General features: G+C 35.3%; 10 protein-coding genes across 10 annotated transcripts; 7 read left to right on the forward strand and 3 right to left on the reverse strand.

Annotated features, from left to right (window-relative positions):
• Window positions 1-16,243: 16,243 nt before the first annotated feature.
• On the forward strand, window positions 16,244-39,367 carry LOC140757175 (uncharacterized). The gene is made up of 6 exons (XM_073092713.1): window positions 16,244-16,378; window positions 17,174-17,321; window positions 20,418-20,491; window positions 36,861-36,986; window positions 37,497-37,985; window positions 38,649-39,367. Exons 1-6 carry the CDS (start codon window positions 16,367-16,369, stop codon window positions 39,270-39,272), a joined length of 1,473 nt encoding a protein of 490 aa, XP_072948814.1. The 5' UTR covers window positions 16,244-16,366; the 3' UTR covers window positions 39,273-39,367.
• Window positions 39,368-43,939: 4,572 nt separating this feature from the next.
• On the forward strand, window positions 43,940-60,233 carry LOC140757640 (uncharacterized). The gene is made up of 2 exons (XM_073093498.1): window positions 43,940-44,069; window positions 59,680-60,233. The coding sequence occupies exon 2, from the start codon at window positions 59,680-59,682 to the stop codon at window positions 60,199-60,201; it is 522 nt and encodes a 173-aa protein (XP_072949599.1). The 5' UTR covers window positions 43,940-44,069; the 3' UTR covers window positions 60,202-60,233.
• Window positions 60,234-62,334: 2,101 nt separating this feature from the next.
• On the forward strand, window positions 62,335-71,564 carry LOC140757181 (hemolymph lipopolysaccharide-binding protein). Its single transcript, XM_073092723.1, has 7 exons — window positions 62,335-62,499; window positions 64,591-64,713; window positions 67,278-67,339; window positions 67,771-67,892; window positions 69,009-69,141; window positions 70,498-70,558; window positions 71,146-71,564. The coding sequence occupies exons 2-7, from the start codon at window positions 64,685-64,687 to the stop codon at window positions 71,297-71,299; spliced, it is 561 nt and encodes a 186-aa protein (XP_072948824.1). The 5' UTR covers window positions 62,335-62,499; window positions 64,591-64,684; the 3' UTR covers window positions 71,300-71,564.
• Window positions 71,565-74,131: 2,567 nt separating this feature from the next.
• Window positions 74,132-86,018, forward strand: mRpS12 (mitochondrial ribosomal protein S12). Its single transcript, XM_073092732.1, has 5 exons — window positions 74,132-74,232; window positions 74,347-74,416; window positions 83,853-84,046; window positions 84,812-84,975; window positions 85,869-86,018. The coding sequence occupies exons 2-5, from the start codon at window positions 74,347-74,349 to the stop codon at window positions 85,948-85,950; spliced, it is 510 nt and encodes a 169-aa protein (XP_072948833.1). The 5' UTR covers window positions 74,132-74,232; the 3' UTR covers window positions 85,951-86,018.
• A 1,831-nt stretch (window positions 86,019-87,849) lies between these two features.
• LOC140757646 (uncharacterized) lies at window positions 87,850-88,723 on the reverse strand. Its single transcript, XM_073093512.1, has one exon. It carries the CDS (start codon window positions 88,498-88,500, stop codon window positions 87,850-87,852), a length of 651 nt encoding a protein of 216 aa, XP_072949613.1. The 5' UTR covers window positions 88,501-88,723.
• An 8,040-nt stretch (window positions 88,724-96,763) lies between these two features.
• LOC140742276 (uncharacterized) lies at window positions 96,764-97,360 on the reverse strand. Its single transcript, XM_073073136.1, has one exon. The coding sequence runs from the start codon at window positions 97,358-97,360 to the stop codon at window positions 96,764-96,766; it is 597 nt and encodes a 198-aa protein (XP_072929237.1).
• A 6,585-nt stretch (window positions 97,361-103,945) lies between these two features.
• Window positions 103,946-115,591, forward strand: smg (sterile alpha motif domain containing protein 4 smaug). The gene is made up of 8 exons (XM_073092741.1): window positions 103,946-104,435; window positions 106,648-106,852; window positions 107,224-107,870; window positions 108,233-108,439; window positions 108,721-108,824; window positions 110,013-110,146; window positions 111,021-112,802; window positions 113,113-115,591. Exons 1-7 carry the CDS (start codon window positions 104,183-104,185, stop codon window positions 111,187-111,189), a joined length of 1,719 nt encoding a protein of 572 aa, XP_072948842.1. The 5' UTR covers window positions 103,946-104,182; the 3' UTR covers window positions 111,190-112,802; window positions 113,113-115,591.
• LOC140757223 (uncharacterized) lies at window positions 115,583-117,388 on the reverse strand. Its single transcript, XM_073092762.1, has one exon. It carries the CDS (start codon window positions 117,150-117,152, stop codon window positions 115,755-115,757), a length of 1,398 nt encoding a protein of 465 aa, XP_072948863.1. The 5' UTR covers window positions 117,153-117,388; the 3' UTR covers window positions 115,583-115,754.
• Window positions 117,389-117,774: 386 nt separating this feature from the next.
• Window positions 117,775-120,187, forward strand: LOC140757214 (uncharacterized). The gene has a single exon (XM_073092753.1). The coding sequence runs from the start codon at window positions 117,932-117,934 to the stop codon at window positions 119,375-119,377; it is 1,446 nt and encodes a 481-aa protein (XP_072948854.1). The 5' UTR covers window positions 117,775-117,931; the 3' UTR covers window positions 119,378-120,187.
• Window positions 120,188-121,766: 1,579 nt separating this feature from the next.
• On the forward strand, window positions 121,767-126,996 carry mdu (mitotic spindle positioning protein meduse). Its single transcript, XM_073092776.1, has 2 exons — window positions 121,767-121,926; window positions 123,598-126,996. Exons 1-2 carry the CDS (start codon window positions 121,918-121,920, stop codon window positions 124,492-124,494), a joined length of 906 nt encoding a protein of 301 aa, XP_072948877.1. The 5' UTR covers window positions 121,767-121,917; the 3' UTR covers window positions 124,495-126,996.
• Window positions 126,997-144,179: the final 17,183 nt, after the last annotated feature.

Raw genomic sequence — 144,179 nt, forward strand, 5'->3', positions numbered from 1 at the left:
ATTTTTTTAAACAAAACGATTTTAAATTCACATGTTGCTTCTTTATACTACACTATACTTGTCACCTGGATCTCCTGTACTCCATTTATTATTATTTAAATTTTTAATTTAAATTACCACTCAATTCAACAGTAGTGACACCGTGAAAGATCTTGAGACAGTACAAGAACTTGGCACATGAGAACGAGTGTATTTGTATATTTGTATATTTGTATATTTATATAATATACACTTTTACAAATAATCAATTTAATTGTAAAAAAAATGAGATTATGAGGCGTGCACTTTTGGATTTTCCAAACTTTTTTCTACAAATATATTGTTTTTAGAACATCGAAGCAAAGTAATGAGACTTTACATGTATCGTTAAAATAAAATAGCGACATTCATGATAATTTCCGTAAGAAACTACGAAAAAATCTGTCATCGACAACATAAAATACTACGATATCAGCCCTCCATCAATATGTGGCATCGACAGTTTCTATAAGTTTCTATAACAAGCGCGATTATAATAAATTGCCGCCGCCGTTAAAATAGAAACTTAAACCCGTATGTTTTCACAGTGGAGCGCGTACGAGTATCTCAGCAAATTGTCCCCGGTTGAGCAGAAACGTTTTCTTTTGAATAATCACAATAACTGCTCTATTTGCACCTTTCTATCAAATTACAAATGTCAATGCGACTAGTAAATAACTGTTACTTGCGGAATTGCTTGCGAGGATTTTTTTTATTAAATGTTCATTTTATAAGTCTAGGGTCTTAGGTACTTGTTAATATAAAGCGGTGAGGGAAGTACTATCTATTTCAATATGGAAATAGATGAAATCTTTAGCAAGCTGGTGGAAATTGGCCACTGCTGCCGACAGATATCTATAACCAGCTCCCAAATCGAATCATACTGGTTTATTCACTTTTCAAAGATATCATGTTTATTTATTTGTTTGTTCCGTTTTCACGACACGACCAATTAACTTATCATAAATGTTAGCAGACATAGTGTCTGAAAGATAGACGTTAATGTTATATGTATTGGACTAATAACAAGCTTGATTTAAGTCTAGACTAGTTTTCCAAATAGTTTTTTGCGTATTTTAATATGTATGTAGATATATGTTATTCATATTTGAATCATTTCATACACTGAATCATTTTCTAAATGGTAGAAAATTACTCTAATTTTATTTTGTGTATATTCTTTCTATTCCCCTATAAAACGGTACCACGTCAATCTTACCACGGAGAGTTCTACCAAGTTTAAACTTGACGTAAATCAAAATACTTGTCAACAGCTATTTCCATACATCGAATCGTTAACCAGGGTCGCAGCGCCTCGAGTTATTCGAACCTTATCCAAATAATTACAATGTAAGGGAATAAACAGGCTTAAAATTTCAATCTCACGGTCCGCTAGGCGGCGCTGACGACTCCAAAACATTTGCTTCTCATAATGAGATTATGTTATCTTCTATTCCAGCGATTCACAAGTCATTTAATCCGCTCTCGAAATATCTCATGAATTTGAAGGTTTTTAAATCCCTTGGCGCACCTTGGTCGTATCTAGTTAAGTATAGATTGTTTTTGAGGAACTTATAGATGTTTTGGCAGGTGTTTTCACATTCAAAATTAGTTTAAAGTTCAAAAAAAATTTCACTAAAAGAAAAAAAGGCATATTTGTCACAGTTAAATATTTAAAGGTACGGTACCTGCGATGGTAAGACTGTTGAATACTAATATGATTTTATTGTAAAAACACATTTTAGCAAAGGTAACTATGAACAGTCGAAAAAAATGTTTTGCTCTGTTCAATTAAATACATATAATATGCAGTATAGTTTAAAAGGCTAGACACTAAGTTTGAAAAATCCTAGACACATGTATGCAATTTAAACTGTAACCATAATGAAAAGCTTAATTACCCAGATACAGGTCTAATTAAAGACCTATAATTTTAATTTATTGCGATCAATACATTATATGATTTAAATTAACGACCAAGATACATTTATGCTATATAATATATGCTATATTCAATGCTGGGTATGGTTTAAACAGCCTAAATTAACTGTCACTTTACCTCCTCGAGTATCTCCCTACAATCAACCTATAACTAATTTGGTACAATGTTGATGTAACTACGATTACTCGATGTTGAGATAAGACAATCGGCTACCACAAAGCCTTTGATTAAGATTATCATAATGATTGACGACTCTTTGAAGAATTAGGTATCTATCATCTATATTGTATAACTACTTTTTATGAATATTAGTTAGTTATAAGATTTAAGAGTGTAAAGCTCCTGATAGTAATGAGTTTATACCTACACCACAGTGTCGCAAGCTTTTATTTACAAGGCTATATAAATTCTACAAAGCTAAATGAAAAAATATTAAGGGCTGAAAAAAAAATACGAATTACTGACGGAATCGATTGATTAATCAACAGAAAAAATCTTTTAATCTTTCAGGTTTTTACAAAAAAATATAGACGTTTGACATTACGAAATTACCATAGAGTTAGGGAGATTATCAAGAGACGAAAGTAGGTTATCTGTTTCACAGCTAATAAAACTTTACGTATGAAAATACTATGGCTAAAAAAAATAAACATGGTAAGTAGTGTCGCTAGGTTCTCAATTAGCACGTCCCTGTAGTTCCGGGAGTACAATAGGACTACGTATCTCCTGCCTGTCGTAAGAGGCGGCTAAAAGGGGGCTTCCGGGGTTGCGGGTGGCAAGAGTGGGAGCTCGAACCGCCCGTTAGCGACCCCGGGAAGGACGGCTGCATGTGTGGTCACATGCCGTCGTATACACCAGACGGTGTAGCGAGCGTGAAGCTCACGTGGGCGGACCCCGAGGAGACAACGCGCTACGTGGACTCCGGTTGCGTTCCTTTGGAGATCCCGGAGCCCTCTACGCTGCGCAGAGGACGGCCACCAGGGGTAACAATCCCAAATAACCTCGTGTCGCTCCCACGGCATGGGGTACCTTTTAAAGGTTTCCCCTTCTTAAAAAAAAGGTTCTCAATTGGCAACCCTAATCGAAATACAACCAACTCCTAACAGTTAAAAATCGCTGAAGCAATTGAAGACCGAAGATTTCACAAACACACTTGCAGCAACAAACCACAGTTTGTAAAGTGAATACTTTTTCCTTTCACGACTGTTTTATACCAAGGTCAGTTAAGCAGAAAGCAAATCGCTTGAAACAATGCTGATTGATTGGATAATATAACGGTTCTCACATCATTGCGTTGCAATGTTGGCAATGACGATTACTTTCCGAAAACGAGATACATTTCTTTATCTTAACAAGTTTTTAAGTTGTTTTGTTATTTATATCGCCTTTTTATGATTAAAGCAACTCGTCTGTTTGAACTAAATAATTTTGCAATATTTGACTAAAACATTCGGTAATGGAAATAAGTTTCGCAGGTTGTAGAGCCAGTCGGTCACACACACCTCACCTATGTCTAGCGTGAATCAGTTTTTGCGAATTACGTAATATGATTTGAGGTCCACTTGACAATACTCATATGTGTCCACAGCCGCCCATGGGCAACTAAACAGCCCCTGATAAAATAAGATGTTGGCTACCCATGCGTTGCAATCCCTGAGGACTAAGTTGGAACGATTCGAATAAATATGTCTCCCTTACCGCAATCTTCATACCAGAAGACAGCAGCGCTGAACATTGCTGTCATTAGGCAGAAATAGGTCGTGTGCCTACAGAGTCGAACCACAAAGGCTTCTGCCTTCGTGTATACTACAAAGTTCTTGCAAACATTGATAGACCTTCTTACTATCCTCGTAGCCTTTCTAACTATTGTAGTTATTAAAGCTAGTGTTCCGCAAAATAAATACGGCAAAACCAGGTCAGTAATGATCAAAAACAAACGTACTCAATTCCGGACATAATACCAATAAATCGGACATGCCTCGACATTATGACATAATAACACACGGACCACCTGTTTTGTTTTTATATTCCGCTCTTTAGAAAGTTGATCTCGTTTGAAGAACCACTTTCACACTCACGTAAGGTTTGACATTTGTCGATACGATGTTTTAATCGTCGATCTGATACGGGTCTCGGATAGGATTACCACTAAAATTAGGTTTGCAATTTTGCAATCACTATTTACTTAAATTTAAGTATAAGTTAACTTTATGGGATTATTTAAATTCACATACATTTAGGATGCTTCTTATTATAATGGTGTGTGTATAATGAATAAGACGACGACATATATTTAAGTAAAGAAAAAAAAATGTACACTTGTACAACTTTTCACTTTCTTAAGTACTTGAAATCAGCGGGAACCTTTTAAACCGTTTTTGAAAACTGTTATTATACGCTAGTATGAAACACTCAAATAGTCAGCCTCAAATAATACAAATATCATGCGATGTGGATAACCTAGTGTAGTGAGTGTTACGTGAACGAATTATTATTTAGCTTTTATAGCAAAAAGTGCTCGTTATTGTATCTACATACGAGTACTAGGACGGGCTTATATGGGTAGCATTCATTGATCTATGATTTATGAAGCTTTAATATTTAAATATGAGTTTTTTATACGAAAATAATAATAATTGAATATTTAATTTTAAGGTGGTAGAACCTTTTGTGGTCTGAATCCAAGGGCACCACCGCCACAACTATTTCTGAAACAGCTTGAAGGGTGTGGTAAGGGAGACATACTTTTCCGACGCATTTCTGTGTCCTAAGCTGCGCATCAGTGCTCGTCCTAACGTACAAATCTAATCTTCTTTAGGGTTGATTAGGAATATCCATGGACGGCAGTATCGACTTTCCATCAGATGGACTGCATACTCGTTTGCTTCCCTATGTTATAAAAAAGATCATTCCCTTATATTATTCCATAGAATAATTTTATTATTTATTGTTAAAAGATACATAAATATTTAATGCAACAATATTACTATTCGCAGTATTACGATCTAAAAATTCCTTTGGCTAGTGGCAAAATTCTTTATGAAAGCCTTAACGCTTCAAAAAATAATTTCGCAATTTTCACATCAAAATAATCTAAACAGCATCCAACCGGTTCTGGCGCAATCTGGACTCTTTTGAAACTGTGAAGACTGAAGATTAACATTGAGCAAAACGAGATTTCAAATATGTAACTAGTAGCATTCAAAATGCTAATGTGGATACATATTAACTAATTACTGAGTATATTAAATTTCTTAAAATTGTGTCATTTAAAGCAATGCTAATGAATTACATTAGCATTGCTTTAAACTTGGCTTCAAACTTGGATTCTGAAAGATCCGCAACATAACTGAGATCAAAATTCACAATTATTTTTTATAATATAGGAGTAGCAGACGAGTATGCAGTGCACCTGATGGTAAGTGGCTACTGCCGCCCATGGACATCTGTAATCAACCTCAGATGGGATTAGATATTCCTACCTGAGGTCAGCCACAGATGCGTCGTTACCCCTGCGGACTAAGCTGGAACGCCTGGGAAAAGTCTGTCTTCCTTACCACACCGCGTTATTTAATGGTGATAATTTATTAGTGAAACAATTGCATGTAACACAATCTGCACGAATAAATGTCGAAAAATGAGTTTGATAAACTTTGAAAGCGTGATTCATAACATATGTTTTGTTGGAAGGGTGCATGTGGATGTCAGCTGGCCAGCATAAAAGGCAACAGAATGTAAACTTGCCACGGTTCTCTAAATACATCAAGCTCATAAACGCAAGCACACGCTCAAAAATATCGATGTTAATCATCTTATATATATGTCGGAATGGTCACCTGTGACGTCAAAAAATGGGTACTTCAGAACACAAGCTACACCTAAAGCACTTGGTGGAGCTTCGACAGAGTCTCGGTGCGGCGGTCGTAAGGGACGAACGCATAGAGAGCGACTTGGGACCCGACGAGTGAAGTTGACTTGCGCGCACCGAGGAACTGTCTCCGTTTTGATAGTGTCCATTTAGTTGTAGTTGTATTAATTAGAATATTCTCAGTAAAGTTATTTAGGGACTATGTAAAGTATTACCAGTGATTGAGTTAAGAGACATAAGCTAGTGATAAGAATATCTGTGACTGTATACGTGATACCTGTATCATAATTATCCTGACAAATATGAAGTAACAAAGATGTCGGTTCGGGAACACATACAAAAATTAACAAATTTGGCCATCCTGTTCCGACATCAGAAGTGGGATCTGAACGAGATAATGTGAGTAATTACGATAACCATACTGGATCCCAGTGGAAGATAATGTTTGATATGAAGAACGAGAAAAATGCGTGCTCTAATACAAACGCTAAAGCGTCGGATGTTGTTTTAATTGAATTGGATCCAGATAAGTAAGATGCTGGTGCACAAGTGCGTGAATTACCGCTGATTTATGTCCTGCCGATCACCCACTTGAAAAGAGCAAACTTAAAGTAAGATAACGTAAAATCCGACGGCATCTACATGGTTCGCTCGTGCCACTTACCCTGGCACAATATGGAAGAAATTTCAAGAGTTTTTGTGAATAGAAGCTACTGGAACAATAATCACTACGTTAATAACCCTGAGCACTGATAAAACTTATGAGGGTGAAACATGTGTTGCTTATGCGAGCCACTTGTTCTCTAATGAACCTATAGAAAAACGTAAGCACTGAAGAAATGATAATACCAAATGTGTACTGAACATTTAAAAAAAAAAGGATGTTAACTCTGAGGTAAAAGAACATAAAATGAGAAAGTGCTGACTAATGACTATGGTTATGATAAAGAGGAAGATGTCAGCATCTACGACACCGGGATCAGCTAAGCATGATAACCCGGAGAACACATCTACGAGCGTCGTACGGGCTACGGGTGCAACGCAGCGGGACACATGGTCTCGCAGGAGGCCGACCAGAAGCGCGTCGGTGCCGGTGGTGCAGCATGTGCTGGCGCAGGGCGGGCGCTGCCTGTGTTCCCGCGGGGCGGACGGCGTGGCGCCTAAACGTATGCGCGGTGAAACCGCCTACCGGAAAAGTAAATCAGGTGTGTTGTTTTCATGTTGATGCGGGTGCTGAATACTTGATAGATAAAGGCTATGACAGTAAAAACTTATCTGGAAAACGAAATCTTAATACGATTTCATAAATGGGTGTTGTTCAAGCAACAGTATTCAGTACCACGCAGATCTAGTTGTTATGAAGGGGGTTGTGAATACCCTATAGCGATTTTATTTTGTGTCTTGCCATATGACTATATATTGTGAATAGCAACTTAACGTTGAGCCGACAATTTTATAAATTAGGGTTTTGGAACGGTCGGCGTCAGAGTTCTCAAGTGTGGAGAAATGTTTACAAGTGGACAGATTGTTCAAAGAGTATTTTTTGTGATTAATGCAAAGTTAATACAATACAATAATAAAAAAAAAATAGTATAAAGACAACAAACGATTAATAATAGAGACTCAGTGCAGACACTGCAGGCGAATGTGAAATGATTCAAAGGAATAGGGCTAATGCGATATCGCGACTTAATATTATTAGGCTTAGTCTATTTTAATAACGAAAATGCAGATGCAGAAAATAAATCGAAAGGCGATACTATGTGAATAGATTATCGTGAAGTTACCAATAACTATAGCTCGAAATTCGCGATCATGAAACGATCATTTCTTTACAGAGTAAGACTTTGCTAGTGGTTTTTATTTGATTCCGATAAAAGATAACAAACCTAGAACGGACTGCATTTATAGCGGCAGGTGGGTTGTATGTAAATCTAGGCATAACGTTTTAGTTACTCAACACTATTTTTATTCTAACGAGTAATTATTAAAGCCCGAATATCGCTAAGATTATACTCACGTGGTTGTTTACGCTGGTGACGTTTTCATTGTATCGAAATTGATTATGGAAATTATAGAAAGTTTAAGAATAGTTTATGAAACATTGACTAAAGAAGAGTTCTTTATAAATCTTAAAACATTCGCTTTTTTAAAAACTACCGTAAAGACCTGGGAATATCTTGCCACAAGGTTCAGGCAAACGAAATAAGACCTAGTAAATGAACTTTATCGGCAGAGTCAAAATATAATTTTATGAACTTGAAAGTCTCGATATTGTTAACGCTATTATACGATTTTAACACTTTTATACTGTATTACACAAAAATGTTCTTGTAAAAAAAAGAGAAAGAATAAAAAAGGGGAACAGTTTGTTTTAATAGACGCATTTACTAATTTCGTGTAATTATGACACATTTGAATATTGATACCGAGAGGTAGCTAACAAGAAAAGTATTGATGTATCTGGTAGTCCATCGAGGATTCTTGCTAAATGGAATAAACTTGATTTTGTACTACATTATTATTTAAAGACTTTTGTGTAAATGAGTTGACAAGTATACCGAGTAATGAGTGTCTCAAAATCTATGCTCACTAAGGTAGGGACGCCCGACAATAAATCGTTACAAGATACGAAATACTTAGGCCAATTTTAGGTGGCAATAAACAGCACTAATAATCCTATTATAAAAGGGAAAGATTTAGAGGTAACGATAGAAAAAAAAATGCGCGTGCAATATCTTTAATGACATGAAAACTAACTATAGAAGTTGAAATATTTACTATCGATTATAAATGAGATGCTATGTAAAATTAATATAATGATAAATTAAATTAAATTAAAATGATAAAAAAACGATGGAAACAAAGACAAGAGTTGAATAAATTCTCTGTGTAATGAATTTATTTTGAAAATTTGTTCTGATAGAAATGAGAAAGGAATGAAATATTAAATGATGATCAATAGTTCACATGCAAGCGATTGAATTATGAATTTGAAGGTGTAATGAAAAATTTGCTAAAAAAAATGGTTAGTGATCAAGGAAACATTGAACAGTTTAAAATTGAAAAGGAAAGTTTTAAGTTTAGAAGAGGTGGAGTAGCGAAAATAGCTTGCGTTCGTTAACATATGAGTGAAAAGTTGGCACCAACGGTTTCCGTAGCCGTAGGGCAATTGAAATCGGTATCTACTTTACGTAGGGCGTGCCTGGGCGGAGTGCGGTTACCTTGGTGGAGATTGGTTTCGAGGAAACCAAAGAGGAATGGTTCCTGGGCCTAAAGGCTAAGTTTGTACTGGGTATCCGCCCTGGAGCGGTTATCCTGGTAGAGATTGGTTTCGAGGAAACCAGAGAGAAATGGTTCCTGGGCCTAAAGGCTAAGTTTGCACTGGGTTTCCGCAACGTTTGCGGTTGCACTGGTGGGGTTTGCACTGGGTATCCGCCCTGGAGCGGTTATCCTGGTGGAGTTTGGTTTCGAGGAAACCATTGAGGAACATTCCTGGGCTTGAGGCCGCGAACACTTGAGTTAAATAATGCAGAGCTATTGTTGCGCTATGTTTATGTTACTTGAGAGTTAAACAAAGAGCAGAGTTAATGTGAACTGAGGTTCGATTGTTCATCAATGCTTCCTTGTTCAAAGATTTTGTTTATAAAGCTTAAATTAATTGCGTTGAGTTGAGTGTGTTTAGTTTAGATTACTGTTTACCAAAAGAATTGAAAGCTTGCATTGTGTAAAGTTGAGAATCTAATTAGTGTAATTGAGACTTCTTAAAGACTTAAGAAATGGTCAGAGTTGGCCGAGCGGATGATACTATTCGAAAGTTTGCAATACAGAGTAGGTAAACACACGAGGACGTGTGTCTCGCAGGATGGCCGTGTCGGAATGGTCACCTGTGACGTCAAAAAATGGGTACTTCAGAACACAAGCTACACCTAAAGCACTTGGTGGAGCTTCGACAGAGTCTCGGTGCGGCGGTCGTAAGGGACGAACGCATAGAGAGCGACTTGGGACCCGACGAGTGAAGTTGACTTGCGCGCACCGAGGAACTGTCTCCGTTTTGATAGTGTCCATTTAGTTGTAGTTGTATTAATTAGAATATTCTCAGTAAAGTTATTTAGGGACTATGTAAAGTATTACCAGTGATTGAGTTAAGAGACATAAGCTAGTGATAAGAATATCTGTGACTGTATACGTGATACCTGTATCATAATTATCCTGACAAATATGAAGTAACAAAGATGTCGGTTCGGGAACACATACAAAAATTAACAAATTTGGCCATCCTGTTCCGACATATAAAATTCTCGTGTCACAATGTTAGTTACCGTACTCCTCGGAAACTGCTTTACCGATTTTCACCAAATTTTATATGCATGTTCAGTAGGTCTGAGAATCGGCTGATATCTATTTTTCATACCCCTATGTGATAAGGGTTGTTCACCTTTAACATTTTTTTATTTATATGGCAACACAACATTTGCCGGGTCAGCTTGTTATAAGGTAATAAAATATATTTCTTTAAGGCCTATATTTTTTAATATAAGCGATAATATCACAACCATATCAGCGTAATTTACACAGTATTAAATAGCCCCGAACGCATATTAAATACGAAAATAGTAACACACAAATAATTTTATAATTAAACTAAATTCATAATTACATTTGATTCACTCGTAGTCGTCAAAACAAGATAATTATGTAATCAAAGAAGCTCTTGAGCGAAACAGACAATTAAACGCTATTTTGTACGCTCCTAACGGTATATGTTTTTACGATAATCCCTAGACATTCTAATTCTAAAATTAAACTCATGAGTTTATTTTAGCTCGAATGCGAATATAACAATCTCTTCCTTTATGTGCAAAATAAAATGATGAAGCCAGTTAGTAAAAAAATACATACGTACTGAGTATGATGATGATAAAGTTAAATTTATTGTTACATCTGTAATGATTATAAAACTTTTTTTTTTTCAATTGTAAAAATAGCAAACAAGCATACAGTCCTCCTAATGGTAGTGGCTAATGTTATCCGTTGATATATGCCATCTACCGCAGAATAGGTGCATCTACCTGCCTGAAGTCGGCTACAAATGCGTCGCTACCCCTGAGAACGAAGACACAGATCTTTTCTCAAAAGAAAAAGATTAAACTTCTCAAATTGAGAAGACTTCACACGTTTACAAGAACCTTATAAAGATTAAATTAAATATAAGCTATGTTTTACTCATGTATAGCTTTGCTTATAGTATTTTGCATTATTAAGCATTTTTAAAACGCAATTATGACTTCACACAAAACGTAGATGGTCCGTATGAAATGATCAAACGCACAAACATTTTAAAACAGCACCTTCATATAGTTACATAGCGCATATGTGTTGCATATGTTAATTATGATACAAAATTAGGTTTATTATACCTAATTAGTAATTAATGTTCTAAATTTAATTAATTAAAGTGAACTGTGTCACGGTGTCATTGGTGTCTGATCTACTATTGTTTAAAATTAACTACCTCTTACCACATTAAGCAGAGGTCGCAATACTTATGACAACGATTGTCTACTCATTACTGTTCCTCTGTTGGGCCTCTTAGAATGAGAAGGTATAGGATCTATTTCATTAGTCATTCTTCTTCTTCATTAGGTCTTCGATAGCTAGCTGACTAACTTATAAGTAACTAGCTGACCCGGCAAACTTTGTACCGCCTCAAGATCTATTTATCAAATATATTTTATACAAAATATATGATATGTTACTCGTGGATAATGTAGCTTTCCAATGGTGAAATAATTTTTAAAATCGGTCCAGTAGTTTTTGAGCCTATTCATTACAACCAAACAAACAAACAAAGTTTTCCTCTTTATAATATTAGTGTAGATATAGATTTGAGTAAGTTTGTCAACTACCTATTACTGTGCCATTGCTAGCCATGGGTCACAAGGCCACTTTACGGGCAAAAACGAATTTGTAGAATTCACACACCTTTGCGAGCTATTTTAATAAGAACTCCCAGGCCGAGGAAAAAATCGTAAAGTTACTTACATGATTTCTTCACGATCTTTTCTTCATAGTTACGGGAAATAATAACTAATTTCTAATTCACGCATAACTTTGAAAAATCAGAGGTGCAAACCAGAGTTTGAACCTCAGACCCCCAATTGAGAAACTGATTCGTTTTACTATCATTACAATTATAATATAATGGAAAATGATGACATTGCTTTTTTTATCTAGCCTAACGATAAGGCAGACGGGCTACCGAATGGTAAGCAGTCACCGTCGCCTATGGACATTTGCAACACCAGAGGAGTCGCCAATGCATCGCCGGCTTTGAAGGAGAGCTCTTTTTACACCCCTCTTGAAGAGCCCCATGTCATAGTCCCGAGAGAATACTTTGCTTTATTAAAAGTAATGCACACATATTCGACTAATAATATTATTTAATCTCTTTAATCTAATATGACTATTTACTCACAAACTCAGATTTTTTTCGATACGTTATATAAGTAGGTACATCAAAGCTTAGCAATAACTGTCAGTCACAGCGCGGAATCAATTTTGAAAATGTAAAACAGGGAACATGGCTGAGCGCGAGACTAGTATTAAAATGAGGCTTTAGTTTTACAAAACCAAGCCTCGTGGCTCATATAAGATAGGTGTGGCGGTTGTGTCATCACAGTAGGAATTCAAAATAAGCAACCATATTTAAATCTTTTCTAGAAGATTACTCGTACAGCGGCACTTATATTTAGAATTTTGCATTTTTCATTTCTGTCTCTTTTTTACCGACATCGCTTCAAACTTCAGTCTAAAGTATAACTTTTCTATATATGTAACTAACTCTTCATTAATAGTTTTCAAGACGGGTGTCGTATTATGAAGGCAGACAAAGTGATTTTGGCAGTGTTTAACACTGTGTTAATTGAGCTAAAGTTAATTTGAAATCTTAGACTGACTCTTCAATCTGATTTATTTCAAATTTATTTTCATTTAAGAAGGCAATGTTTGCGGTAAAAATAGACATAATATACATAATGTGTAGTAATAGTTGGCTTAATGTAACGAAGGAAGTGCACGTAACGGTGCGCTACGCAATGAGTTCGTGTAATGGATTTCACTAATTAGGTACTACAAGTGAACTGATGTTGGGCGAGCAAGTTTGCACTTGACCTGAGAGTACCGACGCTGTAGATTGGTATGTTGGGGTATTCGTAGGTTTTTACTGTTGTACTTTTTTCCGTATGTTTATTTGTTAAGTTTATATTTTAAAATATATTTTAATTAAATAACTATCATAATAATTTAATTACAAATTATTGTTAACGGGAATAGTGGTATTAGGACTGCTGCGAGCACTTTTCGATTTATACGTTTTTATTAAATCAAGAAACTTTCAAATAAATTTATTAATCATAGATTTTATTATATTAAAATTTATTAAGTATTCCTAATATACTTTGGTAATCATTGACAACTAAATACATTACCGTAAATTAAACTATCAATCAAATATCAATGAGATTTAGTCTCCATTTACACCCGTTATCAATACTTAAACCATATTGCCTAACAAAGATTGAAATTAACCAATTTGTCATATGTAGAAATTTGTCAATTTCTAGAATTTAGAAACTGTCAAAGTCCAATTTTTGGCAAAATATATAATATAATTCTTAAGTTGCTTCCATTTCCATTCTAGCATGAATCCAACTAGCTACATTTACTGAGTAGTTCAAATATGTCTGTTTGTCGTCCTCTTAATGTAGCGAAGTAAACAGCGAACTATATCTCATGCATATTAAAATGTCAACACAACACAGAGGCTTAAGGTATTATGCCAAAAACAATAATGGATGCGAACACCGTGTTTTATGCTTTGTGGAGACAATGTTTGTTAGGATTTGGGTTTACAGCATATAATTAATATTAATGAAACATATAATATAACACACATCCACAAAATTATATGTTGTGTTACAATGTAACATAATTGATTGCGTATATTATGATGGTCACGAATTTTTGAAAGTAGGTTTATTAGGCTGTAAATATTAATATACCACTAATAAAACACGTAGATAGGTTACTTACAAAACAATCGGCGCTCTTTTGTAGTACTCAACGCGAGAAGTGCCTACTACGAAGGTGTAAGAGGTGCAAGTAGGATAGCTATAAACTTCACTTATTAAATTAAAAACAAAACGTAAAGCTAAGCTTAAAGTAATCAATAATGTGAAAGATACAAAAAGTTCATCTGAAATGAATAGTATTTTTGGTATCATTTACATTCTATCCATTTCTCCAAAAATAAACGTATCTTATTAACAGTAAGCAATAATGGTGATATTTTAAAAACTTGCACATCCCTAATTAGATCTAATAGCTTTGACAACTTAAGTACCAATTGTAAAACAGAGAAATGGTAATTTCACTGACTCTAAATAATGATTTTATTGTCAGTATGCGTGTGTTTCTCTTAATTAAACCAACTGAGTACGGTACAAACTCATTTTATCATCATAAAGGCACGTTTACAATATGTTATAAAACATGCATAAATTATAATTTACAAATCAATTTGACATTTTGGTCACTTTATTATAGTCCGTAAAATTATATTACTTTATTTAAAAAAATACTGAAGAAAAAGTTAATAGCTATAAATAAAACATCCTACATAGAATGAATTTCCTGGATAAAGTTCGCAGTTCGAGTCCCAAAAGTAAAAATGCATTTGTTAAAAAGTATTTTAGTTTACAATATATTATTTCTATACCTTCTCTCCTACCTCTTTACTACGAGTATCTACATTTTTACTTTTCTATTAGATTTGTGAACAACAAACTAAAAACTTAAGTGATATTTGCATGGTTTTAAGTACTTTATTAACTAAATTGTAGAACCCTTTCATAAAATAAATATACATCATCTGCATAGGCCCTAAGAGCAAAGGTGTTCTACACAAGGGTTGTAAAGATGTATTTGTTTCGGAACTGTAAACTGTAATGTACAATTTAATTTTGACTTTGTTTTATCTTTGTTTCGCTCGTATGAATGTCAGTGGAATATGTTCGTAACTTCGAGCAGTCTAATTTATGGTGCAAATCTTGTTCTAAGTTGTTCTTTGTTCTCATATTGCATTACAACTTTTGAATGTATATGTTTTGCAGGCAGAAACATAATTAACTACTGGGCAGAGATAAACCGAGGAACTTGGTAAGAATATAATTCTTGTTTTCAAAAATGTGCACTCGTTATTATCATAAAATTTTAGTATCAAATATCGTAGTTCAAATCAATTCAATCAATCAAAGTTCAATTCAATTCAAATTAAATCCAATCAAAGTTCATAGTAGGAAAAAACGCGTATCCATCTTTAAGTCATTAATTTTGATGTCATACTCGATGTTATCAAACAAGAAACATAAGGACTCACATAGGTACTTAATGATCTAATCTTTTTTAAATAACTTTCTAACTGGCCGGGAATCGAACGTAATACCCTCTATATATGAAACTTACATGATAACCACTTCTTATACAGGTCGTAAATTATTTTAATCTGACACATTTAACTAATTTATACAGATTTTTTTCCGATCTGTAATTTCCATAATTATTTACTAATAGCAAATATAAACGGATTATTTTCCTTATATACAGTTGAATGGAGATGAAACATGTAAAAAAATATTTCTTAATAGATGAGGCAAAAAATATATTGAAATCTGCCATTTGTAATTAAAAAGCATTTCAAATCCAACCAGTTAGCACCTATGCACAAATATTGCAAAATATTATAACGTTTATAGTTAAATGAAGTGGTTTCAAAGTTGCACATTGTAAAGTTTACTTTCATACTTAATAGTAACGTTCACATATAAACAATGACCTAATAGTGGTCATAAAAAACGTTTAAACTAGAAGTTTTACAAATCGGCCAAGTGTGAATACAACTCGCATACGCGCAAAATAAAAATACCGGTTTTTTTCGAGTGGACTTTAACTTTTAACTTTCTTATGTTTAGTAGGCATTTGTTATTATAGCGGTGATATAATAATAGATAATATACATACATATAAACACTAAAAAAATGTCAAATGTCTATCTATTACGATTCAGGACTGTGACTGTGACAGGCAGATAGACACTAGAAGCTTAGTAAATGGGACCTTGTTGGTACCCGTTTTAACACTTTAGGAACAGAACCCCAAAATTTGTAAAATCTTGTAACTCGTTTCCATAGGACGAACAAATTTGACATTTGAATACACAGGTCGACGAACTCTAATTTTTTGTAATATGTGTGGTCATTTATTACAATAATATTAAAACATCACAATTAATAACCAACGACCAATCCACACATCCGCGATTGCAAAAAGCTCCGCTCGAAGTGTGGCGTCGCCGCTCATATAAGCGGGCGGGCACTGCGCCTGCGCACTTATGTGGTCACCGCTGTTAAGTGCGGGAGTGATACGTTGCACGTTTGTTATTTAAAACTTATTAGTTCGTAGTGATTGTGGTCGATACGATGAAGTTTATGGTTAGTGTGTGATTTTAGTGTTATTTTGTGTTTAAAGAAAGGATAAATAATAATAGTGTTAGTGTTCGATTTTAATCGCCTACACAATAATATCAAGGCTTGCCCAATAATACTTGGCCCGTGATACACACTCCACCGATTATTGTCTTATCTTCTCATTCTGAAAACCTATGTATCCAATGCATTCCAGCAGACAAGTAACTTTTAGCATCGGCGATGATTAGCCTTCGGAAGCTGTAGGCAGCGATCGCCTCCCTTTACGTTTGAGCGTCCTCGAAAGCGACTAAACGTAACTAACGTAAAAAACAAATGTTATATCTCATTTTCGATACCGTGACTGAAGGCTAGTTATATATCACAATGTGGTGCAAATATGGTATTATCAATGCAATCGTCATAACGTGCAACTCCGAAGCCAAAAGTAACTAGTCTGCTAGAACCGTAAAGTATTGATAACGATACTAATATTAAAGTATTCAAGTGATGCAGAGATAATTTAAACAGTTTTAATTTAGTTCATAAATATATTCGTAATAAATTGCATTTGTTAACATATTGATAAATTATTATTTTAGTTATACTACCTATATCTATTTATTTACATCAAATGCATATTACTATAAATAATCTAACAGTGATATTAATACTGATTAATTTGTCTCTATTTCTTCACTTTTCTTTATTTTATTAATCTAAAAACATAGCTAATATCGTTTTTCAATAACTTAAGGTTTATCAGCTATGATCGATGTATGACGTGATTATAAAGTTTAAGAAATAAACATTTTTTTACAGGTAATTCTACTGCTAGTGGCAGCGAGCCATGCTGTTGATGTACGAAACACTAGAATCAAAAAGAAGACTGATGGTGACAGTACTGAGAATGGGGAGTTTTCAGAAGAAAACTCTGCCATCGAAAAACGCGATCCCGCCATATCTACAGGTATACAATTTTAACTTTCTTGATAATTATTTAATAACTAGCGGTGCCCGCGGCTTCGCCCGCATTTTAAAGATATAATATGACTGACATAAAGCGGAAAATTTGTACCTGCAGTGGAATGACAGTGGTGCCATCTGTCGAAAATTGGTCTTACCAACTCCCAAACCCTCGTGGGCTCTTGGACAACAACTTTGCTAAAGATCATTACTTGATAAAATGCATAGTTTCCGATTTTATAACTACTTACAAATTAAAAATAATTAAAACAACCTTTTCCCACGGACTAAATTGTGAATCTAAACCATTCTCAAGTCCCCTTGAACACACACAACAAATTTCATTAAAATCAGTCCAGACGTTAAGGAGGAGTTCAGTGACATACACACGAACATAAGAAATATATATATAAAGATAATTATTATTAATATAATATAGGAATAGCAGACGAGCATGCAGTCCGCCTGAAGGTAAGTAGCTATTGCCGCCTATGGACATCTATAATCAACCCCAGATAAGACTAGCTCCCCATGTGAGGTCGGCCACAGATGCGACGCTACTTTTGGGGACTAAACTGGTATGCCTTGGAAAGATACGTCTCCCTTACCACAAAATTAATATATTCTGCTCATGGTTTTCCGCTATGTAATATTTAACTGCACTTATTCTTTAGAGACACCAAATTATTGTCACATGAAAAAATGGTATAACCAGACAATTACTATTAAAAACAAAAAAACTGATTTATTATTTTTTTAAACAGATAATTGTGGGCATTTGGAAAGAAATAAAAGTCTGCAGTTCCCAAATATTTTCGAAGCTGCTAAAGTTAATGCGTCTAATCTTTACTGACAGATTGCTTCTCTATGCAGTTGCAATTTCTTTCCCAATTGTAAATAAATAAAAACAAAGTTAACGACCGCTACGATAACAATCAAGTTGAATGGTTAACGTGCCGAAACTAACCATCTTAACTTTAATCTTACACCAAAACTCATAAATAAAGCGCTTACAGCGCTATATCGCAAACTATCCAAACAGATCCAACATAACTAGGCAATTAACTTTTGATGTGCAACTTTTAAGACTTTGAGCGGTTGAGAAAAGACCGCTTAGTCAATTTAATTGGTCTTAACTTTGGACTTTAGTTTAACTTTAATGGTTATATTGCGACATTTTCTTTCTTACAGCATCAATATTTACGCTACTATAAAGTCTTATAGGAGTTTTAAGGCACATATATTTTAGGGGGCATCCCCAATTAGTTCTTTGGGGAAATAAAAAAACTGTGTTTCAGCTAGGATTTTTTTTTCTATTTTGCAAAAAAATATTTATGGACGATATTTACCACTTAAAATCTCATCATCATGTGAATGAAAATAAAAAAAATATTTCACTTACCTATCACGACCTCAACAAGAGGCCGACGATGCATTAGCTAGTTCTCTGGTTTTTCAAATGCCCAGGCGAAGACGACTGGTCTCCAACAGACAGCCCGTCTGCCTAATTTTTAACGAAAAAAATCCCATTAACGACACAGAAATATAAAAATACATTAATATAAAACAGTGCGTGTCCGACAATAAAATACATAAGACAGTCCTTCAAGCTCTTCGTTTCATACTTCCTACAGAATAGTAAATCAAAGCAGGGTACTTAAGATAGAGCAATAAATTGATATCCACGCAGTCGTAGGGGCTAAGCTCGTGAGAACATAACATTTCGAAGAGTTATCGCCCATAAAGACTGCAGAAAATGGAAAATGATATTCTATAGCAACCCTTGTTTTATGTATTCGGTTCCCAAAAATAAGGACTTGAAACAATGTATATTTTTGAGACAGGTTTTTAGGGTTCCGTACCCAAAAACGTAAAACCCTATTTCTAAACTTGCGCTGTCTGTTCGTCTGTCACAGGACTCCATCTCTGAAACCTCAATAGATAGACTCTTGAAATTTTCACAGAATGTGTATAATGGTGGCCGTTATTACAAAAATACTAAAAATAAAAAAATGTTGAAATTAAATGGGGGTCGGATTACTAAATACCGCTATTTTTCGACGGTTTTCGCTTTATCCATTGAACTTTTCATTTTATCCATTGCTGCTATGATACTATAAATACGAGTATTATCTACAAATAAAAATAAATCTGTGGTACGGAACCTTCCATGTGCGAGTTCGACTCGTACTTGGTCAATTATTTTTATTTGAAATGTTTACGCAATCCATCTGATAATAAGTGGCATATATCAGAGAATACTATGATCGATACTATGGTATATGACCACTGCCCATAGTCTGTAATCAAACAGTGTCTGATCCCAGACCTCAGATACCACACAGATAGTCTTATATGAGTAATAATCATATTCTTTATTTGCTAAATAAGGTGGAATGGGTGTTAAGACAGAGTATAATATCCTCTTATTTTGCCTTTAAGACGTGTAAATATACAATGATCCTACATTACCACACCCTTTAAACTAGAACACAGTAGTGCATTACACTAGTAACATTAAATCACATAATTAACGATATTATAATTCAATGCTAATGAAATTTCCATTATAGTCAATCATACTAAGCAATTTCAGTAATTACACTTCTCTCATATTATGTAAATCCTAGATAATTAATCGATGTATGCTAATTAAAATTACCTTGCAACTACAGATACATATATTAAGTTGAATATATAATTGTATCATTGTGTGTTCTATACGTTTCTCTATTCAATTATCTTTCAAGGCATTACAATATATTTCTGCCGATAATAATGTCCAGCGCTGCTGTGTTTTGGCTTGAAGGATGTGGTAAGGAGACATACTTACCCGAGACATTGCAACTTAGTCCTCAGAGGTAGCTCTGCATCTGTGGGCGACCTTATCTGAGATTAATTACAAATATGGGCGGCAATGTCCACTCACCATCAGATGGACTGCAATTGGACTGCTCATTATTATTATTGCTTCTATCTCTATCTTATAAAAAAATCAACTAAAACTCTCTCTCTCTCAACACAACACATCTTAGATTATTTCATAAATACGACTATACAAAAATACAAGTGAGTTTTAAATAATAAACCTTGCTTACAGTGTCTCCAGCGAATACTCCGGGAGTAGAGTACGCAGACTCCAAGGAAACACAGCCCGACAAATCTCCCACACATGTAAGTAAATTATCTTTACTACATTTATTTACTGTTGGAGTGGGATGAGAATAATGAGGGATGACTATATTTACTCACCTGCGGAGGATAATGTTCGAGCGTATCACAGGATAAGACATACACATCATTTAGTCCTCCATACACATCCACCATGATCTGCAGCCCAGATGACTTGACAAAGTTTAACATAATATGAGATATCGTTTGTCTAAATTATATATTTTAAGCGGTACAAAACCCATAATCAACCAAACTGGGTACTGGTTGATTTTGGGTATATAATATTTATGTCTATCTCTACGTCAGTTACTCAAAGATTCATACCCTACATGGTCCAATTTTCTTTATTTCTACACAAATATAATCACTTAGATTTTTTTCTTTAGCCTTTTATACAAACGCTATACAATAAAGCGTGACACATTATTTATATTCTATTCTATTACCATAAAAGACTATTCGCTAGTTACTGTATAAAGAAGTGTCAGTCTAAAGCATTCGTCCCGGCGAATTTATGAGAAGTTTCTGGAAAAATTTAATAAGACCTCGTTGACAGCCACCTCTCAGGCTTAACTTCGGTATTTCCATTTGCAATTGTGACAAGGCTATGCGAAAAGTGACTTGGCCCTTGGAAGGATAACTAGGTCCAATTTGGTTTTTATATCGCAGCTCCTAGATTTGTTCTCGGGATTGCGATAAATATTTTACGAATGCGAAATGAATAACCTCGCTGAATGTGATATGAGCTTCTTCCTAATGTTTCCGGAGGAGTATGGAAGTTATAAAAATGCGAACAGATCCACATGGACGTTAAATACTTAACAAACATAGCAACCAATTAGCCATGTAATAGACAAAGTTTTATGCCTTTAACAGGTCACATTTTATTTGCTATTGCACGTCTATAAAATACGGTAAATTTTACAGTAACGTTTACGTAGCAACAGCGTCATATTTCATAAAGAGCAGAAAATAGAAACCGATTGTTTTACAAAAATCGAAATTTGACAATTCTAGTCTGAAGTAAAAGTATATTGGTACTTCCATAGATGTAGGTTAAATGTCATTGGGTACATCCTAAACTGTTACACATAAAACAATAGTAGCCTTTCTATACGTGTTACATTTGTAACATCACATTTCTCCCATTACATCATAACTCGACACAACTAAGCACTTGTACTTCACCCTGTCACTTCACTCACTTCACAAGTCGTGACAGTTGTCGTCGAGTTGTCAGTTTTCCGACGACTAGATTTATGAGCGAAGTTTCTGGAAGAAATTTAATAAGAGCGCCGACAGCCGCGAGTCGCGCCAATAAATTTGTGCGAGAAAAATTGTATGTTCATACGTTGCTCCTGTTTACCGAATAAGCCGCGGCTTATTGCATATTTGAGCATGTTACGAGACTGCTTAATCTTTTTGCAACGAGGGTTCCGGAAAATATACTCAGTGAGCTTAGTGAAATCCAACCAGAACTCTGTGCTTAATGCAACGATTTATTCTAGAAGTAATGTACTCGTAAATCAATACAAATAAGTAGCGTTAATTTAGTGTAATATAAATATACTTTTCTTATAAAAATGAACATGAAGTTGAATCTAATATTTAATTCAATTTCTGCTAATTATAATTCAAATACAACTTTCGTGGCACATTTTTTTAAATACCTTTTAAATAATGTTTTAAGTACATAGTTATGTATGCGATCTGCCTCCCACAGACATATGTAATCAACCCCAAATAAGATTGGAGACATACCAACCGACGCAGGTACTACTCCGTCGCATTTTTCACAAAAACTAAGTTGGAACGCCTCCTGTAAATTTTGACTTATATGACGAACACTAGCGAATAACATTAAATATACCTAAACACATATGGCTATAGTACTGTCTCAGAGAAACTAAGGGGTCTAACACCTCTTAATGAGTGCGAGGAGCCTAAGTTCTGCATTATGTATTAAACCGTCATTTTATTTAGTCTAGACTAGACACCTGACGAAGGAGCGAATTCAATTTGTAAATGTAATTTGGCCCGAAAGGCTTGCAGTTGGAGAATGTAATTGCTAGGAATATAATTTACACCTCTACCACACTGCAAGGGGTAAATCATCTAAACTTTTATTATTCATATCTTGTTCTTTGAAGTTTTACTTCAATGAAGTATGAAGAGCTAACCCTTTTCGAATTTTGAAACTATTTTCATAAATTTTTATATATATATATTATATATACAATTATGAATTCTCTGTAGTGGTGAATTATAATGCTTTGTGGCATGGTGGTGTACGCAACATTTGTATAGACACAAAGAGAGGCAGGTAAAATTTATTAAAGGCGTCAGGAGATATGCTACTTTTAGCACCACCGGTCGGTAGCTAGATGGAACGATCAACCGCACACCCAGCACACATTTAAACGCCGGTTACAATTTTTTTGGGACACTCGATACAGCAACTGTACTAAAAACTCGCTGCGCCATTAATGAAGTCGCTAAAACACGCCTTCAATACTGCAACCGAATGCAGTAAGTCGGCGAAACGTGATATATTGATATAATTGTCAAAGCGGGAATCGCCGATACGCAGCATGTCCGCTGCGCCCGTACAAGGCTTGTGAAATGTGACTTATTGGTACAGTACCCTTTTCTTATCTCGCTATGTAGATTGATAAGAAAATGTGCATATGCTGACAGGACTACACGCATGTCATGCATGCTACGCCTAATAGTTACGCAAGCTCCACACGTGTCTCTAAATGTTATAATGACAGTCACCCAACTGGAAACATTCTCCTGCTCATATGAGTGCTGCTATAATAATTGCTATATAGGCTATATGCTATATATAATAATTGCTATATAGGTACATAACTGTAAGGCGACATAGTGGACTAGTCTGTGATACTAGAACTATCTCCTTATTAATATTATGTTACAAAATACATACATAGTCATTAAAAAGGGAAAACAATAATTACAACAATGAAAAATATAATTATTATGAAAAACTGTAACGGAAATTATTTGTACTTCCGTAGATCTATAAAAAATTATTAATTTATGTTAATAAATACCTATGACAGTTGTGAATATGTGCTATATACTATAGGAATGACCTATGTCTAACATTGTGTATTTATACAGGTTGAATGAAATCTAGATTTTACTGAACCCTATGGACATATCCGAATAAGTGCTAGTAATTTGCATATTACGCACATAACTTTAAACATCAGAGGTACGTGTCTAGGTTTTGAACCTCAGTCCCCCAATTGAAAGGCCGAGAGACAACCACTAGACTAGACATGTCAACTAAACGTAATAAAGTACTTAAAACGCAATTACATGGTAGTAAAGATACAAATATGAACCCATACGGTGAAATATGTCGAAACACTCAGCATTTAGCAGGAAACTGTCAAGTTGCGTCAAGCTGGCCATTTGGAGCACGTGTGGAGCGATCTTATCACATGTGTAACGGAGTGGAAGTTGCGTCATCGGCGCAGGCGCAGGTCGTAGGGCCTAGGCGACTTTCCTTGTTGTATTTATTAGGGCGCACGGGGTCCGGGTTCGACACTTTGTCGGATGGCAAGTAAAAGTAAAGTTAGATGTGGTAGACCTCTAAGTGATTCGACTCCGGCGGCACGACCGTCACACCTATTTCTTCCTAATAACAGCAGTCTCAAACGGTGCTGTGTTGTGGTTTGAAGGTTTTTGGTAACACTTTGTCGAGGCACTCCTGCTTAGTCCTCAAGGCGGCGCATCGGTGGTCGACCACATGTAGGAATATCTAAACCTATCTGGGGTTGATAACAGATGTCGATTAGCGGCAGTAGCCACTTACCATCAGGTGAACTGCATGCTCGTCTGCTATTCTATTATTATTAAAAAGGATTATCGGAATGCTTATTTGCTTTTGTTTGGATGTACGACATGGAGTAATGTGTGCAAAACTCTTGTAATATCCTGTAACTGATAAAACAAAATATGTTATCAGTTACTTCTCCATTCTTTATTTACCAGCCAATTAACTGTTAAAAGTTTAGTTTAGTTTTAATTCATATTGACTTTAGAACTTATTGACAAGAATTTTTAAAATTATTCTTTATTTTTCTATACTGTCCTAATTTTTAAAATCACGAGCTATACCTGGAACTATATTTTTATGTGAAAACTTACTTCTATACAAAAATAAGAATTATGTTAATCTGCATAGTTCTGCATAACAGACAGTCTGTAATCAGCATTCGATCACAATTCGATCACTTCGATCAGTATTTGATCACTTTAATTCGTAGCAAATTTCTCCCAATCTGAGATCGTTTGATTCATAAAAAACTGCCTAAATTTTCATTTTATGACCACCTGTATAATTATGCGCATATGATGTAATAAAGGTGCGGTCATGTGAAAGTAAGGCAGTCACCACACTTGCGAACCGGTATAATTTGAAGTGCAGATGATGGGTGCATTGACCGAATAATGGCGGATCGGAAGTAAATATGTATGTCAATCACAATAATAAACAGTATACATGGAAATGAGTGTGTAAATGACTGTATTTATATAAACAAAATTAAAGTGTCGGTCAGTAATTTCAAAATAAATTATTTCTATTTATTTTCTTACAAACTTATAATCCCATTTTGTTAAATCTATCGCGTAAGATACTCCAAAGTCTGTTTTTCAATCGTATAGCACCGCAATTTTTGAATTATAAGTATAATGAACATCTTTTTAGCTATTTCAAAATATCCTCTTTTCCAAAATAATGTGTAAGATTCAACGCTTTCAACTTCATTCATTTGAAAACGTCCACATAACTTTTAAACATAGACACGAGTATAGAGTTCCTCTTATTTTGTTTCACCCTTAAACCAAATGATGATTAAATTCCAAGACGTACTTCGAAAAATACATGCATGCCTGCGTTTCACGCCTCGAATCCTTCGTGAGAAGCGGAATTCCGTACCTCCAGCTGCATTCATGCATTATCTCACGCATTACACAATACTCGTGTAAGGCGGACCGGTTATCCGGTTTATGAATGGAATGACCGGCAAATAGACGCTTTCCACGGCATTTCCGCTGAATGATATAAATGGGAAATTTTATCACATAACACAGAAGGGAATTAAACCGGTTATGGTTATAAGGTTTGTTAAGTAATTGAAATAAAGATAAATCATTAATGATTTAGTTTTAGCATGCAACACTTTTATCATTGCTTGATATGTAAGGTTGAAAGGTGATAGAAATAGAACTTATATTTCGACTGGGAAGGTGCCACCGCTACAATTTTTAGGCAATGTGGATGTTGTCAGGAAGTCAGCACTTAGACATGAGGCAAACATTGTAGTCCTCATGCAAGTGGCAAGTGTGATCGGCTTCACGTAGAACCCCTGTTCTGTATGGAGTTGGTTACAGATGTCCATGAACGCCAAGAATCACTTATCATCACACGGGATACTGTTGTTACTTAAATTTATTAAAAACGCATCGTTAAAACCATTAAAAATATGACAGTAGTAACCAAACGGTATAGAATAAGACAAGAATATCTTTAAAACTTAAAGTATCCTAATTAAACACTTGGCTAAATTACAAGGCAAACGATAAACACGGCGAAATAACATGTAATATTATAATGAAGTCGGCGTTCTTTATAGTACGAGATGCAGCTGCGTCATTACTAAGTCCACCTGTTTTAATTAAAATATAGATTTGGGCATTATTTTTGTTATAGAGTGCTATTCGGAAAGTGCACGAAAAGGGTTTTAGGTTTGAGCCCAGGCAAGACTCGTTAAGTGTTTCTTTACTTGGTGTGTATTCATGACAACAAACTGCTTAACCAGCAAATTGACTGTCCATTCCTTCTTTCCCTGGTGAACATTTGTGTACCTAGACCTTCTGCACGATTAAGTAATCACAAGCCTTTTTATACCTTTTACAACAAATGCAAATATGCATACAATTCGCCTTTAAACCTTGCCTGAAGAAATTATAACAATGTTTTCCATAATGTTGATATAGATATTTTTTCAGAATCATTATATAAATTTAAACAAAAACTTCATTTTGCTCTAGGCTATTAAATATTACCATTAATTTATTTTTATGTATTCTAAGCTCCTTTTTATCTTGTATCCAGTTTAGATTAATATTTTTTTCTTGTGATTGACTATGTTTTGTTGCAATGCTGTGCACACCTATAATTTAAGTACATAATATAATAACTAGCTTTGTATAGTCTCTTTTTAATGCTGTTTATGTATTTAGTTGGTTTGCCATTTTTTAAATAAATAAATAAATGACATCATCATCATCAAAGTATTGGGATATGACTACAAAATACATTTAAACGTTCAGATATAATTATTTAATTTTTGTTAAAATAACACAAAATTTATAAAACTTTTTTTGCTTATTTAAATACTTAGTTACTTTGCGGCTTTTTAATAGGAACTCCGTACATGAGCAGCCTTTATTATTCCACCGCTGGTCGTAGGCTTCCCAAAAATTGACACTGCTATCTTTATTAAGAACCACTAAAGATATATTTCAGTTTATAATAAAACAGACGGACGTAGTAATGACGCAGTCGGCTCTCAGACTATTACGGACGCAATTACGGCCCCACTGTGAAAGCGGCGTTAGGACAAAATAAGGGTTTATTTATTCGGGATCCAGCTGGGTGTTTATAAAATACGTTCTAAATTTATTTAAGGGCTTGCGTATGTCTACGAATGTATAAAGCTAGAATTTAAGATTCGTTTTCGTACAAATAAGTTGAATGAACTCGGCAAATGGCGACTATTTGACTTTTATGTGAATATACGCATAAGTCAGATATTTTAGATTTTATAGACAAAAGTTTTGATAAATAAAAGTTGATAAGTATACATTGATAGCCTAGTGGTTTAAACTCGGCCTTTCAGTCGGGAGGTTTGAGGTCCAAAACTGAGTCACGCACTTCTGCTCTTTTTAATTATGCCGTGCTAGGAAACCTACATTATTAGTTAATTAAATAAAAAGTCGACTAAGTCACACTTGGCCATCGCGGCGGACCATGGCCTAAGCCACTCTAAAAGTAGACACGTGCCCAGCAGTGGGAAATAATGAGCCGACGGAAAACAAAAGTTTAAGTCAAATATGAAAATAAATCTTTGCTATACAGCTTTATGTAACTGATTTGCTTTTACATAAGCCTTGCGAACTTTTAGTATTTTTTGTGAAAATGAAGTATCCAACGAGCATGTATCATTGAAAGTATTTCCGCATAAATCAATTTAGAATAAATGCAATTGTAAAGTAAACACAGAAATAAGAGAACAACCGCGTAAAAAAAAATACCTCTACTTTTTGCTTTGTTCTGATCTGCTGACCACCAGTAGTGCCACGAGAGGGCATTTCTGGAGAGATTTCTCCGTCAGTCACGATTCCCAGTCAAGAGGAAAACTGCTACGACTTAGAAAGAAGCTGACATTCAATTTATACAATAAATCGTTACTTATTGGCTTGTTTCACTGTGACCACAGAAACGAGAAACGATAAAATGTTTTTACATTAATCTTTTTTATCTCGATAAGCCATCACCGTTGCAAAGGTGCTTTTGACTTTTAAGTTATAAACACAAATTTCTACCTTATGTGAGCATGACCTTATGTCTACATGTTAGAAATTAGCGAGCGGTGATATCTCTTACACTGAACCATACTGGTTCTTCCACCTTTCAAACACTATGATTACAAAGCGTTGGTACCCAAAGATGAACCAGTACGTCAATCAATATCTCTACATTACCCTTCATATCAAAATACAGTAGCTTCACGATCTTACGAGCCAAATATAACGTAATAAAAATTTAGTTCCAATTTCAACCGATTAGCAGCAAATCTAAAAGTTTATTAACAGTTTATTCGTGTTTATTTACTCGCTCCAGTTCACGCCAGAACTTATTACCGTTAACGACTGGAATTGTAAGCGAGGACTCGACCAATTCAATAAATTTGATAAATTCGATAAATTTTATTATCCGTCGCTCGTCGAACTCCCGTTGAATATTCGAAAACAATGTTCGTTGGGAACTCGGAGTGATAATGGATATAGAGCGCGACATTGCTGCCAATTTTTGCACGAATCGCCGGCAGATATACTAGTGCCAGCCGTGGTACGAGCTACAAGTTTTCACAACATATTTCGCTAGAATTGTTCTTAACGAGTATTCTTTATTAAAATATTAAGAAAGCTAAGTCACTTCACTACTATTTGAGTTACAACTACTCGTATAGTGATGATGTTCTAAACTAGGTACTTTTATATTTTTCGTAGCATAAAAAAGTATGTGCAAATATTTTGCGACCTTCTTATTACGACTTTTCTTAACTTGTGTTTTATTACGTTACTGAAATTCATTCAGTGTTTGTTTATTTTCTTAATTAGCTACAATTTAAATACGGATTAAATTTCTTTTAATAAACACAACCTAAGTAAATATATCACCTCAAGCCTTAAATTATTTACTATTGGGATTTCCCGTCGCTACTCAAACCCTTTGCTTTTCCCCGAGGGTAGCGATTTACTCCAAAAAACACTGTTCTAACCTGGGGGCCTACCATCATCTTTTAAAAAACATCATAGTTCAGGAAAGTTTTATTTCCATATTGCATCAACATTATTTTGTTTCGTACCACGACCTCTTTAAAACAGTAAAATATTTCGCCATACGCAGTTGAACAAACTTAACCCCTAATTCATTTTTCGCTTATCCGTTGTATAAAACCAAATGAATTTGCTTAAAAAGTTAAAATTCTTGCAAAAAAAAGAATGAATAATTTCGACCGACATAATACTGCATAAAACTGCTTATTATAATGTTATAAAAACAATCTTACTTTAACGAGGTCGTGGTATGAAATTTCAATGTATGATTAAAATAATATTGTTTTAAGAGATGGTAGTAACCCCCTGTGTGTACTGTTCACATCTAAGTAGGCTCGCTCTATACTTTATAAATACTCTGGAGTGGAAAGATATAAATACTCGTGCTATGTATTGTGGGTGAATCGGGGATGTGCGGATGAGTGACACATGGCGACACGTATTACGTGCCTGTCTTGTTTGTTCGCTTTGTTGAATATTTAAATCAATTTGTGAATAAATTGAATGTGGTTTCATTAAAATATTTTGCTCAAAAACCAAATGGTGGTGTAAAATAAAAATACTGAAATTTATTTCGCATTGGTACATTGATAAAAGATAATATAAAATATTTCAATTTAGTCGTTAGGACCAACCATACATATACTACTCCTTTCAGTTAGATCTCTACTCTTTGGGGTTGTTACGATAGGTAGGTCGCAATGTCCACTAATTCCGATTATTTTACAACGACAATGATTTTAATCCTCCTGCGGCAATATTTTAATATGAATATTTTGTATGTATTATTAATCCCAATCTCCCCAATTAGTATTCCAAAATTTAGGCATCTGTTAGATAAGGTTAGATATAATTTATTCTTAAAATTCGAATAATCAATTGGCTAAAAATATTATTTTATTTAAGGTAAGCCTAAGTGATTATTAATAGATTTAGTTTTAAAGTAAAGTAAGAACATGATCCGCCTTTGGTCTTTGGTTCAACTTAGGAAGTTCTAGCACAAAAAGTTGCGATTGCAGTAACACCGTTAACTTAGAACTAGTTAGACATGTTACACTCGTTTTAACTAGTCGGTTTTGACTATTTAGGACTACATGACCAATTTAAATATTAATGTATGCTAGTTAAGGATACATACAAAGTTAGTTCACGCTGTCATGTTATGTAATCTAAAAATCTTGCAGTATAAATCCGTAATGTCGTTTTCACTGATTGAATCCGAAACTATCTGTATAATAGGCCCGTATTGTAGCTAACTTAAGATATCCATAACTTAAGCTGGGCGTTACTAACATTAGGTTAGTCACAACAAACGCACTGCAACATATATTTTTATAGTATTAAAGTAGCAAACAAAAGTGATGGTTAGTGGTCCGACCGACCACGAACAACTCAACATAACACAGGCTCCGCTTGTAACCGATCTCTGATGCACTGTCAAACCTGAGAACTAAGACGGACATGTCATAATGTACGTTAGTTGTTATCCACCATAACGCAACAAAATAAATAAAATTAAAAAAAAGCACTTTTATTGCTAATCGAACTAAAAACTAGAAAATATTTTTAACGACAAAGAGTTTATATTACAGTAGTAGAAGATTGAACAATCAATCATAATGAATCGCCACCTTCGATCACTAATAGTGATTTAAGGATAGAAAATTTAAGTTATTAATAGAACAATTCAACTCGGAGTAAAAAGGTGCTTGATATTTGTTCTATTAATAACTTAAATTTTATTATAATTTTATCTGAGGCGATTCATTAAGATTGATTGTTCGCTCTTCTACTACTGTAATATAAACTCTTTGTCATTAAAAAATATTTTCTAGTTTTAGTTCGATTAGCAATAAAGCCGTGTTTTTTTTCTATTATTTATTTTTCATTTTTTAGTCTGTGACAAACTCATAATTTGGGGAATTAATTTTATTAATCCTGGGGGTCCTATCAAGGATAATGGGAAACCGTTATCACTTTATTGTATTGTCATCGGTCCTTGAAACGTGTGCAAAGTTTAAGATTTATCAAGCTTCTAGAAACGGGTGAAAATTGAGCTCAAAGATTCCGTTACATCCAAACATACATAGATACAACCCAAGTTAATAAAAGCGTGTTAAGAAACATATTTTTGGAAATCGGTAAATATAATTATGACGTTGGAAAACAACAAATCAATGACCCTATGGCAAAAGAAGTTCGACGAGTACAACAACTATAAACGAGAAATACTGTATATAAAAACAACACGTAATCTACAAATGATACTCGTACCTTTATAACCGAAAGCAGTCGTTCCAGAGAGGGTGAGTTCTCAAGTGTCCGGAAACCGAAAATCAGTGGCTAAAAGCTGGGATTCAACACTTTTACGGTATTAGCTTTCGTTGCGGTCCGGCCTTTGAAATAAAAACTCCACGATTATTGTTCATAGAGTAGCTGCTAGTAGAGCTATTATTTTTATTATTATTTACTGTATTGTAACGTTTTATGGCATTAAATTGTAAAATGTTATGTTTTATAGAATATGTCCTATAGTATTACTTTAGCCCCTTCTTCTTTAATCGTGAGATATTCACAATCAATAAGAATTCTATAAAAAATCTACTTTGAAAAACCATATGATGAACTTTTATATGCGATAGCTAACTAATAAAATACTATACGGAAATAAATTTAGAATCAATATAGGTATTCCGAAATGGCTTATAGAGTAAACCATTAGACAAAATTTCATGTAACTTTGATGTATATCAGCTAATTAGCATTACGACTTTGTTAGGTAGATGTTCGTGCTTAATGACACAGAAACATTAATGATATGTCAAGTAACTCACTAATTGAATGTTTGTCTATCGGACAAGGCTATCTTGGTTCTGGGAGACTATTTTATCACATGGATATTAATGTCATGCTTCAAGAAAATCAAAGACTTTTATTATCGGACATACAAACTTAAATACACACATACATTCATACTTAAATTTTTACTTACATACATACCAGTCACTAACCATTGGTTGGACAGTATTTTTTTTTACAATATGGGAGTAGCATGCGGTCAACCTGATGATAAGTGGCTACTGCCGCCCATGGACATCTGTAATCGACCCCAGATAGGATTAGATATTCCTTCCTGAGGTCGGCTACAGATGCGCCGCTACCCCTGAGGACTAAGCTGGAACGCCTCGGAAAAGTATGTCTCCCTTGCCACACCCTTCAAACCAGAACACAGCAGCGCTTACACTGCCGTTATAAGACAGAAATAGGTGTGGCGGTGGTGCCGCCGGAGTCGAACCACAAAGGGTTCTTACTACCATCAAAAGTGGAATGTTAGCTGGAATGCAAGTTCCTTTGCTACTTCATTAAAATATATAGAAATACATCTATATTCTCTGTACCATAATACTCCTCTGTGGGTCCCTGGAAGGAAATCCCCATTATTTTGGGGCGCGTCTAAACGCCGACAACTTTACAGTCGGGAGGGACAATTGGGCCATTATTGCAACGCTTACGGGTCTCCCCAGATCCCTCCGTTCCCGTTTCGGAGGAGCACACATTGTTTTTATCTCAATTTGGCTACTGATAACAGTTGCATTGCAGAATGTTGAGTTGGTATTCAGGGTTGAAATTAATTATTTCTTTGAAAAAAATTTTAGTTTATGGATATACTTTGTTTACAATGTATGTTATTTAATTAAAATAATAAATGTTATGCCACTATTAGGTATATATTTCCATTCCATTTTAAAAGTGTGGTATCACATGTTTGTTTCTGCAAAACTCACAAAGTTAATGCTTGGAACTTTGCATAAGGTTTCATTTTTATAAAACAATATTTTGTATACTTTTTAACTTTAAGTAAAACCAACTTGAAACCCCAATTTTAAGTAAGTGTTTCATTATTTCTAACCAGAAAACCAAATACTAAGTTTGATGGAGCTTGCACGGAAATTGACATATTTCGAACAAACTTTCAATGCTTATAAACCCCTAACGTTAAAAAAACAAACCTTTCTTTGTTGGTTTTCTACATTATAAAATGAATCCATATTTCAATCTCCTATCATCAGTAGGCTCTGCGATGATCAAACAGTCAGTCAGAAAGTATAAGTCTTTTTAACCGGTTTCCCAAAAGAAATAGGTTATCTACAACAACAACAATAACAACACTTTCTTTATTAGCACCCCACATTATTAGGAACACATAAAATAATATTAGAGACGGTATATAAAAAGGCGGTTTTATCGCTAATGAGCGATTTCTTCCAGACAACCTTTGGGAGGGAGTTAAGGATATATGAGACATTAAGAAGGTAGGGTATCTATTTGTCGGATGTATCTGTAATTTTGAAGCATAGATTAAATTAATAGTCCGGAATAGTATTTCGGTGGTCAGTAGTGTGGAGTATAGATTATCGCACGGTGTAATTTGCGGCGTGCGGTACAATGGTTGATTATTCATTGTAAGTTTAATGGCAAACAACCGCATGGAAGCGATTTGTCGACCATTAATATTAGATACAGTGCACTTACACACAGACCGAAACATAACCTTGAATTATATTACTATTGATAAATGCTTAATCGTATCGTATCGTATTATAGTGTACGAGTGTCACACTATTATAATATCATCTTAGATTATAAATCATTATTTACTTACTAAACTAAGTGAGATTTATTCTGTACACATAATTTTTTCTGTACTTTTCTGAAGTCATGTGCTTATTGGAACCTAATTATTATAAGCGCTAATTGCGCCAATCTACCCATATCTAAAAATGTTGATTAATAGCGAATAAAGAATACCAAGACCCACAAGATTTTAAATAATAAAAAATATTGAGGAATGATTATGAAAACATAGTTTCTTTTTAATATTCAATGAATAATACGCTAACTTTAAAATCATGCAGTAACTATACCTACCTACCTAATAAAATTGCGAAAAATGCCGCGAATCAAATAAAATTGTATTCTAAATACCTAAACCCTCTGTGGCTGCACTACTCTGTGCTACAACATCTACAAATTGGTGCAAACCAATAGCGAGCCTCATTAACTGTTGCATTTTCACGCAAATCCAGCTAAATCATCTAAGCGCTGCTTATTCCATCAATCGCTTTATCTGCTTTATGTAAAGCCCGATGGAGTGGCGTGAAATGAATGAGTGCTCAATTATATGTGTGGGTTTAAGCTGTTGTTCCACCAATTCTCCTAATATCGTGCGATAAAACTTTTACATAAATACAGGAAAAACATGTTATTTCTTCAATTTAAATACACATTATTTTTTATAATCAAATAAACCTTACTATGAATGAGATGCCGCCCGTGAACATACGTAATTATCCCCAGATAATTATAGAGGATTCCTTTAGGATTCCCACAGATGCTTTGCTACCCCTGAGCACAGAGTTGGACTTCAGAAAAATATTCCTTATCCAGTGTCGAAGTGCCTCCAGAGTCAAATCAAAAGGTGCTCTACAACCTTAACTGTAATTTTTGTAATGTCATTGAAATGCACGTGCGCGTTTTTAATCCACTTACATAGCTATACCTACCAATATACGGCGCGAATTACATTGTTATACTCCCATTATTAAAAGTATAATACAATAATTACACATCCATTACGTAAGGTAAAAACCACGAAGTAAAATTCCATTATGCGGAAACTTGTAACATTTTTCAGAAGCACTGCAGGTTGCGTTGAGGGGGACATTTTTTGTGCGTTAACTTTTGTTAAGTGGGAACTCACTTGCGATTGCCACACAAATCACGATGTCGCGGGCGTGTCGCGACCCGTATTCACAGTATACCAGGAAATATTGATATTCATAAATATTAGAACAAAAAATAAAATGAAATTTACACTGTACCTACATATCTAACTACAAGAAATGCACATTTTCAAATTGGGGTATCACAGCAATTTGTAACTAAATATAAAGTACTCGGACATAAATAAGAACATCTTTCTGAAGCAATCCCATGACATGGGACTCTTCGAGGAAGGTGCAAAAAGAGCTCTCTTCACCAACCGGCGATGAATTGGGAAATGGAAGCAGGAAGCAAATGTCCATAGGAGACGAAGACTGCTTCCCATAAGGTAGACCGTCCGCAACATATAATAATAGAAATAACTAATCATGTCATATCATCCAGGAATAAAAAAATTTAAGAAATATTGCTGATTGTACATCTAGCAATACTCTTATATTCGAAACGTTCCAGCGTGAGAATTTTAAGATTCTTTCGTTGAACACGCCCATAGATTTCTATATCTATGGGTCCACCACATGTGTAGCCAGAACCCGAACTTGACATGCACGTGACATGTCGTGCTTTTAGATACGATAACTCCAACATACTATAAATATTCCCCCACGAGGAGAGCTACGTGTGCAAAGATTTCCCGCTGGAGAATAAAATTCCCGGCCGATACAGAGGCCGCGCGGCGCGGGAATATTAATGCCGGGAGCAACATATTTACCGCCTAATGTATGACGTTACCAGATAACTTGGGCGCAATTTATTTGAATCTTTTTGTCAGATAAGGAAATAAGCACATACGTACATATACTTCGTTGAAAACATTTATTGATGCGATTAGTGACGTGTGCATGGGCGTGCTGACTTCTTGATAATACGTCACTGTCATCTATGGACATCTGTAATCAACTCCAATTGAGTATGACTAAAAATCTCCCTGAAATCGATCCCCGATTGTTACTCTAAAGACTAAGTTATGACGCTTCATGCCACATCTTACAAATTAAACCATTTAGAATTACTCTACATTTTTTTCGGTCACTGTTTATTTTTATTTTTTTTGTATAAAAGTCACGCGTGCTTGTACACTTTTATAAAAAATCTGACATCAATCTCTCACATTATTTTACAAAAAATATTATAACTGAAAATTTGTAAGTATTTAATAGGCGTATACAAAAAAAACTATATAATTGTGTAGGCACCTGAAAACTGAAACGCCTGTATCATCAACCATTTAATCTCTCACTACTTAATTTTAAATTTGGCCCATAATACGACTATAATGCTAAAATTAATTAGTCTTATGATTATAAACTTTACCGGCGACCTGTACTATTTATAATTAATTAATTTATTTATTTAAATTAGTTCAAAATATACCGTAAGTTGTGTCATCTGCGTGATATTACGACACTAATCGCCTTATCTCCGGCAGCAAGGGCCCAAACCAGCCCTTACAGTAACTCTTAATATCCACCCTTTACGTCCCACGCACATGGGACATCTTTGCAATGGCAGGCTGGAATGTTATTAAGTTGAACCATTCATTAAATTTTATATATATTATAACCTTTCTTTGCCCTAAGTGAAACTTACCAAAAACTTTTTGCGTAGTAGTGTGTAGAATGAAATTCTTGTAAGGTATTTCCGGAATGCTTTGATACAGAGTTCTTAAGTACTCGAAAATTTATTATTTCAAGCCGATGACGAACTATCGACCATTTTGTTACTAGTGTTCAAGCTCCAATTATTTTCCATAAGGTATTAATTATTATTAATTATATTAATTAATTATAATTAATAATAATTTATCGCAAGTATTAGTTAAAAAATGTATTAACGTTACGGGTTTGTCCACCACTCCACCAATGATCTCAATATTGCTAATATTTCATAAATTATTTATATGGTAATTTCGTTGTTTCAGCAAACGTTTTCGACTCCTGTGCCCTACGTATCAAAGGTGTCTGACTTTCTGACGGGGCAGGGTCCCACCTACCAGTCAGCTATCGCCAATAACCTGTATGCTCCTATCTCCCCTTATCAGGCTAGGGTGAGTTCAGATTGCCTTAAATAATAATAACTTCGATTTATAAGACTACATAATATTAGCCTTCATTTATTTTTTGGTTGAGATTTTTTTTATATCCTTGCAAGAAAAAATATTGAATAAGTAACATTTTATCTTACTTATCCAAAACACTGCGTAATTCTAATTTTAAGTCACTAAAATATTAATACCAAAATTTAATTTCCTCTTTAGTCCCAGAGGATGAATTACCTAAATCCTTTCTATAATGCTCATCTGTTTTATAATTATAAGGAACTACTGTGCAACATTAAATGCTTATAGATCTAGATCATCAGTGTCTAGATCTTGAGTTGTGCGATTTCTGTCTGTCAGACAATGTTAGACTAATAAGTGTAGTAAGTAAATGTAGATGATAAATGCCTAATGAATATATTATGAACTAGAATTCTCCTTTCATCACAGTAAAACAAAACAAAAACAAGTTAGTAAAATAAAGATAAATGTTTAAATATAGTGGCATCTAATCCACAGTTGGCACCAGCAGCGTACGAAGTGTCCGCACCAGTGCCATCCAATCTCGCGTACGCCGAGCTCAGCGTGTCCCTACAACAACAGCCGAACGCGCTGCAGTACGCACAGAAACCGCTACAAAAGAAGAACTTCCAACAAGTGCTGGTTCAACAACCTCTGCCGTATCCGCAATCGTTGGGCCCAATAGCCCCGTACTTCCCGATTGCGTCACAGTACCAAGAAGCACCAGTCAATCAGTTCCACTTACGAGTATTCCCTGGTCCCCAGCCGCTGTACCAAGGACAGCCGGTCCAAATCCCCCAGGGAGTTCAAATCCCCCAGCCGGTCCAAATCCCCCAGCCAGTCCAAATCTCTCAGCCAGTACAACTTCCCCAGCCACTTCAGTCTAGAGTCGAATACGCACAAGAGCCCAAGGGAACTCCTCAGCCAGCACAAAGGGAGCTGGAGACCCAATCAGAAACAAAGCTAGATGAGAGACAATCATCACAGGTAATTCCTTACCATAAATATTTTCGGAAAAATAATTTAAGAAAGTATACATGTAAGCTTTTAGGAACTATGGTTCCATTAAAATAAGGCTTTGAAAATGTGCCTAAAGAAAGTGAACAAATAATTATAAAAAAATAAACTGTTCTAAAGATGTCTGTTGTGCAAAGATATTTCGCTACTTATGATCTTAGAAAGTAATTATTTAATAAAAAGTTCAAACAGACTCATATAATTAAAAAATATGTGATAACCAAACTGGCATGTCCTCTCGTCTAAACAGTGATGACATATGTGGGTATCACACTATAAATCCCGAAATGAATCTTATGTTTTTTCGATAATAGGAAACTAGTATTTATTATTACTCAAATTCAACAGACTAGATTCGGTAAAAGTTAGTGTTTACCATTATACCAATAAACCGTTGTGTCAATACTATTTTTTGCTCAAAATTGTCGTCAATGCCGTTCTTTCAGGTCCTAGTAATTATATGTTCTCAATATCGTGGGAAAATTCTCATGATGAAATGGATTTCGTACAATATTAACTAATATATAGTCAATACATTGTATCAATACCCAGTACTTTTTATTCGCATTGTTTCGAATTGTCCCATGTGAACAAAGTAAGTTCCTCTACTCTTACTATTTTCCTATATTTCAGAACTTAGCCCAACCACAAGGCGCTGTCAGCTTCGCAAAGTTCACTCAGGTGCAACCTTCGCCACAACCAGAGCAAATCCAGTACCAGCCGCAACCAGCTCAAATACAATACCAGCCACAGCAACAGCAACTCCAAACGCAGCAAATACAGCAACAACCCCAATACCAGATCCAACAGCAACCACAGCTCCAACAACAGCATCTCCAGCAACAACTACAATACCAGCAACGACAACAACTGCAATACCAGCCACAGCAACAATACCAGCTACAACAGCCCCAATATCAGCAGCCGCAACTCCAGTACCAGCCATTACAGCAGTATCATCTACAGCCTCAATTTCAACAGCAAATTCAACAGCCACTGCAATACCAGCAACCAGGAAGGCAAATACCGCAGCAGAGTCAGCAAATACAGTACTCACAGCCCCAGTACAATCAGCCACAACCTAACCAAGGAAAGCAAATCTCGTACCTGAGACCTGGACCAGTATTCCTTCAGTCACAGTTCCCACAGAGCAATGAGGCAGCAGGCTACAAACGCAACGTAGCGCTGCCAACCTTCCCACCTGTGCAATACTTCGGGAAGTACGCCCAATCCATCTTCAGGAATCACCAACATTGAAAAATTAATTGGATTGCAATTCTATCGGTGCGCACAAAAAGTATTATTTTAATGTTTTTTTTAAGATAGTTAATAAGTTAACGATTATTCAAAAAGGTAAAAATTGTACGCAGGTGTTATTAACGAAAATCCACTGGTGCTAATATTTATTTACTGTATCTAAAATAAATATATAGGTACTATTTATATAAAAAGGTACAGTTGAAGAGAAAGTACTTTATCGCATTAAATACTAATTTATTTTTGTCACATGAATTTTAAAATATATTTCAATAATTGTAAATATAAAATGTAAAAATTGTATAAATGTATATAAAATGTGAAATTCGGAAATGGATTTAAAATTATTTTTGTAAATTATTTCGAACTGTGATGCCATAATTGTAATTATTGTTATATAAAAATTAAAAAAATATATTTTATTACCTAATAAACGGTAGTTTATAACTGTTTTGTTTATTTTCTAACGATCAACCTAAAAAATAAACGTATTCCTCTTTTTCAAGTATATCAGGTTAAGTACCGCCACGGATTTTACAAACACAATAATAGTATAGCAGATCTACAATTAGGTGTCGGTCCACCATTTTACCCATATTTAATTAAAAATATGATACTTAAAAAAACTTTATAAGTAGATACTAAACAATCTACTTCTCCCTGTAAGGTTAAACAAAATGAAGCAACTGCATATTAAACGCATCTGTGAAAAATAGAAACTCCTACAGAAAATTAATAGCTAAAATACAAATGGTTGAATTACCATCGACGATATTCATCCTTAAGATATTGCTACGAGCATACGAGGTGACTGTGGCAAATTTTGTTTATGGGGGCAATATAAATAAGGGCTGATGTATGGATGCACAGTACAATACAACAATAAAATAAATTGAAATGCACTCGCACAAAAAATGCACAACGACATACATAAATATTATAATTACACTTAAAAATTATGTCTAACTGTCGACTTCGTCGTCGAAATAGTAGATTATTGACGTTCAAACAGAAATCTGTAAAGGATCTACTTTGACTAAAATATTTTTTACTTCATTTCTTTTCAATTATTAACCAACAAAACGCTACTAAAATGGCGCAATAATCCAAAGTATCTGTTTATAATAGTTACAAATAGCGTGACTACGTAGGTCCCCGTTAACGCCATTAACGCCGAGGAACCAGATTGTAGAATACACTGAAATATAGCGTTTCGCGAAGTTACCGTCTTGTGTATGAAATGGAACTAATTACACTGGATTTAATTAACATACGTATATCAGCTAATTCTGGCTTACATATCAGTGTAGCGTGTGTTTAAGTTTAAGAGATTAAAATACTTAAGTAAACTGATTTAAATAGTTTTCGTTTTTTGTCTCTTTACTTTATTCAGAAGTATCATAATATGTATGTATGGAATTAAAGTAGCTTAGGTTCTAGTTAGGTTGGTTTAACATGGCAGCAGTGAATAATTCATTCTTTGGACACAAACAAACACCTATGTTCAAAGACACCTTAATAGTATGGAATTAAACAGCAAACCTTCGACTACCAACAAAAGCTTCGGAACCCTATACACACCGGCTAAACTCCCACTTGACATATTTATTTTAAGACTTAGTCTTGTGCACAAAATAAAGGAAAAGATACATGATATTACGCAACAAAGGGATTTCTATTATCAGTCCCGCGTTGGGCGCCAGAATGTGCCATGAGCCCCTAAAGGGCCATTTTTGCCCGATTACAGGGAGTTTTTACATAATATTTCCACGGATGTGGGGGCGGAAGATCGTTAGGTTATCGCTAGGTTACTGACCTCTGTATAACTTCGGAAAACCTTATTTAGTCTAAGAAGTTCATAATAATGTTGAAGTGCTACAAAATCATTGTTTAGAATTAACTAGTTATTTATTTATTTACTAACAAACTAAATATATCTGTATGTATGTATGTAAATACGCTAACGATACAAATGATACGTTTGTAGCTGTAATAAGATTTTTTTAGTATATTGAAGTTTCATATAGACCATAGAAGATCCATGGTAAAGATAATTTAAATGGTAATTGTGATATAACATGGACTCCAAACCTTGAAACTCGTTATGGTAAGGCGACTAGTCTACTCGTATAGTCTATTTCTAAATTTGGTAAGCGTAAATAAACAATAAAACAAAATAACACAACATGTGAAGAAAAAGGCCTAATTTATTATTTTCCTTTAAGTTGTAACAATTTATAAAATGTGAGGTCTTGGCCTCAATAACCGAAACATAATGGGCAGCGAGGGACCTCCTTGATGTGAGATTACCGACATAATACGTGGGCACAAGGTGCCAGCTGAATATCCTTAATGAGTATATGACATAGACACAATGTAAAAGAGTAATTTAAACAGATTGAATTCTGAATGTTCTAGTTGATTACAAATTATAAGCCCTTTTTAGTCACTTGGGGATTGGATTTATCTTTAAGCTTGCTAAGTTGTACAAGCAAATCCTGTCGATGCATTTTTAATGTTCAATTAGTCAGTAATTATAATTACAACATTTTCAATCAATTAGCCCCTTAGGGAATGCGTTTTCGAAAATTGTATCTTATTGTTTAAAACTGTCAACTATACCTTGTCTGTCAATCAATTATAAGTTTCACTTTCGTTTTCTGTTCCTCTACCCTTAGTATGAGTTTTTACGTTTTTACAAAAATGACTGTTTTTGTATTTGTTTACGTATTTCCCATACATTTCCAATCAGTTCTAATACAGTTCGCTAGAGTCGCGTAAAACGTAAACAAACGTAAACGTAAACAAAACAAAGTAAGGTAGTAAGCGACATGATGTACCGACATATGTCCAACCACCGAGATTCCTACTCTCTTTAATTACATGCGCCGTGGCTTTATTACCTTTAAAGATGAAATGTTTGTTACGCTCGTTTGCTACCTTACGATAGAGGTATTTAACTATTTTTTATGTACAAGGTACGACAAGGTAGAGCGCTTGGCCCGCGGCGACTCTAGCGGCTCTATACACGTATGCTAATTCCACGCATATGCAAATAACTTTGACCTTTACCGTCGTATTTATTTAACCTTACTCTTTCTATAAGTAACAAGATATTGTCACTTATTTTTGCTATAGATCAAAGCAGGTACATAGATCATTTATTATGCAATACCACAAATTATAACATAATATAATAAACAAATATTAATAGGTATAACATCGAAAGGTTCAAAATAAAAGTCGTGCTATACGTAAATTACCACGATATGATAGTATAAGAAGTCTGATTATATGATAGCATACTAGTTGCTGCTGGATTATTTGTGGATCTTCATTTGGACATTTGATTGCCATTTAGGATCCCCTTAATTATTAAGTTTTTATTTTTAGTATCCTGTATTATAGCGGCTATACAAATACAGTGTAAAAAAAATCAAGTGTCTTTCTTTAACGGTTTAAAAAAGAGCCTTGTGTCGACGCACAGACAGCAGAGGCGGGAGTAAAAAGTTCCTAATTTTACCCTTTGGATGCGGAACCCTTAAAATCAAATTTATAATAAGTATATCGTTTTATATACATCATGTCACTGAACCCATCGCACCACATTAGGAGCTGAAGATCAGTGTTAATGCGCTCACATTACCCCGCGGTTACACAAATAATAAATTAGCCGGTTCGGTTCCCGGGCCGGGCTCAGACTTTTCAGCTCTTTAAATTATTCATGGTTTCACCGATGACGGGGTGATTTCGGGTGAACCTTTCGGAAAGGGTACGTAATCTGTTGATGGGTTAGTTAAGATCTTACGGAAGACCTAACGTTATTCTTTCTAAGTAATTGGTGTAAACATATTGTGTTGGAAGTAACTTACCATAATATATGTTAAGTTAAGACAGAATTATTTTTTTTTAGCACTGTAATACAGAAATAGATATGTTAGTCAGCATTTGTTTATATTTCAAAATTAATAATTTTAGGGGAAATGGTTTTTAAATTAATTGCTAACAAAAACAAGAACACTGCCTCCGTTCGTCTATAAAATAAAAAAAAATAAAAAATAAAAATGTTTTATTGATTAAAGTACAATTACATACAAATCAAGGCGCAAGGGCCCCTGTACTGGGTTGGTAGCCCGTATTACTGGGTGCCCCGCTCATCACCAGGACAAAATTTAATCAAATATACTATTACTACCAAGTTTCTTAAACCATGGTTAATTTGAAAAAAAAAAAACAAATTAACAACCCTTAGCACAAAGATCGAACTGCACGGGATTTCACTATCAATAGCTAGGGCAGATGAACTTTACATAATGCACATGGCAATTGCTCTCATATATAGTAGCAAGGTTCATTTAATTATAATTAATAATTCCCCACACATTATCTTACTAGAACTGTATAATACTTATCTCACTTACATTAAAATGATTAATTGACAAATGATAACTAAGTTACCTTAATATATACTCGTAATATGGCTATGGGAGACTTTAATTAAGTTATACTTGAACGCAACCTCAAATATAAACAAATTACTAATTTAAGCATCTATATTTTTTCACTACAGCTATAAGATTTCTATACAGTTCAAATAAATATCACTGTACCACAGTATCACCTTTAACCTCAGCTGTATAGATATCTGCCATTTGGGTCCAGTTCCCTTCGCTGACCACGCTCAGCGGAGCGGGAACGTCGCAGTCTCAAGTGATCACGGGTGGCAGGTGGTCGCTCGCGGGTCAGTGTGGCAGTTGTGATGCCGTATCGAGGATTTTTACCCGATTGGAGGGAAAAGTAAGATTTTTGTTTATAGCTTTATTTACGCGTTTTAAAAGGTTTTTGGAAGGAAAATTAATGAGCTAACAAGTTATGCAGTTAACATGTGATGTTAAGGGATGACTGTTGCACATTAGTATCAACTAAATAAAAACAAATAGAATATGAAGTCTTATCTATGGTCACCTGCAAATACATTACCGCCCATAAATATAAATTTATAATCCCCTGTGTGTACTTTGTCATAAACTTCTCCCATCATAGGGTGTACCCATGAATACCATTATCTCATTACACGACTTTTGTAATGATAATGTAGTAGATTTCCCAGGCGATTCCAAAGAACTGTACCACCTACAAGCTTACTACAAGGAATAATCTACTCCTGATTTATTCGGGGTTTCTTGTGCCGCTTTCTCTCCATAGCGAATCCTATCACCCTCTGAAGCGACGCTAGATGGTTGACGTTAAAAAACGTTTCAAATGAATCAATTGTGAATAAATCAAATTTGAATTTGAATTTAATTGAATTTGAACGAAAATCCATGGCCATGGTCACTCACGGCTTATGTCATTGAGAAATTAAAATCGTACGCATGATATTTTTTTACTTCTCAATAACATTGAAATCATAATTTTATAGAGGTCGGATACGGAAATAGCGTAGCAAAATACACTTTTATGTCCACACTGTCCCAACTTCCCAAAATACATATAAACACGCATTTTGTTACTCAAAAACGACAACTGATGCGGGTCAGTTGTGGACAGAGCGAAAAGCAAAAATAAAAATACACTCGTGTTTATCCCCATTTTAGGGGAGACATATGTCCAGCCTTTTAACGGATTATAAACAAATACTATGAATGGTGAAGTAGACTAAATATACCATTTAGATTTTCTGAGGTATTGTTTTTTTAATTCGGACTCACAGGCTTTCATCATCAACATCATCATCAACATATTAACGTCCCACTGTTGGGCACGGGTCCCCTCTCATAATGAGATGGACTCACAGGCTTAATTATCCCATTATTATCCCATCACTGGGCACGGGTCCCACAGTGAGAGAAATTCAGTTCATAGACCACTCAGCTGGCCGTGTGTGTAGACTTCAGAAACCTTAGGGAACTTTTTTAAAACTAAGGTTTTTCGCATTATTTTTCATTGTTAACGAAATGGTGTAATTAATTACTAATACTCATATAAAATAAAAAAATAAGAAATAACTGGGATTCGAACCTCGGACCGCCAATACAGATGTCAAATTTCAAACCACTGTCACGTAAGTCGTATACTAAATACCATTATTCACATATAATTATGCAATATGCAGCGAATGTGGTCGCTTACAACACACTCATATCAATGTTACCGAAAGTCGATCATGCAGCCTTCGATGTCTGGATCTATATCATTTGATCACTCGATTTATTACTGTTGTAATGATCGTAGTATTTGATATCGGTAAAATATGTATCGTACTTAAGGTTAGAAATGCCAAGTAGAGGCAATGAAATCTGAATGAATGAATTCGTCATATGACGAAAAATAGGCTTTAAAACTGACATACAGTTTTCTGGCGCATTCAATTCAACCTTGAAATAACAGTTTAGTATTCATCATCAACAACCCATTACTGTCCCACTGCTGGGCACGGGTCTCCTCTCAAAATGAGAAGGATTAGGCCATAGTCCACCGCGCTGGCCAAGTGCGTATTGGTAGACTTCACATACCTTTGAGATTTTTTTTATAAATCTCTCAGGTATGCAGGTTTCCTCACGATGTTTTCCTTCACCGTTTAGCAAGTGATAATTAATTTCTAATACGCACATAACTTGGAAAATTCAGAGGTGCGTGCCAGGGATTTGAACCTCGGACCCCTCGATCGAGATCGAGAGGCCGATTTTCTTAACCACTAGGCTATCACTGCTTGTAAGTTTTGTATTAAGCAGTAATAAATCTCTTTTCAGAATAAAAAGGTTTTAGGCCTACCGATGGCGTTACTTGGACTATTCCATCACGCTAGGGCATATAGGCAGACTTCACTTGAGAACTATGTTGAAAATCCTCAGCAGACCTATAAATAATTGATTCCTAATACGCACATAATATCGAATAGTCTGAGTACCTAGGATTTGGACCCTGGACTTAAAAACGAATTTTAAATCACTAAACATAGCCAGCTTGATGATCTATTACATACTTATTTTGAAAAGTGGGTACCCATTTACTACTTTCGATTTGATACTTTTACCCGTAAAATCCAAAAATGCTCTTCACAACGTAGACATAATAAAGATTCATCTTCGCATTAAAATATTAAAATATTTATTTGTGTAGCGTGCAAGTGAAACTTAATTAATACGAGCCAAAATGGATGTCATAATCGATCATTGTCTTCTGGTATAAATGGCGTAGTTTTAAATACAATACCAGTTATTGCATTGTATGCACATGTACCTACTTGCATTATGTTCCTAGGTCTAGAAACTTTACCTTTATGCAACCATAACATTAAATTTAATCCGATAGATTTTATATTCAACAACTGTCTTAGACTTATAGAGGGCAACTTCAGCCACGAAGATTACAATGCATTATGAATTTTATTTTTATATTAAATTGTAGTGTCACAAAAAGATAGACAGTACATACTTCATGAGGTCCGGAACTCTTCTCCCTTTTGCTTAGGCGAGTAAAGGAAAATCTTCAAGTAGGACGAGCGTTTTTCACAGACTTAGAGACTGTTTATTTCGGACATCCTCTTTAGCAGTCCCCTTAAGATGTGACACCTTATCAGACCTCGTTGATCTTCTTTTCCCCGACCTCTATATAGCCTACTGCCTTTGAAGACTCGCGGAGCGGTCGCCTTACCAGTCTGACGCGCAAAAGGTTCTGGGTTCGATCCCCGGCCAAGCAGATATCTGAATGATGAATTTAGATATCTGTTCTGGGTTTGGGTGTTTATATATTCGTCCTAGTGTGGGGCTTTGAGAGTAGAAAGCTTCTTTTTTGTTAACAAGGATATCATAGCGAGTACATACTTAATATCTGAACATCAAAAATAGATAAATACTTAAATCTTTAAACAACTCAGACTTTTTGTAGAGAAATATAATATAGCAAGTAGGCATAATAAGTAGGTATATTTACCTTCACCCTTATAATCTTTGTTCAGCTCTATAATCTTTGATACAAAATATACCCTTGAGTTGTGTTTAATTGGATGAAATTGGAGCAAGATGCAAACCAGTAGGTTCTGTACTCGACCAACCGATTAATTACCATACCTGCAGGCGTTAAATTTATTGGCCTCGTTTTATTATATCAATTAAATTACATTATAGATAATGTGGATGCCATCAAAAACACTGCTTGTAAAAAAATCCAAGCCTCGCCATTCAGCTCTTCCACCGTAAAAAGTCGTAAGATCCATGGAATCCAAGTCGGCTGATTCATACAGACTCTACTTAAGAGACCTTCCGTCTTAAGGTATTATCTCACTATCTAACCTAACAACATCTCATGGGACCATATCAATATTAAAAATATTTTATGTTTCAAATAAATAGATTGGATTTGGCAATCGTACTAAACAAACTAATTTAATTTAATATACATATACTTGTGATATACATTGTTTTTTTTATAATATAGAGGAAGCAGACTAAGCTGGAACGCCTCGGAAAAGTATATTTTTCTTACCGCACTCTTGAAACTAGAACATAGCAGCGCTTAAGACGCAAAAATTGATCTAGCGGTGGTGCTGCTGGAAGCGGTGATACCACAAACAGTTCACATTATGTTTTAATCGCATCATATCGCAGCACACGAGTAACATTACTACGATTGCCAAGTCCAATCTATTTATTTGAAACATAAAATATTTTTAATATTGATATGGTCCCATGAGATGTTGTTAGGTTAGATAGTGAGATAATACCTTAAGACGGAAGGTCTCTTAAGTAGAGTCTGTATGAATCAGCCGACTTGGATTCCATGGATCTTACGACTTTTTACGGTGGAAGAGCTGAATGGCGAGGCTTGGATTTTTTTACAAGCAGTGTTTTTGATGGCATCTCATTCCTTTTTGTAGGTATGCCTACCTTTTTTCCTTTCCGGAATCTTCTATTACTTGAATGTCAACAACAGATTTTTTTAAAGCCCGGACAATTTTTTTTATATTCTTTATTGAAATACGAATAAAAAAAGTCCTATAACTTTTCACGATAAAGTTAATATTTTTAGAGATATGAATTTTTAAAGGTTCGAAAAATCTCAAATTTGGGTACTTTTGACCCATGAAAAATATATTAAAAAAAAATATATATAAATAATATTTTTTTTTTTAATTCTTTATACAATAGTTAATAATATTCTTAATAGAGACTTTTAAAAATTTTATTGTTTATACCTGTTTTATAATTGTTAATTTCACGCGCTCACAAGTATGCGCCGCTTACCTTTAAGTAAGTTTGTCCGGTTGAAAAATAACAATTCCTTGCAATTGTTTAAACAATATGGCACGGGGTTGCCCCATGGCAACATGCATTTATATCACCAGTAGGACAATTTAAAGAGGATCGCATAAAAAAATTGAGGTGGAATAGTTTTCGGTACTCATGCGCCAATTCCTCCTGGACTATATACGCTGCACATCCAAATAAGCATAAATGGGTAACATCTACTCGTTTCCCAGACCATTTTTGTAGTGGCACGCGGTCTTTCACTGCCTTCGTCGGACTCCGGTTTTTGATATAAAAAATCACAGTATTTAACGCTCTTGCTCAAATTCGCTTTAATTTATAATAGACTTCTCGATTTTTCGATAATAGTTCTGTTAGCTCTCTCAACCATACCATTCTGTTTGGTGGTATATATCTACTATATATCGCCTTCTGATGTAGAATTTCATTTATTGACAAAAAATATCGTAAGCTCTATTACAAAACTTTGTTCCACCATCTGATCTCATACACTTGTTCGACTTGCTAGTTGCCTTTTCAACGCGAACTTTATATTTTTTAAATTTCGTAAAGTCTCACTCTTATGTTTGAGAAAATTAACATGTGTCATTCGAGTATATTCGTCGATAAATAATAACATGTACCTTGAACCGTTGAATGAAATAGCTTCCATGGAACCACATAAACCTGTATGTACGATCTCCAGTATATCGTTCGCTCACGTTCAGAGTTTTGGAAATGGTTTCTTACTAGTCGACATATCCGTCGTAATGTTCACATCATCAAGACGAGTCACAATATTCTTTAAAATTCGCATATATTCCGGATTAGTACGGGCTAGTCTTCTATGCCAATATTTATTTGACATTGTCAAATTACATATCGGTGATTTGACAAATTGTTTAAATTTAATGTATACCATGTACGTTGTGGCCAGTTGCGATGATATTATCTATAGAGTTACTAATAGTGCAACCGTTTTTCCGGAAATTAACAGTAAATCCTTTTTCAGTAAGTTTACTCACCAATAACGAAATCATACTTAAATTATTAGTCTGTATTTGTCTTCTGCATTCAACCTGTAGTTATTTTTAAAATTATTACTTGCAAAGTATATTAATAATACATATTTTCAGCTAGACCATATTTTTCACCGAACAATATCGAAAAGTGCATTAGCGAAAAGTGCTGAAAGGGGTTACGAGGCCGATTTGGATAAAAACTATAACTGCATCATTAGTTTTTAAAATATCTTTTTCCTTAGCCGGGAATCGAACGAGTTCAGTTTTAAAAAAAATACACCCTCTATATTATTCCACTATATGATAGTGTCGCGTATAAGGATAAAATTCTGGAAAGTAATGTTATGTGACAAATTAAAGTAAAAGGAAAATTTTTAAGAAAATACATATATTTTCATACCTTGGCATACTAATCCTTAAGGATTATACATATCATATGACTTATGTATAATTCTTTAGGACTATACATAAGTCATAAAATTGAAGAATTTGTTGGTTAATCAACTAATTCTTCGATGTTATGGCCATGATTTACGGCTTAGTATGAGAAAGTAATAGGTTGGCAACTAAGTTCCCGCCGAGGATTTATTTTTTAATAAAAATAGATAACTGATTAATTGGAAAATTCTTATTTTTCGTTGTTTACAACTTCGTAATAACGTTGAATATGATTTTCAATATCTCTTTGTTAAGTAATCACTCGGATTTGACTCGAAAAAGTCATTCTCGCAAATTGTCAACTGTATGTAACATCTGTATGTAAACTCCGCATACGCATAGCAATTCACGCATAGCAAGTTACAAACGCATAGCAATTCACAAATCTAATATAATGGTCCTAAAAATAACCTTAACTAAGTCGAACATAAAAATATAAATTCTTGGAGAACAAAACGTCCGCTTTCGAATGATTTAAAACATAAGGCCAAAAAATTGTTAATATGCGAAATGTTTAAATTAATGAATGGCGGCAACTTAACTGCCAAATTATTATGAAAAAATTTGAATTTTCTTAAAAATGAGGCTTTTCCTTTACTTTGTCATTTATCATTACTTTCAAGAATTTTATCCTTATAAGCAACACTATGAGGTAGTGGAATAATATAGAGGGTGTATTTTTTTTTCAAATATTACGTAAGTTGAAAACATGATTTTTTTGTTTGTGTAGATATTGGTTTGTCTTTAATGCTATTTGGTAGGTTTAGGTCTAAAACGGATAGGGCAAAATGAATTGTGTAATTAGTGTAATCCGTTTAAAAGTTATTAAGGATTTTACATTGTGAACTTTGTAAATTTTTAATATTATGTATGCTTATTTTCATACAGACATTTATTTAAGCGCAACAAGGGCGAAATTTGCCTAAACATTTGTTTCCTTGGAAACAAACTTATTATTATTTTATAATACGGTGACAGTTGCTTTACCTCACGACAGTTATTGTATTTTGTGTATGTTACCGTTAGATTGCAGAATACGTTAGCATACACATTAACTAGTTAGTCTGAAGATTAGCTAGAAAATAATAATATGCAGATTAACTATGTAGTAAAATTCGAAACATCTTTTCAGACTTGTTCTTAGGGCTAAAACATATGCCTTTTTACGACATAACGACGTATCGTGATACATAGCGACATTATGCCGCAAAGCGATATTGTTTCTTGAAAATATGCAATGTTTGTCGTAAATTCATGACACGACGACGCATCATGGCATGCACGAAACGACGTCAAGGGGTGAAAATTGATACAATCTTCGTTTTGTACTTTAATACAAATGTAATGGGCAAGCTAATCTGCGTTTTAACTGATTAGGCACATTAGCCGCAACATATAGTTTTATTCTCATGACATTTGTCAGAAATTCGGAATGTTTTTGATATTATATTACTTTTTAGGGTTCCGTACTTAAAGGGTAAAAACGGAACCTATTACTAAGCTGTCCGTTTGACTGTCTGACATAGAGCTCTATTTCTAGAACCTTAATAGATAGAAACTTAATTTTTTTACGGAATATGTATAATGATGGCCACTTTAACAACAAGTACTAAAAATAAAAATAAAAACTTTCAAATAAAGAGAGTTTTTTTTTCTTTTTAAGGAGGAAATCTTCAAAAGGTACCCGATGACGTGGAAGTGACGCGGGGTTATGTGGGACTTTTACCGCACTAAAACCCCCCGGTGGCCGTCCTCAATGTTTGTTGGAGAACTCCGGGAACTCCGACGAAACGCAACCGAAGTCCTCCAAGCGCGATGCCCCGATCGAGCTCTGCCCTGGGGAAGCAGATTTCGCTCCTCCCAAACTATCCGGTGTTCACGACGGTATACGACCACACATACCGCCGTCCTTCCCGGGGACACTTATAGGACAGTTCGAGCTCCCACTCGTGCCACGCCCAACTCCGGAAGCCCCTTTTAGTCGCCTCTTACGACAGGCAGGGGATATCGTAGCCCTATTTTAGTCCAGGAACTACAGGGACAAACATATAAGGACCTGATATTTTTTGGCGTTTTTCACTTTATCTATTGAACCGTAATAGATGTTACAGTTGACATTTTCACAATGCATTCTATGGCTGCTATAATATCAATTACTAAATATAAAAAACACATGTTTTTTTGGTACGGAACCCTCAGTTTACGAGTTCGATTCGCACTTCACCCATTATTTGTATTGAAGTTAAATTGAAGTTGGAATTGAAAACTTCTTTTGTCTTGAGAATAAAAACAATTGACGTCGCCAATAATAGTAGGGGAGCCTAAGAGCGGATTTCGAGAGTGACTCGAACGCGGCAGATTAAGATATGGGAGATACCTTACATCCTATAGAGTATCTTAAACAATCCATTTGGGGGGTTCGCACGGGGAAAATATCGTGAAATCTATAGTAGCTTAATTACATGCTGAAAACAATAAATTTATAACAATCTGACGATTTGAGGGTGGCGTTAGGGAGTAATAAGGTTGCAAAAAAATCGTTACCTGGACATACTTGAGCGCGGTATTATTTTTTTTTAATATAAAGGAAATAATGCTAGAAAACGGGTAACATCATAATCATACCTTTCTCTTTTTAAATGACTGTTTTTTCACACGTTGATGTAGTGAAAAAACAGTCATTTAAAAAGAGAATATGTACATACACTATCTGATAGAGTCACTTATTAGCATGAATCCCTGGAAAGTAATGGTGTATAACAAGCTAAAGGAAAAGGCAAATTTTATGGAAAATACATTTTTTTTTTCAAATCGTCGGTATAAAAAGACCCCTCCACTAAATCGTCAGATGAAGGGTTATGAGAAGTAAAACATCAGCTGGAATTTCCTGTATAATAATCTTACGCCCTCGAGTGTGTCAAGATAACGATTTTTTTTTTTGCATTTTCAAAGAGTGACACTGACAGTCTTTCGAATCGAATCGTCAGTCTTTCGAATGGGCGACTCATCTGGGGTAACTTAATATCCCCTTTTGAAAATCTAATGCACTGGTGTAATTATTTTTCTCCATTTTTACCTCTCGTATGGCTGCAAACCAGCAGATAAACATATTTCTGCTGCGCCTTGAGTATGTCCGTCTGACTCATTTTTTTTACATCTTTCGAATCCTCTAGAAGCTATTCCCACCGTGAATCGAAAAATATCATACAAACTTTTCTTCACTCACTAAAGTGTAATCTATACAATCGTATAGGTCCAAACGACGCTCGAGTTTCTTCCCATTAAGCATCATGGGCTCCCCTACTACTCGTACATTTCGCGGACAGGAACACAGATTCATTAACTGCAAATGTTACTTTGTAATCCTATATACTTATATAGGATACAAAGTTATTTTATGTAGTTGGTGTATCTAGATAACCGGAAAGAAATTGCAAAATATTATAGTTTTTCCGTGAGTTATATACTAAACACTAATTGTATTCTCAATCTTAACCTTCTATGTCTGCTAGAAGTGCCTTAACATTTTGATGATCGGTCAGTCAGTGAGTGACAAAATTACAAACTTTGACTACTTGTTATTCTTAAACTACTGGTTCAAATTAAATGAAATTGGTAATACACCGTGTCTATACAATGCTTGCTTGGCTCCTGAAAATTCAGGCTTCTAGCTTCATATGCAACGAAGTTACAGGGGGTCAAAAATGGGCCGAATTGCTTCGGGAAAAGTATGGTACGGCCGTGCCGCTTCTTTTGGCTCGACTTGGCGGAGGCACTGCCGTGCCTCCAGATCGAAGTACGTTTTGAAGGTGGTAGAACCCTTTGTGGTTTCGAATCCGGCGGCACAGCCGCCACATCTATTTCTACCTCATAATAGCAGTGTTAAACGTTGCTATGTTCTGGTGTTCCAACTTAGTCCTCAGGGGTAGCGGCGCATCTGTGGGCGACCTCAGGTAGGAATATTTAATCCTCTCTGGGGTTGATTACAGATGTCCATGGGCGGCAGTAGCCACTGTCCGTCAGTGGACTGCATGCTCGTCTGCTACTCCTGTATTATAAATATGGCTCAAAGTGCACATTACAAGAGTTATTACGTATTACAAAGTCACTCGATATATATATCTTCGATCTATTCCCGGCAGGCGACGTTTAGTTTCACTACTTGCCGATAGATGGCACTACGTGTATTCAATTTGTGTTAATTATAAAATATTAAATATTATTTTCTTAGGTTATTATACTTTTATTAATAACTAAGGCTATCTAATATTAACAAAATCAATGCAAACAAGGCTGAGTATTACTTAAATAAAACATTCTAAAAGTAAATTCTCTAAAAACTAAACATAAGGTATATTCAATTTATTCTCTCTCTACAATTTATTATATTTTCCAAATAGACTTAATAGTTTTAAATGAAATATACGGTGTCGAACCAACTTTCTATAGAATTTGTCAATGACACATTATGCTTTGCATGTATTTGCATTAAAATTTATCGATATTGTTTGACAAGGTGATAGATAAACACTTTATTATCTGTCTGTCTTGTTATCCATACGTGTTTTATACTACAGGTTTTTTGTGTGCCACTGTGATTCACTTACTTTAGCACACTCACATCGATAAGTAATAAATGATGCACAAATTCCATTATAATTATTTTTACTTACTTAAAGTAGATTTTGTTAGTCAGATAACATCCATTAATATAGACCGTCATTGCTAAGAACTTGTTCAATAATAAAAATATCGGTACCAACATCATTTATATTTCTGATTCTGAGGCGTTACATGTATTTCTCGTTTGTTATAAAAAGTACTTCGGTATTGTTGATCGAAGAAAAAGTATAATATTGAAATACATCCACTTTCCATAAATGATTGTACATAAGAAATAATGAGATAACTTCTATCGCATTACTTAATGTCCATAGATTTTACCACAGCCATAGATTCTATAGTCCGTGTGGCGCATAGGTCACCATATTGATCTGACACGCAATTCTGGGTTCGATTTTTGTCTAGAAAGACATTTAGATAATTTGCAATAGACTAAGGTATAATAATAATTTACTTTACAATCATTCGAAAAATTCATTGTTGCACCACCACGGAATAGGAAATACCATTTATTTTTCAATTTATTTTTATCAAAAATACTACAGTAGCTTTTAGATGTATTTTATTTCATAAAATAAAATTACTGTCCTCTCTTCAAATTGCTCGCAATTAAATAAAAGGACCGAAATGAAAGAATTAATCAAATCAAAAGACTTTCCATACAATGGGCAAATGAAGCTCTCTTCAATGTAGGATTACCTGCCACCCCTTTGTCTTTGGGTTCCCAAGCCGCGACCCATGACTAATTCCACAGACTATGTCGCCAGAGAGGCAACCGTATTTTAATATAATTATAAAAAAATCTTAGCGTGTCTGTTCATCGAAAATCCCTTTTTTCAAACAATCGCTAGAAAAACTAAGAATGTAATAGCAATTTCTATCATTTTTTTACATTGCATGAGGTGTATAATATTGGTCACTATTTTCCACCCAGCGACATACGCAATATAATGTATATTTTTGGATATTAAATGTATATATTTTAAAATGAAGTTCTTGTGGATTCAGAATATAATGTCAATGATGCAACGCCATCTATCAGCTCACCGAGCACAACGATAAACTGAAATTCTACACTACTAATTCATTGTACTATTGTAAGAACTTTTTATATACCAATATTCATACAAATAAATTATTGATTGATTGAACCATAGCGGGAAGTTTGCCTCTGTATGTAACTTATCCATTGGCTTGGTATCTAAGATCTACGACTATGCCGAATTAAAATGACAAAGAAGCTCTGGAAGATCTTATTTAATTCTCGGTGCCATTACTGATTCCTTATTACATTCCAAATTAAGATGAATTGCTTCTGCTTTATAGCAACCCTCATTGAGCTATTTGGGTGCTTTTGGGCATTTACTTGAAATTTGTTACCGCCCAGCAGCGTGTTTCATCATCATCAACCCATTATTGTACCCCTGTTGGTTGGGCACGAGACTACTCTTAGAGTGAGATGGATTTGGCCATAGTCCACCGCATAGGCCATGTGCGTATTGGTAGACTTCACATACCTACCGTTGAGATTTTTTTTAATCTCAGGTGTGCAGGTTTCCTCACAATGTTTTCATTCACCGTTTAAGTAAATGATAATTAATTTCTAATACGAATTGAATTGATCAGAGCGTGCCTGGGATTTGAACTTCGGATCCCTCGTTCGCGAGGCTGAGTTTATTAACCACTAGGCTATCACTGTTTTTTACTAGTAGTTGCAGTGTGTTTACTAGTGTATTAACTGACGTCAGTTAATACGGTAGGTAATACGTAAATCCTATTATTTTATAGATTTTTTGATCGTAAAACATATTTTAAGCAATATTTTACATAAACAATATTTTTACTGATCGGTTATAGCATTAACACATAATTTCAGTTGGTTATAAATTAGCTTTAATGGGATTATAATTTATAGCGTTCTGTACCCGAATAAAATTGGGACCCCATTACTGAGACCTCGGTGTCTGTCCGTCTGTTCGGTCTCCATCTCTTGAGTGTGTATATTTTAAATTTTATAAATTTTAAAAATGTACAGAGTTAAATAGTTCACAGTGGTACGGAACCTTTTACGACTTCGTCTCGCACTTGGCCGATTGTAATTATATACACATTTAAAAAATACTGGGCCATAATCTAAAGAAACAACAAAATTAAAAAGTATTTTACAATAAAAAAATAAAAAATAGCGAATTTTCACTCATGATACCACTCATCATGTTCCGTGATAGTCAAGCACTCGCTTTTATAAAATTTCAAGCTTGTATTCAATTGATGGCGAGTGATCATTCATGAAATAATTGGTTCGAGGAAATTATTTTCTACCGTGAGCTCATCCGCTTTTCCTGCCAAGTGATAATTGGACATGAACTTGATAAAGTGGCCATATTGGTCGTTGATTTAAAGCTTGTAGCTTTGTGGTTCCAGGAAATTGGAATAAATCTGTGATGGTAAGCAACACTGAGAAGAAATACTAAATATTAGCATTTCTATGCTTCAAAAGAGACATTCGAAATCATGAATAGCAAAAAGTAACAGGAAAATACTTATAGATAGAATATTATTACCTTTCATACAAAGCATATTATATGGAGATATAAGAACTCCGAAGTCTTTACATGTTTTGGCCTATATATTGTCACGCGCTTGCAATACTGTTGGTTTTGGCTGCAGATTAGAGAGATTAACGAATACAACATTTATAAAGCAGCACTACTGCAGAACTACGTCAATTTGAAAGCGCCCTAAAAATTGTCATCAGTACCTTTCAGTATATATTTATGTGATTTGATGGTCACATGTATCATATAATGGCAGTGATAGCCTAGTACTTGAAACTTAGCGTCTCGATCGGGGAGTCTGAGATTCAAATCGCAGGCACGCACCTCTGATTCTTCAAAGTTATGTGCGTATTAAAAATTAATTATCATTTGCTTAAATGGTGAAAGAAAACATCGTGAGGAGATCTGCACGCCTGCAAGATCTTTCAAACTAAGGACAAAAAATATCAAAGGTACCTAAATTCTACCGATACGCACTTGGCCAGCGCGATGGACTTTGACATTAGGTTCTCATTCTGAGAGAAGACCCGTGCCCAGCAGTGGGACAGTAATGAGTTTATGACTATACATAGCCTATAACGATGTTTTTATACCATGTATGTAACCGATATAATTACCAAAGGACGTACTACCTTCAGAGCGTCTTGTATTAAGTGTCACCTTACGAAACCTAACAATTAAATTACTTCATTTATCTTAAATTACTGGCGACACCAAGTCGATCTTGGTGACAAATTAAATTTATCATCGAACGCTCTTCAGACTAGAATTGGATATCTAGATTAAAATTTATTCTAGTTAAATACATTTGTTACCAGTTTGCTTCTAAAATTGTTTTTTTTTCAATAACATATATTTTACATATGTTATGTATCTACTGTTCAAGTATTTGCCAAGTCCAGTATTTCTCAGATTCTCTTGTAAGTATATTTCTTTTATGATAAATTGAGAATTCAAGTTTTTTACAAAAGGACAATGCCCATGAAAGTATGGACCGCCGTCCAGAGTTGCATCCTGTGGTTGCATCAAATTGAAACTTGTTGTGGACGATGTATAATTAACAAAATACTACCGCCAATAATTATTTTTTAGATCAGCATCCGGGTTCTGAAGTTATTTACCGAAATGTTACATAACCTCAAAATCGAAAATATCAGACGATACATTGATGGTCGGTTTTAACTGATAGTAGGTACCTATAATGTAGTTTGATTAACATATTCCATTTACTTTTAAAGGTAGTAGGTAAAAAAACCTAAAATAATCCTAAAAACCTAAAATAATGAATTCCGAGTATAAAATACCGCCATTTTAATTTTTAAGAACAACAATCAACATTTCGTCTTATTTTATCTTAAATGGAACCCCCTTGTTCAAAGAAACTATTCTGATCGACAAACTATGTAAGAAAATCAAAAAATAATTTTAATATTACTTTCATTTGATGCATGACAAAAATCATTAGTCAAAACACTAATAGATCTTATTGAATTCCGAGTATAAAATTCCGCCATTTTAATTTTTAAGAACAACAATCAACATTTCGTCTTATTTTATCTTAAATGGAACCCCCTTGTTCAAAGAAACTATTCTGATCGACAAACTATGTAAGAAAATCAAAAAATAATTTTAATATTACTTTCATTTGATGCATGAGAAAAATCATTAGTCAAAACACTAATAGATCTTATTGAATTCCGAGTATAAAATTCCGCCATTTTAATTTTTAAGAACAACAATCAACATTTCGTCTTATTTTATCTTAAATGGAATCCCCTTTTCAAAGAAACTATTCTGATCGACAAATTATGTAAAAAAAATCGAAAAATAATTTTAATATTACTTTCATTTTGACGCATGAGAAAAATCAGTACCAAGAATGGGCATTCTCCTTTGAGCAATACTTTCTAAGAATCACTTTTGAAAAATCCGCAATACTTATTACGTTTTCCGAATCGAAATCGCTGTAAGCTTGTAAGTACTGTATAAATCGAATCAGTTTTCCCTCAGCAATAAGTAGAAAGTTTAATATTGGTTTTATTCTGTGTACGTATTTACTCGGTCCGGATTTCCTAATAGAAAATGTCTTGGAAGACTTACTATAATATAATATTAAGTGACATTTATTTTTTTACTTCTAACTACAATAATGAAAAGTTTATTAATAATAAAGTGTTTATAAGTCTCTGTTTGATCATAAAAATATAGATTTTATATTTAAATGTTAATTTACATTTAAATATGCCCATCAAGCCCAAAGAAGACCGACGAAAATAAGGTTAGGCGCAGATGCCCTGTGTGTGAGGCTAAGTTGGGTCGCCTATTAAAAAGGTCACCCTTAGGTATTGTACCGTTCATGCCAGGATAGTAGCACTTAACATTGCTGACAATGAGATAGGTGCAGCAATGGCACCTGCGCAGTCGGACTACGAACTTTAAGCTCTTTCCGTAAAATAAATAAAAGGTGATTTTATATTACGAGTATATGTCACAAATATTTCATTTCAATTGCTTCCAGATGCTGGCACTGTACTTCCTGCTCGCAACCCAGCTGTACCCGGTCGCCCTCAAGCCGAGCACATACAAGCTGCAACCAGTGAAGCAGTCTCTCCTCACTAGCCACGCCAACGCCTTGCCACTACCCACCGTCGAAGTTACCCACAAAATTGTACGAAAGAAAAAAGGCCCCAACATACCCCTGTCGATCTCACACCACATATATGTACCAAATCTACACGTGATTCCAATACAGCATCACATCCACGAGCTGAACCACATCATCGATGATAACAAGGTGATCATAAACCAGAATGTGCATAACAAGAATAACACCCATACTCTGATACCGGTTCTAATACCGCTCCACAACCTCGTTCCGGTCTCCGACTTAACAGTGATACCCCTGCATCGGGTTGATACCAAGATTTACAATGAGAATGACGAGAGGGAACACTACCGCAACCCCCTGGGGGGTTACGGCGCGGGCTGGGGGTACGGCGGCCACGGAGCTGGACACGGGTTCCACTTCTCCTACGGTTAGTTATTACTTATCGGAATAAATTATTTATTATATATGTTGTTTTTATTCTTCACTCTTATCGATGCGTGCAATGCTCGAAATTACATTATTTGTTATTGTCGATTGAACTATACTCTCACCACTATCAAGGTGGTTGAACTATTATTGATCTCATTACCCATTTTGCCATTATAACCTAGCTGGAAGAGCATCTAAATATATATAACTCAAAGGTGACTGACTGACATAGTGATCTATCAACGCACAGCCCACTGGACGGATCGGGCTGAAATTTGGCATGCAGGTAGATGTTATGACGTAGGCATCCGCTAAGAAAGGATTTTGATCAATTCTACCGCCAAGGGGATAAAATAGAGGATGAAAATATTACTACCTAACGCGAGCGAAGCCGCGGGCACAACGCTCGCGTTACGTAGTTAACGCTTACGCTCTTTATTAATAATCTCTCTGAATTTTGTCTACCACAATATAGATTGAATATTAACAATAATAATAAATTTATGATTAATATAGAATGGGACTGAATATCAAGTAATCATCAAGCTGGATAATTACTTGTTTATATCTAATGCTCATATTTAAAAACTATTATAGTAATAAATATCATTGTAAGTTAAAAATTCTAAATAATAAACAAAGCAAAGTAGAAACATAAAGCGAAATTTTTTGTATGCAAAATATAGTTATTTTAGTACTATAGTTTTATTTATACCGAAGAAACGGTTGAAACTCCGTAACACCAAGTTTTTTCCAATGCAAATATTTTACTCTCTGATAGTTACGCTTCAATGACAATAATAATGGAATTTAAAATAAGAAATTAAGCGATAACCTTTGCACATAAATAAAATCCTCACAAATACATGATAGGTATAATATTATGCATCTCGAGCTAAGTGGAGCAAAAAAGCGGTACGGCTTATTTTTGTTTAAATTTTTGCATTAAAAAAAATGGATAACGAGATTGAATATTGAATTAATTAAAAACAAAACAAAGATATTAAACTACACGTGACAGTGATAGCTTGCCTAGTGGTTAAGAAACTCTGCCTCTTGATCGAGGGGTCCGAGGTTCAAATCCCAGGTACACACCTCTGATTTTTCAAAGTTATGTGCGTATTAGAAATTAATTATCACTTGCTAAACGGTGAAGGAAAACATCATGAGGAAACCTGCGTACCTGAGAGATATACCTAAAATGCCTAAAAAGGAATTTTGTTCTGCAATTTGCACGAACTTATTACAAACATACGCCATTTACGAGCATACTAAATACTCGTACCGTAAAATCGTAAAATTTGTATACCATACAAATGGTTAAGATTTGTATGATATACAAATTTAAACCATACTTAAAGGAAAACATGATTCCATAAGTAGGTATAGTTCTCTATGGGGAATATTACACCTAATTAGGTATCTCAAAAATATTAATATGGAAAAATAGAATATATGAATCAAAGCAAAATAGTATTATTATTTTATCCTTATGGTCCATTACATGTAATATTTACAATGAGTTAATTCTACTGAAATCTTACTCGGGAAGTTTTTTACATATATATATTAAAACGATATAATACACATAAATATAATAAAAAATATTAGATAAGAAAGTAATTAATATTATTGTTGTAGAAGGTAAATATATATACATACATGCGTACTTAATTTAAAACATAACATACAATAGGTAAAAAAAATATAATCAATCAATTAATTAACGATATTGACTCAAAATACTATAAATATTTGAATAGCGTCATTATTAAACTCTATTCTTCTTATTTAATATTTTATAATTTTGATTTTCAACAAAAAAAAATTTTTAAGTTTTTCAACAAAAAGTATTTTAAATATTTAAATCATAATTATATTTTTTCAATATGGTTCTATTGTTTTAAAAGTTTATGGCTTAAAAATTCTAAAATATTATTAACATTATATCCTGTTCTATTAACATTACTGTAATATTTATATGTACCTAAGCGTAATAAATTATTTTACTATTAATCCATTTTTGTACAATAAATTGCTTTGTTATTTATAGTTAAATTATTAGTAGAATAGTTCTCTTGTCCCGTTACCCCGTATGGCCCACGACCGTTATCAACCAGTGGACAGTGAATAAATAAGTGTGCAGGTAACAAGACACATTGTCACCAAACCCAGGATTAACAAATTATACCCATTTAAAACATTACCCAGTTTTACTAATAGCATTTTGACGTTTGCGGACAAAGCATATGTAAGTGCCAAAACAAGATTTGCTGAGTGGATAGTAATGTTGCATTTTCGGTAAGTCATTAATTTTGTTATATTTACACGGAACAAAAACTTGTTATGTCCTAGTTTTATAGTTTTGATATAGTTTGAAAAAATAATTAATGATCATTGTGTTGAAAACAAAAATAAAATTGTATATAATAAAATAGCACATAGACAATGTGAGAAATATTGTTATTTCTGCGATTTTCTTCAGAATTTTCCAATTGAGTCCTACGAGTCTTGAATTACTTACAATATCGCCATTGATTAAAATGATAACTATTTTTTAAATAATATACACACGATTTTTTTAGTACTCTGAATACAAAAGAACAGTGAAAGTAGATGCAGCAAAATATATTAAAAATATCATGTTTTAGCATTTGTCTACTGATTCCCAAAGTACAAAATTAATGTATTTTCTATGCAAAAATTAATGGATCAGCTCCTAGGTTTTTTGTATCATATTTTATTTTTTAGTTATTGCGAGTGTGTCATTAATTATTAAGCGAGTTGTAGTACCTATCAAATATCTTACAAGTAGATTCCTAGACATTCTTATTATTGGAATTTCAATTTTATACATATTGATAACGTAAGCATTGAATTATTTTTATGATACTGTAAATATTTTTATTTAGTTTTTTAATTTAGATAAAGTTCTTATAATGTAAATTATGCATGATTTTTTATATAAATTACTGCAAAAATATAATAGAAGGTATATAGTTAACACCTAATATTTATTTACTATGACACTATGTTTTAATCGCCTTAGGTACTCATACAAAAATTTAAAATCATATGAGAAATAAGTACCTACTTGAACTAAGTAATATTCCTGTCACATACCTACAGTGAAACTCAATGGTAATTGTATAAAAAATATCCATGGATTTTTGTACTTAAACCGAATACCTTATTTAGTCATCTCTTACAAAACAATAGTTATAGCATTTTTATTCAGGACTTTTAATCATGATATCGTTAATATCAACGTTTATACGTACACGTGCGGAAATAATATTATCATAACATCACTGTTATCGAATCTCTCAAATTTTCCAAAAGATTTTGGGGTTCACGAAACACGCGCATGCTGACTGCCACTGCACGCGTCGATGATTTCGTGACCAGCTCTACCCAATCTTCAGACAAAAAATATTTTATCCAAAGATAGCGGCAAAGGCACGTCATGTTAAGTAGTCGCAGTCTACATGTCTGCCCACAGACATCTTAAACCAACCCACGATAAGATAAATCACAGGCCTGAGTCCCACAGATTTGTTGCTAGTGCCCCCGAAACAGATGAAACGCTAACTCCAGACGCCGGAGTCGAACCACAAAGAGTTCTACCACTTACCTCATGACACCGTAGGCAGTAACAACAGTCGAACGACGGACATGACGTCAAATATTATTAACAACATACGCACAAATTATGAGTAATCATAGTAACATGGTAAAACCAGTTTTTTCTTTAAAATATACTGTGTAGAGTGAATATTACGGCTTCCTGCTAACAGATTTCCTCTTGTTACGTAGGGAGATCAACTGCCGACAGCAACAAGTTAAATGCAACAAAACCCAATGCGAGTGTACATACGTCACGAACAGATAATGACTAACCATCACTAGATTTTGGGGAGTAACACCTATACAAGGCGTCCTAACTTAGTCCTTAGGGAAGAAACGCATCTGACGCCGACATCAGATAGGCAATAGTCTAATCTAATCCAGGGTTAATTATATAGCTGTCAAACGATGTTCGATCCCAATTCACACCTGTATCTTCCATAAAGGGGTACAACTGCTATACTAATTTGATTTGTATTATATTCTGGATTGAATGTAATGGAATTGACACAATTAGCTTATAATGTACTCATAACTAATGTCGTCCTTCGGCATCGTATTAATCCTATTCTATTCAAAGTTTTTACAAAAGTTCACTCGGTTCTTGAGCACTTAACATCAAATACGTGCCCGTTTTATGCATAAATTATATTAAATTTTCTCTATAAAATATCGTTAAATAATCAGTACGAATAAAGGATCCTTACGATTCTCCTAAGTATTTTAACCCTTTATTAGTATGAAATTGAATAAATTTTTCAACAGGTTTCGAACAACCATTTCTCAATAAACAATGACCTCGTGAAGACGACAGTTCCACAATAGCTCGGAATAACAAAGCATTGATTAATTGGTTACCATGGAAACGAACAACTTCAGCAAAATGAGGTGAGAAATTATTAGATTCTTTATGTTGTTAAGCAGTGTGCACACTACACGCGATAGAGATCGAGATGCTGACAGACAGTATGAGGAGACAGACAGCATCAGCAAATCAATTTTCTTAAAGCTACGATGACCTGTACCCTTATTTATTTTTATTTATTTATTTATTTTTGTACACCTTAAATTAAGGGTTACAAAGGGTAAACTTAATGCCTAATGGCATTCTCTGCCAGTCGACCCTGGGTGATGGCGATAGCATGCGGTAGGCATAAATATAAGCAGTAATGATAAAATATCAAGAAATACAACTATGAAAAAAACATACAATATCTACATATAATAATTATAAATAAATATAAATAATATATAAATATATAATAAAAATATAATATATACAAATAAATATATACAACACAGTGAATTAAGGAAAGTTGAAAGACTCAAGTATTGGTGGACATACGTAAGTAATGCTCCCGAACCATTCTCTTGAAGGTATTCCTACAAGTGGCTTTCCTGATGTTTTCGGGCAGGGCGTTCCAAAGTAGTATTGCCTGTACTGTGAAGGAATACTGGAAAAAACCACTATTATGCGGTGGAATATTGACTTTAAGAATTCTGGACGAACGTAGTCCACTGCCGTGAAACGAACAGTGAAACTGAAAATTTTCCTTTAGATACGGAGGAGAAGCTGGATCATGTAAAATAGAATACAGAACCAGGAGAATTCTAGAGTTACGCCTTTGACGAATAGTTAGCCATTTAAGCTGACGTCTATATTTAGAGATATGATCATACTCACGTAGGTTGAAAATGAATCGGATACAATTATTAAGAAGGCGCTCTAGCTTATCAAGAAATTCATCCGTCAGGTCTGGATAACACACATCCGCGTAATCAATAACAGGCAGAACGAGACTGTGAATTAGCGCAACTTTAGTTCTGTGCGGCAGAAAATTTTTAAGCCGATATAGGCATTGTAGCGTGGCATTTACTTTTCGACTCAGCTCGGTGACTTGCATTCGCCAGCTCAAACTACTATCAATGACAAGCCCAAGGTTTTTCACGGCATTGCACAGAGGAATAGTGATATTGTCATATGTAATAGCGGGTAAATTCGCAAAGTCGACTTTAGACAGCAGTCTCGAACTACCTACTATAATGGCCTGACACTTCAAGGGATTAACAGAAACGCCATACTGACTAGACCAATCCTTCACAGCCTTAGTATAAGTTTATCGTCGGTTCTGATACAGTCCGCTAGGGGCGCTGATTGGAAATGTACGGGCAATTACGTAAACAAATACAAAGACAGTCATTTTTGTAAAAACGTAAAAACTCATAGTAAGGGATCAAGAATAACAAATAAATTATAAATAGTACAAGTTCGAAGCAAATATGGTAGAATACACTTTTACCAACTTACACTTCCTTTCTAATCGATTCTACTGTAGAAACCATCCACTTATGTGTGCCGCACTGAATATAAATTGCGACAATACCACCATGTCAACATTTTTAAAGAAAAGTTACGGATACAAGTAAGTCCTCAGGAGAAACATTTGCAATCGACCCCATGTTTTTTATATAGAACAAGTTTGTCTTACAAGAACTAGGTTAAATATCTCAATAAAAAATCTTACTGTTTAAAATAGTCCACTGAAATGTTACATTTGGTTCGCGATTTTCAGAAGACGTAGTTTTATTTTTTAATTGTCCGGGGTTACCAGATCCTACTTTGTAAGGTCATTCTTGTCTCTTGGACAAACTTGACCCTATCTCTCCCCCCTTCGACTTCCGAAAAAAAAATCGTCTACTGATTTATGCACAGGACCAAAATTTCTAATATTTCAACGAAACGATTCCTCCCCGATATATATGGGGAGACCCTTGAGACCTACATGCACACTGACATCTACTTGACACCTCTTCTATGTGGATCGATACTCTCATTAAAACTTGGGGGTATAAGAAAACTCACTATTAACGACACCCTATAAAGCATAAGATCTAAATTAATTATAAAGCCCATCATCATTATTATTATCCTACTGTTACTACTGAGCACGATTCTCTTAGAATGAGAAGAATTAGGCCATACTCCATTGGGCTGTCGTCACATATCTTTGAGAACTTTTATAAAAATCTCTTAGGTGTGCAGGTTTCACGACGTTTCCTTCACCGTTAAAACAAGTGATAAATAATTTATAATACGCATATGACTTTGCAAAATTAGAGGTGTCTAAGGTTTGAACCTAGGACCCCTCGATTGAAATGCCGCGTTTCAACCACTTGACTATCACTACTGTATGTACGGTCAGCTCCAAAAGTAGATGAACACTACCGTGTCAAAAGTAGTAGGACTATGACATATCATATTAGTTATGTTAGCTTTTTTTTAGTGTTAATCTAATTATGATGGTAGGAGTATTCGGCTACTTATGAATGCGTGGGTGTATAGGTATTTTTGGAATCTTCATCTGCTTATCCATCTGTTCTAGAGCTGACTGTACTATATCGAATGAGGAACTTTTTATTGCCGTAATAAATGACTGATTGCTTTGTTTCAGTGTCCCGTTGATTATATTTTTATGTTTTATATTTGTCAATATTGAATGCAAATCGTTGAATGGTGAGTAAGTTATAATGAAGGTTTAGTTATTAAATCATAATTAACGACTCCTTAGCACAGTCTTAACTTTACCAGTCCGAAACAAAAATGGAATGGAATGTGTTTATTTTGTATACCCACTATCTTTTCTGACTAAGCAGACGTGAACCTAAGTGAGCTTGAGTTTCTGGTCTGGGTAGTTGTCATCACTTTAAACTGCCTGTGATCAACCACAGATGCTTACCACCGAAGACTAAGTTCGAGCCAGAAAACAGCAATGTTTAATTAATAATAATTGGCTTAGTTCAACATATATGACGCCTATATAATTTTTAGGCGTAATTTAGGTACATAACACGTATTTGACTATTTTTTATTCATATCCGAATAAAATATATTAAGCCTTTAATTTACCATTAAAACCAATATTGAGGAAAAAAAAACTTTTTCAGGTTATATAGTAAACAATTCATCTGGTATTGGCTACAAAATAATGTTTAAGTCGCAGACTTGGCCTGCAGCAAGAGACAGCTGTGTGGATGAAGGAGGGAAGCTGGCTGTGCCAAAAACACAGGTAGGTAGTTAGTGGAACTAATGAAATAGTCAAACTAAACTATATAAATTACTTAATATAAAAGAATAATGCCCATATAAACGACAGCACCGATTTTAAATCTAGTCATAAATATTGAGTTTATAAAAGGAAAGTTATTAAGTTATTATTTATTAAATTTATGTTTGCAATTTTTGCTTTCCTGGGCAATCGCGTATAAACTTCCTCATAAATAAACTGAAAGTTAATTTCCGACATAAGTTTTTTAATCCATTATATTAGCACCTTGACTAAAAAATGCAAATTATTGTTCAAATATTGATCAAAGAGAAAGTTTTCTAATTGCTCCTGAATCACGCTGAAGCGGCCCAAATAAATTAATAATAAACTTTTTATATAACGAAGTTTTTGTCAAATTTTGAAGCTTTACCTTTCCGGGCCTTTCAGAGTTTTTCATTTATTGCCCTGCGCACAATCTGACCCTTTAAACAAACTCAAGTGTATTTGTTAGGAAAATTACATTTCTTTGTTCCGATCAATATAAAAAGTCAAAGTGAAGTGCGTTTATTGGACACATAAAAAATTTAAATTTAATATTTTTAACACAAAAGGTCTAAGTAATGTTCAAAACAATTCAATAACGTAATCTTACGAATGAGTTATAGTACTTTACACCACTGATTTTGGTCTCCGCTGGAGCGTAATAGAAGGCAATTATTAATTAATTTGACATTACATTAATCACATTAGGCTTTTCTACATGACAAAAAGTGCGAAAGAAACTTCAATAAGTGGCTAACACTCTACAAAATAGGTGTCAATTATTTAGACTCTTGAATTTTGTCTCTTACTTAATCGAGGATGCCTTTGACCCTATAAACGCTTTCTACACGTTGTCTACACTCACAGCCACACAACTAGGATTCCCTGTGTCGTGGATGCCATGGACACAAACATAGACAAATAAATACCCAGACCCAGAACACATATCTAAATTCACCATTTAGATATTTGTCTGGCCGGGAATCGAACCCGGGACCCTCTGCGCGTCAGACCAGTATGGTGACTGCACCGCCACACGGGTATATGGCTATAGTAGTATTTTCAAGTTCTGAATTATTTTATCTATATTTCCAGGACGACTTCCAGTTCATCCAGAAGCTGGTCCGCGGCATGTACTACCCCAACGTGACTGACAGCGAGTACAAGCCGTTAGTTTGGCTCGGCGTCAACAATCTCGATGATTACCGGGTTTGGAAGACTATTGATGGTAAACATACATTGATGGATGATGTTAATAGTTTCAATCTGATGTGGTTTAATGAGCCGCCACTTTATTACATGATTGTGGAGAGTAATGGTTTAGAGCGTGTATGCGAGTGTATGTATCATTCTTTGATACGATCTATAGCTCAAACGACGTGACGGATTCTAGTACAGTCAGCGTAAAACTGCTATGAATATAGAAATGAATCGCGTCACCATAGCAAATTGTATGACTACACCTGCTCGCACGGACTAGCAGTTTGGCGCGGACATGGCACGGACTATATATTATGTCATTGGATACATCTAAATTATGGGTGTGACCGTAGATTATATTTTTAGCAGTCAAGTTTTGTTTTAAGAAGAATAGCTAGTTGTATTATAGAAGTAGGAATCGAGCATACAGTCCACCTGAAGAGTGGCAAGTGCCGTTACGTAGACATGAATAAATCAACCCCAGATAGAATTAGAGTCTTAACTCAGAACTATAAGCGTCACAATAGCTCTTAACTATTTCTCACTTACCACACTCATCCACTCCCCACGATTGAAGAGGTTGAAAGGATTGAATTGAAAGGATTGAAATCAAAACTTATCTTTTAGTTGACTGCCTAGCCTGGTAGAAACCGTAGCCCACTGATTTTTAAACCAGTATAGAAACTAACAAAGAAAATCACACTTAGTGCACAAACAATCTAGATTTTGATAGTAAAGATCGCTTCGAAAATTAAATTATAGGTTTTGGACCAGACACAGGTTTGCTTTCCAAAACACCAAATGCCTACCTACACTTTATAAGTTGTATCTTCTGACCTACATTTCAACACCATAAAAAATCTTCCATACTCATATTTCCCATAACAATATAAGTCCCTTAAATCACCGTGATCCAAACATTTCCATAAACTACGGAAGCCTCAAGTCAGCCCATAATGGAGCTAAATCCCATGACAAGTGACTTTTATTACTGGAATATTGGTTGGGGGCCCATCGGGACAACAACATAAATCGTGGGGAACGCCACAGCAAACTATTTTGAAAACTGTTGTGTCAGGGGTATGGCCAAAACAAATAGGTGCCTTTGGAGGAAAGGTAATTGATGCCTTCATCCTTGCAGTTATTTTAAGATTGAGTCACGTTGCACAGTAGATATTACTCAAAGAATCCCAGGTTCTGTCTTCGGTCAGAAAAAAATTAAATGATGGATTTTTGAGACGTGTATTTCTCTTTGTGTGTTCTCAAAACGACACGAAACATCTTATTCTTGTAAAGAATTTGTGTTTTAATTTCTCAACTGAGATAAATTAAAAAATATAATTCCCAAAAAATAAAAACTCATAAGATGTTTTTTTGTCCTCAGGTTTAGATTTAAAAGATGCAGGCTTTAATAAATGGGTTGATGGCAATGGGAAAGGATTCAGGTAAGCTATTTACATTTAATTATTACAATATACATATTTACCTTATGAAAATAAGGAATAGTATAGCTAAGTCTTAGATGAGTAAAATACCTAGAGTGATCATTCCTAACAAGAAAGTGTAACCAGTTTTGAGAATTGAAATTGTTGCTTAAATAATGTATAGCCACGTCTCCGTTCTAAAATGTCCCTAAAATGTTTGAAATACTTATTTATTTATTACGTGAATTATGTAGTATTAGTTATTTATGCGTATTTTTTTGTAAACTTCTGTATTTTTTTTCTTATCAAGAATTCAAAAAATAAATGATAATTTCATCCATTTGTGGCTTCATTCTTTCTATTTTACTTTTCAAAGGTTTAAGTACAAAAATATAAAAACCTGCCTGACGTTGTGTTACCCTACATAGTATAGGCATTGTTCCTGAAGTCGATCACACATGCGTTGCTGCCTCTGAGGACTAATTTGGAACGCTTCATATTACTTCATTTCATATTTTCTTAATTAATTGTTTTTAGAGGTATCTTATGCTACTCCTAATTATTTCTTAGTAATACCTACTTACACTTAAACTTTTCCGTTATTCCAGCGATGCCGTCGAAGAACCCCACTGTGCAGGCGTGGACCCCATAAACCCTGGGCTCCGGGACTACTGGTGCCACCGCCGACAACCCTACATGTGCCAGGCTGATGCCCTCCCCGTGCAGCGCTCTGCCCGACGCTCCTTTTGGTGGTGGTGGTAGAATAGCTGAACTCCACTGATGTCGCAACCACTCTTATTTCTATTTAAAAAAGTAGTTTTGTTAAATTATTTTTAATACAAATACTTAATATTTAAATAGTAGTATTTTGTAACTATTATATTACCCTACCGTGAGTATGACTTTTTGTTATAAATGTAGGTATATATACTAATCTAAAACTTGTACTAATTTTGCGTATTACCTATTGTACTTTTTCGTTTTAACAGTTTATTTATTTCAGTGTAAATAAAAATAACACATTAAATCGCTTTTTACTGCATAATTATACCTACTTACATAATATTTTCCCTTTTTATAAAATCCCTTTCCCTTCGTAGGAGTAACAAACGAGCTTATAGTCCATCGCATGGTAAGTGATCACTGCTGCCCATGGACATATGTAACCAACTCCACATAGAACATGGGTTCTGTATAAAGTCGATCACAGACAATGATAAAATAATATATCATTGATTACATATAGATAAGTCAGCCGGCATCAACACATCACCGAAACGCAGGAATTACGATTCACACTAAAAAAATATATGACGGTGGTAACACTTCGATCGATCCATACTGGGTCTAACTTTCCTTCATAGTATCCCTGGAAGAATTCAGCGATAAAAGGCCCTCTGAAATCTCTTAATTTTATAAGAAAAATGAATCAGTTATTTGACTGACAAAACGGTGTGGTCTGAATTAGCTCCAGCTCTACATGTACCATTACGTTAAGCTGACATTGTAAAAACCATATTTTTTTTTAAGATGTGTGTTATGGAGTTTCTTTCGCCGCTTCTTCTCCATGACGAAACAACTTGTGAAGTGGTGGTAGTTGTATTGACATTCAAAAAGTGCTCTGTAAAGAACCTATTTTGAATAAAAAAAAATGATTTGATTTGAATCTCCTTCAATATCAACTAGAGGAAAGAAGAAATAGGTGTTCGGATTAACAGGAACGTAAAAAGAACATTACATGTCATTCGTACAATTGTAATTCATACCCCTTTGAGAACTCGTAACATTCCGAACTGAAAAAGATAATAAAAACGATAATAGAGCCGCCTGAACGACTCCGACTCCGGGATTATGTTAAAATTCCAATATAAATGTTAAAGTCAAACATTTGGTGCGGCCTAATAAAACTTTGGGGGATTTCCAACCAAGTTTTAATTCAATCGTACTGTATGAGGATTATTTGCTTAGTGTTTTATCTGTCATAGATAGATAAGGATTGTGGGAGTGTTAGAGTTATGTAGCAAAAAAGGCTCTTAAAGTTTTTATGAAGGATATTCATACCTAATTTCGGTTAGAGGTGTGAGAAGGATCACAAAATATACAAATAAACTATTAAGTACATATTAATGTGCTCTACCTATATTTAAAAAAATACTACTTAGTCCATATTTGTACGGAAATTTCAGCAGTAAGCAGGCCTATCTGGTAGAGGAATTTTAAGAAGAATATCTTATAAATTATTCCTTGGTAAAAAATATTAAGGCACATAACTTTTGACCTAAAATCGTAATGTAATATTGCAGTTATGACAAGTGTTATGTAGGTATCTAGGTACAACTGAAAAATATTTACAATTATAATTAAACTTACAGAAAATTAAAAGAAATAAATTAAACTTATACAGGTACAACTTGTTTCATCGTCCGGTAAAATTCAGAAATTTTACGAAAACTTTGTACTGAGTACGAAAAAAATTATGAGTAAAAATAATTATTTGGCAGAAGAATAAATTACTTCTTTTAACAAGTATCTACTCGTATAATAATTATTATTTTACTAAACAAATTATTAACTCCGAAATTTCTCCCTAATTATAGCCCAAAACAGGGGCGTCCGGATTGCAAGTACTGGTACCTTCGTATCTGTAGTTGACCTAATTCTTATTCCATGACCCTTCTTCGGGCCTTAGTCAAAATTGGTAAAGATAGGGGTTAATAGCGACCCGTGCGGTGGTTACTCGTGCCCCCATGCGTAAGAACCTGACGCTTCAATATTTACGACTTCCATCGACACGACATAATCATTCTTACGTCGTGATAACAGCCAAATCAACTTATAATACATAATAGCTTATCGTGCTCCAAAGTACATAGAGAGTAGAGACAGAATACGCATAAAAAAGTAATTGAAGATAGTTTACATCATCATCATCATCAACCCATTTATGACCCACTGCTGGGCACGGGTCTCTTCTCAGAATGAGAAGGATTTGGCCAAAGTCTAACGCGCTGGCCAAGCGTGTATTGGTGGACTTCACATACCTTTGAGATTTTTTTGTTTTATAAATCTCTCAGGTAAGCAGCTTTCCTCACAATGTTTTCCTTCGCCGTTTTAGCACGTGATAATTATTTTTTGTAATACGCACATATTTTCGACAATTCAGAGATTTGAACCTCGGACCCCTCGTTGGAAAGGCCGAGTTTCTTAACCATTAGGCTATCACTGCTTTTTTGAAGATTACATTTAAGATAAATGGGACTCGTTATTGTTCCTATTGCAAAGTTTCATACATAGTTAACACATTATTATAACCACCATACTTAAAAAATGAAAAGAAAATTAAAAAACGAATGCACATTTAAGTTTACATCATCATGGTGCCATCTATCGGGTAGTAGCTAAAACTTAGGGTATTCAGCGGCATCTAGTGAAGTATGTTGAAACTTTGCAGTTTATTTTTCCAAATAAAACTTCGTTTACATACTATATTTCTTATTATTTTATTTATATGTGATTTAATCTCAATACAAATATAAAATAATAATAAAATCTGGTAACAAATGAACACTGTCAGACTTAAGTCAAATTGTCAATGTCACTTCTGACATTAAATATTAAAACTAAGGTTATGTTTACGAAGTAATAAATATATTAAATTCGTATTTCTTGTTAAAAAAATCAAATCAACGACTAAGGTAAGTTAATAAATATAATTAAAGTAAAGTGTTGTAACATATTCATACATAAAATTCATTGAGGAACTGGTATATATAGAATGTATCTCCTAACCTATTACTTATTTATTCCAGATGAATCTTATTAGAAAAGGCTTTTCATTGCTCTCTCTTGGGATCAGAGCTCAGTGTACACAGTTACCAGGTTAGTATATTGACCGCTTATCTTTATAATAATGTTTTATCTATGTAATCTAAAGCATAAACTAATCAGTTCGGTTCTATTTTTAAAATAATATGGCTTAAATAAACCGTTGGTGTATTAACCACATAACATTATCAAAATATGCCTTAGTTCTCTATATAACTACATAGTTAAACATGCTAAGTATAATTTAGTTTAGATTTTTTAATTAATCCAAAAGTCAACACCGTCAGCCCAGTATCTAAGTGAGGGTATCATTAGGTCGCTCTTACTTTAATAATTTCTCAATCCATGTGACAAGGTGTCACTTGAAGATTCAGCTTAGACAACAAGGTAAGCAAAGATCATCTAAATAATGGGTAACTATACTGCTGACACGCAGAGGGTCCCAGGTTCGATCCCCAGCTAGACACATTACTAAATGATGAATTTAGGTTTCTGTTTCTGGGTCTGAGTATTTGGATACCCAAATGGATGTCTCTGTGTGTGTCCATAGCATCCACGATACAGGAAATCCTAGTGTGGAGCTGTGAGTGTAGAAAGTGTTCCTTGTTTTTTATGCCTTAATAGTATTTTTTATTATGTTCTGGATTTCATTTAGTTTATTGTTTGGATAAACAATAGTTTTTTAACAAATATCTACCACTAGTTTCATTGCTTCACCTATTAGAGTAGGGTCATCTTCAGTTGAGTCACCAAATAGATGCCAAAATTAGCACTCAAAAAGCAATGCTTCATTCTAGAAACTTCTTTACACATAAGAATTGCATAAAATAAATATTTAGATATTACTCTTCTTGTCATTTATTCATTTTAATTAAGTAACATAATTATATATAATCTATCTATCTATTTACAAACATAAAATCTATATACAATATACACAAAAAATTTAATTTAAACAAAAAAAGAAATATTAAAACTTAAATAATTAAATATAAAACAATGAGTCCAAATCACTGCCTCCCGGTAGAGTCCCAAGAATGCTGGCTGCGTTACCGCATTGTATGGCCAAACTTACTCTTCTTGTTGAATATTTAATACCTTACCTATTTTTAACACATCTTTACTTCAATTCCACAATGTAAGATTGTCAAGAAGAAATTGCTGTTTAGCGATACGGTCACCTTTTGTATTCTTGTAAATTTGCTAGTTCCTTTGTTATATCATTTTTTGGTACAAATAAATGTGCTAGTATTTTAGTATTATAAATCTGCTAACATCACATCACTAACCCATATTTAAAAGAGTATTTGTCAACAACCTAAACTTTTATGTACATAACTATCTGGTATTTCGATTGTCTTTAGATATAAAGGGAGCCTAAATAAAACAAAATTTTCAAGCTCCTTTCACAATATTCGTGTTTATATCAAGAGGCAACTGAATTTGTCAAGTCATATTTAATTTATCCTCTAAATTCCGTAATAATTGGATAATTTACATTAATATAGGTAACCATAAAATATTTTAAATGCAAAATATTTATCCATATATTTTAATACTTCGCCACCATTGATGAAAAGACTAGTCGTTTTTTTATTTTTTTATAAATTGTTGTATTGACAAAAAAAGGCAAAAATAAGTCCAGTTACATTGGCTTAAAGTAACATATAAAAAAAATTACTGAATTAATGTTCTTATTAGCTTTTACTAAAAAGTGATGTGGATTTTTTTTACATGCAGATCCACAACACTTATTAAGTACATTACTATCCCACTGCTGAGCACAGATTTCTTCTCAGAGTGAGCGGGACTTAGTTCGTAGACTAAACTTCACATACTTTTGAGCTTTTAGAATTTTGAGACTTGCAGCTTTTTTACGATGTTTTCCGCCACCGTTTATGCAAGTGACAATGTATTTACAAAGTTACCTATGTAGCTCTAGAAATAAAGTTTTCGTCGCACATAACTTCAAAATCATAGCATACTTGCTGTATCACATTGCAAGCTTGCATTATCCCTTATGTACTAAATACAAACAGCTAAATGAACGCCGTCAATAAATAGGAAGCATTCACCCCTTACATAACTGTCAATATGGACATGTCATTTCGCCAAATTCACATCTGCATTAGATTTTAGCAGCTGCAACGAGTCACACGCGAATATGTTTCTTATGTTTAAACCTTAAAGGGTATTATTGAATATTTGGTTGTTAATAATGTAAGGGATTGTGATGGGCCGTCGCGCCTGTCCTTTGCGTGGAACCCTTCCGCGTGGACCCGGATTATGTCCTTAGGGATGTGGACGGTCAGCATAACAAGTATTGGACGTTTTATGATTATTTTTAAAATATCGAACATACGAGAGTAATCGACGTAGACAATAGGCATGCAATTAATCTGATGATCTTATGTTACGATTTCTGCAATGGAAGAACTAAACCCCAAGATTACTGTATATAATCTGGCTGTTCGCAATGAATCAGGACCTACTTACTCAGTACAACAAAGTGATTACAAGGAAATGTTATAGAGCTAATGACGAACAACCCGAACGTACGTGTTTGGAAATGTCACAAAACAAGACAATAAATTGTATTAACGTTGTGAAACCTAACTGGAAATTACCTAACGTCTACGCCCTAAATCAATTCAATTGTATTTTAAAAATCGATATGCTTATTTCCATTTACATTGTATCCAATCGCCATAAAATAACCAATATAACATACCTTCTAAGTAAATCGTCATTTTTTTATTTATCTGCTGGCGGTACCTCGTAGTCCAGCTTCAGTCCAAACAAGGCAACAAAGGGTGGCATGACTCAGCAGTGTTGACCACACAATCTCGCCATTCATTTCACACCGCACTATGCACAATACTGCATATTGTCACACTTTGCGTGATTTGCAAATTCCCAACAAATTCCCTATTACGTGTGGCTCTCGACGCTTCTCCATTTTGTCCGTGATACGGCAAATTCCGGGGAATACGTGAATTATTCAAAATGTAAATCTCAGTATCTATCATTGATCAATGAGATTGTTTTTGAATGAATTCGATTTGAGATATTGTTATTACTTTTCACTGCGGTCTTTGAATCCACAAATGATGTGGTCGAGGTGTTGATATTATGGCAAGTCGTGAAAACCTTCTGCGAGGATGTAGTCTCGTAGAAGGAGGCTATGGAAAGGGAGAGGGAAAATATTCCAATCTCCCTACCTGCAACCAAAAAACTGCGAAGATGATATGATCTCCCCACCTCTTGCAACTTCGCTACCTTTGAAGACTGAATTAAAACGCCTTGTATACATGTCTCACATTCACACAGCGTACAATACAATAATGAACACTGATATTATATTTAAAGAGAAATATAATGATAGCGCCGCAATCAAACCGAAGAGTTCTGTCATACTATCTGAAGTATTAAATCCATTATTTGTGACAGTTATTTACGTTTAATTGTGATCGTGTTTACCTCTTTCCGAGTGCGTATGGAAAAAATAACAAATCGCCCATACATGAACAGTTAACGGCTGCGTGGGACCGCCCCCGCCAACACTTTCCCATACAGACCATAGTGGCCATAGACACCAACTCGCCACACAAAGTGATCCCAATTGTCAATGGTGACCGGTACACCGCGAAATCTTAATGCGTTTTTTTGGAAATAAAGCCTTTGGAACTTTCCGTGTATGATACCGATTTCTAAATATAAATGTATGTCTACAAGATGACATATTTAGTTGTTACAGAAAATGATTTGGCATGATTTAGCGTTCTTAATACATCATGTACCTACATCATATAAGAAAGTCTTTTGTAAAAATTTCAAGCTTTTAGACCCATCGATTTAAGCTGCGCGTGGTCGATACAAGCTATTATCTAGGCACTACACTTTAGGTATTGCGCACGTAGGGGAAGGTTGCTTAAGTGGTGCCCCCTAAGGGAAAAATGCTGTAATATTTAGGGTAATTTAAATTAAGCAAAATCTTTATAAGGGCTAAATAATGGGCGGTGACATAAATTTAAATATTGAATATCCTTTGCGCTATGCCTTTGCGATTAAAACGATGCTGAAGAAATTCGCACAACCAATATAGGTACAAGATGAATTAAATTAATTTCAGTGAAAAGTTGATTAACCAGACTAATTGCTATCATGATGCATTGATGCATACATGTTGATGTATCAAGAAGAGCTATATAAAAATACTTTATTTAAGTATACGCACCAGACATGCTACTTTTAGCATCACCGATCCACGATTCACGTACCTAATTCAGCATCTATGTATGTAATCGCCAAAACAAGACTCGTCGGTGGTGAAATTAGCATGGGGCCGTAAAGTACAGTTACCTGATCAAAGTTTGCAGTCCGGATAATCGAGTCTGCTCTACACCAACGTAAAGTATAACAACGTATAAATCCAACGAGTATTGCGTGAATGATTACGCACATGACGTATTGCATACGGGCATCATATATTTTATATTAAGACCACGTCAGTAAACAAAACCTTATGTCAACGAAATGTATGTTGAAAATGAAGACGATACAATAATATTTACAATATTTGCGCTAAGCTTTATACATAACAACTCACTTAACTCATAACAAATTTATAAGAATTAACAATAGTTCTTATATTGTTATGACAAAATCGTTTCATATTTACATTGCACTCAGTTGTCATAACTTCCAGATCAGAATGTTTTGATTACACCTCATAATGTTTTCGAAACTGGACTGCAATCGGAATAATTGTAAACAAACTGTATATGAGAGTTTACATTGTAGTAACTTTGTTTACGTTTTTAAACAAAATAATAATTGCATCGATGTTTATTAAACATCTCACGATATTATGTCTGGGCGTCTATATGTTTACTGGTAATGTTATGTTGTATGATTGTAAGGGAAACAATAATAAAAATATGATGTCCCGTTGTTTACGTTAATGTTGTATGTGTTTTTACTTTTGCCAATATTGTTATGGTTACATTACATTTGTTTTTGCATAGCGATAGATGTTTTGGCAACTTTTATAAGTAGTCTAAACATCGTTTAATAACATCGCTTAATAATATAAACAATAAAATATTTTTATTATGATATTATTGAATAAACATTTCACATACTTTGTTGCAATATAAAACATTTTTGTAAACACTAACTTATTTTTGTTTAGCTTAACAGTGAAGTATATTATGATATCGTTAATAATCGTAATTATTAAATAAACATTTCACATACTTTGTTGCAATATAAAACATTTTTGTAAATACTAACTTATATTTCTTTAGTTTAAAAGTGAAATGTTTTGAAACAATGAAGTGTATTATGATTTTATGTATTAAAGATTTAGGTAATTAATACGTTTAATGGTTCCATTGAATATTCATAAACACTAAATCTATACTTGTTTGATAAAATTAGTATGCGCTTCCTTGTTGTAGTTGTGAGAGGCAGACATTTTAGTATATAGAACCTAGCACTGTAGTTTAGCTTATCTTAACCAAGGTCCCATATAAATAGTGACTCTCTAAGGAAATGGAGCTTTTAATAACGAATGGTCAGCATGAAAGCCATTCAACCCGTCTTATAACGTGTATAAAGAAAAATAATCGTATTCCTACTTTTATATTTGTATTCAGAATTTAAAATCCTTTTTATAATTCAACACCTTCCAAATATTAATCTTTACTTAAGACGTTCAGTCTGTTTCTGGAGCGCCTTCTCAGAAATAAGAACTCTATCACTGCGTAATTTTGGTTTGGGATTAGTTATAGATGATAATATGCAGTTATTTGTAATAACTTCGCCATTGTGGTAGCTGAATCGACAATTGCAAACTCTACAATGGACTCTACCATGTCTCTACTATTGTAGAGTTGTGGCTCTGATAAAGATGTGGAACATATAGGTTTACCATAGTTTCTGAAAACATTCTCGGACACTTGTATTACTCATTTTATTATTTAACTATACGTGATCATTAGCTTACAACCACTATTTTGAAGAATTATTAAGTTACGGTAGTTACAAATTTCTCTCTGATGTATTTATAAGAACAGCTTCATATAAGTAAGAGTCCTGATTAACCTATAAATTAATATAAAAATATAAGTAAAATTACAATTAACATTCATTTTTTTTAAACCTCAATAAAATTAATTTTGTAAATTAATTTAATAATATATAATTAATATAAAATTAATTTTGTAAATTAATTTTTTGGTCCTTTTTGACTAAACCCAGATTTAATTTTTAACTTGTATCCCTAGTAATCAACCCGATAGTCAAAACAACTAGAGAACATATAGAATCCAGAACAGTCCAAATAGAAACTGCTTATATGGTACCCCCAGTCAACGACGCAGTACAGAATTCTTACACAAATATGATTTACAACGTTTCCTCGAATGCATAATGCTGCGCGCTCAACTCTTGCCCATTGTGGCAACGCTGCACTTTTTGCCACTCGCCATGCCATTGTCAATGTTGATGTCAAAACGGATAATTTTTAAACTGGGTCCGTCATCTGCGGACAATGCCCACTATTAGCGGATTATAATCCGCAAAAAGAGCAGGTACTGCTCTGCACTGGTGCAAGTCACAAGCAGATGCGAGTGACAACCTTACTACTTAAATTGTTAAATTGCTTTTAAAATATTTATCTACAAATCTTATTTATGTAGTGACGATAATTAAATTAAAAGAGTTTACTACAAACGTGTTATACTCGTTATAACATAAAATACTTACACGTTGTTTAAAGATTAATTTTAATATTCATTGCATTTGCATTTAATATAGTTGACTTTGAATTATCATTACTAGTTAATATTACTCCCAACAATTAAGCTATTTATAAATAATATTTGTCTACGGCTTAAAACACTGTTTTTGTATTTCAGAACAAAATTTATTTATTCATACATGGCTTCGATGACATTATTTTTGAAAATAAATTTATAAGTTCTCCTTAATTCATATTTTCAGCGCGCATTACATTATCTTCAAAAAATATAATAGGACTTATCCGCTATAAGTCACTCCCGCCAACTCTCATAATCCGCTATAAGTCACTCCCGACAACTCTCATAACTTGGACCACAACCAAATATTAGCTTGCGCGAAGCAGATGCAATTCGAATCCCCCGGGGATGCTGGACAGCGATTATCTCAAACAATAACATCGAGCGGACCACGAACGTGACATCTCATAACGTTGCGTTTGTTATTCTAGATGTTGCTCAAATACCTGACTCCTGAAATCTGTTAAATTCCCAGAAGCAAAATAACATAGAAGTCTTAAAGGGTTCTGGTAGTAATAGCATTTTTAATTGGAAAGGATTGTTATATATTAATACATATTGTTCGTTTAATATTTCGGTGCACAAAGTGAGGATCATCCTAAGAAATAATATTGCTGCTTACTAGCATACGAGGACGTGACTTTACTCACACAGTAGTATCTAATCGTTGTTTCTTTAAAACGTTCATTGTAATAGCTCCGAATTCTAAAATGTGCTTTGACTAAGGAGGGATTACGTTTTAGACAAGGAAAAGTTTTATTATGCCATTATGTCATAAATGATTAAATTATTACTTAATAGTCTTAACTTAGTTACTGGTTACATTTTTAATAATTTTCAATATATTATATACCGTCAAGATCAACTCTGAAATATTACCCATGTTCTTGCAAATAAATATATTTGAATTTGAATATAAACACAGATTATAAACCAACATCTCCAAGACAACTTTTACTGCTGGGAAAGCTTAAACTAAGCATTTTTTTTTCAAAAGCTCCACACGTATCAAGTATGAACAGTTACAATTTTTGTTTGTACGCACATGCCTAAATCACCGTGGGGTTCCTGGGAAAGGACCACACTTGCGCGTTGCTCAGCCCTTCAATCACGGCACCTTGGTCACGCCAATCAAACTCGAGTCCCGCTATCGACCGCCTCTGTGCGAACTTAATCGCAACCGAACAATCCACACAATTGACACAATCGCTATTGCGGGAACGCCTTCCTGAATCGATTGTGGTCCCGAATTTCACGACTAACTGTACTGACACTTCCTAGTAGGGTTGTCACCTTATGTGCTATATTTATTTTATATACATTTACTCAATCGAGCAAAATATGTTAGCAAAGGTGCGTGAAACCCTACCAATTCGGTCTTGGTCAGCGCCGTGAACGATGTCCTAAAACCACGGCAAGAATCTATTGTTAACTGAAAGCTTCCGCAGGAGACCTTGAATATATTTATGACGAATCGTTACATGTTTTATAGAAAACTAACATTTTTTTATCGCAAGATACGATGGCTTTATCGCTAATTCAGATGTCGTGGCTTCAAATTCAACCCCTTTCCCAAAAAATGTTTCATGACCCGTGGCGCTGGGTACCTACTGTTTATTAATGGATCATTAATGGATGAAGAAATCGTGTTAGTAGATTACTTATAATACGGTAAAGCGGGAATAGGCGAAAGAAATAGGCGTTTGAACTATTGTTCCTGTATTTCCTAAAATTTACATTTTACAATTTCCAGTTTTTTTTCTTCAAAACAAAAGTAGCAGCCCTATCTTAGCTTCGATGAGCCCTTTTTCCAAACACACCGTTCATCTTATACGCGATGTAGTCAAGCTGCTCAGTTGAATCGATCCTCGGGGGATAATCCACGAACTGACGGTGTTTAGCACCTGCTGTTTGGATGCATTGAACGTATGTAACGGTAGTTGCTAATACCTTCTTTCAGCATTTGTGTTCTTGAATATTTTCACATCGTAACTAAAGAATAGCTAAGAATTATTAATGTGGCTAAGAATGATTACATGGAAACTATTTTCTATTCCTTATATTCTAAAATCTATTCATACGCTAAAAACTAAAGACACTTGAACATTAATTTTAATATCAAATTCTTAACTATATACTTTTAAATCAAGCAACGTAGCTAAAATATACTTACTATTTAGGTATCATACTGATACGTCATACATCATATAACTTTATAACTAAAGTAAGTAATCACCCATGTAGGTATATAATTTTGAAAATACCTATCAATAAACATGGGATTTTCTTCAATAATATTTTTTATTATTATTTTTTATTTATTTAATACCATAAAAATATACATTGGATTACAATTGAAAGATATCCATATAAACCCTATGTAGGTTTGTCTTGGATACTGGGTTACCCTAGAACTGTTGCTAAAATAAATTATCGATGGATGGATGTAAATCCACTCGCCGTTAATATTCACGGTAGTAGCCGTTTTTATTTAATTAAATTAACCGTTCAGTGTACATCATGAACGTCGTCGTTTTATATACCACATATTTTTCACGTCTTCCAGCAAGGCACATGACAATATATCCTGTATAATATCATATCATATAATATGTTAGCGCCGTAAAATAATGAGCGTTATATGACTAACCGTTATACATTTTCAGCTCTTGCCAGCGCACCAGCTACAGCTCTTACAGCACCAGCTACAGCTCCTATAGCAGCAGCTGCAGCTCCTAGCCTCTTCACGCCTGGGTTGCTGTCCAGAGCGATGTCATCCCTCGCACAAATGCACAGAAAAGGACCGCACATAAAGAAGAGGAAATCCAGAAATCCGCTCAATGGGAACCCTTTTGCCAAGGTATACTTTTAATGGAAAATTATTATCATGAATGTCATTATTGTTTATAGGCATTTGTGATGCACTTCTAATAAATTAGCTATCCTATCTGAAACCAATCTTAGACTGAAGACTGAATTGAAAATACACTTCTAAGAAATCAAAGTAGTAAATGAGTAAGTCTACCTCTACTTACTCTAGATGGTAAGTGGTCACTGTCTTTACTACACGTTTTTAGGATTCCGTAACCAAAGGGTAAAAACGAAACCCTATTACTAAGACTTCGCTGTCTATCCGTCCGTCACAGGGCTGTATCTCTGGAACCGTAATAGACAGACAAACAGAAATTTTTACAAAGATGCATAACGGTGACCGCTATAACAACAGATACTAAAAATAAAATAAAGTTGAATATTAAACGGGGTCTCCAATGGAGACTCTCCATATAACAAATCGGTATTTTTCGACATTTATCGATCTAACTATTAAACCGTCCTAGGAAGACAGTTGATGTTTTTACAATCCGCTTGCTACTATAACCGCTATTATAATAAATACAAATAAGAACAATAAAACATATTTTAATATGATTATTTAATAAAAATAAGTCAAATATAATGAAAATTTGGTGGTACGGAACCCTCCATGTGGGAGTTCGACTCGTACTTGGCGAATTATTGTTTCTATTCATGACACATAGCATATAGGGAATTTTAAAGTGGTACTGTGTGTACAGACAGTGGTACTTATTACTCGTTAACATTGTATTTTTGTTACATAAAACAGGGCGTAGTATTAAAAACGTTGATCAAGAAGCCAAAGAAGCCTAACTCAGCGAACCGCAAGTGCGTGTTGGTGCGGCTGTCCAACGGGCGAGAGATGGTGGCGTACATCCCCGGCATCGGACACAACCTGCAGGAGCACAACATCGTGCTGGTCAGGGTCGGACGGTGAGTTGCCACTCGGTTTGTGAATTGTTTTTAAGGCACGCCTCTTTTTGTCTAATAACAGCAGTGTTAAGCGCTGCTGGGTTCTGGTTTGAAGGGTGCGGTCAGGGAGAATCTTGTCTGGGATTTTATTACACTAACTGTCGACGGCAGTAGCCATTTACCATCATGTTGACTACATGCATCCGAACACACACAGGATAAAAAAAAATATATAAAACACGGTTTTCATTTTCATATTTTACTTAGAATAAAATGCTTTCATTTGATACCTTTATTGAGGAAGAAAAATTGTCGGTCTTCCTTCTTCGTTCGTCCGCCATATTAAATTTAGAACAACCAAGAGATTTTTATAATATAAATTAAGTAAACGAGCATACAATACACTTGATGGTACCTACCTAAGGGATATCTGCCACCCATGGACATCTGTAATCAACCCTAGATAAGATTAGAATCCTATCTGAAGTTGGCAACAGATGTATTGGTACACCCTGTGAACTAAGTTGGACGCCTCGGATATATCTACCTTCAAAGCGGTATACAGAACCGATTAAAGGCCATTATTATGCCAGGAGTAGTGGTAGTGTCTCCTGACTCGAACCATAAAGTTATTCAGTTTTTCGATTTAAAAATATAGTTTTAAAATCTAAAAACACACGCTTTTATGATAAAATCAACTGAAAAGTAGAAAATATTTTTTAATCTAGGAATCAATTAAGGTACAGAAAATAGTATAATTGTGAAAAAAGCGTGGGGTACTCCATTTATCAGTTTTCGAAAAAGAGTCATTTGTCCCTTGCTTTTTTCTACATGCGATAATATTGCTCGAAAGTATCTATAATATATTAATACATACAAAATATGTTATAGAAAATATACTTATAAATTTCCAGTGTACAAGATTGTCCCGGTGTGAAGCTGAAGTGCGTCCGCGGCAAGTACGACCTGCCACACGTCGTCAAGCAGAAACAATAAACGTAACCTTTTCATATTATACTTAGTTTTACTTAGAGAAAATAAATTGATAGCTTAAGAATAACAAACTATTTCATTTACTATCTACACCTTTATATGTAAAATCCACAAAATTCGATAAGTAGTCGATGGATTAATTTGAAATTTTCACAGAAAAAAACTGATCTGAGCGCTTTTTATATAAGTCTAAACTTATTCGACTTCCAGATAAAATTTAGATTTTATCCAGAAGTTTCTACTTGAAGTCGCTAAGTATAGCAAATTGACAGCTCCTTGCTGCAACGATGCTTGAAAATACTGACTTTTAATATTACATGCGATCCTCATGGTTTTTAATTTCAATTTATAATTAATTAAAAAAAAGATTTTTCGAGAAATTTCGCTTTAATTTCAATTAGGCATTTATTAATAAACAAGGTACGCAACAAAGTCTTACTTCATAAATAAATACAGATTATTCTGCTTTCAAAATAAAATAAACAATTGACCATAGTAACTTACCCCATAATACCCATAATCAAAAAGTAAAAGTAGTGTGCTTGTAGCAATGCTTGTAGTAAGTTGAAAAATTAACGGTAAACCACAAAACACAAATATACCCCTAGCTTCCATAACTTTCCACTGCAAATAGAAACACTTGTTTTAAACCATAAAAAGCAATAAAAAATGAACAACCGCTCATAAAACTTAATACCATTGCAGCTACCGAAAGGGACTTTTTTAACTGAAAGGATTTTTTAAGCTTTTTACTACTTCTTAATGATTACACTGACAACGTACAGCTTAAATTAAATAGGTATGAGTGTAAAACATATATATATATATATATATATATATATATATATATATATATATATATATATATATATTTCGCTACCAATTCGCTATTTATTTCGCAATTCTGTTTTCTGGTATCTAAAAATTTGAAAACTTGTGCAGAAGTTACTTAGGTTCTATATCTACCATAGATGACTTACTTTTCCGAGGCATTCCAGCTTAGTCCTAGAATATTTAATCCTATCTGGGGTTGATTACAGATGTCCATGGGCGGCAGTAGCCACATACCATCAGGTGGGCCGCATGCTCGTCTGCTACTCCTATATTATAAAAAGGTTATATACCTACTACAGATGAGCTATGATTTTTTTTTCTAGATTACTTTATCCCGTAAGGGTCCTTAAAAACGAATGCATATTTTAATACAATCTTCGTTAGAGTACTGTGTAGACGTGACTTTAGCACAAGACCCGCATGCAATCTCATTGGCTGTTCGAAGCGACGCGGGCGCACCGCCCTCTCTATTGCACAACTTCTACTAAAGCAGACCGTATTGTTACGTATTATGTACGGTGAATATATCTATTTACAGTTTATGTGACTTATAGTTCAAAGATTGTGAGGTTAGAAATATTTATGGTATATAAACAAAAATAAGCTATTCTGTTATTTAAAAACTAACTGCTATAAAGTATTATTCGTTCATTTTTTTTCACGGTTCCGAACAAAACTAATATGAAACCATAGTTAATCAATACTTATTTTATTTATCACAATAAAATTTGTATGAGCAGTGTACCAATTTGTGTACCTAATATATTATGTGGGTGTGGTATTATAGGTATCTTTATTCATTTTATTATATGCCTACTCTATATTTTGTCTAGTAATATCTACTGTTTAAGTATTAGATGCAACGTAAATGTTTGGATAAATTATTAATAAAAGAGATGTAATGCGGGAAAAATGTTATATTTCATTAAATTAATTAAAACTAAATATAAATTCGTCTGGATTGCACATCTAAGTCTTAACTAAATAATAAATTACCTATTTACAAATCTTAATCTAATCTTATATCTAACATTGAATAAATATCTAAACTAGGTATATCTGTGTCTATCAGCAAAGGCAGGACTGCTGACATCTGACGCACGTTCTCGTAGCTAATTGCGCCTTCAGTTTCGCCATCTCACTCTTTAGGTAAGTGACCTTCAGAGCGAGGTGGATCTCCCTCAGCTTCCTCCTGTCTCTGCTCTGTTTCGCTGCAAAGTTGTTCCTCTCCCTCTGTTTCCTATACGAATCGTCCGCGGCCTGGCTCGTCTGCACAGCGCGACGCATTCTCGGGTTATTTCCCAGCAATGTTCCGCCATTCTTCTCCGCCATCGCTCGTAACGCATCCCGTTCGAAGGCCTGGAAATCTGGATCATCCGATAACATGTCAACATCCGCCATGTAACTCGGTCTTCGTGGATTCTGATCGTGGGACACCGGTGATTCCGGAGGCGAAATCATTCCGGTTCTCAACTGAGGACTGATTGCCGGAGGAAGGTAGCTCGAACAACTCGATATCGGCGATGTTTCCGCAATCGGCACATACATGGGCTGAGGGTATCCCATGTATTGAGGATACGGTATACTCGTGTTTGGAGACACTGTATTAGGATACACGTAAGTCTGATAGTTGTACCCATAGTCTGTTATTGTTTCTTGTTTGCATTTTACACTCAAATCCAACGCCGTTTCTTCCGCATAGGGGGTCCAAAGAGCCATGATTCACGATTACGTCTTTCCACAACTAGAGATCGTTAACAACTAATGGTTCTGGGGTTGCTCAAGCGCCTTTTGTTGTGCGAGGGGCGTGGCTTAAACTGCAGGGTGAGATTATCCCCCACCCTTGCAATTTTATCAGAAGGGTTGACTTGCTACCTGCTGTTGCGTTAACGGGATCGTGTGAATGAAGACAATAGAATGATTTGCGGTATATTACGTCTATCTTGCGTCGGCTTTTTATTGGGATTCATTTATTCTTTAATAATGATCAATCTTTCTATATAGGTAATAGTTATATGATTATATTACAAGTTGGTCGCTAGTCTAATTTATTATTATTATTTCACATCAACATTAAACTTAATATTAATTGGGTGCAGACGTTGATCGCTCTCGGGCGTTATTAATAATTAATCTAACCATTTTTTGCCTACCGACGATCGAAATTAGAAAATTTCTAGTAAGCGAAAATTATCCAATATCTTTGGTAGGCAAAATATTGGATGGATTGATTATAGATATCGGCCTGATACAGATCTGTGGACTTACCTATCTCAGTCCGTGTAGGTAGATACCGACTTTAGGTACCTAAATAAGAAGTTATTATTAAAATAGGAATGGGATGCTGGATAAACTGTTTACAAAAAATATTATAATCCCATAAGGAACTGGACTAATTACCGAGTTAACAAATTTGTTTACTCCGGTCCATGCCGCGATTTAATCCGGCCTGCTAATTATCATGTTTTTCATATTTGCGTTATATTACACTCCAAAATGACACAGCATTACTTAATTTGTTTATTTATTGTCTTAATTTTGAATATCACGTTTATTTACTTATAAATAACAAGTATGAAATAAATTTCCGCTAGCCGCAATTTAAGTAGGAATTTGACGAAATTGAACAGTCATTATACCTCTTCAAAGTGAAATGAAGCGATTCTGAAACCAACTGTCCCACGGGACACTATCCTGGAAACCATATGGGTGTCCTTGAAGACCCAAATGAAAGTTTCTGCTTAATTTCATTTCATCTAACTTACATCATGCTACTCGCTTTGGGTGACTATGGTAGAGTAAATATACTTTTTGTAGTTTCAGAGAGAGACAGTAGCAAATAGGGTATTGAAGTTTTTATATGCAAAGGTATAAAATCTGCATATACATACCTACTTATGCGAAGGAATTGTGATTAGTCTAACACCTACCTATTAGTAAAACATTTTGTTAGACTTAATTATAATTTAATTATATTAAGTGACGACATCATTTTAATGTACCTACATACTAAACCTTTTTTTTTTTTTTTTTTTTTTTTGTTGACGAGGGGGAAACCTTCAAAAGGTACCCGACGCCATGGGAGTGACGCCGGGTTATGTGGGATTTTTACCACACTAAAACCCCCCCGGTGGCCGTCCTCAGCGTTTGGTGGAGAACTCCGGGATCTCCAACGGAACACGACCGGAGTCCTCCTAACGCGATGCCCTTTTATCGGGCTCTGCCCTGGGGGGAGCAATTTACGCTCCTCTCACATCCCCTGGTGATTACAGCGATATGCGACCACACAAACCGCTGTCCTTCCCGGGGTCGCTTGCTGGACGGTTTGAGCTCCCACTCTTGCCGCCCGCAACCCCGGAAGCCCCTTTTAGTCGCCTCTTACGACAGGCAAGGGTTACCGTAGCCCTATTCTGGTCCCGGTACTACAGGGACAACCTACATACTAAACCTATCAAAAGCAATCTATAGGTAAGTAGGTATTTCTTGTCAACCACTACAACAAACTCTCTGTAAAATAAAAGTAAGTCGGTCTCTAATCTCTATATTGACTGTAGTAAATAGTCTATATGTACCGTAGCTTGCAGACGCGCTTACAAATCTTCACAACACATAGGTACCTACATCTGCCAACCATCCTAAGCAGATTATTGCAATAAAAATTGATAAATGCATTTTTAATCCATACCTTTGTTTTAAAAGTTATAATGCGGGTGCAATAGTTTACAGCCGTGGCTCTGCGCAAATCTTTATGGCACCATAGACAATAGAGCTCAGGTAGGCGCATAGGCGGCACGTGTCTATGCGATTAAAAATAATAGCGGGAATTAAGTTGCAAATGGCGGATTAAAATAATCCGTTCTAGAAGATTATTGAAACAGTTAATTATATGTTATTTTATTATTGAGAAGTTTGTGGCTTTTGGAAAATAACTAAGATATTCTAACATAAGGTACTGACTAATTAACTGAATAAAATTTTAAGTTCTATATTAAATTTATTCGATTGCTAGCTTTAATTAGCAACTACTTCGCAGGGTGACTAACATAAATCAACCATGAACTCGATTAATAGGTCCCATCTATATAATAAAATATCGCATAAGCCTGTGCCTACGCTGAATATAATTAAATCAATTAAATATTTATTACATTTTAAAAATTATCTTTATAAATTAAATTTACTAATTTAGAATTAAATTGATTAATTGATGTTATGGCGGTTTTTTTTTGTTGAATATTAAAATGATAGAGTTTATGTTTTAAAGTAGATAAGACAAATTGGAAGTTGTGATAAAAACTTTCGAAAAGTAAGATTTACCTAATTATATATGCCTACCCATTAGGTATTATGTGCCTATTAAATACTCCCTAACCAACAGTAGAATCTACAAAGTAGGTAAGTCACCAAAACATTTATAATCCCTGCCTACAATTTTTAATCCCTTCCCGATGTCTAAGCCAACCAATAGAATTTAGAAATTTTATTTTATTATTGTACGTACCTACCTAATACCTTGCAATAAAGCGCCGCGCGAATTAGGGGTTCTACTTACGTAATTAGGATTGATGACGGAACCGCCATGGATTATAGATTACTATTGAAATATTTATTTTCCGACCACTTTCTCCACGTACTTTCCCTAAACTCTCAATTCAACGGAAATAACTTGTGTGAATTTACTAAGTAGGTAGCTATATCTACCATTACGTAAGGTAGGTATATTTTTCAAATATAAGTTGTTATACCTATAAATTGTTATCTTTTATAATAGTTAAATGGTAAGAAATTTTAGTTTTATTAACAGCTTGATTTTTCTTATATATTTTAAAAATTAGTAGATATTGAATTTTTTTCAAAGCTTATCCTACTTAAGATTATTTTCTAAATAGATACCTTCAGTATTTAAACTAATGTGCTACCTTTAGCAATTAACGTCTAATCTAATGCCTAGCCAGAGCGATTAATTACATAAAATTTTAGTTGAATTTCTTAGAGCTCTATCCATTTCGAAGTATTTATACCAATAAGCAAATCAACAACAGAATATAACAGTTCTATCTCTTCTGTAACAGTACAAGAACCGGTTGAATTGATATATCTCGTACATAATGGTCTTTACCACAAATACTTCCCCTTCCGGCCGTCTGTGTGGCATCCACACTTCATTAATCTTTGCAACTGTCCGCAACGTCGCCATACAAATCACCTTCACGCCCTGGGATTCCGTTACTAAAATCTAAATAATGGTGAAGAGTTTGAATGAGTTGCCACTGTCAAACCGTTGATAGATCAGTTTGTCAATACAGTTAGATGCAGACACCAAAAGGGATTGGGATGCTATGAAATAATGATAAAGAATAAATAATTCGAGCTTGAGATTTATGCCTTATAAGCAAATAACAAACCAAAATATGAATTATAAATGTTATCTATGAGCTGTACCTACCCCGATTTACCAACGCATAACAGTGTAGGTACATTTTATGCGAGTAAGGAATGAAACGTTAACATTTAAAATTTTGAATCTCAGGACATGTTATGGTTTTTTTATTTTTCCGGCACCGTAACGTAAACCTAGTCTAAGTCCTAAGTTACTTAATATAATAACAGCAAACTGTCAGTGCAAGTCTCATCAGAATCAGAACAGCCATTTCAGAGATTATCCGGAACCTATAAACAGACAGAGACAAATACTTTCATAAATGTTTTTGCTACAAGTACGATAAATCGTTAATGCCCCTGCGAACTAAGATTGAACGGATTAGTAGTAAGGGAACATCCCTCAACCAAAACCTAGCAGCACTTAACACTGCTGTTTTGTAAAACAGAAATTTATGGTGGCCGTGCCTGTAGAGACCAACAACTAAAGGTTCTACCACTTAAATTTCTTAATCTTATTCTCATCAAAATTGATAGATAAGGAACCCAAAATTCGAAATAACAACAACGCAACGCAACCTAATACCTTACTCCACCAAGACAAATCACAATGCATTTAACCAGAAATAGAATCAAATATAATCCGCTTATTTTTGATTCCTACCTTTTGGCGTCACTAACTGTACAATATGCAAATTGTGGAACAACTTCGTTCACGGATTAAGATAAAGGGTGGCCGGGACATCACTTTTGTTTGCTACACAATGCAAATATTTTCGCAGAACCCGAAAGTAACGGTCCTTCGCTTGTGTGTTTAGTTTCTTAAAAGTGAAGTCTCGTGGGACATTTGATACAAGTTGGTGAATCCGAGGACCGATGGCCAATGGATAAGGACAGAGTTTGTTAAAGTAGCTTCAGCGCCATCTCACAACGAACGGCTTTGAAGGGTCTACGATGCTGGGTTACCGGTAAATCGTAGGAATACAAAATATTTTCGTAATAATGCTTACTTTGAGAGTCTGAATTAAGACTTAAATAAAATTAAGTTGAAATGAACTGAATTAAGCAAAATTACTTGCAGAATCGATTCAATGAAAGTAAAATAAGAAACAAGCCCATCTTTAACATTTACTCGTATTAACAGCACATATACCTAGTATTGCTAATTCAGAAAAAGATATTTGTTCCGTTGCCAGTTTTATTAAAAGGGCTCTTTTTTCTTTTAAAAATCTAGTAGAGGTAAGTAAAGCTATGAGTTTGAGAAACACTGGATTACAGTGACAGTTTCGTGTTACATGCGTAACGCTTACAGCTTAGGGATTTTAAAGCCGTTATGCATACATATTAAGAGCTTCTAAAAGCTAGGCTTCTAAGCTGTAAACATTTTAGTCGTAAGTTGGAGAAAAGCCGACGTTTTAGTCACGTTTGTACAAGTGGAAGACAGAATGCCAAATATTAATACCTAATGTTTTATAAATAAATGGTAGATATGCCTTAAGAATTAATTGTCACTATAGATAACTACTTCAGCGTTTACTGTAATATTTAATATGCATGCAACATAGATTGAACATGCATGCACTTTTATTGTGGGATAAATAAAACTATTTTAATCATAAATTTCTGATTCCGACTAACTAATAGGATCCAAATTTAACTAATGGGCTTAGAACTAGATATACTCGTACATGCTCTAAAACATAGATAAGTACTAACAACGAATTTTTAAAAATTAACCCCATAATGGAAATATTTTAGCCTACGATATTGTATAAAAAATAATCTGAAAAAAATAATCAGTAAATGGTAGATATCTCTGCTGGATGTATATTTTTAATCAAGTATTGGATTAGTTCTACATCTCCCTACTTCTAATTACTAAATTTATACCCCTAAAATATCTCAATCTTAGTCTGTAGGTACTAATCAAATCGAACATAATTCATCAATCCACCCCACCGCCACCGTCCCTTCGCAAGGGTTGCTGTACATTGCAGGGGTCCACGCAACCCTTGCGATGCGTTATGTAATATCGATCGGGGCGTTACATAATGGTACGAAAGGCCCTTTTGTGATTTTATATTGAACTGGATACGTGAGTTGTGAATCGTACGTTTTACCTATATCTGTGATGGAAATAAAAAAATATATTCGAAATAGGTAACCTACTAAAGTAGTTTATATAAATATAGTAGTAACATATAAATACTTAATGTAAAGTTTTAACGTTCAACTAAAACTCTGTTTAAATACAAAAATTAATAGGACGTATACGAGAGTTCCGATATTCTTATTTCTAACCTTTGATATCTATTTGATTCGAAATTCAAAACCTAATTTTCAACTTGAATTACCTAACCCTAAAATCCCTAATCATAAATTTATTTCGCAAAATAGAAATATCCAAACTTGCTATAATACGTAATAGAAATGGCACATCAGTAAAATAAATAAACACGTTAGTGCCTTTTTATAGAATAACAGCGACTCGTGCCACGTCGCCCAATCACAACAATCCTTTATTTCGCACCTTCCCTTAACTCAGGGATGTTATCTTTGTGCCACGCGCACTGTTCAATCGATATCGGGATGAGATTACAGAAAAAGCACAAATGGTATGCCTGGTTCTTAGAAATATAAATATTGTCACATATGTGTCTAGTTTTGTTAAAGGTATCTTGTTCTCGTTCTACGAAACGTTGCATGTAGCCACCTAGCATAGAATTAGATAAAAATACAAAAATATTTATAAAAGTATGTAAGAAAAGAAATATTAACTTGTATATATAAAACTATAAATATATTTTTTCTACAAAATAATGAAAACGTTATATTAGGTACACGAAACAGTTAGGTACATAAGAAACTTACTACAGAATTACAGACATTAAAATATGAGTGTAAGGCTCGAAGTAAATAAATTTATGAACTTTCATGTTGCAAATATCATACTTATGAATATTTACGCACATTGTATCTAAAATATCAAAAATAATTGTTCAAAATACATACTTTCTCCAATTTAGTTTGTTCAATGAGTAACCGTTAATGGACTAAATAAGCTAAATTACTAGTCAAATAACACTTAAATGCGCCAATAAAATGTTATGAACAAAAGCGGCAATAACGATATTGTTTACACGTAAATTAGTGCCCACCACGTCAATTGCAACAAATTAACTTATTAACTATTGAAATAGAGTCAGAGAAAAACAAAAGTATTAGGTAAATACGTTATATTTTAGAAGAACGTACATTGGGTTACATTTTTTAGATAAAACAAAAGGTGGCCTATCTGTACTCCATAAATATCCAAATAAACGTAATTTATGTGCATAACTATTAATATAATATGTTTATTATGAAGAAATTTTAGATTTAGGTGGGTATTATTCCTGGCATAACTACCTAACTCTAAATTTTTTGAACATCGTTTACCCCAAATCACGGTACACCAAGCTCTGCTAATATTGGAGTATAGGATGAGAGTGCTGGATTGTCCCAGGTTGAACCACAGAGAATATCGTTGTCCTCTATAATGATATAATGATATGAATGAATGATTTGAATTGAAGGTGGTAGAACCCTTTGTGGTGCCACTCGCGCGGCACCACCGCCACACCTATTTCTGCCTAATAACAGCAGTGTTAGGCGCTGCTGTGTTCCGTTTTGAAGGGTGTGGTAAGGGAGACATACTTTTCCGAGGCGTTCCAGCTTAGTCCTCAGGGGTAGCGGCGCATCTGTGGCTGAACTTAGGTAGGAATATCTAATCCCATCTGGGGTTGATTACAGATGTCCATGGGCGGCAGTAGCCACTTACCATCAGGTGGACTGCATGCTCGTCTGCTACTCCTATATTATAAAAAAAATGTCTTATAGGTAGCTATTGAAACAAATAACAAATAACAAGGGAGAGTTGGTATTATTTTACATTCAACTCTTAATTATTCCTGCATCAGTTTTAATTGCTGATCAAACTGGCATGTAGAACATTTAACAAGTAATTTAACTTATGTTGGTTACTTTCAAGTAACATTAAATGCCTCGTGTAACTGAACATGACGCAATAGGCGTGGTCTGCGCCGACGCATATAAGCGACAGCCAATAAGGAGCAAGCCAGCCAATGTGATCGAATGCGTATTATGGTGAGAAATACCTGAAAACTATTATCAAGAGTATTTTATTGTTAATATACTACTCATGTATGAATTTTACAATGTTTCCACGTGTGGTTTCATTATAAAAAACAATGTTAGGTAGGTGCGTACTCTTTGTGAGTTAGGAATGTATGGTACTATTTTGTAATCTTTTAGTTAGTATATGAAATAAAAGGGAAAAGTCGTTTCCACAAATGTTTATTTATTATCTTACAACGTTATAATAAATTATTCTTATAGATAATAATGGCACTGACATAAATTGACATTAGGAGAATATTTATTTCCACAAAATTATAAATCTTACATGCTACAGTACAAATTAATTTCATGACTTCATTAAAACTAAAAGTAGTCAACACTTAATTACAAACTTTGGTATTTTGACATGTCACTTCACACTCCGAATAAATAGATGTACCTCTCTAAGCATTACCAATTACATTTAACATTGATATTTGCATCGAACACACATTCGGTCGCCGAGCCTCGTTCTTAAATCCGCTAACTTCTTTTTGAGAAACGTCACTTGGAAAGCGAGACGAACTTCGCGCAACTTCCTTCTGTCTCTGCTCTGTTTCGCGGCATAATTGTTTCTCTCCCTCTGCTTTCTGTACGAGTCGTCCGCCGCCTGGGTCGTTTGGACCGCCCGTCGCATGCGCGGGTTATTCCCCAGCAAGGCACCGCCGTTTTTCTCTGCCATTGCTCTTAACGCATCACGCTCAAATGCTTGATATTCCACGTCGTCTGATAGAGAGTCCACTTCGAATGAGTCCATCGACTCCGGCGGAGATGCTGTATTTTTTCTGTATGATGGAGACCAGGCACTTCCAGCCGAGTCGGGAGATATTTGAGCAGTTGGTACACTTTGCTCGGGGTACATAGATACAGGATAGTATGGCGGTACGGCTTCCAATGGTACAGGGTTGGGTGAAAAGTGGTATTCAGGCACAAAATCGCGAACTGGCGACATTCGCTCTTTCTTTACTGTTACTTTGCTAAGATCCAATGCTTCGTCCGAGTACGGAGTCCAAAGCGCCATCTTGAATCCGTTGCTTAAGGAACGTGCGTTGATTATAGAGTCTAAGACACAATTGAGGGTGACAAATGCTTGACGGTCGTCATCGCCTAGCGAGGGCGGGGCCTACCCCATTGTGCTTTATTGAAGGGTGTAAAGAAGGGTTGGACGCGCTACCTGTGGTAAATCCTAACGGGACTACATTGTTTTTGCGAAGTGACAGATATTATTGTACTTCGTGAGAATATTTACAAATTTTGGATATGTATTGTAATATTAAATATATTTTTTATTATACGATAAGAATATGAAAATTATATTTAAAGAAGACGTCACCATTACCAAATTACTCGATCAAACTCGATCAAACTCGATCAAAAGGAAATCGATTCAAACTATCATAAAATTGGCGCATGTATTTATAGATATACACGATAAATTTGAAAAATAAACAAGTAGCCTTATCTTATTCAAGTAGAAATATACTCGTTTATCATATTATGAAATTGAAGCAAGTAATAATCTTACATTCAGTCATTAGCACTGATTGAAACTTATTGAAATGAATTGAAAATATTAGTTCGAGACAAAAATATTACTCGGATTAATAAATAATTACTTAATCAGTATAGCAATAAGTTCACTCAGAAAGAGTTTCGGTCTGACCCTACATGTAGAGTCCTACACGAAGCTAAGTATGCTTTCATTTATTAAAATCAACTTCACAACATCAGTATCATCACAGCAAACAATACAAGCATATCCCCGATACGATCTTCGCATTCAGGTCGGGAGAAGCTAAGACAAAAGAGCTTTGTGCACAAAACTGTATTTGCAAATACAAACTCTACAAATTGTGTCACTGCACCTATTGTAGCTGCGATTCTTATTTCAGTAATTATGGATAGGTCGTATTAATCAAACCTATCTTAGTATCTAAACTATCTATAGAGGACCTTTAATGGTAGAACGCTATGAGGAATTTTAGTAAATCAGAAGTTTCATCTGAAAAGTGAACTAGAAGTGAATAAATTAACCCCGTTATTGATACCTACAACCAATGTATCAAATTATTGCCTATTGTAAGATTGGTTTAATTAATTATAACGGGTGTGAAAATATATGAGACTAAACTAACTTACAATGTTAAAAAGCTTTCTTAACATAACATAAGGCTATGTTTTGATCCATTTTTTTATAATTATTTAAATAACCCATGTGATATGTATACAAAAGTAAACGTATATGAAAATTATTCCTATAATAAACCTATGCTATATGCTTCTAAGTAGGTATATAGTGCTACCATTTTTTTTTCAAAATATCATCGGAATTGTGTGCAACGGTGTCAAATCACGGAACACAATTCTCAAATATGTAGATACAGCTGTATTAAAACTCTCTTTTGTATTTTCTTTTCTACTGCAATATATTCAAAGGTTAAATTCCTTTGAGGTTTTTTGCACACATAGCGGTTAGCCACGCGCCTGTCATTTGAACCCTTCCGCGTAGAATTGGGACAATTGTGCCCACAGCGCTATAGGGTTGCGTGAAAAAATATGTATTGAAGTTGTGTTATTAACGGTGCATTCTGTATCAGTATTCAATTATTTCCTACATACGATAGTCTACTGTTATAGTTAGATTTCTTAGTTAGAATTTTGATAAATTTTATGGAGTATTTCTTTCATAAAAAATAAACTCAATCAATTCTGGGGTATTCACCGCAATATTTAGGTAATAAAGAGTTAAATTTATTTATCCAAGCGTGTACATATCTACATGTTAGACACTTGAACAGACAAATTCAAATAATTATAATCTTTACTCGTACTTTTTATCGCACCGGGGATTGAATCCGGGACAGTCAATAGAGCGACAGGCATAGTCACTATTCCATGCTGTACCTTATTTAGCTTCTGAAACACAAAAAACAAAAAGCTTCACAGAGTATTGTCATTTAAGTTAATCTTATCACGTTTGGCTGCCGGTTATCTTCCGGGAAAGCTGTTCAGTTAACGGTTTGATCACGATATCGTCCATTTGCATGGAGCTCCCCTGTACCGTATAATCTTTACTAAGCTTCAGGCACTGCATCCCTCCCGCTTTCCTAACAATAACGTATTAGACAATAGACAGAATTTGTCTCAGAAGTATAAAAATAAGTCTACTTTAACTAGTTACTGTGTAAAATCAATGTGTTTATGTGATTCCGAACGTCTGGGATGGGATTACATACTTAATTCTTTCCTCCTGTGCTTAACTTTTATAAATCATAGACAATACAATTAGTAGACACGGTCGCTTTGTAGGATTTTGAAAGATTAAGGAAGATATTTCAATATTTTGTTACTTATTATTTATTTCTAGTTATGCTATTATTTATGATCTACGACTTCTCCTGTATGCATCTCTATAATAGGTATTCTTACATTGAAATGAAAACTATTACAAAAATTATTACCTGTATCGCAATCAACTATGTATTTGAAATCTAAAGTGACAGGAATTTTCATCATCCCTAAAAATTGATCTGTCTCCCTTAAAGGCGATTTAGTATTATTGTAACCCTTTACTGTCATATGGACAACGACAATCATCGCTGGACATTATTAAGATACAAAATAGCGAGCGGAAGTGACGCACAATACGCAAATAAAGACGACAGTTGCTTCCCCGTTGACGCTCCGATGCGTCTCATAATGCTCACTGGACATGCAATTTTGTAATGCGGATTATAATAAAAGTGCAGATATGCGTGAAAATTTGTCATTTCCTTTACGCTTTCTGTTATAATAATTGAAGATGACCAGCCGTTTATAAATAGTTCCGAGTTGTTTGATGGTTTCCGATAAATATAAGAATACGCGTAGCAAATACTCTTGTGGTCATATGAAACGATTTGTGAAAGCTTGAATAAGGTGCAACAACAGTGATTTTTCACGGATCTATTGGGATCTATAATAGCTAATTGTTGAAATAAATTAAACATATAAAGTTTAAGCGATTGACAAATGTTATTAAATTTACTTACCAAACGCACAACACTACACATAGCAAGGAATTATTTCTTCTTAAATATTCGTTCATAGAAATTTACAAAGCGATAACGGGTGGTATAAAATAGATATCTAAATCACATTACGGAACAGTTAGATCGATCAATCTTAAAATATGTCAACGGAACAAAACGGCCCCATGCCGCTGTTAAAGGGTTACCGATATACAAGATTTAAAGCAAAAACATTCTTCTCTTTATCGCTCATAGTCTTAATTCAGCTGCAGCAAGTAAACAGATGCTTGTTAATTTTAAATTTGGAATTTGCTATTCAGGAGACTGTATTATACTGTACCTAAGCTATGTCTACATAAACGATGCGTTGTGAAATCCCGTTACTTACGTGAAGGCGGTAAACTAGGAAAGTAAGTAAAGAGTTTACTTATTTTTGTGTTTCTGATTTTGTAGCAAATGTCCTATGCTCTAAATGAATATCAACCCTTGGCTACATAGGTACACTTATATAAATATATATATATATAGCTGTCTAGCCAACAGTGTTTTTTAAAGGTTTTTTTTTCGTGGGAGAAACCTTCAAAAGGTACCCGACGACGTGGAAGCGACGCCGGGTTATGTGGGATTTTTACCGCACTAAAATCCCCCCGGTGGCCGTCCTCAACGCTTGTTGGAGAACTCCGGGATCTCCGACGGAACACAACCGGAGTCCTCCAAACGCGATGCCCCGATCGGGCTCTACCCTGAGGAAGCAGTTTCCGCGACGGTAAGCAACCACACATACCGCCGTCCTTCCCGGAGTCGCTTGCTGGACGGTTCGAGCTCCCACTCTTGCCGCCCGCAGCCCCGGATGCCCACTTTTAGTCTCCTCCTACGACAGGCAGGGGACACCGTAACCACAGTACAAATCCATATTTCTACTGTGCCGTAACCCTATTCTAGTCCCGGAACTACACGGACAACACGGCAAAGTACCTATTCAATCACATATAATCGAAGCTATGCCTACCTACTTAAAAATACTTTTTGTAAGTATTAAAATAGTATAAGCTAAGGCTAGGCTAGATGTTTGTAAACTTCAATTATGACCCTCTTTATTTAAACACAAAATGATGCCATATTGTCCGTACGTAAATAGTAAAACCAAGCAATCCCGCCGGGACCGTGAAATTGGCCTGACTTTGTCTACATCTATTGCTAAAGAAATTCAAATAGAAGACAATTTTCTCGAAAAATGGAGAATATGCAAATTGTATAATTTCATTGAGCATTGTTCCCGTTTTCGCAATTTCGCACAAAGGGTTGGACTGTTAGTACAATCGGTACATTTCGTACAATTGGGACATTTTTTTGGAATCTTACTTTCCCCTGAGACAATACACCGTTTATTTTAAATTGTAAAACAAACATGCCCTGAACTGAGGCAATTTAGCAATGAACAGAAAAATTTACGGTTAGGCATAAGGACAAGTAAACTTAACCATATTTAGGTTACACAATGTTAAAAGCTAAACTAAATCATATTATTGAGTCTGACCAATGGCACTAAAATTCGATATAATGAAAAATACTTAGCTATTACATTAGAATTCAACTTCTTAACGGCTTAACATCCTCTCGAGTTAACCAAGTGAGACACTATTTAACAAATGAGGCGATCCAACTCTCAGATCGGTGTCTAGAAGCACCACGTTCACTTTACCTCATAAGCTCATAGCATTTGTGACTATTACTTAAACACCCAATCTGTTGAAATTTACACGTCTTTCTGATAGAGATATGATAGAATGGGATAGCTTTTAAATTCTTTTTTTTTAATCAAAGAAGATTAGTTTACCTTAAAAACCTGTTAAGTTATAATTTATACAACCATAGATTAGTACTAATCTATTTAGGTATACGGTGTGATTTACGGAAAATATTTTCAATAAAAAAGTACTTGGTCGTCTAAACATCGAAAGCAATCAATCTCAGGTCCTAGCCATTAACAGTGCTCGGTAAAATCCAGGCGAGCTTACGGCGGACTTATTATTTTACTGCGTCATAAATTACCAGCTTACATCGCTTTGCAGCGCTTGCGGCAGTTCGGTCGGCGCTCTCATTATTACGACGCAAATATACCTCAATAATCGGATTTATTCCTTAAATCGTGATACTTAAGGAATGGAAATGAGTTGCAATAAAATTATAGATTTCTGAAAATACTTAGTCGTAGTTAAGCACCGTAAAGAATTATTGATGTTTTAAAATGTTTAGATTCGACTTAGGTAGGTCCGTAGATACCTACCTAAGAAGCATTGTTACAGTATTAGTAGTACACTTAAATTAAGAATGAATATGTATATTTAGAGTCATACACGAATATTTAATTTAATTTCTGTAATTAAACTTTATTGATGAAACAGCATAAATAGTAATAGTTATTTTTTAAGACTTGGTAGTAAGTAACAATGATTCTTAACGAGGATCAAACATGAAAGAGCAGTAAGCACTCTCACGCCGAATTTCCTTCATTATAACGCAACCATGCAATTGCCTGCTAATCTGAACATGCCAAGATATTCGAAACTCGGTGGGAGGCCACGTAACAATCAAACTGTCTACCTTTACTTGTACAACCAGGCATACAGCTACAGACCACCTTCACTGTCACACAAAGGATAATATAATCCTCACTGGACATTATGCAACCTAAAAGCACCTTATAGCAGTAACATTTTGTCAACCGAAAGTCTCGGGATCAGATAAAACGTTTTTTTCAATAGCGTTTTTGTTTATTCCACTTGACTTGTCATAGTTTAAGGGGCTTAGTGATTGTTGCGTAATTTTTTCAGCAAAATATCATCAGTCGTTTTCGACTGATGTTTTATTAGGCGCTAGAAACTTCTATATATTTTTATCTCTGTACATACATAAATACGTTGCGATATTACAAATTACAATACATTAAACAACAGTATCTCATTATTTAGGTATTTTGAAGGTGGTAGAACCTTTTGTGGTTAGACTCCGGCGACACCACCGCCACACCTATTCTGCCTTATAACAACAGTGTTAGGCGCTGCTGTGTTCCGGTTTGAAGGATGTAACTACTTTCCCGACATATTTTCCTTAGGTGTTCCACTTATTTGTAGCTGAAAATAAATTTAGCCTGTATTGCTTTAGTGCTGGCTAGTGGCTATAGGTCATAAATCACGAATGTTTTCAGACTTAGAAGTTTTTTCTAAACAACGTAATATTAGCTATTTCCAGGAGTACACGTGAGATATTCATGAAGTTCATTTTTATTCCAAATTATATTTAATTTCCTTTGAATTCTACAAATACAAATAAAAATTGCTAATTAAAACAGAAAGTCTGAAACTATGCCTACCTGCAAGTATATGCTTATAATGCCATCTACCGGCACGTATTCGTACTTTTTAACACCAAACAGTATTATCGTGAAACTCAAAATTAATTTTTAAATCAAATATTGTTTTATTATGTAATAATTATCTTAGAATTTTGTTATTATAAGAGTGATTAATATGGTTATGTTTATATAATAATAAACAAATATGTTATCATCTGTAACTTACTTTTTCGATAGTCTATGGTCGGCCATTTTGGAATTTGGTAATTTGACTGCTCGTCGAATAAGATTAAATGTTATGTTTTTGTTCTACCTGCAAATTTGATGCAAATATCGAGCCGCGGACACGTCACAGGGGTCTTCCGCCGCCGCCGCCACAAGCATAGTCGGGACAGCGTCGCACGGATCAGCTGTCACGTATTTGACGTGTAGAACCCAAACAAATCTGATATCCTGGTATTGATATGGTGTTGGCGAGATGAACGGCACGTTTTACGAGCAGCTGGGGGGTGTGGCCGGGGTGTTCGAGCAGTGGGGCACGTGCGAGCGCACGGTGGTGGCGTGCGCGCTGGCGCGGCGAGTGCCGTGGCCCGGCCTGCGCCTGGTGCAGCGCGCGGTGGAGGCGGCGCTGCAGAACCACGTCGAGGACGAGCGGCTGGAGCGAGACGCCAACGACGAGACGCTGCTCGCGAGCTTGCTCGCCGCGCGCGCCGAGGACGACGATGACGAGGGTAAGTGTATATTCTGTGACAAACCTTTTTCTCTTCTTAAATTTTGTTCCTGTTTGCCCAGTACTCTAACACGGGCTACAATTTCTACTGTATGGAACTGCTGTGTATATTAATTTCCAAATTACAACATTAAATAACATACAGGTATATGGTTCAGATTTTATGTGCCCTGTCACCTACCTAATAAGATCTATCATAAATTTCAAACAGAACATGATTACAAAGCAACAATATAATAGTTTTTGGATTTATAATTAATTTGATCTTTCTAATATGGAAATCATTAACAATTACTATATTACTATACTGAAAAACTATATACAGTGTAAACTCCATGTAACGTCACTCGATTTAACGGCAAACTCTCTAAAGCGTCGAAAACATTTGGCTTAGTTCGTTTAGCTTGTATTCCATACAATGATACACTCTACATAGCATTACACCCACTCTCAATAACGACCACAATTGAGTTACTTTTAGTAAAAAGTACCTTTTAAGTTGATAAAATTAGTAAAAACTGCGAACCTATGCACGTTCTTTTGTCGCTTTATTATCCTAGCCCGCAATAAACTCGACTGTCGGCATCGGGAAGATGCCAGAAGATATGAATAAAATAATTAAAAAAATACAACAAAATTACTGGTGCAGCAAAAGACGTCAGACAAAAATAACCGACTACACGCAATAGCGTTCAAATAAGATTCTTTTTTATGTACATAACTACTAACACTAAACTGAAATAAACTTTATCTTTTTCTAATTCTGATTTTTCTTCTCTCCATTTAACAACCACTCTCTATAACGCTATAAAATGCACAGTCCCTTCAGTGTCGTTATATAGAGTTTACACTGTATATAAAACCTGTGGTATACAGAAGCTTAAAAGTCATCTGTGAAGAAACATAATCTTTAGCTTCATCTTTAGCTTTTAAAATTTTTAGCTCAGTATATTGGCTATTTATGTTTGTCTGTAGAACATTAACAACACTATTTGTATCTCTCCCAGCAATAAGGGGAGATGTGGAACAAATAGCCAGTGCCATCCTGTTTTATTGAAGATTTCATGCTGTGTCAAATGCTTTATAACATCTAATATAAAACCTTGAAGATTGATAACATTATGTCAGCATAATATACTACTATAGTAGTAACATGATAGAGGAGGAAGTGCTGGGTACTAGTGATGTTCCTGAATAGTATAATAGGTATTTAATTTAATAATGTTAAATGCTTGCGTTATGAAAAAAATACCAAAGGACCTCAGGAAAAATTTTAAAAGAAGGCACCACAATAAAATGTTAAATTAAAAGTTTATTTATCTGCAGTTGCTTTTGCCTTCTGTGTTGAGGCCTAAAATAGCCCATATTTAAGACATTAAGTACACAATATTAAATAAAATAGGAGTATTTGGTGTATTTAAAAAGGTTGTATTAAAATTGATAATGTATTATTTTGTGTTTTAGACACTTGGTGGTGCTTCTGTATGGCTCTTTTGTTCTGATATTGTCTTACAATTTTCTATAGCTTTTTACTGCATAAACAGAATCTTACTTAAATAATTTATCACATACCAAAATACTTAATAAGATATGAATAAGTATGCATAAAATACTGAGTTATATTAAATTAATCTCCCAAGTGAATTTCAATGTAGTGCCTTATCAATTGTTTGTTGTAATAAAAGAATCTGATAAAGACAGATTACCCAATGGTGGGCATTATCTCGGCCTGTCGACAGCATGCATGTTTATTTTTAATATTTAATTTAATAACATTGTAAGATAATTTTAGCATGTTGAGTCTAAATTTTGACTTATTGCCTTACATTGTTTAATACATTGAATAACATATAGTACTCCACATATGTAACTATTCTATGCACAATTTTTGCAGATTTTTAGATACTCACAAGAAAACTTTTAGGGAATAATGAAAAATTATTATTATCACCATAACAATTTGCCATTTAAAAAGTGATTGAATCACCACCCAAGCAAATGTGTGATGGTGAAATTGAGTTCTGTTCTGCATATAAGTTTTTTTAAATAATGATATCTTTATGTATCTCCGTGATATTTTCAATACCTTGACCTTTTTTTACATGAAGCTATGAGCGCCAAAAGAGTCATAACAGTTTTGTTTAAGTACATAATTGATGTAAGGCTTCTTCAGGTTTTTTATATTAACAGAGCTCAATGAATATTATTCACAGATGGTGAACGCCTAAGACAGCTTTTAACACTGCTCCCCCTACTACGTACAGACAACGAAAGAGCAAAGAATGTATATGTGGGCGCTGCTCCGGCATTAGTGCAGAGGTGTGTGGACGCGCCGCGGCGGACGGTAGCGCCCGACTTGTGTAGACAGTTGCTGTCCTACCTGTTGGTACATCCAGCACTGACGCATCATGATCAAAGGTAACAATTTAATAAACAAGGTTAGGAAGAATTCTACAGCTCCACAAGCTTATAACTACACTAAGAACTGTATTATTCCATTTATCTTGAGTATTGCCTATTACTTTTGTTTCAATAAAACAAAAAGCTGTATGACTGATTATGTTAACATTGTTGATATGCAACTTAAGCTTGTAATGTAAAATAGTGTCTTATTGGATCTGTACATAGAACATTATATTTTTTTCTTAATTTTTTTTGCTAAGCTATCAGTTAGTACTTTAGTTTAATCAATAAAGAAATCACATATTTTCTTTAATGATTATAGTCTACTTTGGTTAACTATGGTCAAATTGTGAAAGGCAATTGTAAAAATGTGTTTTCTGTTTCAGAACATTAACTCAATGGCTTCGCTATTTAGAAAATCACATGACAGGGAATAGAAACACAGAAGCAGTATGGCAACAAAGGATAGACCCCTGTCTACTGCCAGACACAAATATATGGGGTTCAAACAATGCGTTCAGACGAACCATCGGCAAGAATGTCGAATTTAGGGGAATTCTAGATAGCATCGATCATAACTCATTTACAGACCCTTTACAGGAATCCTTCTCTAAAAATGGTAGAGACGTAGATATAAGTATAGATGGTGATATGTTAAATTTTGATGCGGCGATAGGACAGCCAAAGTCCCAGAGATCGAATAGTCTGACGCCGCCCTCGACGAATTTCATGCAAATGTCGTCGTCGGCGGAAAACTTGAGTGATGAACCATTTGTGCAGAAACCTAGGAGTTTTTCCTTGTCCAGTGAACATAGTCTTGGGCAACTTAGGCCGATAAGTATATTGTATGGCACGACAGGCAGTGAGACGAGGCTGGATGACCTGAGGTCGCACAATTTCGCTGAGTACCCCGGCATGTCGACGGTCGCGCAGTGGCTTAAGAGCCTTAGGCTACATAAATATGTGTGGCTCTTTACAAATATTAGTTATGAACAAATGATGGCGATAGACGAGTCGTATCTTGAAAAATTAGGTAAGTAGGTTTTTGATTTAAAAATAATGGAGTTCATTGATTCATTCATGTAGGTAAAATAAAAGGTGCGATAATTGAAATTACCAAACAATACAAACCCTGCATACATTAACAAGTAAAAACTGTTATTCTACATACTCATACCCTCCCTCACTAATCAATTTATGTAATAAGGTAATGAAGGAAACATTTTCTATAGCCTCAGTATTAAAAAGTATTTTTTTACTATTGCAATCTGTATAAGTCATAATCTTATACGAAATTAATTTTAAATAGTTCTCATTAATATTATTCATACTCATAACAAAAAAAGCAATGCATATTATGTACTGTAACTAAAATAAATTCTAAATGACTTATAGGAGTAACCAAAGGTGCCCGGCACAAGATCCTAGTGTCAATAAAGAAGCTGAACGAGCGCGGCGCCATATTGGAAGGTATTCGTGCAGAGATGACCAATGGCACTGGCTCTATATCGAGAGCTCTGGAGAGACTCCGCTCTGTGCTACTGTCTCCTATGCCACCAGCCTCAGAGCTCCCTGCTGCGGTAGTGGCTACTCTCGACTTAGGTATCAAATTTTTTTTTTTTGCACTGTTACTGTTTTAATACTTCAACAGTTCTGGCATTGATAAATAATATAATTGGCTTTCTTTGGTTAATATAATTTCACCCATTCCCATTTTTTAATGTTACGAAATTTTAATTTACCTATAATGAATTTAACAATAATTAATTTTTAATTTTACTTCATTCCAATTCATCAATATTTTTTTCACAACTTTCATACTCTGTTAAAAATAAATACTTTTATTTTTATTTTAATAAATATTTTTATTTTTGTCTTTCCAGCGTCAAAATGCATCACCAACGGCAATTGCCCTGCGGTCACACCAGCAGAGGGTGAACCAGATATCGTAGATCCCATGTCCCTGCACTGTTGGCTAGTCGAGAAGGTGCGTATTGTTCTATTGACTAAATATTGTTCTATTGACTAGATATATTTCAATCGCGGTAAAATGAGTGTATGTAGTCCATATTCGACTTTTTAAAGAGCGTGGATTGAACTTTTTGTTATAATGCCTCCTGTACACCTATTAATAAATTTCTAAAATTAACTTTGTTAATAGGTGTGACTACCATTGCACCAAAGTCAAACCATGAAGAGTTGATTTATCAAAATATTTCGATACATTTTCGCGCTTACGTGCGTGCGTGGTGCTTGCGGATGTGTCTGTCACAGTAGGGATGGTGATCCTTTTCAAATAAGATGGATTCTTGAATTAATTCGAATCGAAAAGTTATATCGATTCACAAAAAATGAAGGCCTAAAGAATCAATTCTCCAAAAATCGATCTTTAATCTGTTCAAAATATTGATTCACAGAATCATTCCATTACTGGCGTTCGATTAAAATAATAGATTTTTCTATTCTTCGATTAATCGATCTCAGATCGTCATCCGTATGTCGTAGCTTCATCAAACAGTGTGGTCTGAAGTAGCTCCAGCTTCACACGTAGCATTAGGTTAAGTTTGCCATTGTAAAAAAACATTTATATTTTTTGAAAAGATGTGTGTTATGGAGTTTCTTTAATTCCATAACGAAAAACTGTATACAACGTGTAAACGGTAAATGCAATGACATTCAAAAAGTGCTCTGCAAAGAATCTATTTTGAAATAAAAAAAATACCACGTTTTTTATTAGTTTGACTTGTATGTATGTAACGGAATCTTTGAACACGATTTTTACCCATTTTGAAAGATCCGATGATAATACAGCAGACAAAAGCAGTGATAGCCTAGGGGTTAAGAAACTCGGCCTCTTGATCGAAGGGTCCGAGGTTCCAATCCCAGACATGCACCTCTGATTTTTTAAAAGTTATGTGCGTATCTAAAAAAACTTTTCAAAGGTTATGTGAAGTCTACTAATTCGTACTTGGCCAGCGCGGTGGACTTAAGGCCTAATCCTTCTCATTCTGAGAGGAGACCCGTGTGATGATGACAATATGCTATTTTAATAATTTTGTCCCATTCTCCATAGGAGTAACGAATTACCTTGTGCGATTTTAGTGTGGTTTTTAGGTTTTTAACTATAATAATTTGATTTTTTTTTATTTGATTTGATTGACGTGTGTGATGTCAGGCGCTGCACCACGAGTCGTTCCGTCGCGCGGAGCTGGCGGAGGCGCTGCGCGCGCTGCGCCACCGCGTGCCGCCGCGCGCCTTCTTCAGCCACGTCAGCGACATGCCGCTGCACCGCCGCGCGCCCAAGCCCAGGTGACGCGCACGGCTCGCGCCAAGCTGCTGGCCCGCTCTGGCGTTGTTGTGACCGGGTGTAGTCATACAATTTGTTATGGGGACGCGATTCATTTCTATATTCAGAGCGGACTAGCGGTTTTACGCAGACTATAACAATGTGCAAACTTGCAATACCCCGTACACATTATTGCATTATATTGAAATGTGCAAGATGACATTAAAAAATCAAAGAATGAATGATTTAAGTACAAAGAATATATTGAAAGGATCTACGACGGCGTGACGGAGCGATCACCATGCCGGTCTGACGCGCAGAGGGTCCCAAGTTCAATCCCCGGCCAGACAGATTTCTAAATGATGAATTTAGATTTCTGATTCTGGGTATGGGTGTTTGTGTTATTTGTCTCTGTGTGTGTCCATAGAACCCATGATACAGAGAATCCGAGAGTGGAGCTGTTAGTGCAGAAAGCGTTTATTTGAACAAAAATGACCCATTTTCAATACAAACGTAACAATAATTATATTTTTTATAAAATAAAAATAGATTACTGCAGGCGGCCATTTTGTCTTAAAAGCTTATCGGTGCGAATGACGTAATTTCCCAGCGTGTCACCGTATTACTTGAACTTGTCTATGGGATATCGTAGTGCGACGACACCAGCGGACGCCATGACTTCCACAAGCGTTACACGCCACGTTACAAGTGTCACTCTTAGTTAAAAATAGGTATAAAATGCTATTATTTCTGTTATTGTATTTATAGCCGAAATACTACGATGTTAGGAACCAGTAGACATGTCTATATTATTGAAGGGGATTTCAAAATTTGTCATCATACTCATTGTCGACTAGTTTTGGAGATCCTGTGATCACGGTATATGCCTGTGCACAGATGGCGGTTGCCGGGCGCGCGGCGCTGGGTGCCGCCCCCCGCGCGCGGCAAGAGCCACTCGTACCCGCCGTTCCCCGCGCCGCTGCGGCCGCCGCCGCCGCCCTCCGCGCACGACTACTCCAGCCTCGACGCGCTCTGCCTGCAGATGACCGAGCAGGCCATCAACTGAACGGTAACGCCCCGCTCAGCTCACTCGGCCCCCCGCGCGGCAAGAGCCACTCGTACCCGCCGTTCCCCGCGCCGCTGCGGCCGCCGCCGCCGCCCTCCGCGCACGACTACTCCAGCCTCGACGCGCTCTGCCTGCAGATGACCGAGCAGGCCATCAACTGAACGGTAACGCCCCGCTCAGCTCACTCGGCCCCCCGCGCGGCAAGAGCCACTCGTACCCGCCGTTCCCCGCGCCGCTGCGGCCGCCGCCGCCGCCCTCCGCGCACGACTACTCCAGCCTCGACGCGCTCTGCCTGCAGATGACCGAGCAGGCCATCAACTGAACGGTAACGCCCCGCTCAGCTCACTCGGCCCCCCGCGCGGCAAGAGCCACTCGTACCCGCCGTTCCCCGCGCCGCTGCGGCCGCCGCCGCCGCCCTCCGCGCACGACTACTCCAGCCTCGACGCGCTCTGCCTGCAGATGACCGAGCAGGCCATCAACTGAACGGTAACGCCCCGCTCAGCTCACTCGGCCCCCCGCGCGGCAAGAGCCACTCGTACCCGCCGTTCCCCGCGCCGCTGCGGCCGCCGCCGCCGCCCTCCGCGCACGACTACTCCAGCCTCGACGCGCTCTGCCTGCAGATGACCGAGCAGGCCATCAACTGAACGGTAACGCCCCGCTCAGCTCACTCGGCCCCCCGCGCGGCAAGAGCCACTCGTACCCGCCGTTCCCCGCGCCGCTGCGGCCGCCGCCGCCGCCCTCCGCGCACGACTACTCCAGCCTCGACGCGCTCTGCCTGCAGATGACCGAGCAGGCCATCAACTGAACGGTAACGCCCCGCTCAGCTCACTCGGCCCCCCGCGCGGCAAGAGCCACTCGTACCCGCCGTTCCCCGCGCCGCTGCGGCCGCCGCCGCCGCCCTCCGCGCACGACTACTCCAGCCTCGACGCGCTCTGCCTGCAGATGACCGAGCAGGCCATCAACTGAACGGTAACGCCCCGCTCAGCTCACTCGGCCCCCCGCGCGGCAAGAGCCACTCGTACCCGCCGTTCCCCGCGCCGCTGCGGCCGCCGCCGCCGCCCTCCGCGCACGACTACTCCAGCCTCGACGCGCTCTGCCTGCAGATGACCGAGCAGGCCATCAACTGAACGGTAACGCCCCGCTCAGCTCACTCGGCCCCCCGCGCGGCAAGAGCCACTCGTACCCGCCGTTCCCCGCGCCGCTGCGGCCGCCGCCGCCGCCCTCCGCGCACGACTACTCCAGCCTCGACGCGCTCTGCCTGCAGATGACCGAGCAGGCCATCAACTGAACGGTAACGCCCCGCTCAGCTCACTCGGCCCCCCGCGCGGCAAGAGCCACTCGTACCCGCCGTTCCCCGCGCCGCTGCGGCCGCCGCCGCCGCCCTCCGCGCACGACTACTCCAGCCTCGACGCGCTCTGCCTGCAGATGACCGAGCAGGCCATCAACTGAACGGTAACGCCCCGCTCAGCTCACTCGGCCCCCCGCGCGGCAAGAGCCACTCGTACCCGCCGTTCCCCGCGCCGCTGCGGCCGCCGCCGCCGCCCTCCGCGCACGACTACTCCAGCCTCGACGCGCTCTGCCTGCAGATGACCGAGCAGGCCATCAACTGAACGGTAACGCCCCGCTCAGCTCACTCGGCCCCCCGCGCGGCAAGTGCCACTCGTACCCGCCGTTCCCCGCGCCGCTGCTAATGTTCCTTTTCTTTTGACGAGTTTGGAAAAAGACAATATGACAGAATGTATATTTATCAGGGAACGAAAACTTCTGTTCCTCGATTGTGTAATGTACCTTAAAATATTTACTTACTACTTATTACTGGCGTAATTAATAAAATATTTTAAGATGTATAACTTCTTAAGTGTGTATATAACTATAAACCTTTTTTTAAATCTTTGATTTATGTGAAATATATTGTGTTTACAGATGAGCTGGAGTCTACCGCTGAAGAACCGTTCGGATAATGGATAAAAACTCCAACTTGAAGTTGCAGTGAACCCGCATATAACTTAACTCCCCTTCAAAATGACCATATCAAATGTTGATAGTTTGTTTAAGTTCAACAATTTCTTTTTGTAGTAACTTATTCTTAGTTATGAATAACTCAAACATTTTTTTCACCTGATATTGAAAAGACATGATTCTAATCAACTTGATTTGTAACTTAACACTTTTCAAGTTGGAGGTTTTAAACTGTTTGTCGAGGACCGCGGTCGGCAATATATCGCAATCCATTTATATAAAAATAAGCACAGACCATGGCTGTGTAGAGAAGGCCTGCTTTACAAAGAATATTTATAGAAAGCACCTCACACTTGGAAACTTACTGTTCTAAAGGATATGGTGCTCTTTTCGTTATATTATGACTAAGCTCTGAACTCGATGGGTTTCAATTGTTCTATGACACACAGTGAACCTGATAAAAGTAGCCAGTATATAATATTATATAATTTATTATTATACATAAAATAGCCACTTATATAGAACAAATTATTGTATATTCAATTCCAATGGTACAGTTTTCTGTATACAAATGACTAGTTGTATAGATAGCGTATATTGAGCCCATCGCGGGTGCGTTGATACTTTTTATTGTTTAATTGAACTTCCACGCTTCTCGGCTAGCGAGATGTTGCCATTTACATGGTACTATTTTATTTATTGTTGACTCTTATATGTATATGAGATTATGAATTATATTTATTTTACTACTATCCTAATACTTAACACTCCAAATTATTCCAATGTTGTCTATGACGGAACTCGTCACATTAACCCCTGTACAAATAGCCTTTAACTCGTGTTTAGATTCTATCGTACTTATTTATTTTTTTAACCTATACGATACTAATTGTAAGATATTCCTAGCGTTGGCTCAACTGACGTACCGATGCCTTGGCGACGACGAAGATACAAACTATGTTTAGGGTATACAAGATATCGATAGGGCACCACCGGCGTGCGGTAGAGGTTACGCCGTACGAGCTTCTTATTATACTTTGCATTTCGTCTTTACCGACTTCAATGTACATTGAACGTGATTAGTGTAAGATTGTAAATTATATGAATCAGTGCTGTCATAGGGCCACATGCGGGTAGTTGCGATCGTTTGCAGAGTAGGTCAAACGTTCACTTAACGAAATGCTAGAATTAAATTTATTTCTCGGGGACCATACATAGCCACATAATGACCACAAATCCGTCGGTACTAACGATTAGATAGTTTAAATTTAAATTCTACTGTTATACATTGCCATTATGCGTATATTTTTTTTGGGTTCATCGTTTTGTGATTGTAGTGTGGCTTGAGTGGTTAGTCTGAGTTCATTTTACATACTCGTCTTAATATAGTGTTATAATAATTTAACCAACATTCTTAGTCAGTTCTTTAAATGAAATCTACATTTGTCAATTACCGATGCATGAGTACAAAATATTACGAAGAGTCATTGTTTATCACTTTATAGTAACATAGATAAGTGTACTAGAAGCGTTTCTCATAATGTGGCCCTGAGTTAATGTACAATCGCTGTGTCCTAAATTTCTCTGGTGCTAATTTGCAACATTACTTTATTTCGGATTAGTCATTAGTACTAATTTAGCTAGAGATATGTATTTAATTTGGACGTAAGAGGAACACCGGGTAATAAGTAGCAGAGCTTATAGTGGGCGACGGCCTAACGCCGCGATGCTTCGGCACTTGCGAGTAGTGTTGCGCTAGTTGCCGATTGACTCATTGTGAACGCTTATTTTCGATGAATGAAAAAGAATAATGATTTGTCTTAAATACATGACTATTACAAATGATTATTTACATGTTTGATAATTATTAACTAAAGGCATCAATGTATTTTAGAGAATTAGTCTGATTTATTTAATAAAAATATTCCTTGTCAAATTTCTGTAGCTCATGTAACTCAAATAGATTAAATTGTTTTATTTATTATAAGGTTAACTTTGTATTAAATGAATTTGACAAATTTTCTTAATGTATTCAATGAAAATAAGTGCATCCAATAGCAATTAGCAGACTGTGCATGGGACACGGCTCACACCGTTGCTGTGTTGAGTGACTAGATATAATTGTTGACTGATTGCATAATTTATAATGTTAGCCCCATTATCATTACCATGAGTTTATTTTTATTTAGTTTTAAAATTTTATATTTCGCTATCATTATGTATGCCGACATTTTGACTGGATCAAAAAGTTTGATTGTAACAAGTGCAATTTATTATTTTTATTTACATATTATGTATATTTTTTATTATAATGTAAATAATGGAATAGATAGAGTTCAATGTGTTTAAATGTTATGAAATTGTTTTATACAAATACAGGAAATATTGTGTTGATGACAGATGTAATTATTACATTAGTAAAATGAAATAACAGTTCACCCAAGTAATTGTTTTATTTCTTAAATATTTATCTATCTATCCTTGTTTGCTTTTGCCAGTAAATACCCTGTAGTAAGTTTGTACTATTGAAGTGATCTTCAAAAGAATATTGTCAGAATCATACATTTTAACAATAATAAATTAGGTCCTAATACATTTCACAAATATTAAACATCAAATCTTTCTCTATGATTGCGCATTTTATGTCTGGTGAGGTCATTTCTTCTATAGAAACCTTTAGAACACCTATCACATGGATAAGGTACGCTAGACTCATGAAATTTAGCCACATGATATTCCAACATGGGCTGGGAAGGGAAAGTAACTATGCATCCATCCACACTGCACTTGTATTTATCTATATATTTGTGCCTATAATTAATATGGCGAGTTAAAGATTTTTGCTCATAGTAGCTACTAGAGCAAAGATCACACTTAAAAGGCTTTTTCCCTGTGTGCCTCCACATGTGGACCTCAATATTTGCCACATGTTTTGAACATGTTTCACAGTATCCAGACTTATCTGAATGCATTTTATCAATATGTAATTTCAAGTTTCCTTTTGTCTTAAAAGTTCTAGCACAATAGTTACAAATATAGTTGTTTGTGTCGGAATGTAGTTTAGTGTGCTTTCTTAAATTGTTTTTATATTTAAATTTAATATTACATGTAGTGCAGACATATTTTTTTTCTGTTGAATGAGCAACTTGGTGTCTTCTTACATCTTCCTTTGTCAGGAATGTTTTGTTACACTTTGAGCAACTGTGGGTCCGCTCACCATTGTGTCGTAGCTGATGTCTTTGCAAGGCACCTATTTGAGCAAATTTCAAGGGACAATTTACACAAGCATAGGGGGTTTCCCCTGTATGAGTCCGCATATGTATTTTTACATCAGGTTGGGTATAGAATCTCTTACCACAGTGCTCACAGACATATTTCCGCTTTCTATGCAAGTGATTGTGATTTCTCTCAATGTGCCTTTTCAGACCCACACTGTCCTTGTACTTCTTGTCGCAGGAGGAACATGCAAAAGGCCTGTTTTCGGAATGCTTCCGCATATGTATGGCCAGCCTGGAAGGATTCTTACACTCTTGGCCACACACATTGCATTTTTGCTTAACATTTACTTTACGTTTAGGTTTATTCTTGACAGTTTTAATAGTCTGAACATTTGGCAATGTTATTGATTTATCAGGTTTAGGCTCTGCATCTTGCACTTCCTCTGATGAGCTGTGACAATTTTCATGGTCCAAATTCTCGCTAAACTCTACGTCTTTTCGTTCAACTTTCACATCCGGTTTGAGGTCGCAGTCGTGCTCCTTTACAGAAGGATATGATCGTAATTTTGTATCTGAAGCTTCGCACTTCAGCACAAATTGATATGCTGACGATAATTCCCCCTCGCAACAACTACATACACGAGTTGGCAGTCCGTCTTCTTCACTAATGCGAATGTTTATACAGCAATACATAATTTTTGTGCTAAGGTTGACTACATGATTCACATCGAATATATCAACCGTTCCTGTATTTTCACAGCATATCCTACATAAATTATTGTCCATATTTTTTCAAACACAAACATCAATTATCATAGTTGATGATAATTTCAGGCACGAGAAAGACTTAAGCCACTTACTTATACTCAAATAATTGAAAAAGTTTTAAAAGTATTCGCCATATTCATGGATTTTTTTATAATTATGTTTACAAGCTTTTATTTTAATGCTTGATTTTAAAATAAAAAAAAAATCAGTTCAAAACAATAGTAATTCGAATAGAATGACATTTATGTCATTGTCAATGACACATTCGGACACATTGTGAATTATATCATTATTATATACAGGGTACGTCAAGCTGATCAACATTATGCGAGGTTAGATACTCGCCAAGTGTAGACGAATAGACTCGAAGACTAGTATGTAAATAACCTACTCGGAACTCGTGCTCATTAAGTTTTTACGGAATATTATAGACCATATCATATTTCAGTGCGATTTAGTATTCGATCAAAGCTTCGGCTTCGGCAACTTTTCGCTGATATACCATTGGCTAAACCTTCAGTTTCGGCCAAAATGGGCCAAAGTTTTAGGGAGAGATTCAATAATAAAACCCATAGACTACTAAGGTTTTAATTTTTATATTCTATATTTTTTTAAAACTCCTGCTCCGATCGGAGTATAGGTATTCTGTGGACTCCTGTCATAATCAAAAAACCACAGAGTTATATATTTTGTAATTGTAAAAGCGTAAACAAGAATAAAAAAACATCGTATTTTATTTTCTCTCTTAATAGCTTAAAATTTCAGAACTCTTGAATTAAACTGGTTATTCTTTGACCATGGATCCCTTATTATGTAGAATTTGTCTCTCAAGAACTGGTACGACATCAATTTTCAACAAAGGAAGTGATAACATTCAACACAGCATGAAAATTATGCAGCTTGTAACGGTGACTATATCTGAAGACGACGGGCTCCCGAACCAATTGTGCGAAGGCTGTGTGAACGAACTATGTGCTTGCTACCAGTTTGTGATGAAATGCGAAGCCTCCGACAAAGCTTTACGATGTTTTAATGGGAGCCGGTACTGCAATGATCAAATTAAAAACGATGAAGACATAAAGCTCGAACTTGACTCACCAGAGTATCAGAACGACTTTTCATTGGACGACTCACCGCAAAATATTACCGAAGACACGACAAGTGTTTGCGATACACGACCTGCCCTTCCGAAGAAACGCAGAAAGAAGCCGGCGGTCAGTAAAAAAAATAAAATAGGTCGAAACAAAATTGGACCAGTGCAATGTGTTATATGTGGTCAGGTAGCTACCAGCCCCTCGGCCCTGGAGACCCACGTACGTATTCATACGGGCGAAAAACCATTCTCCTGCGAGGTTTGCAAGGCTCCATTCCGAACTCGGGGCTCCCTGAAAAGACACTTCGAAACATTTCATTCAAAAAGGGAACGAAAGTTTGTTTGTGAGATGTGCGGAAACAGTTTCTATAGGAAGAATGATATAATAACTCATTTACGAGTTCATACGGGTGAACAACCGTATGTATGTCAGTATTGTCCAAAGAAGTTTAGGCAGATTGCGTCCATGATCAGGCACCGTCGCACACACACAGGGGAAAAACCATATGCATGCCCCATTTGTGGCAGGAGGTTTGCTGACAGCAACCTTGTTCGGAAGCACCAAAGTGTGCACAGTGATGAAAGAAATTTTCAATGTCACCTATGTCCCAAGTTGCTGAAGACCCGTACAGCTCTGAATGTACATGTGAATCTCCACACTAAAGGAAAGCAGAACTTTTGCACCATATGTGGCATGGCCTTTAATATGAAGGGGAATCTGAACAATCATATGAAAAGGGTTCATTCAGAAAAATCTGGGAAATGCACCATATGTTTAAAGACATTCTCAGATTTAGAGGTTCACATGCGCAAACACACAGGGGAAAAACCATTTGTGTGTGAAGTATGTAATGCAGCCTTTGCTCTAAAGCGCTGCCTTGCACACCACATGCTCTTTAAGCATGAGAATTCTGCAAAATATAAGTGTTCCATCGGAGAATGTACAAAAACATTCCCTACCGCTACAATGCTAGAGTTTCATCTATTGAAGCAGCACACAAACCACACTCCGTATGTTTGTCAGCATTGTTCTAGAGGATTCTTCAGGGCCAGTGATCTGTCCCGTCATCTAAGAGTTAGCCACATGGATGTACCAAAGGCTCCTTTAAAATCTTTGACCCTAAAACTAGAAACAACTCAGTTCACATGATATACTGATAGCTGTAGGTTAAATATTCTACTTTTTAAATTTTCTAGTCAAACTCATAACTGAAGTTAGTGATATAGGATGTTCTGCATTTACTGGAATGATAAACATAATGGTTAGGCTAAACTTTAGTCATTGTTATTAAAATTTGCATGATTGTCAAGATGACATACATGAATTTGTGTACGAATTTAATAATCACTACCATATTCGATGTAAACATAATTTAAAAATTGTTAACAATGGTCGTAATCATAGTAATGTTTTTTTGTAATATACATCATAGAGACTATAGTTAAGTGATATTGCACTACCTTTATAATTTTGTTTTTGTTTTTCGTTTTTACTATTTTCTTTACAAACATATTTTAGAGATTCTATTTCTTAGTACAAAGTTAGATCTTTAAAACTACCCTCCAAGACTTAGTTAATATTAACCAGATTGGAATATGTTTTATTTTATGATAGTTATAGAATAGACTGGATTATTTTGTATAGTTTTATATAAATACAACATAAACTTATTTTTGTAAAATCTCCTATACTCTTGCACACTATAACAAGAATATATTGTAGGGATTTGGTGTAGTTATTCTATAGACTATAGACTATAAGTTTTTGCAAGTAACTAAGTACCAAATAATTAATTAGACTTATATCTTGTGAAATGTGCTAAAAAGTACAATTTATTATTTAAGTTTCATTTAAGTGCTAGTTCCTAGACTAAAGTAAGGAAAAGTATTGTGCTATGGATTGTATGGATACTCACATATGGTACTTGAAACTTGATTATACTGATTTTTCTCGTGTGAATTATCTGTTATTTATTACCTTTTCATGGAGAGAAAAGTGTCGAAAGCAATCCCTATTATTCAATTGTAGTGGCCCAACTTTTTTAAACTTATGCCTATAGACATACTGACAGACGTACTGGCTACCTGATTGAAAGCAGTCACCGTCGCTTTTGGACATTTGCTGCACCAGAGGAGTGCCAAATACATCCGCGTATGAAAAAGAGTTTTTTTTTACATCTTTGAGAGTCCCATGTCATAGGCCACTTTTTCTTACATTAGAAAGATAAGATGAGATAAGTCAAATGTATTCAGAGACAGACATTCCAACAGTCTTCAGAGGCTGTAACACATATATGGTCATTCTATTTTAAGTCGGTTAGAAACAGATGCTTGGTTATCTTCTTTCATTGCATTTCTTACAACTTATGGGATTACAGCCTCGTGATAGTGACTACATTACTCAGTACTGATGTCTAAAACACAGTTATGCTTAAATAAACATTTAAGCATGAATAGGGGACGCCCTAAATAATTAGATGATACGATTTATAAAATGTGAAAGCCCCGCTCTCAAGATTTTGTTACAGCCGAACATAGAACCTCCAAAATTATATCAATATGGTCGATAATTAACTTATTTGATTATTAATATGAGAACAATGATCTATTATTACAAAAAAATATTTAATATTCTTCTCAATTATTTTAAGAACGCCGTAACGATGTCCATTTTAATGACGCAATTGAAAATTACTATTTGCAAGTAATTATTATTTGTAAGTAGTAATAAAAATAACAATATAAGAGATCGTATTTACATAATTATTTCCTATAATAAAATATTTTTATCGCAAAAATATAAGTGGTATGCTATTTATTACTACTAAGCGCAACCTGGAATTATTGCCTGTTTAAATTTAACCGTTATTGTGTTTTACAACTTGATTACGATAACATATACTTCTGTACATACCATATATTACTAAAATGAAATATTTTAAAATTATCCCATTTATAATATTAACTGAAATTAATTCATTTAAAAATACTTTTAACTTTTACTAACAACGCCTAATAATTCTTTTATAGCAATCAAATAAGATGCTGATCAAGATTTAAGTTCCCATGATTCTTTCTACTAAGAATAACGATAAATTTCATTTAATAATGTCTTTCTTAACTTCTACTTGGTTTATACAAACCAAGTAGAAGTTTGTATTTACAAGTAATTCAATTTATTGGAGTAAATGTTTGAAAAAGAAGCTATCGGAAAAATGTTTAACTGTTCAACCGTTAATCGTCACGCATGGTTTATCTTTAAACAAGATATGGGTCCCTGTGGGTTCCCAAAACAGCCCTCTTCCTGTCTGAATCCCTTTCGCAGGCAACGGGGCGTACATCCGCGCTCGAGTTTCAAACGCGCGCCCGTACGGCAGCTCGCGGTAACAGCACGAGGTGCCGTGTCGGCAAAACAGCACCAGGTGTATGTTTTATGCCCCTTTCTCTTTTACACAGGTAATTCTAGCCCTCTCTCTCGCGCCAATTAGACGAGCGAGGTGATACGGCAGACTGCAGAGCAGAGGACGTTAGCCCGCGACCGGCCGCCGACGCGCGTCGTCTCGCCACTCGCCGCGCTCCGCCAATTGTCCTACAACCGTGGCAGGTGTCGGTGCCGTGATGTGTGTATCGTGAAGTTAGTGCCTCAGTTTTGATTTCCTTCCCGTTCGGATTGTTCTTCGAGTTTTCACTATGGGTGAAGTGAGTACAAAAGTTTCTAATCGGAATGCGGTGCTCCAATTTATGATCGGACGCTCTCGTTGCGGGTCCTGCGATTCTAATCGTGAGTTCGTAGGTCGTCGGCTCGGGATACGGTTCACGTCCACACGGACGACGTCTGCAGGCGCAGTCGGTCGCTCGTGCGCCGGTTCTGGGTACCTCGAGCGCGGCAAACAAAGTGCGAGTTTGGAAATGTGTGGTCCAAGCCGGTAGAGAGCTTTTTACGAGCCCCGAGCTATTCGCGCCGCCCGGCTTGCCATACCGACCACTACATGTACTGTTATACCGATAACGCTACCTGCGATAAATTATCTGAGATATTATATTTTTATTTATTGCCATCGAACATTCTTGCAATAACAAATGAGTGGTCATGTCTTATCTGTAGATATCCACGTCGCTAATAAATGTTCATATCGATTGTTTCAACTTAATCTATCAGACCACTTGTGTATAAGTACGGTTAATAAAAAGATATACTTTATCCATGTATTGGAATGTGTATTTTACCTATACTTTCTATAGTAATTAAAGCACGTAGTATACATATGTATGTTAACTTAAACCATTATAAAATGATGCCAAAGATTACCGAGAGATTGTAGCTACCTTTATCAGCTTTATTAAACTGTATAGGATGTTTAGGATGTAGGCTTTCGACTATGATAAAAGTTATTCCGAAACATTAACTAGGTTTATATTTACTTAACACGAGCTAAGTAAACCTTAACCGTAATATTTAACAGCTCCGTGGCACGTTTAAAACAACTGTGTGAAAACAAACAGAAACGCGGCTACGGCCAGTACAGTGCATAGCATATATGGGGGTATAACAAAAAGCATGTCCACGGCTCGGTAAGGCCACACCACACGCCGACCGCTAGTTTCAAGTATTAAGGTTTCAAGAGAATTGCGTGAATGAAAGTGACCAGCTGTGGTTTCAGCGTCGCCGCGGTGCCCGGAGCCGCGCACGGCGAGATCCGCCGACGTAGGTAGATGCGCATTTTGCACGAATATGCGGACCGCCTGACCTCCATTTGACTGGCCGACAAAAAAACTGCTGAGTCGGTCATTATAATTCGATCTAACTCGCAGCCGAATGAAAGTAAATCGGTCAATAGAATAAAATACGAGAACGGTTAACGACGTTGAGATGAATATTTAGCTAGATTGTGTCTTATAGGAAAGCAATAGTAAGCAAGCGATCGTTTGTTCGAACTGGAACGCATTTCCACAATTTTAAAAGTTTATGATTAATATGCATGACTCATATTATTTATTTACCTACATCACTGCATTATAAACCAGATATAGCGGTTAATATATAAGGTTGTCGAACAACATAACGGTCACGACTTACAAGTAATTTTTATAACGTGAATACCTGCTGACAGATAAGAACGCTCATTTATTACTTGTAATGTACCTATCTAGAACCCAATAAGGTGTAGCCTGCTGAATAAAAATAGACACGTTTATTGCGATCTGTGTCATACTCGTATCTCTTAAGGTCAATGGAAACCAATGTGTTGCAGGTACATAAACACTAAAATAAGTTTACTCGTTTACGTCATAAAAATACATCTCTACATATTAGTAATTATTAGTGTTGACAGCAGCTGTTAATATATTTCTGTTTTCCATTTATTTCAGTCATTGCTGAGAGAGGATCCCCTGTCGAGGATCCAGAGGGAGATCATTGAGGTAACTGAGAGAGAACGAGAGTTTAAAGAGGGACACTTCAGAATCAATAGGCTTCTGTCAGAATCAACGATAGATGTCAATAAACAGAATGGCCACGTGAACGGAGATGCCGGGGAAAAAACACAGAAGACCCTCAATAGGGCGGTCTCCACGTCTCATCTAATGGGACCGATCGCGCCGTCGCCGCCGACCCCGCCGACATCACTTAATACAAATGGCTACACCCGTCGGTTTACTCCTCAAACCGGAACAAAAGGCATTATGCAACGGTTCATTGCCAACAAGGGCAAGCTACCGGCCACGTCGCCGGTGTCCACGACGCCGCCCTCCGCGATATCAGCACCGCTTGCCTTTACCCCGTCCCCAATTGCGCCGATAGTATCTCCAGTGATTGCACCGGCAGTGATCACGCGAACGGCCGAGGGAAAGCCGATGCGCAAGGGGTATGTTCCAGTAGAAGAAAAGATACAGAAAGAACTGAGAGAAATGAAAGACAGAGAACACGAGCTTAAGCGTATGAGAAAGAAGCAGAAACCGTTCGATATCGAGTTGAGTGACACCGAGACCACCTCTGAATCAGAAGATGAAGAAATCCCGATGCCAGGAAAACTAAAGCCGACAAAATCAATAGGCGAGTTATATGAGGCGCTCAACGAGGAGCTTCGATCGCCTTCACCGAGGAATAGTTCGGGTCACGAGTCCTTGGGCAGTCTAAAACCGGCGAAATCCTTAGCCGAACTCTGCGAGCTAGCCCCCGGCCAGGAGTTCCTCGCTCCCAGTTCCACCCGTCTCATAGCGCAATGGGAGTCCATAATTCAACAAAAGCAGGAAGCCGGAGCCGCCTAGTACCATATTGATGCTTAACGGATAAGTGTTTAATACTAGGGTGTGTAACGCCAAATCTGTTTCGTAAAGGTCGCTGTGCGAACGAAAAAACGTGAATGTCTGGTGTAGCCGGCGCCGATCCGGCGGACTCGCTAATGTGTGAAACACGTCACCCGGTGAACTAGCTAACAGTGTGATTACAAGATGCAGCGTTTTTGAATCTTTGTAACGGCATCAATTTTGGTACGGTTTTTGGTAGTCGCGTGTACAACCGACCTCGCCTCTAAACGGCATTGTCGATGATTTCTTCTGTGGATCGATCGTATGTGGAACGATTAATTTTCTCCAGTTCATGAACAATGCAAATGATGGTTATCCGCAGCAACAATTATCACGCCTGCGCGTGGTTGGAAAGCGGCCGACACACGATGCGAACTCGTCTGGGGAGTGTGGGGAGTTTCTTCCTATTGTTCAATGTTGCACTCGCTACTGAAAAACTCGTCAATTTTTTGTGACACCGGCGCTTTCCCGCGGCGGTACGGCGCTGCGTCTGTCACACGCAGCGACATATTGTTCGTTTGAATCGACGTCGTGGGAAACTACGCGTGGAGTGTAAGAAAACGTTTATGGTAGTAATTTGCTCTCATCGTCACATTAGTTCTACGTTTCGATATCTTCTACTTCTGTTTTCACCTTTGCAAAATCTGCTACAATCGCTGGGTGTCGCCTGTGATCAGAGGTAAAATAAACTCCCTTTCATTAACTGAACCGCAGTTACATTTAAGCTGCAATATAATTTTAGGTGTTTTGGGGATAGGAAAGAAACCGAAGTAGTTCAAAAAATAATAATTGAAGGTTTAATTGTGCGTTGTCGTCCACGTCGCCTTTCGTTTCCTCATTAGTCGCATGTGCAGTAAACGCCTCAGCCAGCGAGCATTTTCCCTCATGACTCTGACCACATCAGTACTTTCAATTGGTGCATTTATAACGCGCCGTGATTACTATACATTATGCATTATTCATCGCTAGATTAAGAAATACTTTCACATCATACGGGCTAGTACTTAACGTTGAGGCATTTTTGTCATGCGTGGTCTATTTGGTAGTTAATATATACTTAAACAGGAAATTTAGTTTGGGGGTCTACACTTTATGAACAAAGTTTATTATGTAATGAGAGGGATAAAATGCTAAATAATATTCGGCTACCTAATCGTAAACAAAAAAACCCAAAATGTTATTTTTATCTTTAGCAGTATTCTGAGGAATGATTTTTAATTATTGGTTTAATGTTCGCACTGATGGCATTATCGCTTTCATTTTATTATAGTATTAATATAAAGGTATATTGTTGATGTTGTAAAAATATTAAATGCTACACAGACAAGAGTATAAAATGAAAATCTTTATAAAAATATTAATTATATGAAAAATGTACTTAACCAATGAGTTGGATAGAGTCATGGGTACTTATTTATTACTGTTAGTAGTAATTGTTGGTAGAAGTGTCAAATAGTGTGTGCCTTATAATATAATAATAACGAATAGTATGTAGCACAAGCAGGATTATATTTTTTTATTGAGCCAACTTTACAAGAATCCGTCTTTTACAGAATGACAAATTATTATTTTATAGGCACATTCGTATGTAGCGTATCTTGTTAGGCGCCGATCTATATTTCGATTTTTTACTTGCTATATTATTATGAATGAACTTAATAATTTTTAGCAGCGATGTCCTACCGTCGTGCACTCGACCTGCCTTATCAATTTTAGCATAATAATAAAATAGTCAATTTAAATTAATTTTGTAGTTGATAAATATTATTACGATGAATAAGTAATTATTGAGATTGATAGTTGTAATTGTTGCAATAATGTTTAGTTGTAGCGAAGAATTTTCTATACGACAGTGTCAGGATGCTCTCGTCAATTGCACGCTTATTAGTCAAATTATTGAAGTTCTAACTAGTTCAATTGTCCATACACCACACCTTGTTCGTTTTACTTCGCGATATTTAGCATAAGAAACTGCACTTTTATATGATTCTGAAACATATATAAATAAAAGTATCTAATCAAAATTTTCACTTATCTAATGCGGTGATATTTTTTAATAACTTCAGTGATGTGGTAGCCTTATTCGCTACGACATTAACACATTTTTTTTGCGTCAAGAAGCATGCTTCTATTAGTTCTTCAACTTCAGTAATTTCATTAACAAGCCTGCAAGAAGAACCCTCGCCACTGCACAGAACAGTCTGATACACATTATTGCGTATTTATTTACTTGTACCTATATGTATAATATAATATGCGTTCCGTGAAACGAGTAATGTGATATGAAATTGCCTTAAAATATTGTTGAAATGTATAACAATTTTGTACTGTAATATGATTCCTATTTGTTACAATCAAATTTCTACTCGTACGTTTACAAATTCAATATTTATATTGTGCATAGTAGAGATGTTAATTTATGTGTAGTTAAGGTTTTCGCAATAAATACGTTGTCAAAAGCAGTGTTATTTGTTTCATTGGGTGGTTTCCACTTGGCACGTTCACGCTTCTCGAATTACTTGTAATTTAGAGTACGTATTGCTCCGTGCAATCAAAACTGGATCTCGTTAGAATATCGACAGAAACACACTTCTATACACACATACACACGAACAACAGGTACCAGTTTCAAGGTAGAGATGACTTTTTAATGTGTCCGATTTTTTTGCGAGCGAATATTTTTATCACTGAACAAATGTGTCTTTTTGATTAAATTCACAAATTATCACGAATTTTGAATTTTTCTTCTCACATTGTAGCGATTACATCGTAGCTATTTAACACACTTAATTCTAAAAAAATATTTTTAATGCGATTTATATTTAGTTAAAAAAAATCAATTATATATGTGATTGTCACAGAATATTCTTATCTACAGATATGTTTTATATGTTTGTTACATTCCATTTATTTTTATTTGCATTGGTCGAATGATATCTATTTTTATCCAAGGATTTACAAAATGGAAATATAAAAAGTTAATTGATATTATATTTATTAATTTAAGTGAGTAAGTAGATATTTATCTGTCTATTTTATCTATCTGTCATAATAATTATAGTTTTTAATTCAAACTAAAGATATGTGGTTATTTAATGAACATACCTACATGAAAAAAATAATTACATATTCGAAATGACAAAATTTTAATATGAATAAGAAATACTCAATATAATTTAAAGCTAAAATTAAATTTAATGGCGAATTCATGACTATAGAATTTATTTTTATTAGAGAATATTTTCAAATTATTTTAACATAATTACTTAGGTGATTAAACTAGTAATTATAATAACACAATGACATGCTGGCACAGTACTCATGATACGATTACGTTTCAGAGTTTGATTCCCAGGTCGAAATTCGATTTAAGAATGAATTTAGATTTAAGTTTTATTAATAGGCCTTGTTTTTGTAAATAAAATCCGTCACATTTTCAACATACACTGTCTGTGATACCGATGGCTTCGAAACAAAAAGAACGGAATTTTCATATAAATATTTTAATCAATTTAATCTCCTACAATATCGGTGTTAGCGGTACATCGATAACGAACATTGAACAGATAAAAACTGAATAACTAACATGATACGCAAAAGACATAATATGGTATTCAAAGAAATCATACTTCCAGCCTATAGAAGTAACAAGTATGGATTAAAATAGTGAACATCTTTTTGTGGTCCCTGGTACAAATATTGTTGCGGGAATAACGCTGTTTATACTCATAGCTCAACACTAGAAGCACTTGTGTTCATTCCGTGTATCATCATTCCAAAGTCTGTCTATCTAGTTCGACCTCGAACCCCGAACTCTTTTCGTGTCAGACCGGAATAGTGACGGCTCCTCAACGTGTCGTCATTATATAACGGCTTCTGTTTATATTTATTTCCATGTACTTCTGCACTTTCAATAAAAGGAGCACCTAATTGTAAAACATATATAATATAATCTAAGTCAAAAGGGTCCACATACTGTCAGCTCCGATGTGGACTACATGTCTCAATACTCGTATCTGGAGGCACGGCAGTGCCTCCGCCAAGTCGAGCCAAAGCCAAAAAAAGCGGCACGGCCGTAGCATACTTTTCTCGAAGCAATTCGGCCCATTTTCGACCTCCTGTAACTTCGTTGCATATGAAGCTAGAAGCCTGAATTTTCAGGAGCCAAGCAAGCATTGTGTAGACACAGTATATTTCAAATTTCATTAAATTTGAACCAGTAGTTTAAGAATTACAAGTAGACAAAGTTCGTAATTTTGTCACTCACTCACTGACTGACCGATCATCAAAAGTTTAAGGCACTTCTAGCAGACATAGAAGGTTGAAATTGAGAATACAATTAGTGTTTAGTATATAACTCATGGGAAAACTAAAATATTTTGCAATTTCTGTCCAGTTATCTAGATACACCAACTACATTAAATAACGTTGTATCCTATATAAGTTATGTAGGATGACAAAGTTACATTTGCAGTTAATGAATCTGTGTTTCTGTCCGCGAAATGTAAGAGTAGTAGGGGAGCCGATGATGTTAAATGGGTAGAAACTCGAGCGCCGATAGGTCCTATACGATTGTGTAGATTACACGTTAGAGCAGGGGTTCCCAATCTTTTGTAACCCGCGGCGCAGTTACAAGTTAAATATTCTTTCACGGCGCCCTGTGCCCTGTCCTAGCTAACTATTTGAAGAAGACAGTCGATAGAAATAGGTAACTACAATAATAGTAGTTACCTTAGGTTGATCGAAACGAATTTAAAACACCACAATATGAAATTGTACAATACGTTATTATAAAATAATTTAAACAGAAAACAAGAAGAAAGACTTGAGAAAAAACAAAAATTAAATACGATATGTATTCAGTCAAATCAATGTGAAGGGTGAGCTTAGTTATCGCCATGCAGTTTTTCAAAACGGGGAATATGACTTGACACTGCTATTCTCATTTCTTGCTCCACATTCATCCTTAGCGATATTTGTTCTTTATCACAGCTACATCTGAAAACTCAGCTTCACATAGATATGATGTTGCAAGCGGAATGAAATTGTTTAATGCTTTGGATGTTAAATTTGGATATTCATTTTGAATCGATGACCAAAACGCCAATATTTGTGGTGTCCAATGATTAGAGGATCGACTCACGGCGCCCCTCTTTACTTTCTACGGCGCACCAGGGCGCCGCGGCGCACACTTTGGGAACCCCTGCGTTAGAGTGAAGAAAAGGTTGTGATATTTTTCGATTCACCGTGGGAATAGTGTCTAGATGATTCGAAAGATGTTAAAAGCAGAGTCAGACATACTCAAGGCGCGGCAGGTTAGTGATAGAGTATATATCTCTGATGCCGGAAATATGTTTATCTGCTGGTTTGGGACAGTCATACGAGAGGTATAGATGGAAAAAAAAGTAACCAGCGCATTAGATTTTCAAAGGGGATATGAAGCTACCTCAGATGAGTCGCCCATTCGAAAAACTGACGATTCGATTCGAAAGACTGTCAGTGACTCTTCGAAGATTATTATACAGGATAAGATTATTATACAGGAAATTCCAACTGATGTTTTACTTATCATAACCCTTCATCTGACGATTTAGTGGAGGGGGTTTTTATACTGACGATTTGAAAAAAAAAATAGAATGAGAATGTATGAAGAATAATGTATTTTCCATAAAATTTGCCTTTTCCTTTAGTTTGTTATACACCATTACTTTCCAGGGATCCAAGCTAATAAATGGCGCTATCATGCATATTTTCTAGCATTATTTCCTTTATATTAAAAAAATTACCGCACTCGAGTATGTCCAGGTATAGATTTTTTTGCAACCTTATTACTCCCTAACGCCGCCCTCAAATCATCAGATTATAAATTTATTGTTTTCAGAATGTAATTAAGCTACTATAGATAATACAATTTTTTATTAATAGTCTGATGGACTTCCCTGGTTGAACCCCCCAAATGGATAGTTTAAGATACTCTATAGGATGTAAGGTATCTCCCATATCTTAATCTGCCGCGTTCGAGTCACTCTCGAAATCCCGTCTTGGGCTCCCCTACTATTATAGGCGATGTCAATTGTTTTTATTCTCGAGACAAAAGACGTTTTCAATTCCAACTTCAATTTAAATTCAATTCAAATAATGGGTCAAGTGCGAATCGAACTCGTACACTGAGGGTTCCGTACCACAAAAACATTTGTTTTTTATTTTTTTTTATTTTTACTAATTGATATTATAGCAGCCATATAATGCATTGTGAACATTTCAACTGTAACATCTATTACGGTTCAATAGATAAAATGAAAAACGCCAAAAAATAGCAGGTCCTTATATATTTGTCCCTGTAGTTCCTGGACTAAAAAAGGGCTTCGATATCCCGTGCCTGTCGTAAAAAGCGACTAAAAGGGGGCTTCCGGAGTTGGGAGTGGCAAGAGGGAGCTCGAACCGTCCAATAAGTGTCCGCGGGAAGGACGGCGGTATGTGTAGTCGCATACCGTCGTGAACAAAGTGTTTGAAGGTGATAGAACCCTTTGTGGTTCGACTCCGGTGGCACCAACGCCACACCTATTTCTACCTAATAACAGCAGTGTTAGGAGTTGCTGTGTTCCGGTTGAAGGGTGTGGTAAGGGAGACAGACTTTTCCGAGGCGTTTCAGCTTAGTCTTCAGGGGTAGCGGCGCATCCGTGGCCGACCTCAGGTAGGAATATTTTATCTTATCTGGGGTTGATTACAGATGTCCATGGGCGGCAGTAGCCACTTACCATCAGGTGGACTGCATGCTCGTCTGCTACTCTTACATTATAAAAAAAAAAAAAAAAAACACCGGATAGTTTAGGAGGAGCGAAAACTGTTCTCCCAACGCAGAGGTCGATCGAGGCATCGCGCTTAGAGGACTTCGGTTGCGTTCAGTCGGAGATCCCAGAGTTCTCCGACAAACGTTGAGGACGGCCACCGAAGGATTTTAGTGCGGCTAAAGTCCCACATAACCCGGCGTCACTCCCACGTCGTTGAGTACCTTTTGAAGGTTTCCTCCTCTTCATAAAGAAAAAGAAGGTCTTTGTATGGCAACTCTCCTTTATTTGAAAGTTTTTTCTTTTTACTTTTATTACTTGTTGTTAAAGCGGCCACCATTATATACATGCCGTAAAAAAAATTAAGTTTCTATCTATTAAGGATCCAGAAATAGAGCTCTATGTCAGACAGACAAAAGGACACCTTAGAAATAGGGTTCCGTTTTTACTCTTTGGGTATGGAACCCTAAAAAGTTATATAATATCAAAAACATTCCGAATTTCTGACAAATGTCATAAGAAGAAAACTAGATGTTACGGCTAATGTGCCTAAATCAGTTAAAACGCAGATTAGCTTGTCCATTACCTAAAGTACAAAACGAAGATTGTATCAATTTTTACCCCTTGACGTCGACCCATGCATGCTATGATGCGTCGTCGTGTCATGAATTTACGACAAACTTTGTATATTTTCACGAAACAATATCGCTTTGCGGCACGATGTCGCTATGTATCACACTACGTCGTCGTGTCGTAAAAAGGCATGTGTTTTAGTCCTAAGAACAAGTCTGAAAAGATGTTTCAAATTTTAACTACATAGTTAATCTGCATATTTTCTAGCTAATCTTAAGACTGCCTAGTTAATGTGTATGCTAACGTATTCTACAATCTAACGGCAACATACACAAAATACAATAACTGTCGTGAGGTAAAGCAACTGTCACCGTATTATAAAATAATAATAAGTTTGTTTCCAAGGAAACAAGTGTTTAGGCAAATTTCGGCCTTATTGCGCATAAATAAATGTCTATGAAAATAAGCTTACATATAAAAATTTACAATGTTCACAATGGAAAATCCCTAATAACTTCTAAAAGGATTACCCTAATTACACAATTCCTTTTGCCCTATCCGTTTTAGACCTAAACCTACCAAATGGCATTAAAGACAAACCAATATATATACGAACAAAAAATCATGTTTTCAACTTACGTAATATTAGGTACCTAACATTTCAACGCAATATTACAAAAATTTAGTTATATTCATTTCAAGTGATTCGAAATAGGAAACTGTTATATAAATCGAGCTTAGATAGCCACTTTATAACATAGTCTTGCCATGATCACCAAAAATATCAGCTCCTAGTGGCTTGATAATTGATAGCTATAAAAAAAACGAAAATCCACAGTTTAATGTTGAATTTAAACAACCGTCCATTGCACAATTAGGGTATTTTTTTGCTCCATTGCTTGTACAAAACAGTTACAAATGCGTGTAAGAAATGAACTGACAGTCGCGCACGAGTCGAGTCGAGTCCCCCCGAGATAACTAGTCGGTAAGTGGTGTCTATGTGTGCGTTACTCCAGCCCACTTTGTATGAAGATTGACTTCTGTTAGTTTTTATTTTGTGGTAATACCTACCCGGAAAAAACGTGGAAACTATTATAAGAAACCTTTTTAATATAAATTATTTGTAATCTATAATAGCTATATATAAAATTATATTGTACGGTGAGTTGAGTTTTAAATAGAAGTGAATAAAAATATAGTCTAGCTGAAAATATGTATTATTAATATACTCTGCAAATAATAATTCTAAAAATAACTACAGTTGAATGCAAAAGACAAATGCAGACTAATAATTTAAGTATGAATTTGTTTGCGGTGAGTAAACTTATTGAAAAAGGATTTACTGTTAATTTCTTGAAAAACGGTTGCACTATTAGTAACTCTATGGATAACATCATCGCAACTGGCCACAACGTACATGGTATATATAAATTTAAACAATTTGTCAAATCACCGATATGATATTTGACAATGTCAAATAAATATTGGCATAGAAGACTAGCCCATATTAATCCGGAATATAAGAATATTATGACCGGGCTTGATGATGTGAACATTACGACGGATATGACGACTAGTAAGAAACCATTTCCAAACCTCTTAACGCGAACGAACGATATATAGGAGATCGTACATACAGATTTATGTGGTCCCATGGAAGCTACTTCACTCAACGGTTCAAGGTACATGTTATTATTTATCGACTATTATTCACGAATGACACATGTTTATTTTCTCAAATATAAGAGTGAGTATTTACGAAATTTCAAAAATTTCAAGTGTTGAAATGGGAACTAGCAAGTCGAACAAATGTATGAGATCAGATGGATGAACGAAATTTTGTAATAGAGCTTTCAATATTTTCTTATCAACAAATGGAATTCTACATCAGAAGGCGATGCTATATACCCCTAATCAAATTGTTGTGGTTGAAACAGCTAACAGAACTATTATTGTAAATGCGAGAAGTTTAAAACGAATGTTATCATTATTAAATAAACATTTCATTTAATTTCATTTCAGAAGTCAGAAGTATATTATAAATTGAACCGAATTTGAGCAAGAGCAGTAAATACTGTGGTTTATATAAAAAACCGGAGTCCGACGAAGTCAGTGAAAGATTACCAATGATTTTTGTCGGATATTCAGAAGAAAGTAAGGGATGTCGATTATTTAATACGAAGACACGTTAAATCACAATAAATAAATAAATCACAATCAGTAGAGATGTTTTTTCCTGAGGACAATGGGAATAATTTCAGTTGTCAAAATAGTAACTTTTTTAGATTTAATTTATTGTCATGTTCGAATGAAAGTGATGATGAATGGCAAGATTATTTACATAACTACAAAGACTAACTACAAAAATTTAATTGGCTTTAAAAAATCTGTTGTTGAGATTCAACTAGTAGAAGGTACCGAAAAGGAAAAGAGTAGAAATATCTACAAAAAGGAATGAGATGCCATCAAAAACAATGCTTGTAAAAAGATCCAAGTCTCGCCATTCAGTTCTTCTACCGTAAAAAGTTTTGAGATCTATGTAAAACCAAGCCGGTAAATATATGCAGTCCCTACTTAAGGGACCTTCTGTCTTAAGGTATTATCTCACTATCTAACCTAACAACATCTCATGGGGCCATACCAATATTAAAAATCTTTTATGTTCTAAATAAATAGATTGGATTTAGCAATCGTACTAAACAAACTAATTTAATTTAATATACATATACTTGTGATATACATTGTTTTTTTTTATAATATAGAGGAAGCTGACTAAGCTGGAACGCCTCGGAAAAGTATATCTTCCTTACCGCACTCTTGAAACTAGAACATAGCAGCGCTTAAGACGCATAAAATGATCTAGCGGTGGTGCCGCTGGAAGCGGTGATACCACAAACAGTTCACATTGTGTTTTAATCGCATCATATCGCAGCACACGAGTAACATTACTACGATTGCCAAGTCCAATCTATTTATTTGAAACATAAAATATTTTTAATATTGGTATGGTCCCATGAGATGTTGTTAGGTTACATAGTGAGATAATACCTTAAGACAGAAGGTCTCTTAAGTACAGACTACATGAATCCAAGGACTTGGATTCCATGGATCTCACGACTTTTTACGGTGGAAGAGCTGAATGGCGAGACTTGGATTTTTTTACAAGCAGTGTTTTTGATGGCATATATCTATTTGGATGTCTAAAGAAAACAGTTTTTGAAAAGATCTACATCTGTACTTGCTAACTGTAGTATTTAACTAAACATTCAGATAATTGTGAGTGACACAGTGTAATAAAATCAGTATTCAACGAACTAAATACTAATTAAAATAAACATTATAAACATGTGATCTCAGCACCTCTACTTACGAGAATAGGTATCATTTGCACCGTGCACGTATTAATTCTTATGTTAATCTGACTCATTGACTCTCGAGTCAGGTTTGAATTCTAATAAGCCTGGACGACATTAATAGCAAGCAAATGACATTATGTGTCACTTATCCATAGCTAATTAATCAATGTTCCTAAGAAAGACCTTATAAAGAACCTTAGGAATGGTAATGGGTGATCTGTTTTGTTGTTTTTTTTTTATTTATAGAAGACTTGAGTAGCCAATTCCAACTGGATGGTAAATGTTTATAGCCAGTTTTAGACATCACTAGTCAACCAGATAGGATTAGGAAGATTAAATAAAGTAATATATTTAATTACTAATTAAAAAGCAATTTTTGGTAGATTAAGAGATATAGTGGTATGGTTTATTCAGGAATCTCAACAAATATAAAAATTCTAGACAATTTAGATGAATATCGACCATCTGGCCACCCTAGATAGGCCACAGAAACGTTGTTACCCTCGAGAACTATGTTGGAACACTTCGTGTAACTGTTGTGTTTGTGTAATTGCACACTTCGAAGAATGCAGCTTCCTCCGAGACACGAAGGAAGAAATCATTAAATGAATTCATGATTAAGCCAAGTCAGTTCATCTACAATTATTCACAAACAATGGCCACTTAAGCAAAATGGCTTGACACTGCTGTAAAAACTTAATCTCACTACAAATTCTATTGTTTGAATAAATAATATTAAGTGACGTAAATAGCGTAGTAAGCAGTCCGCGGTTTCCAAACCAACATTCATGTTTTTATAACAATAATGGCTATAATAGTAAAGTAAATAACAATAGCTATACTATTCACTTGTGTATACTTACTGAAACTTGTGAATTTGTCATCTATCCATCTTTTATCCTCTACGCGTATATCTACCAACTGAAGTCAGCCACTTGACTTGACTCGCCACTTTTGAGAGCTAAGTTCTCTAGTTAGTTCTAGTTCTCAAAAGTGGCGACATTTGCAGCGCATCTATAATTGGCTTCAGGTAGAAATCCTGTCCTATATGGTTGGTTAAAGATTTCCATGGACCCTAGTGACCTTCAAAAGGACGGCATGTTTGATTGTTACTTCATACTTATAAAATAAAATATGATTCATTCTTAGTAAAATTAATTGAATAAAATTAATTCTGACGTCAATAAAACAAAGGCTTAATCGGTATCGATAATAAACGAACATTTTAGAGTCAAATACACTTACACATACCTATTTGTAGAATTTGCAGATAAGATTGTTGGTGTCGTGGCAAGATTGCGTGATAACAACGAGGAATGTGCAATCAATAAGTATGTATTAAATGAAATGTTTACACGTTTTGTTTTATAATATAGAGGTACCAAACGATCATTCAATTCACTTGATGGTAACTGCTGTCTATAGACATTTGTAAAATCAATCCCAGATAAGATCTAACCTGACGTAAGATGCGTTGTTACCCGTCAGGTCTAAGTTGGAACGCCTCGGTTATGTCTTCTACACCACACACTTCACATCGGAAGAAAGCACCGCTTAACACTGCTGTTATTAGACAGAAATAGGTGCGGCAATGGTTCCTCCGGAGTAGAAAATCAAAGAGTTATATCACTTTCTTAAACTATTATAACCCGTGTAAAACTGCTAGTCCGCTCTGAATATAATAATGTATCGTGGTGCCATAGCAAATTGAATGACTACGCCTACTCGCAACAACTTCAGAGCGGACTAGCAGCTTGGCACGGACTATCTACTTCTTAAACTGACGAGACGTTTCCGAGATGATGATTCCCAGATACAACACTGTTTTTTTACTTGAATCGATAACAAGGTAATGTTTTTCATGTATTGACGCACACAAAGTAATATTCTCTAGTATTTACAACTCATATTCATAATAATAGGTGTATGTTCCACCGCTTTGCACACCTCGTTTTGCCTTTTTTGTTTTATACGGTTTATTGCAGCGCAGGTTAGTGGCCAGACCCGATAGTATGATACTTATGTTTTTCATTCCAATATTCCTACACATTGTTACCGATAACATTACACACTGGGACTTGACACACTATTTCAAGTGCACTTCAATGAAAAACATTTAGTTACGTATTTATTAATACATTTTGTTAATTAATTATTACATTTTGTTTAATGTCGATGCACGGAAACAGTGTTCATTAAAATTTTAACGTCATAAACAATACGTTCGACGTCAAGAAGTCTTATTAAGTTACGAGCACAATAAAATTCAATTTCATTTGGTATACAATAACCATTATACTTAAGTACCTACACCTTTAATTAATCCATGAAAATACGGCGTTTTACGTCAAATTTCCGTCGACAATGACAAAAAGCGATCATTCATAACACGAACCCATCAGCCCTCACGACCGGCATTGTTCGGCCATTTTCCGCGGCCAATTGAAATCCAACTAACAAAGGATTATATTAATGCGAACAATAGCCGTATTACCTAATACCTGGCAATAGATCAAGCCGTGAATGTACTATGCCAATTATTGAATGGCTAATTATGAAATAACAAGACGCTTGCTTAATCTGAACAGCTACAGTCTCTCTAGATTTGAGTGGAAATATTTGTGTTATCTGAGTCTGCATATTCCTTTGTAGTTTTGTCCATTATGCAGCTACTTATATGGTATCCATACGTGTAGAGTATAAAAAGGACATCATTACCGCTCTACTACTGGGTACGAGTCTCCTCTCCAAATGACAGGTTTAGGCTATAGTCCACCGTTTTGTAGATTAGTCCGATCAGTAGACTCTCATTTATCTCTGAAAAGTTTTTTTTAAAAGACACTTTGGCATGTAGGTACCTAGGTTTCGTCAGAAAGGATTCAAACCTTTGCTTTTTCAATAAGAGCTTCAACCACTAGCCTATCACTGCTGTCAATAAAAAAATAAATAAATATACTTTTCAAGGTAGGCATGTTCTCATGTCTATTGTTTGTAGTTTTTGGAGTTTACTCCTTAAGAAACGATTTGAGTTATAAGGCCCGGTACGGAAATTTTATGAGGAGTAAAATCAAGTGTAACACGAAAAGTTGAGGCGTAACGTAGAAAGAGACAAACATATATATCTGTAGGATTGAACGTGTAAAAGAATGAGATGGAATACATTACACAGCGTATCTCATTCTCGGGGTCTCCTCTTTGCGCGATACTTCGTAGTCTCACTGTATAGTTCACTACCTCCAGTCTGAGAGGTGAATGTGTGCGTATGTTTGTACGTGTGTAATGCGCGCCTGCGTATTACGAAGTTCTGCCACAACTAATTCAAAGTGAAAGAAATCAATCATCCTAAAATTGGATTTGTATAAATTGAACACAATTATTATTATTATTATTATTGGAGTTTACTCCTTAAGAAACGATTTGAGTTATAAGGCCCGGTACGGAAATTTTATGAGGAGTCAAATCAAGTGTAACACGAAAAGTTGAGGCGTAACGGAAACCAAAATATGAATCAAGAGTGCTTTTATTAATTTAAAATACAGTAAGTTCAAATCCCATATGAAAGTAATTATTACAATAAAAATAATTAGCAATATATAAAACATTAAAACGTCATTAACTAATTTATTTACATTTTTGCATAAATTAAGTTATAGGTTTGATCATTTATAAACACTGTGAAAAATATGAACATTGGCGCCATAATATGATTAACAATCTTTTATGAACGTTTTTAAAGAAGAGTAACATATAAAATCAGTAAGCAATTGAATAAGATATAATATTAGCAAAATAAGTTTTTAACATAAAGAGGCTTTTGTAAGTTACTGATATATTAATTTAACTTATAAAAATGGATACATTATTGATCAGCACCATCTATCAACGATAAACGGGCAAAATCAAAACAGTATTATTTAATATTTATTACAGAATTATTGCTAATGAATTATGTTCAAAATAAGTTATATAAAATTAGCAATACGTTTTAAATGAATTCTAGAATTATAAAACATTCAGAAACAATCCAAATTACATATAATAACATGTTTATTGAGTCTCATATAAATTTCATCCGTAAATTGCAACAAGGATATTTTATAGATGGCAAAGAAATTATAATTATTAAGTTTTAAGTTATAAAACGTTTAACATTGTTTTAAATATAAATAATTATATTATATTAAAATTTACTTTAATATAAACAATTATATTAAGTTACCATTATAATATTTGGAACCAAAATACATAGATTGATAAACTTGCAAACTTACAATTTATAAAACTTGCCACTAGATGGCGCTATTTTATATTATTTTGTAACATACTTTATGTAATACGCATTATTGAAGTAATATAAATAATCCGAATAATTACAGATATATGTTTGTTTCTCTTATCATTTTAGCAGATGCGTTCATTTACCCTTTTTTTCTATTCGATGTATATCATAATTATCGTTCGTAAGGAGTAAACTCCAATCGTGCGTCGTAGCTGACACACACACACTTTTTTTATAGCACTTAATGTTTATTTGAACTAATGATACGAAATCAATGCCACTTGAGTTACGTAGGTACTATCTCTATGTTGGTAGCAGAGAAAGAATTGATGGTACAGGATATCGAAATATTAGACTTTGGTATCAACTGTCTTCAATCAATAAAAGGTGATGGAATCAGTAGTATTCTGGTTTGAAGGGTGTGTGTGATAAGGGAGACATACTTTTCCGAGGTGTTCTAGTGAGGCAGGCTATCTGGGGTTGATTACAGATGTCCATGGGCGGCAGTAGACACTTCCCATTAGGCGAACTGTACGCTCGTCTGCTACTCCGATATTATAAATAATAAAAATTTAATCCGGTCAGGTAGCGTGGGAGCCTGTGAACTATGTATTAACTATTTGTTTCTCACAATCCTCAATACAATAATTTCTCTTATTGTAAGGGAAAATACAGTTATAAAGCCTTCCGCAGTGCAGTCCATCGGAGAGGCCATACCAAATAGCCCCATTACCGTCCATTACTTTTTCCAAGAATTTCCGTGAGATATTACTACACAAAGACCGTATGTTAGTAATTTGTATTTTACTTCATTACACTTTAATCTTTTTCTCTAATCCCAGATTCCTTTAAAGGGAAAAAAAAACCTGTAAACATCATAATATTACTTTGCTATGATTAAAAGCTTACCAAAGTTACGTAGTGTAAATTCCTTCACACCAGCTTTTCATTTGTCGAAAAACATTACTTTTCGTAGTTTTGTAATAAAAAATTTTCATGATATATTATAGAGCATGGACCATACTGATTAGCATTCGATAACAGAATATTCTAAGGTTCTATTTCTTGGCACGAGGCATTTCCTATAATTGGGAGAACTTAAAGTTTACTCTATCACGCTGCTCTAATACGGGTAAAGAAAACCGTTTTTACCAAACACTTCACCCCTCAACCTCCACCTTATAGATATATCAAGCTTAAAAATACAGTTATCATTTCCAGAAATCTACAGATTGGCGGCATAACTGCCGGCAACGCAACACAACCACCGTTATCGGTCCCGTGTCGGCCCCGTATCGCCGCCGCAATCGCCTGCATTGCAATATGATAAAAATACTTACGCAAATTATACCATGTTGGATATTATAAGTCATTATTTTTAACGGAACTCGTTAAAAGTGGAATTCGATTCTTTGAGCAGTTCTTCCATATGAGTTACGCGGGAGCATTGAGTCTGTTTATCGCCTTTAAACCACTCTGTAAACGGTAATGGAAGTAGTAAACGAGCATGCAGTGCACCTAATGGTAAGTAACTACTGCTACTGCCGCCCATGGACATCTGCAATAAACCTTAATGGTAAGTTAGAACGGTTCGTAAAAATATCTCTTCTTACATTTCTGAAGCGTACCAACCACATCCATTTATTAATCCACCCTTCAAACCAAAACACAGCAACACTTAACACCGCTGTTATTAATCCGAACTAGATGTGGCGATAACGGCTCCTAAGTATTGAGTGAGTCGAACTACGAAGGATTCTACCACCTTCACATATCAAGATAATTGCCTTAAATGTCAGGCATATCATCAGCCAATTTAACTAATTTACAACTATAGAAAAATATGAAATATAGTAATAAATTTAGCATACTTCTTGGAAGAACGGTTAGTGTAACCAGCTCGTACAGTGTCGGTAATGGAATTAGATTAATAGTATTATGACACGGCGCCGAGTTTGCTCGCAGAATTCTTGTTTCATCGCATATTATAGACACATGATAGTAAATTATGCCTTTCAGCTCCTACAAGATAATCGAAATATTTTAAAGAAAATTTGAACGTGTGTTCAGTGGCACCATCTCTGGAAACGGTTACGAATGTTATTTAAGGTAAGTAGATGAAAAGTTGGTAATTGATTAGTATTGCGCGTTTGTTGTATGTTTTATGTACCTATGTTTGATAAGAGCCCTATACATTTTGGCTTATAATTCTAAATTCCATGCTTTAAAATCACGTAATTTCTAAGGTAAATTTTACGTAAATTCAAACAGACAGACATATTCCAGACAGAAACATAGACGTAAAAACCATTCTTACATATTGATATTCTTAAATTTAAAACTCTTTAAACAATAATTACTTAACTAAATAAGAAAGTGTACTTTTAAACTGACAATTTATTTTAAAATCACGGATACAGTTCCATTTTATTTATTTGTACGGATTTCTATTCCTACAACGATTTGTTCTTGTATGCTTACGACCGCTTTACGTAAGTTTTGGCCAGCTTTAAGATCCAAGACGATTAATCCGTAAATTATTATGGTAGATAGGTACATAATCATCAAATTTTTTGCTTCCAAGTTTTTGTATGCGAGCGTCAATCGATGAGAGCAAATAAAATATAAAAACAGCGTAAAAGATTTTTACGACAACAGAACTCACGATCGCCATACCCGCCATTATGTTCGGTTATATTCAGATTGGATAATCGTAAGATTTTTTATGTAAGTGACTTGCAAGTCAGTTAAGTGGTCACTGCCACCCATCGATATACATAAGCAATTATAAGCAGAGTAGGAGTTCTTCCTTAATTCTTTCACTGATATAATAGTGGTATAGTTGCTACTGAGGAATAAATTAAAAGGCATTATAGCTATAAGAAAATTTGCTTTATCACAATTTTTAAACTATAACACAGTCGTGAAAACAATTCTGTTATAGGTATAATAGGTAATATAGGCAGTGGTGGTACCTGTTCAGTGGAACTCCTCAGATTGACTATTCAATGTAACTTCGTTTTTATGGTACGAGGATAAACTTTAATCCTCATAGAAATAAAACAAAAATTTTATTATTTTACAATCTACTTATATATTTACCTACTAAAGTCATGCACAAAAAGGAGAGATAAAAACATTACAATAATAAAATATACAATTCAAATAGGTAATACTTTAATGAGAATCATAAATATATAATAGGTACTAAGTAATAGGTATATTTTAATTACTATACGTTGACTATTGTTAAATAATTTGTCGTGACGTCATGTAAACAAAAAATCGCTGTGAAAACAATCAGGATATCTTAGGTTTAAAACTTTAAATCCAGCCGTACTCTTAGATCCTCCTTTGAGATGAAAACTCACCATGGGCCTTGTCGTTTCGGTTAGTAAACACATTAAATTTAATATAAAGCCTAAGATGTTCATACAAGTAATAAGATTGTTCATAGAAAAGTGAAGTAATTTCTCAACCATATACATTATCTTTCGTAATAAAGAGAGCCATAAAAACGCCATAAAAGGTCTTGATAAAATTTCCCCATGTACGCTAATGTCAAGTTCAAATCACCGGCTCGCCTTGGCCCCGCCGACCCGCGCTCCGCTGTGAGTGTGTGCTTCTCAGTATGGTCTTGTGTGTGACAACTACTGAATTATATCGCTGTCTTATAAAGGCTAGTAATCAGAACTTATAGTGCTACAGATGATTTACAAATAAGTATTTATCTGTGTTTCGATTTAAACTTGAGTAGATAATACTATTGATTCACTAGAATTTAGTTGAACTCCATGTAGTTTTGTAGAAATATATTGTAATTGTAGAATAATACATTGTAGTACAACTTTACAGTATTTCATAACAAAAACTGTAGAACACATTTGAAGAGTGTGGAAAGTTTATTTATATCAACTTGATGATTTGTTATTACTATTTCTTGGCGTATTTAAACAGATTCAGATGAACTAGACATCCATTTTTGTAGTATTACATAAAATTGATAAAAATGTAATTGTTTTTCAGTATCGATACATATCGCCGATACTGCACTTATCATTTTATAACCTTGCGCGGCGGTGCCGACACTTCACTCGTGCAACTTGAATTAAAATGAATAATGCAATGAATTAATAAATGTTATATAATTAATAAATGCTGTCTACGATTGGTCAGAGCGTTTGTCACGGGCTTAGCAAACGCACTAGTGATAATTAAATTTATATTAACTAAAATACAAAAACTGTAACTAGTCAGTACCAAATAATAATTGTTCCATGATATATAAAGCTTTATTAGTTTTATAAAATAGATCTATATAATTTAAATTAAAACATACACATGCAGATACACACTATTTTCTATGGAGAAACCCTATTGTAATTTTATGTAATCGTAATATCTATTAGTTAAGTTAAGATGATTCCTTAGAATAAAAAGATCTAATTATTTGTACCGAATTACAAATTGTAACCGCTAATTACTAATAATGACTTCGATTACAAAGAAACTTAAATTTTATTTAAGTATACGTACAAATATATTGTTGTGGTTTTAGAAGTTTGAACCGGAGCCACAAATAAAAGTATAAAGGATACAACGATTAATAAGTAACAAAAATTAGTTAATTTGTTCCTGCAGTGGATAAAT

This window comes from Epargyreus clarus, unplaced genomic scaffold, assembly GCF_041222505.1.
Source record: "Epargyreus clarus isolate Ecla_fem2 unplaced genomic scaffold, WU_Ecla_fem_2.2 ptg000001l, whole genome shotgun sequence".
NCBI classification, from domain to species: Eukaryota; Metazoa; Arthropoda; class Insecta; order Lepidoptera; family Hesperiidae; genus Epargyreus; species Epargyreus clarus.

Coding starts and splice junctions, on each gene's coding strand:
- LOC140757175 (XM_073092713.1), top strand. Junction 36,987..37,496: donor TCTCCCCTTATCAGGCTAGG/GTGAGTTCAGAT, acceptor TCTAATCCACAG/TTGGCACCAGCAGCGTACGA. Junction 37,986..38,648: donor ATGAGAGACAATCATCACAG/GTAATTCCTTAC, acceptor CCTATATTTCAG/AACTTAGCCCAACCACAAGG.
- LOC140757640 (XM_073093498.1), top strand. CDS start 59,680: ATGCTGGCACTGTACTTCCTGCTCGCAACCCAGCTGTACCCGGTCGCC.
- LOC140757181 (XM_073092723.1), top strand. CDS start 64,685: ATGGAAACGAACAACTTCAGCAAAATGAG. Junction 64,714..67,277: donor AACAACTTCAGCAAAATGAG/GTGAGAAATTAT, acceptor GCTTTGTTTCAG/TGTCCCGTTGATTATATTTT. Junction 69,142..70,497: donor GGTTTGGAAGACTATTGATG/GTAAACATACAT, acceptor TTTTGTCCTCAG/GTTTAGATTTAAAAGATGCA.
- mRpS12 (XM_073092732.1), top strand. CDS start 74,347: ATGAATCTTATTAGAAAAGGCTTTTCATTGCTCTCTCTTGGGATCAGA. Junction 84,047..84,811: donor ATGGGAACCCTTTTGCCAAG/GTATACTTTTAA, acceptor TACATAAAACAG/GGCGTAGTATTAAAAACGTT. Junction 84,976..85,868: donor GTGCTGGTCAGGGTCGGACG/GTGAGTTGCCAC, acceptor ATAAATTTCCAG/TGTACAAGATTGTCCCGGTG.
- LOC140757646 (XM_073093512.1), bottom strand. CDS start 88,500: ATGGCTCTTTGGACCCCCTATGCGGAAGAAACGGCGTTGGATTTGAGT.
- LOC140742276 (XM_073073136.1), bottom strand. CDS start 97,360: ATGGCGCTTTGGACTCCGTACTCGGACGAAGCATTGGATCTTAGCAAA.
- smg (XM_073092741.1), top strand. CDS start 104,183: ATGAACGGCACGTTTTACGAGCAGCTGGGGGGTGTGGCCGGGGTGTTC. Junction 106,853..107,223: donor CTGACGCATCATGATCAAAG/GTAACAATTTAA, acceptor TTTCTGTTTCAG/AACATTAACTCAATGGCTTC. Junction 110,147..111,020: donor CGCCGCGCGCCCAAGCCCAG/GTGACGCGCACG, acceptor GCCTGTGCACAG/ATGGCGGTTGCCGGGCGCGC.
- LOC140757223 (XM_073092762.1), bottom strand. CDS start 117,152: ATGGACAATAATTTATGTAGGATATGCTGTGAAAATACAGGAACGGTT.
- LOC140757214 (XM_073092753.1), top strand. CDS start 117,932: ATGGATCCCTTATTATGTAGAATTTGTCTCTCAAGAACTGGTACGACA.